This window comes from Jaculus jaculus, chromosome 2 (assembly GCF_020740685.1).
Source record: "Jaculus jaculus isolate mJacJac1 chromosome 2, mJacJac1.mat.Y.cur, whole genome shotgun sequence".
In the NCBI taxonomy this organism is placed as follows: Eukaryota; Metazoa; Chordata; class Mammalia; order Rodentia; family Dipodidae; genus Jaculus; species Jaculus jaculus.
This window is the reverse complement of record NC_059103.1, coordinates 47932718-48048172: the sequence shown is the minus strand read 5'-3', so window position 1 is coordinate 48048172 and position 115455 is coordinate 47932718. Positions and strand designations below refer to the sequence as shown.

The 115455-nt window shown below is 42.5% G+C and overlaps 1 protein-coding gene across 3 annotated transcripts; it reads right to left on the bottom strand.

The window, feature by feature from the left end:
- Positions 1-1196: 1196 nt before the first annotated feature.
- On the bottom strand, positions 1197-93404 carry Ptpn2 (protein tyrosine phosphatase non-receptor type 2). Of its 3 annotated transcripts, XM_045144532.1 has the most exons (10): positions 93260-93404; positions 77191-77281; positions 57092-57192; positions 51170-51268; positions 48998-49132; positions 27764-27973; positions 24393-24545; positions 11682-11860; positions 7525-7626; positions 1197-1524 (listed from the first exon to the last, which is right to left on the bottom strand). In XM_045144532.1, exons 1-10 carry the CDS (start codon positions 93326-93328, stop codon positions 1503-1505), a joined length of 1161 nt encoding a protein of 386 aa, XP_045000467.1. In that variant the 5' UTR covers positions 93329-93404; the 3' UTR covers positions 1197-1502. The 3 variants fall into 3 exon arrangements, with proteins under 3 accessions (XP_045000467.1, XP_045000468.1, XP_045000466.1); XM_045144533.1 differs by lacking the exon at positions 48998-49132; XM_045144531.1 differs by lacking the exon at positions 1197-1524 and having other exon boundaries at positions 6904-7626.
- Positions 93405-115455: the final 22051 nt, after the last annotated feature.

Here is a 115455-nt window from a genome sequence, read left to right as displayed (position 1 = left end):
GATTTCCATGAGGTGCCGGGTGTGGTGGTGCATGCCTTTAATCCCAGCACTCGGGAGGCAGAGGTAGGAGGATCGGCATGAGTTCAAGGCCACCCTGAGACTACATAGTGAATTCCAGGTCAGCCTGGACCAGAGTGAGACCCAGCTCAAAAAAACAAAAAAAAAAAAAAGATTTCTGTGGAGAGGAACAACTCCAAGTCATAACCTAATTTTTGAGGTTTTTAGTTTAGCAAGGCTAAGAAAAGAGGGAAAAAAATGTATAATCAGCTGAGTTATGAGAAGCAACTGGCATAGAGGACAGCATCCACAGTCAGTATTCAAACCAAAGGCCTAAAGATAGTCTTTGGAAAACTCTAGTCCTTAGGTGTCAGGTGAGGCAGTACAAACAAGGCCAGCTATGTACGAAGCGGGGAAACAGGTGGACAATTCTTTCCAGCTTTGCTGATTCTGTGAGAAGGTTAGCTTCCTGCACTACTCTGTGGTGTTTTTACCAAGAACTAAAAGTTTACTTCTCCCTAAAACAGACCTAGAAAAACCTGGCATATAAGGCAAAAAGGGTCATAAGTCCAGGTAGGTTCTCACTTTAGCCCAGGCTTACCTGGAATTCACTCTGTAGTCTCAAGCTGACCTAGAACTCAGTCATCCTAACGGCCTCCTGAGTGCTGGAATTACAGGCATGCACCACTACACCTGGCTAGGTTTTGGCTTTTTAGAAGGAGGGTCTCACTACAGCCTGGCTAATCTGGAACTCACCATTTGCAGTGGCAAGAGGCCTCAGCATGACCACTCACTCTTTGCTTGCAATCAGTAAGAGTATTTAAAATAAAATTAAAATGTTTGGACTGGAGAAGATGGATTAGCAGTTATGATGTTTGCCTGCAAAGCCACAGGACCCTAGTTCGATTCCCCAGGACCTACATAAGCCAGATGCACAAGGAGGCACATGCATCTGGAGTTCATTTGTAGTGGCTAGAGGCCCTGGCACACCCATTCTCTCCCTCTCTCTCTCTCTCTCTCTCTCTCTCTCTCTATCCCCCCTTTTGCCCCCTCTCTCTCAAATAAATAAAATATATGAAAAAATGAAATATTTGAGTAAGCCTATGAGAAAATACCCATTATTCAAATTGGTTGTAAGATACACACACACAAACCAAGTCTATTTAATAAAAATATTTAATGCTGCCAAAAAGTATAAAAATACAGTAAGAATGGCAGTACATTACAAAGTCATCTCTCTGAATTTATTTCTTGTACATCTTTCTACATTTCATATACACATTAAAAAAAAAAAAACACATCAAATTAAAGAGTTCTGCAAAGTCTTCTGCTGGTGGATGCTCTTCGTTCCCTGGATGTAAAGTTTACTTTGTAAACAGACAACTTGTGAGGCAATCTATAGGTTTAACAAGGCCTCACTTTAGTTTCCGGAGTGGGCTTCGGGTCTTGCTTTGCACATCAAGGTTCAAAATTTATAGCTGCAGAATAGTCTCAGGGCATGATTTTTAGGTGTCTGTCAATCTTGGCCTACAACATAAAATAAGAAGTCATCTATTCAATTCAATAGTTACTAAACACAAACATGCACACAAACACGACAGGACTAACACCAACTAAAATGCCAACCAAAAACCACTCCGACGTGGCACAATTAACCATACCAAGTGCTTTGCTGAAATGCTTGATTTCCAAGTGGAAGTAGTGGTGTAGGATAGACTCACTAATGCATCATAACCCATTTTCTTCAAGAATTAACAGTATTTTAGGTCATCCTGTTTCATTCAAAAAATGACCCCTATATAAGATACTAAGAATTGGGTTTATAAAAAATGTAGCCACAAGAATTTAAAAATATTTTAGGATCTGTACTACATTTGCAGATATTTAGGACTCAATGGAAAGGTCTAACCATTGTGCACAGTAGTAAAAATATTGTCCACATAATGCATGGACAATACAGGTGGCTTCTATACCTTTTATTCTGATTGTTAGCAAAAACCTTTTGTCCTGATAATAGCACAAAGGAGTATAGCTACAGAACCAACAAGACTTATTATCAATGTAAAAGAAAACAGACAAAATAATTAAAAATGTTTATTGTATTTTAATGCCAAAATGTTTTTTAAAAAACAGCATTCAAACAAGCAATAAACAGAAGGAATGACTATAGTTAAAAGCAGGGTTGTTTTTTTTTTTTTGGTTTTATTTATTTATTTATTTATTGAGATAGGGTCTCATTCCAGCCCTGGCTGACCTGGAACACACTCTGTAGTTTCAGGATGGCCTCAAACTGACAGTGATACTCTGCTTCCCAAGTGCTGGGATTAAAGGTATACATCACCAAGCCCATCTTAAAAACAGTTCTTGATGCTGTTTCACGAGTATTTGCCAATAACTAAACCCTTTGGAAGGCTGGGCTGATTCTTCCTCTTGCTCTACACACACCTACACCCACACCATACAGCAGGTATGCACCTCTGGGGATCTAGCAAGTCCTTTGTTTATTTCTGAGGTAGGGTCTCACGCTAGCCCAGCCTGACCTGGAATTCACGATATAGTCTCAGGCTGGCCTCTAACTCACAGTGATCCTCCTACTTCTGCCTCCCCAGCATTTAGACAGTCTTTTTTGATTTTCCAACACTGGTTTCTCCCATCTAAAGTCTTCTTCATTAAAAAAATTCTCAGGGCTGGGGAGATGGCTTAGTGAATAAGGCACTTGCCTGCAAAGCCAAAGGACCCAGGTTCAATTCCCCAGGACCCATGGAAGTTAGGTGCACAAGGTGGCTCATGCATCTGTAGCTCATTTGCAGTGGCTGGATGCCCTGGCACACCCATTCTCTTTCTCTCTACGTGCCTCTTAACCTTACTCTCTAATAAATAAATAAAAGTAAAATAGTTTTAAAAAATCCCAACCAGACGTGACGGTGCATGGCTTTAATCCCAACACTCGGGAGGCAGAGGTAGGAAGAGTGCCTTGAGTTCAAGGCCGATCTGAGACTACATAGTGAATTCCAGGTCAGCATGAACTAGAGTTGAGACCCTGCCCCAAACACAAACAAACAAAAATCTCATTATCAGTGGTACCAGCAACAACTACTGATGTCTCCACAACCTATATTCAAAGTGGTTTATTCTGAGTGTATCAAAAACTGTATTTATTTCCCCATGCATTTAGTCGACTTTTTAAAACAAAGGGACGGAATTCAAGCAGTGAATGAGCAGTGCTATGGCTTGGAGGGTATCCTGGCATTACACCACTTCTGATTCAGTGGCACCAGAAGCAATTTCACACAGGACTTTTTTGTTCCACTTAACAAAATAAAAAGTGGATTGCTTTGGATTTTCACAGGTAAGAGTTCTGTATTATTTCTCCACCTCAACATCTAGTTTAAATACCCCACATAAAGAGTGTCAGTGCGAAGTAACAGAAAAGCATGAGCTTGGCGTCACGAGAACTCCGCAGCCTGATTTTGTGCCTCAGCTCCACCATGTCCCAGAAGGGCAGGCAGGGAGAGCTTTCCCTGGCTGGGTGTTGTTATTTTGTTTGTTTTTTTTTTATTTTTCAAGGTATGGTCTCACTCTAGCCCAGGCTGACCAGGAACTCACTTTGTAGTCTCAGGGTGGCCTCGAACTCACGGTGATCCTCCTACCTCTGCCTCCAAAGTGCTGAGATTAAAGGTGCACACCACCACGCTCAGCTTGACTGGGTTTTCCCAGCCAGAAACAAGGAAACACATTCTAACTGGTAGAGGAATCACTAAGTGGAATTTTAGGCAATGTGTTTAAGCTGATTTACAGACTGCATATGTTCAACACAACAGATCTTGCCCAGAGATTTGTTAAAAATATACTTTCAGGCTGGGTGTGTTGGTGCACTCAGGAGGCAGAGGTAGGAGGATCGCTGTGAGTTCTGAGACTACATAGTTAATTCCAGGTCAGCGTGGGCCAGAGTGAGACCCTATATCGAAGAAAAAAAAAACAAAAAAAACTTTCAGGCTTGGCTCAGCAGTTAAGGTACTTGTCTGTGAAGCCTAAGGACAAAGGTTCAATTCCCCAGGACCCATGTAAACCAAATGCACAAGGTGGTGCATATCTGTAGTGGCTGGAGGCCCTGGTACACCCATTCTCTCTATCTGCCTCTCTTTCTCATAAGTAGACAAATAAAAAATATAGACATATTTTAAAATACACCTTCCAGCAAAAATAAACTACCACTTGTCATGACAATGGAAAGATTGGCTTTCAAAATGTTTTTGGAAGCTAAGTGTAGTCATGCAAGCCTTTAATCCAAGCAATCAGGAGGCACAAATAGGAGGATCACTGTGAGTTCAAGGCCAGCCTGGGACTACAGAGTGAGTTCAAGGTCAGCTTGAGCTAGAATAAGACCCTATTTCAAAATAAACAAACAAATAAATAAAAGTAAAAAGTTTTTAGGCCTGTGGTGGTGGTGTATGCCTTTAATCCCAGCAGAACGAAGTAGGAAAGAGAGAACGGGTCATCCAGCCAACAACCAAGGCTTCCATCTCACATCATGAAAAGGTAGCTGCGGTATGAGGGGAAAACTACATTTCTGTTTTTCAAAAATTACTTACAAGATTCTACCCTCTATAGACCCCAAACAAGACAAAGCTATATAAGGGCAGTTCAAAAGTAAGAGACCAGCTGGGAGTGTAGTTTACGGCTTTAATCCCAGCACTCGGGAGGCCAAGGCAGGACTGCCATAACTTCAAGACCAGACTGGACTACGGTGAGACCCTACCTCAAAAAAAAAAAAAAGTCTAATGTGTATTTTCTTTCTTTCTTTCTCTCTCTCTCTCTCTTGCTTTTTTGGTTTGTTTTGGTCTGTTTTTTCGAGGTTGGGTCTTCTCTCTAGCCCACGTGGACCTGGAATTCACTATGTAGTCTCACAGCAATTCTCCTACCTTGGCCTCCCAAGTTCTGGGATTAAAGGTGTGTGCCACCTTGCCCGGCCACACCAGACATTTTGTTGGTACTTAGTTCCAGACTACGGACAGATGCCAGAGGAAGGTAGGTCCCTTGCTTTTCTAGTAGGAAGTGGACTACACAGAATCTATGCCCCAGGTACATATTCTACTCACGCAGGACCCACCTATGGCCCTACTACAAGGAAACAAACTATACACTTAGTAACATCTGTTTAATGTGTCTCCTGCACTCCTACTTTGTATTTAAAAGTAAATACCAACACAGTCTGAATTTTGAAGTCTGTGCAATAGGTTGGCAGGCAAATTTGGAAATTCAGACACTTCAGATAAAGTATACACAGCCTGTCTCTCTCACCAGTATAGCTCAGCTCCTCCAATAAAGGATAATGTCCATAGACACTAGCACCAGCTGCCATGCATGTCTACGAACTGGTCCCAGGCATCCACAAAACCTACCAGCAGTAATCAAACTAGTATCGTTTACAGCTTACGCTGTTTGCAAAGCTCTGCTCAGAAGTGGAAGACAGACTGTCCCTGATGAAGGTTAGAACGTCCACTACACCGGATGTGGTCATCTGGAAGCACATGCCAGCTAGAAGGATGCAAAAACAAAGCTCAAGTGCTAACTCCAACAAAGAATGTTCACCCAGCAAAGGGGATAAGTGCAGCGCCGTGAGAGTTTGTTTCTTGTAAGAAGTCTTTATGTTCTTGTTTAAATAGACTATCTTCAACTTGAGGGCATCACAATGCAAGTGAGCAACGACAAAGCAATAATACAGGGAAGGAGAAACTGAAACCAGTAATAATCTAAAGCATCAGGTTGTTAGATGTCTAAGCACAGGTTTAACGCAGAGACATGAAAGCAATATCCTTCGAACTTCTCTCCATTTCAATGTCACAGGTCACAGGCTTGCAGTACACACATCTTATTTTATATGTAGTACCACCTCCATCTTGGTTTTGTACTTTCAGTCGAGGTGAACATGTTCCAGAAGACTGCTCAATCAATTTTTTTTTCAAGGTGGGGTCTTGCTTTAGCCCTGCTCAATCAACCTATTAGCAATTACATTTTATCATTTATTTCAAGTTTGAAATCAAACATGGAATTGAATGTTGGGACCTGAGGAAAGTCAGCATTCAGACCAGCAGTTAAATTTATTGGACTATATGTTTTAAAGACTCATTAAGAAGTTAAAGGGACAGGATAAGGTTTGCCATCATCATACTATTTATTGAAATTAGAAAGAATTTGAAAAATTTTTACTTTGAAACTTAGTCTAGCTGAAATCATGGATAATGAAAACACTATTTTACTTACTAATCATGACTTACATTGAAATTTTCATTAAAAAAAGAAACAATGAGTCATGCATGGGCTTTATAGAAACCTGTTTCTTAACAATTTCTACCCTACAGTAGGAAGTAAGGGCTCATGAAGCCCAGGCTATAATAAAATTCACCAATGTAGCCAAGGCTTGACCTAATCCTCACTTCCAAGTGCTGGGAAATAAGTGTTCATCATTATGCCCAGCTAAGAAAACAACTTCATATTCTTGGTTTACTCTTTTCTTTCTTTCTTCTTTTTTTTTAATGACAGGGTCCTAATACGTAGCCTGGGCTCTACCTCTACCTAGGGCTTGGGTTACAGGTGTGAGCCATCACCACCTGAAGAAACAATTTCTTTACAAAGTATTAACCAACTGTTACTTTACTACCCCAGTAAGGAGAATTTTCCTTTAAAGACACATTTAGAATTTTTTTTAATGTAAACGGTAAAACACACACACACAAAGAAAATGTGTAGTATAAATAGCTTATTCACAGCATTACTGCTTATATCAAAGGTCTCTTTAAGAAAAGGTAAGTATATCCACTATACAATTGAATCAATATACAATTTATTTTCTATGGTAACAGATTTTCAAATTGCGCTTTTAAAAAGTACATTTAACTACAAAAGATTAAATATGTACTTATAAAATATATTTACCCTGAAATAGTTACGCATAGTGTTGACAACTGTATCAACAGTACATTATACATTACACATATTATTTAAAGGTCATTTTTTCCATTAATAGCATAGATAAAAACCACAATATTTATTGCTTATGTTAAGTGCAGGTTAAAATCCAGACAGCCTCCAAAAACCAAGTCTGTGATAATGGATTTCTCAATATTGGTCAAGTGAAACATTATGCTTGAAACATATGAATACAGTTGCCAAAATTAGCAATTTTTAAACAAACACGTCTGTCTTTATTTTGGAGCCGAGTACAGTTTGGGTCTCAGAGGAACCTGCAGTGAAGAGTCCTGGGATGTGGGGCTTGTGACTGCAAATATCCCTTATCCGCTTGGTGTCTATTCTACCCGTCATTTGGGGGTATGGGGTGTTTGCTGCTAAGAGACAAACCCTTGAGGTTAATGCAGCACTGTCAGCTATAGTGCAGAAACTTGCTGGGTAAAACTCTTTCTTTATATGACAGTTTCCTGAAAAAACAGTGTCCAGCCAACCAAAGCGCCAACCACAATGACTGACACAAACCCCATCTTAGTGAGAATAGGTTGCCAATATAACCACCTTTTTCTTTTTCGTTCAGTTTCATTTAGCCTCTGTTTCATCTGCTGCACCTTCTGAGCTGTAGAAGCCTTTCTGTCCTCTCGAATACGTTTCCGTAGAAGACTGTGAATAGATAAAAACAAATGAAAGGAAGTGTATAAACAGCAGACCTTAATTACTCGAATATGCAGGACCTGAGCACCAATAAAACCATATACATCTATAATTTTTCATCTGATTCAAACACTGCAATATAATATATGTTCCAAATGGCTAGAGATGTACCCTCATACCTCAGCAACAATTTCGGGTACATTTACATCTTTATCATATTTTCACTTTATAAATACTTTAATCTGGGCTGGACAAAGATGGCTTAGTGGTTAAGGTGTTTGCCTGCAAAGCCAAAGGAACCTGATTTGATTCCCCAGGACCCACATAAGCCAGATGTACAAGGTGCACATGTGTCTGGAGTTCATTTGCAGTGGCTGGAGAGCCTGTGTGCCCATTCTCTCTCTCTCTGCCTCTTTCTCTCTCTCAAATAAATAAATAAAATATATTTAAAAAAATACTTTAATCCAATGAATTATTTACAGGACTGAGACGGGACTTTCAATGTGAAACGGCCTTCCCTGGTAGTCTAGTGGTTAGGATTCAGTGCTGTCAAAGTGAACAGTCCTACTTTGGAAGAAGATCAATGAAGAGAAGAACAAAGAGGGAGAAGTTCCATGCTTGATTCCCTTGAAAGCTGAAATTTTTTAAAATTTGTTTTTATCTATTTGACAAAGAAAGAGGGAGAGGGAAAAGGAGAGGGAGAGAGAAAGACAGACAGAATATGAGAATGAGCACAGGCATGTCAAGGCCGCTAGCCACTGCAAACAAACTCCAGATGTGTGCATACCCTTGTGTTATCTGGCTAAAATGGGTCCTGGGGAATTGAACCTGGGTCCTTTGGCTTTGCAGGCAAACACCTTAACTGCTAAGCCATCCCTCCAGCCTGCTAAGGATTTTATTATATTAAGGTCTCTAATACAAAGACATTTATTAGTATTAAAATACATGGGATGCCAGGCATGGTGGTGCACACCTTTAATCCCAGCACTCAGGAGACAGAGGTAGGAGGATCATTATGAGTTCGAGGCCATCCTGAGACTACAAAGTGAATTCCAGGTCAGCCTGGGCTAGAGTGAGACCCTACCTTGGGGGGGGGGAAGGGAAAGACATGTAAAAGGGGGCTAGAGAGATGACTTGTGGTTAAGGTACTTGCCTACAAAGCCTAAGGACTCAGGTTCAATGTCCCAGTGCACATCTCAGGTACACATCTAAGCCAGACACATAAAGTGGCCCATGCATCTGAAGTTTGTTTGCAGTGGCCAGAAGCCCTGGAGTGCCATTCTCTTTCTGCCTCTTTCTCTCTTGTAAACTAATAAATAAAAACATGTGAGTCTTAGCAAACTGTAAATGGCCATCATTTCATGTTCTTGAGCCCTTCCTCTTTACATTTCTACAACCTTCCTCCTCAACAGCTAACTCTGCTCAGAATCCTTCCTTTTCTCTTGCCCCCACTTCATAAATGTATGAGCCTCTATCTTAGAAGAAAAAAAAAAAAAAAAAAACGAAAACAACATGTGAACACAGGTAGGCACACATATCCATTCCACAGTCACTCCACAACTCCACAATGTTTGGACTAATCTTTGTGATGGGAAATTTGGAAGAGAAGAAGTTTGACTACCTTGAACTGTCAGTATGGCTCATCTGTGACTTTAAAAATTAAAACCTGGGGCTGGAGAGATGGCTTAGTGGTTATGGCGCTCATCTGCAAAGCCTAAGAACCCAGGTTCGATGGCCCAGTTCCCACGTAAGCCAGATACACAAGGTGACATGCAGAGGCTAGAGACCCTAGCATGCCCATTCTCTCTATATACCTACCTCACCCATCCTCTCTCTCTCTCTCTCTCTCTCTCTCTCTCTCTCTCCAATAAATAAAGTTAAAAACAGAAAGAAGAGGATACTTAATAGGTTGATATTGTATATATGTAATTACAATGATTGTAATGGGGAGGTAATATGATGGAGAATGGAATTTCAAATGGGAAAGTGTGGGGGTGGGGAGGGAGGGAATTACCATGGGATATATTTTATAATCATGGAAAATGTTAATAAAAATTAAAAAAAAAAAAAAAAGAAAGAAAATTAAAGCCTGTCTGGGTGATGGTCCAATCCCAGAACTTAAGGAGGCTGAGGTAAGAGGATCACTGTGAGTTTGAGGCCAGCCTGAGATTAGAGGTCAGCCTGGGTAGAACAAGACACTATCTCAAAAAACCATTACCAGGGCTGGAAGAGATGGCTTAGTGGTTAAGCGCTTGCCTGTGAAGCATAAGGACCCAGTTCGAGGCTCAACTCCCCAGGACCCACGTTAGCCACATGCACAAAGGGGCGCAAGCGTCTGGAGTTTGTTTGCAGTGGCTGGAGGCCCTGGTGCGCCCATTCTCTCTGTGTCTTTCTCTCTCTGCCTCTTCCCCACTCTGTCGCTCTCAAATAAATAAATAAAATAAATAAACAAAAAATTAAAAGAAAACATTACCAAACAAACAAAAAATAGGGCTGGAGAGATGGCTTAGCAGTTAAGGTCCTTGCCTACGAAGACTTGGGACTCAGGTTTGATTCCTCAGAACCCACATAAGCCAGATACATAAGGTAGCGAGTTCATGTGCAGTGGCTAGAAGCCATGGTGTGCCCTTTCCTGTCTGTTTCTCTAACGAGGATCACTGGGAGCTCAAGGCCACCCTGAGACTACTTAGTGAATTCCAGCCTGGGCTGGAGTAAAACTCGACCTGGGAAAAAAAAAAAAAAAAAAAGAAGGCTGGACAGATAGTTTAGCTGTTAAGGTACTTGTCTGAGAAGCCAAAGGATCCACATAAACCAGATGCACAAGATGGTACAGCATCTGGAATTTGTTTTTAGTAGTCAGAGGCTCTGGTACATCCATTCTCTACACACACACACAAAGTAAATAAATGTTTAAAAAATTAAAATTAAAACAGGGCCTTGCCACGTGTGGTGGCACACAGTTTTTATCCCAGTATTGGGAGGCTGAGGTAGGAGGACCATTGTGACTTCAAGGCCACCCTGAGACTACACACTTAAGTCCAGGTCAGCCTGAGCGAGAGTGAGACCGTACTGCAAAAAACCAAAAACCAAAAAAAGAAAAATACAAAATAAAAACAGGGACTGGAGAGATGGCTCAGCATACAAAGGCCCTTCATGACCCAGGTTCAATTTCTCAGTGACCATGTAAGCCAGATGCACAAAGTAGCACAAGTGTCTGGAGTTATGGCCCTCACACACTCTTACTCTCTATCTCTACCTACTTGCAAATATATAAATAAATTTTGAAGCCGGGCGTGGTGGCACACGCCTTTAATCCCAGCACTTGGGAGACAGAGGTAGGAGGATCACAGTGAGTTCGAGGCCACCCTGAGATTACATAGTGAATTCCAGGCCAGCTTGGGCTAGAGTGAGACCCTACCTCGAAAAACCAAAAAAAAAAGAAAAGAAAAGAAAAAGAAAAGTCTCAAAGATACAAGAGAGTAAGAAGAGCTCACTCACTTTGGTAACTTGGGCCTCAGGATACCAGCTTCCTTATATGTGTGGGAGACACTGGAAATATTGTTTATTTTTAAAGTGCTTTTAAGTTTTTTATTAGCATGATAATGTATTTTGATCATACACATCCAAAAGTTTTGAATAGTTTACATTCATATGGATTTAAAAAAATAAAAAAGTATATACTGGTATTTAATATGGTATTTGGGGGCAGATACATTTTTCTTCTTCAATAGTAGAAATATATTATGTATACTATAAATTTGTTAAAGGCAGGTTGTCAATTAAATTGTAATGCAAACATTCAGTTGTATAAATGACAAGCATTCATTCATGTCATTTATTTTCTGTACTACACTATTCATTTTAGCAGCAATTATGTTGTTCTATACTCAATTAGTATTGTTTCTTTAACTGATTTCTAAGTATAAGATTGGAAGCTCTTTGAGAATATTTACATCCTCAAATGTCCCTAAAACCTTTACCTTACATAATGAACACATGAAGAATCACATCACTGATATACTTTACACATCACTTTTCTGAGTAGGACACCACCTGACACTGACCTCTCACTGTTCTCCTCCACAGCGTCTTGTATCTTAGAGGAAAGCCCTGTGCACCGATCACCCGTCAGCTTCTCTTCTTCTGCACCTATTCTATTTCCATTGTACTTTTCAGTCATTATTTTGTTCGAGGGATCAAAAGCAGGAGATATATCTTCTTTAGAAAGTTCTCGCCACCGTTTCTAGGAAGAGAAGAGAAATGAAAAACACAAATACTAAATCAGAAGAATTTACAAGCTGAAATTACTCAAGTAAAGGAAAGGTGGAGGGAGGGCTAATCAAAATCTAAGAGGATGCAAATAAATCATGTGGAATCCTCCTGTTTCAGACAATGGAACACTCAGGAGCCATAGATCATTGTTAGAAAATTTTCAGTGCCAGGAATGGGAGACCTCCAGTGAGTTGTTGGCCAGGGAGGTCCATGATGCCCCCAAAACATTATAGGCCATTGCCAAGGCCCTTGGTTTCCCACCAGGAATAGATGGTAAGATGCTGAAGACTCCACATACTTGGACTGCACGGCCACTGAGAAATCCTGCTGGAGCTGATAACCTCCCCCATGTAGACCAGCTCACAGAAAGCTGGAAGAAGCCATTCTACATGTAGTTCAATGGGAGAAAGAGATACCACCAGTGAAGATACTCAACAGTGGACACTGTAAGCCTTATAATTGGCCAGCCAGGCCAAATGAGCCAATGGGTGCAATAGTGGAATGTCTGTCATGGTAGAAATCAACTGCCCTCCAATTGGACTGGAGGCCCGCTCCATGGGGGGAAACACAGCCCTGATACTGAAAACTTAAAACAGGGATAGTCATGAACCCTAGGGGTGTAACATCTGCTGATGTCTGGAAAAATGTATATACTATGCTTATCAAACTGCCCAGTAAGCACTTCTCTTAATATTCATACTCTTATATTAACGCTACTCTCACTTTGGACAGAATCTTCTCTTTTCAGATGGCAGTGACTTTGGGATGACTCAAAGGTATCATAGTGCTGGAAAGAAGTGACTCAAGTACTGAGTAACATCTCAATCACACATTCCAAGGCTCAGAGTCTAACAGGGAAGAGGTGGTGGAAACAATTTAAGAGCCAAAGGAAGGGTAGAACTCCTTACAACGTGCTCCCTAGAGACATAAAATGGCCTGGATATCCATGACCACATAGTGCCTGATACTACCTATACAAGACCATCATAAGAGGAGGAAAAGATCATGACATCAAAATAAAAGAGAGACTGATTGAGATGGGGAGGGGATATGACGGAGAATGGAATTTCAAAGGGGAAAGTGGTGGGGGGGAGGAAGGGTACTTTTTATGGGATACTTCTTATAATCATGGAAAATGTTAATAAAAATTGAGGAAAACAAAAGAGAAAACCTTGTAGAGGTAGGTGGGGTGGCGCATGCCTTTAATCCCAGCACTCGGGAGGTAGAGGTAGGAAGATTACCATGAGTTTGAGGCCACCCTGAAAACAGAGTGAATTCCAGGTCAGCCTGGGCTAGACTGAGACTATACCTCAAAAAACCAAAAAGAATAAAAATAAACAACAACAACAACAAAAAACCTCGTGGTGCTTACAGAGGAACAAAAAGAAACATTTTACCATATCACAGCTCTTGTTTTATTTAACTGATTTTAATTTTTAAATGCAAAATTTTAAGGTCAAAATTTTATGATAGCTGGGCATGGGGGCACATGCCTTTAATCCTAGCACTTGGGAAGCAGAGGTAGGAGGATTGCTGTGAGTTCAAGGCTAGCCTGAGAGTACATAGTAAATTCTAGATCAACCTGGGCTAGAGCAAGATCCTACCTGGAAAAAAAATATACAAAATTTTTTTTTTAAAGTAAAAATTTTGTATAATGATTTCAAATCATTTTTGTGGGAGGGGCAGAGAGAGTGCCCCATGAGTCTGCCTACAGTGGTAGAGCGGGTGTCCAGTAGGTCCTGCTCCATTGCTCGTCCACAGGTCTTGTAGGTTACACAGAGTGTCGATTGTGGAGCTTGTGGGGCTCCCTCAATTCTCTGTTCCTCTGTGAAATGGGATTATAGGACCATGTGGCCATGCCTAGCTGTTTATATGGGATATGAAGATTCAAACACCTGCCCCTTTGGGCCCTCGTGCTTATGCAGGAAGCGCACTCAACTGCTGAGCAATCTCTCCACCCCAAGTTCAAAACCTGAAAATAAAACATCAAGCCTTTTTTTAAGAGACAGAGCCTGGAGAGATGGCTTAGTGGTTAAGCGCTTGCCTGTGAAGCCTAAGGACACCAGTTCAAGGCTCGGTTCCCCAGATCCCACGTTAGCCAGATGCACAAGGGGGCGCACGCATCTGGAGTTCATTTGCAGAGGCTGGAAGCCCTGGCGCGCCCATTCTCTCTCTCTCTATCTGTCTTTCTCTCTGTGTCTGTCGCTCTCAAATAAATAAATAAATAATTTAAAAAAAAGAGAGAGAGACAGAGCCTTATGTAGCCCTGGTTGGCCTGAACTCCTTCTGATCCCTCTGTCTCTACCTCCTGGTGCTGTATTACATGTGGTACTATACCTGGCATTATCTAATTTTTAAATATTTAGTTATTTACTTGCAAGCAGAGAGAAAGAGAGAGGCAGAAAGAGAAAATGGGTGCACCAGGACCTCCAGCTGCTGTAAATAAACGCCAGACACATCAGCCTCTATGTGCACCTGGCTTTATGTGGGTACTGGGGAATCAAGCTTGGGTCATTAGGCTTTTTAGGCAAGTGTCTTAACTGCTGAGCCATTTGTCCAGCCCTTAAATTTTTTATCTACATCAGGGCTAGAGAAATGACTCAACAGCTAAAGGCACATACTTGCAAAGCCTGCCAACCTGGGTTTTATTCCCCAGATGCCCATGTAAAGCTAGATGGGCTTTTGTTTTTAGTGGTAAGAAACCCTAGCATGTACACACACACATACACACACACATATGTGCAAATAGATTTAAAAAATATATTAAGACAGGGCTCGAGAGATGGCTTAGCAGGTAAGATGTTTGCCTGCAAAGCCAAAGGACCCAGGTTTGATCCCAAAGGACCCACATAAACCAGATGCACAAGGTGACACATGCATCTGGCGTTTGTTTGCAGTGACTGGAGGCACTGGCACGCCCATTCTCTCTCTCTCTCCCTCCCTTACCCTCTTTCTCAAATAAAAACATTTTTAAACAGTAAGATAAATTTATACGTACATATACATACATACATACATACATACATACATACACGCATATGTGCATATATACCAGTAAATAGTTGAATCTGATCATCTAAATAACCTCCTGCCTCCACACTTGGTAGAAACAAGAGTCAACACCAGCATCTCTAGGGGGTCCCTGTGATGGTAAAGGACTTTAATAATTTTCCTAACATGAACAATGGTAGTTACAAACAGCAAGTGACATGTCCTCTCGTATACTTCATCTGAAAGTTGATGACAACAGAGTGCAGGAGTCAGACCAAGAGTATGAAAGACTGTGTCACCACCTACCTTGGGGGACCCTGTGGTGAATAATGAGATGACATGTGACTAATCTAGTAGCATGTTTAGCAAGTGTTAAGTTCCCTGTGCCCTCTCTACCACCATCCCTACAGACAAAGTCAGAGAAAGCAGCATGAAGTATAGCTATGCCCGTGACAGTGAAAGCACAGGCAGCAGTACAGGACATGAAAGCAATGACTAACACAACCAGCACATCATCATCTACCAGTTGCCAGTAACCATACTGGTCACGATGACCGTCAAGGGGCCAATGGTTTCCATTACCAGTGACTTTGACCCTGCCCTGAAATGACTGCTACAGCTGGGGGAGTCCCCTTTGAGATCTTTTCCTGGAAGCAAGGAATCTTGGATTTAACTAAAAAGGAATGCTCTATTTATTGGGAACTGTAATGATTTGGTATAACACTACAACTTATACTTCCTGGAACTCAAGAGAACATTTATTCTTGAAGTTACTCTGTTCAAAATGGTATTGTTAAAGAAGCATTTAAAAACTGCCCAGCAAGCCCTTCTCTTAATGTTCATACCCACATATTAGTGCTACTCTCACTTTTGGTTAGAGAACCTTTTCTTTTCAGATGGCAGTGACCTTGGGATGACTCAGAAGGCACCATGGTAATTAGAAGTGATAGAGGAGAGCAGCACTGCAATATCTCTATCACACCTTCCAAGGCTCAGGGTCCATTATGGAAGAGGTGGCAGAAAGAATGTAAGAGACAAAGGAAGGGTAGACTCCTTACAACGTGTTCCCTACAGATACAAAATGGCCTGCATATCCATGACCTCACAGTGCCTGACACTACCTAGACAAGACCATCATAATAGGAGGAAATGATGATGTTATCAAAATAAAAGAGAGACTGATTGAGAAGGGGAAGGGATATGATGGAGAATGGAATTTCAAAGGGGAAAGTGGGGGAAGGGAGGGCATTACTATGGGATATTGTTACAACAATCATGGAAGTTGTCAACAAAAAATAAATTAATTTAAAAAAAAGAATTAAAACATTACTGGATGTCAGGCGTACTGGTGCACACATTTATCCCCAACAATTGGGAAGCAGAGGTAGGAGAACTGAGTTCCAGGGCACCCTGATACTACATAGTGAGTTACAGGTCAGCCTGAGCTAGAGTGAAACCCTACCTCGAAAAAACAAAAACAAACAAACAAAAAAAGAGCAAAAACAAAAACAAAAAATAACAGTAACAACAACAAAACATTGCTGGGTTTGGTGGTGTATATCTTTAATCTTAGCACTCAGGAGGCAGAGGCAGAAGTTTGAGGCCAGCCTGAGACTACATAATGAGTTTCAAGTCAGCTTGAGCTAGAGTGATATCCTACCTAGAAAAACAAACAACAGAAAAAGTAATTATGAGGGGCAGGGTGAAACCTACTTTGAAAACAGCAACAAACTAATTATGGAGCTGGGAAATGGCTCAGCAGTTAAAAGATACTTGCTTGCAAAGCCTGCCGGCCCAGGGTCAATTCCCCAGCATCCATGCAATATCAGAAGCACAAAGTTGTGTATGCATCTGAAATGTTTACAGTGGCAAGAGGTCCTGATGTGCCCATACTTTCAAATAAAAATATATTTTTTTTGTCATTTATTTATTTGAGTGTGACAGACAGAGGCAGAGAGAGAGAGAGAGAGAGCGCGGGGGGGGGGGGAGAGAATGGGCACAGCAAGGCCTCCAGCCACTGAAAACGAACTCCAGTTGCATGCGCCACCTTGTGCATCTGGCTTATGTGGGTCCTGGGGGAATCAAGCCTCGAACCAGGATCTTTAGGCTTCACAGGCAAGCCCTTAACTGCTAAGCCATCTCCCTCAAAAATATTTTTTTACAAGTGCCGGGCATGGTGGAGCACGCCTTTAATCCCAGCACTTGGGAGGCAGTGGTAGGAGGACTGCCATGAGTTAGAGGCCACCCTGAGACTACACAGTGAATTTCAGGCCAACCTGAGCTAGAGTGAGACCCTACCTCAAAAAAAAAAAAAAAAAAAAAAAAGTAATGACATATTCAGGTTAATTAAAAAAATAACAGTTGGGTATGGATGGTGGTACTTGACTGCAGTCTCAGCACTTGAGAGCTTGACACAGGGGTACTGCAAGTCTGAGGTCACCTGGGTTACACAGGAAGATCCTATCTCAGGAAACACCCCTACAGAACAACTTCTAATTTGTCTAGTCATCATCACCACAAAATAGAGGGGGGACAGGTCTTTATTACCACATTCCAGCCCTCCCAGACAAGACCATTTGTTTTTTCCTGTATGGTCTCACTGTAGCCCAAGCTGATCTGGAACTCACTCTGTAGTCCCAGACTGGCCTTGAACCCTTTTTTTTTGTCTGGGAAAACTGTGCAGGACTGCCTGGCATGTGTGAGGCAAGAGGCATGAATAAATGAGGGGCATCTAAGGACAGCTGGCACAACCCACCAGCCAGGGAGACACCCCTAAACCCCCAAGGGCACGCTGGCTGCTGACCAGAGGTATTCTCCCTTGAGAACATGGGGCTCTTCAGGATTTCACTTTGTGCCACCTAAGTCTGGGGAAAGAAAACCTGTGAGGTCCCACCAGAATAGAGTACAGGATTGCATAGTTATTCTCAACCAGGACATTGCCACTGGGCTTTTCTATACTCTGAGAGATTTCCTAGACCCATCCATGCTCCCCACTGGAATGGCAAGACCTTCTTTCTACCTTCTGAGCTCAATGCCCATCTTTGGTGAGTCAGAGATATCTCCTACAGAGACAGTTTTTCAAAATATGGAGTGATCTTAGAGACTTATGGCTCCAACATTAAAAAAAAAAAACAGGGCTGGAGGGATGGCTTAGTGGTTAAGGCATTGGCCTGCAAAGCCAAAGAACCCAGGTTCCATTCCCCAGGACCCACGTTAGCCAGATGCACAAGGGAGCACATGACGAGTTCATCTGCAATGTCTGGAGGCCCTGGTGTGCCCATTCTCTCTCTCTCTTTCTGCCAAATAAATTAATTAATTAAAATAAAACAAGAAACAAGTACATGTCAGGACAAGGTTTTCTGACTCCAGACAACTTGCTAATACAATATGGTGATTAAGCTAGCAGATCCAAATGTGGTGGGGGTGGGCCCAGAGGGCATTGTTCTGTTGATAACAGAGAGGGATAAAGCTAGAAGGACCAGGAAAACGAAGATACATCTTACTCTCGCTGCTGTCTTGAAGATGGGCAACACAGTATCCAAAACCACGTTGGTTCCTAACCCTTGGTGTGTATCCTTCCTTACACAGAGTCCTCTTTAATACCAGACTTTAAAAAAAAAAAAGGGGCCCATGATATTTTGTGTCAGATGTGTCCAGATGATCTACTGAGAAATGAGAGAAATGGTCTCTGCCAGCTGCCTGAGGCTCATATGTCCCAGCCTTTTCTGCTCACACAGATAAGCCAAATGTATGCAAAGATAACAAGTAGGCTATAGGGTTTTGCCTAAGGTTACTGTGCCACCTAATCAAGGTCCAAACCAGACTTCCTCCTTTCCATTTTCCACTTCTCTGCCTGGTGCTTGCTTTCCTTCCTGGCTCTACCAGTAATTTTTGTTGTTGGTGGTGGTCTTGTTTGTTTGTTTGTTTCTTAGAGGTAGGGTCTCACTCTGGTCCAGGCTGACCTGAAATTCACTATGTAGTCTCACCCTAGCCTCTAACTCAAGACAAATCCTCTTACCTTTGCCTCCTGAGTGCTGTGATTAAAGGTATTTGCCACCAGGCCCAGATTTTTCAACTGTTTTATTGATCAACTTCTCAAGCATCAACAGTGGATGTGTATTTGGTGCCTTCTTTAAGATATGACCCAATTCTACTAAACACCTTGGCTCCACATTGCACCTGGGTCAAGACCCAAAGTTTTTTTTTTTTTTTGCATCTTTTTGGTTTGTTTTTTTTGAGGCAGGATCTCATTCTAGCCCAGGCTGCTTGGACACTATGTAGTCTCAGGGTGGCCTTGAAGTCATGGTAATCCACCTACCTCTGCTTCCCAACCGCTGGGATTAAAGGTGTGCGCCACCACACCTGGCTTCCGAAGTTTTTTGTTTGTTTTTTTTCCAGGTAGAGTCTCACTCTAGCCCAGGGTGACCTGAAATTCACTCTGTATTCTCAGGGTGGCCTTGAACTCATGGCAATCTACCTACTCTGCCTCCCAAGTGCTGGGATTAAAGGCATGTGCCATCACACTGGCATCTGAAAACTTTTTAATCATGGTAGGCTATAATCTTCTTAAATCTGAAATTTTGTCTGCAGAGATGGCTTAGTGGTTAAAGATGCCTTCTTATAAACACCTGCTGACCTAGATTAAATGCCCCAGTGCCCACATAAAGCAAGATGCCTAAAGTGGCACATGCACCTGGAGTTCACTTGCAACTGCAAAAGGTACTGGTAGCCCTCACACAGTGTGTGTGTGTGTGTGTGTGTGTATGTGTGTGTGTATACACACATGTACAAATAAATAAATATTACATCTGGAATTTATAAGGAAATCTTAAGGGCTGGAGGGATGGCTTAGCACTTAAGGCATTTGCCTGCAAAGCCAAAGGACCCAGGTTTGATTCCTCAAGACCCACGTTAGCCAGATGCACAAGAGGGTGCATGCGTCTGGAGTTCATTTGCAGTGGCTGGAGGCCCTGGCGCACGCACCTATTCTCTCTCTCTCCCCCTCTTTCTCTGTCAAATGAATAAATAAAATATAAGAAATCTTAAGTGGTTAGATCACCTTTGCTCCATATATCTTTGAAGATTTCTCTTGATTTTCTTTGCTTTTCTAGTTGTAATGACTAATTGTACAGGAAATGTGCTGCCTTTAGCTACTGCTTTTCTCCACTTCTGTGTTTTATTAAGCATTGTTTCTTTCAGTTTCTTCTTCTTCTTCTTTTTAAGGTAGGGTTTCACTGTAGCTTAGGCTGACCTGGAATTCACTATGCAGTCTCAGGATGGCCTCAAACCTACAGTGACCCTCGTACCCCTGCCTCCTGAGCATTGGGATTAAAGGCGTGAGCCACCACGTCTGGCTCCTCTGTAGCTTTATAATGTGTGCTTTCTTTGAGGATCTTTCACTATAGAAATGAGGGTTGGTTACTTTTTTTTTTTTGGTGGCTAAAGCAGGTGCTTTATAAGGTCCCAAGGACATACCTGGATAAAGAAAGTAACTTTGCCAGTTCATGTTTCTCTCCTCCATCTGTACAAGAGTCAAGCCTGTGCTGCTGTGGGTGATCTTCACAGTTAAGAAGGGTGAGCGGTCTGACTGCATGCATCACAAGGGCAAGCTTAGATCTGACTCCTTTTTTTTTTGTTTGTTTTTTTTGTTTTGTTTTGTTTTTTTGAGGTAGGGTCTCACTCTAGTCCAGGCTGACCTGAAACTAACTATGTAGTCTCAAGGGTGGCCTCGAACTCACAACAATCCACCCCCCTCTGCCTCCCTAGTACTGGGATTAAAGGCGTATGCCAACACGCCCGGCTGATCTGACTCCTTTTAACCCAAAAACATGATTCAGAGGGTAAGATTTGGTATAAGAGAAGATGTCTGCCAAAAATTAGGGGTAAAAACATTGGGTCTTTGGGGCTGGAGAGATGGATCAGCAGTTAAGGCTCTTGCCTACAAGGTCTAATGACCCAGGTTCAATTCCCCAATACACACAGAAAGCCAGATGCACAGGGTTGTGCATGTGTCTGGAGTTTGGATGCAGTGGCTAGAGGCCCTGGTACACTCAGTCTCTCTCTTTCCATCTGCTTCTTTTTCTCTCAAATAGGTAAAATATTTAAAAGAAAACAACAACAACAACAAAAAACACTGGAGCTGAAATATATATATATATGGCTTAACGGTCATAAGGCACTTACCCGCAAAGCAAAAGGACCTCAGTTTGATTTCCCAGAACCCATTTAAGCCATATGCACAAGGTAACGCATGCATGTGAAGCTCGTTTATAGCAGCTAGAGGCCCTGGCATACCTATATTCTCTCTCTCTGTTTCTTTCCCTTGCTCAAATAAGTAAATAAAGAAAAGAAAATTTTTGGCTGGGCGTGGTGGTGCACATTTAATCCTAGCACTTGGGAGGCAGAGGTAGGAGGACTGCCATGAGTTCAAGGCCATCCTGAGACTACATAGTGAATTCCTGGTCAGCCTAGGCTAGAGCAAGACCCTACCCAGAAAAAAAAAAAAAAATATTTATTTTGAGAGAGAGAGAGAGACAGAAAGAGGCAGCTAAAGGGAGGGAGAGAAAATGGTTGCACCAGGGCCTCCAGCCACTGCAAATGAACTCCAGATGCATGGGCCATCATATGCATCTGGCTTATGTGGGACCTGGAGAATCGAACTTGGATCCTTAGGCTTCAAAGGCAAGTGCCTTAACTACTAAGCAATTTCTCCAGCCCTAGAGATAACTTATTTTAACAAAATGACTGTTCACAGATCTGGGTTGGTGACATAAGTGGTGAGCATGGCTGACTGCCTTCCCCCTAGCTACCAGAGTGGCCCCAAGGAATCCAGTATTCTTAAAATTTAGCTTCTAGGACAGGCCTGAGGGTTTTGTGAGTTTGTTTTTTAAGGTAGGGTTTCACTCTAGCCCAGGATGACCTGGGATTTACTAAGTAGTATCAGGGTAACCTTAAACTCAATGCGATCCTCTGCCTCCCAAGTGCCTCTTGAGTGCTGGGAGGAATGGCATGGACCACCATGCCTGGCTGTTTTGTTAGTTTTAGAACTTTTATTATACTGAGTCTTTTAGTACTCAAGGACCTAGCATTTCTGCAAGAAAAAGTTTCTTTGGGGCTGGGGAGATTGCTCAGTGGTTAGAGACACTGCTTACAAAGCATATCAGCCCAGAGTTTTATTTCACAGTACTTACATAAAACAAAATGTAGAAAGTGGCGCATATATCTGGAATTTGTTTGTGGTGCCATAAGATCCTGGCCAGCCCATACTCTCAATCATTACCTTCTCAAATAAGTAAGCAAGGGGCTAGAGAGATGGCTTAGCAGTTAAGGTGCTTGTCTGGGAAGCCTAAGGACCCAGGTTTGATTCCCAGTACCCACATAAACCAGACACACAAGGTGGTGCATGCGCCTGAAGTCTGTTTGTAGTGGCTAGATGTCCTAGCTCACCCATTCTCTCTCAAATAAATAAATTAATTAAATATTTTAAAAAATCTTCTTATGGATAAAGCCACTAGAGCAAGAAACACAATTTTACTGGTACTTCGTTATGTGTGTTATATGTATTGTTCAGTTACAAGTGAAGTATCTTTGGGGCTGTAGAGATGATTTAGTGGTTAAGGAGCTTGCCTATGAAGCCTAAGGACACAGGTTCAATTCCGTAGTACCCATGTAAGCCAGACGCACAAGGTGATACATGTGTATGGAGTTCATTTGCAGTGGCTGGAGACAATGGTATACCCATTCTCTCCCTCTCTCTTTGCTTCTCTCTCAAGTAAATAAATATTGTATTTATTTATTCTTTTCTTTTTTTCCCTCGAGGAAGGGTTTCACTCTAGCTCTCCTACTTCTGCCTCCCAGGCTGGGGGCAAAGGCGTGTGCCACCATGAAATAATATATTTATTTATTTATTTGTTTTTTTGAGGTAGGGTCTCACTCTAGACCAGGCTGACCTGGAATTCACTATGTAGTCGCAGGTGGCCTTTAACTCATGGTGATCCTCCTACTTCTACCTCCCAAGTTCTGGGATTAAAGGCCACTATGTCTGGCTGAAACAAAATATTTTAAAGTGAAGTGTTCATGATATAAGAAAAATAGTTTTTTATAAATCTGTTTTTTTTTTTTCTTGACAACTTCCATAATTCCCTCCCTCCCCTCACTTTCCCCTTTGAAACTCCACACTCCATCATACCCCTTCTCCCTCAATCAGTCTTTTATTTTAATGTCATCATCTTTTCCTCCTATTATGATGGTCTTATATAGGTAGTGTCAGGCTAAAGGAAATATTCTTTATTCCTACACCAAAGGCCTTTGTTTTTGAGGCATAATCTCATTCTAGCTCAGGCTGACCTGGAACTCATTCTGTTTTTAAGTATATTTTATTTACTTATTTGAGAGAGAGACAGAGAGAGAGAATGGGAGTGCCAGGGCCTCCAGCCACTGCCAATGAACTCCAGATGGGTGCGCCCCCTTGTGCATCTGGCTAACGTGGGTCCTAGAGAATCAAACCAGGATCCTTTGGCTTTGTTGGCAAATGCCTTAGCTGCTAAGCCATCTCCAGTCCTCATAACAAGATTTTTGTTGTTGTTGATTTTTATTTATTTATTTGAGAGTGACAGAGAGAAAGAGGCAGATAGAACGAGAGAGAGAGAGAATGGGTGCACCAGGGATTCCAGCCACTGCAAACAAACTCCACACACGTGCGCCCCCTTGTGCATCTGGCTAACGTGGGTACTGGGGAGTCGAGCCTTGAGCCAGGATCCCTAGGCTTCACAGGCAAGCACTTAACCACTAAGCCATCTCTCCAGCCCTCACATCAAGTTTTTTTTTTTAATTTTTTTTTGTTCATTTTTTATTTATTTATTTGAGAGTGACAGAGAGAGAGAAAGAGACAGAGAGAGAGAGAATGAGAAAGGGCGTGCCAGGGCCTCCAGCCACTGCAAACGAACTCCAGACGCGTGTGCCCCCTTGTGCATCTGGCTAACGTGGGTCCTGGGGAACCTAGCCTCGAACCGGGGACCTCAGGCTTCATAGGCAAGCGCTTAACTGCTAAGCCATCTCTCCAGCCCTCACATCAAGTTTTTAATGGGGGAAAAGTATTTAGGTTTTCTGGTTTATTACAATGATTAAATTTTTCCTGTACGTGAAAATTTCTGTAATGAAATCTTGTTTCCAGTAGGGCTATGTACATATGAACAAACCCAGGGCTTGGTGATGCACGCCTTTAATCGAGCACCTGAAGAGGCAGGAGGAGGAGATTTGCTATGAATTTGAGACCAGCCATGACTACAGAGTAAGTTCTAGGTCAGAAGGGGCTACAGTAAGACCCTACCTCAAAACTAGCAAGTGGAAAAATTATATAATTTTAGGACATTAAGTTGGATTTACCAAATTAATTCAAATATACTTTTTTTTGGGGGGGGGAGCACAAGATAAGAGTTAGGTTGAGTGCAGTTATTTGATGCTAAATGTATTTCATAACTGGACTCCTGATCTAGTTCTATTCTCAAGTTTACCTGGATACTTGCATCTCCCTTTATGTACTTTGCTCCTTCTATGATGGCCATGTAAGAGAATCTGAGTTGATCTGGTGTCTGAATAAGTCCCATTCGATATTTTCTCATGTTCAACAACACTTGTTTAATGTTAATATCATCTCCTTTTTCCATCTGTAAGAAAGGTGAAAATAAGTCACATCTTTCCTTTATTGGGAATACAGGAAGCAAAGGCAAGGTCACCGCTCAGACTTCTGCTACGTATTTAATGGTCTTAAAACAAGGATAACTTAAGAAAGCACCATCACAAACCACCCATCATTCTCACTCCTCAGTTGTTAAAGCAGTACATGGAGGACTACTGATTTTCTGACTCACAATTAACTCCAATCATACTAATTTCAATCATTCTATCAAGTAATTGGTGAAAAGAAGGACTTATGATTAGTTTTGACTAGTATAAGGGTAATTCCACTGTGATATTATTTGTATTTTCCTTTTTTTGAAACAGGGTCTCATCTATCCTAGCTGACCTTGAGCTTCTGAGAACTTGCACCTCTTAAGAGCTAGGATTACAGGTGTGTGTCACCGTGATGGATTTATGTGGCGTGGAGTGGTGGCACATGTCTTTAATCCTAGCGCTCGAGAAGCAGAGGTAGGAGGATCCCATGAGTTCAAGGCTACCCTGAGACTACAGAGTGAATTCAAGGTCAGCCTACACTAGAGTGAGACCCTACCTCAAAAAACAAACAAACAAAAGAAAAAGAAAAACACAAAAACAAAAAGAGAGTCCAGCCTGGCTTTGTGGCACAAGGATGAGGGCCTGAGACCACCAAGTTACATTCCCCAACACCTATGAAAAGCAGCTGGGTGTGAGCATACACATCTTTAACTCTACTACCTTGGGGGAAGAGACACACATAAAAGGGATGCAAATTGGAAAGGAAGAGATCAAGTTATCATTATTTGCAGATGACATGAGTCTATACATAAAGGACCCTAAAGACTCTACTAGCAAACTATTAGAGCTGATCAAAACCTATAGTCATGTACCAGGATACAAAATAAATACACAGAAATCAGTAGCCTTCATATATGCTAACAACAAACACACAGAGGATGAAATCAGAGAATCACTCCCATTCACAATTGCATCAAAAATAAATAAATAAATAAAGTACCTTGGAATAAACCTAACCAAGGAAGTAAAGAATCTCTACAATGAGAACTTTAAAACACTCATGCGAGAAATTGCAGAAGACACTAGAAAGTAGAGAAACATCCCTTGTTCCTGGATTGGAAGAATCAATATTGTGAAAATGGCAATCTTACCAAAAGCAATCTACACATTTAATGCAATCCCTATCAAAACTCCAAAGGCATTCTTCATGGAAATAGAAAAAACAATCCAAAAATTCATTTGGAATCACAAAAAACCTCGAATATCTAAAATAATACTGAGCAACAAAAATAAGGCTGGTGGTATCCCCATACCTGATTTTAACCTTTACTACAGAGCCATAGTCACAAAAACAGCATGGTACTGGCACAAAAACAGACATGTAGATCAGTGGAATAGAACAGAGCACCCAGATGTAAGCCCAAGTAGCTATAGCCACCTGATATTCGATAAAAATGCCAAAAATACTCATTGGAGAAAAGACAGCCTCTTCAGCAAATGGTGTTTTGAAAACTGGATATATATCTGCAGGAGGATGAAAATAGACTCTTCTCTCTCGCCATGCACAAGAATTAAGTCCAAATGGATTAAAGACCTTAACATCAGACCTGAAACTCTGAAACTGCTAGAGGAAAATGTAGGGGAAACCCTTCAACATACTGGTCTTGGCAAAGACTTTCTGAATACAACCACAATTGCTCAGACAATAAAACCACAGATCAATCACTGGGACCTCATGAAATTACAAAGATTTTGCACTGCAAAGGACACAGTGAAAAAAGCAAAGAGGCAACCTACAGAATGGGAAAAAATCTTCGCCAGCTATATATCTGATAGAGGATTAATATCTAGGATATACAAAGAACTCAAAAAGTTAAATAATAAGGAATCAAACAAGCCAATCAAAAAATGGGCTATGGAGCTAAATAGAGCATTCTCAAAGGAAGAAATACAAATGGCATATAAGCATCTAAAAATATGTTCTACGTCACTAGTCATCAGGGAAATGCAGATTAAAACTACACTGAGATTCCATCTCACTCCTGTCAGATTGGCCACCATCATGAAAACACATGATCATAAATGTTGGTGGGGATGTGGAAAAAGAGGAACCCTTCTGCACTGCTGGTGGGAATGCAATCTGGTCTAGCCATTGTGGAAATCAGTGTGGAGGTTCCTAAAACAGCTAGAGATTGATCTACCATATGACCCAGCTATAGCACTCTTAGGCATATATCCAAAGGACTCATCTCATTTCCTTAGAAGTACGTGCTCAACCATGTTTATTGCTGCTCAATTTATAATAGCAGGGAAATGGAACCAGCCTAGATGTCCCTCAACTGATGAGTGGATAATGAAGATGTGGCACATTTATACAATGGTGTTCTACTCAGTGATAAAGAAAAATGAAGTTATGAAATTTGCAGAGAAATGGATGGATCTGGAAAGGATTATACTAAGTGAGGTAACCCAGTCCCAGAAAGCCAAGCACCACATGTTCTCCCTCATATGTGGATCCTAGCTACAGATGATTGGGCTTCTGCGTGTGAATGAAAATACTTAGTAGCAGAGGCCAGTAAGTTAAAAAGGAGACATAAAGGGAAGAGAAAGGAAGGGAGGAGGGTACTTAATAGGTTGATATTGTATATATGTAAGTACAATGATTGAGATGGGGAGGTAATATGATGGAGAATGGAATTTCAAAGGGGAAAGTGTCAGGGGGGAGGGAGGGAATTACCATGGGATATTTTTTTTTATAATCATGGAAAATGTTAATAAAAATTTAAAAATTAAAAAAAAAAAAAGAGAGTCCAGCCTGGCTTTGTGGCACAAGGATGAGGGCATGAGACCACCAAGTTAGATTCCCCAACACCTATGAAAAGCAGCTGGGTGTGAGCATACACATCTTTAACTCTACTACCTTGGGGCAGAGACCAGAGAATGGGGCTTGCAGCTCACTCTGGGCTGAGTGAGGGACTCTGTCTCAAGGAAACAGACAAATAAGTGAAAGAGGAGGACATTCAATATTCTTCCCTAGCCTCCACATGTGTGTTCACAAGATGTCCATAAGCTACAGTCTACACACACACACACACACACACACACACACACACACACACACACACACCACAAAACATTAAATAAACAAGCTAACAGAGTTCTGGGATATGACATCAGAACTTACTGAAATAAAGTCACCAGAACCACTTACCAGCACAAGACAGGTGTCTACCAGAGAGAAGGTGCCAGAGCGTCCAATGCCGGCACTGCAGTGGATCACTGCAGGACCGTGGTCAGGGTTCAAGGAGCCAGATTCTCTCACTTTAAACAAGAAATTGAGAAATGAAGCTGGTGATTCAGGGACTCCAAAATCTGGCCAGGTCGTATAATGAAAGTGTGATATTGTCCTGCTCTCCCCACTCTGAAAAATCAACATGAAAGGGGAAGTTAGTTCCTTTTGTCTTTCTTTCTTTTTTGTAAGCACATATACACACAAAGACGTTCAGAAAGATCATGATTTGAAAAACGCTTCTGATCCTATCAGCTCGCTATACTATGATTGTTTCAATTCGTATATAAATAGGACAAGATTTTCTTTAGTGGAATTTGGATTTTGCTGTTTTCCTTAAATCATGTATCACAATTAACTACATTGTGTGTGTGTGTGTGCGTGTGTGTGTGTGTGTGTGTTTTGAGGTAAGGTTTCACTCTAGCTCAGGCTGACCTGGAATTCACTATGTAGTCTCAGGGTGGCCTCAAACTCACAGCAATCCTCCTACCTCTGCCTTCCAAGTGCTGGGATTAAAGGCGTGCACCACCACGCCCAGCTTGGATTCTTTCTTCCATTAAAAAAAATCTGGCTGGGGACCCACATTAGCCAGATGCACATGCGTCTGGAGTTTGTTTGCAGTGGCTGGAAGCCCTGGCACACCCATTCTCTCCCCACCCCCCCCATCTGCTTCTTTCTCTCTGTGTAACTCTCAAATAAATAAATAAAAATGAACAAAACAATATTTTTTAAAAATATGTAAGATAGCCAAAGGAAGGGTAGAACTCCTTACAACGTGACTGAAAATGGCCTAGATATCCGTGACACTCACAGTGCCTGACGCTACCTATGCAAGACCCTCATAATAGCAGGAAAAGATGATGACATCAAAATAAAAGAGACTGATTGAGAGGGGGAGGGGATATGATGGAGAGAGGACTTTCAAAGGGGAAGGTGGGGGGGAGGGAATTACCATGGATTATTGTATATAACTATGGAAGTTGTCAATAAAAGAAAATTTGAAAAAGAAAAAGAATCTGAATGCTGACAAATAGCAAACACAATAAACGCTAGCCACCCTTTAAAAAAAAAAATTCTGGCTGGGAGGCTGAAGAGATGGCTTAGCAGTTAGGGCGCTTGCCTGCAAAGCCAAAGGATCCTGATTTGATTCCCCAGGATCCATGTCAGCCAGATGCACAAGGGGGCACACACATCTGGAGATCATTTGCAGTGGCTGGAGGCCCTGGTGCGCCCATTCTCTCTCTTTCTCTCTGCCTATTTCTGTATCTCTCTCTCTCGCGCGCTCGCTCGCTCGCTCTCTAAATTCTAGCTGGGTATGATGGTGCCCATCTTTAATCCTAGCAATCAGGAGACACAGGTTGGAGGAACACTATGAGTTTAAGGCCAGCCTGGGACTATAGAGGGTGTTCCAGGTCAGTGTGGGCTACAATGAGACCCTACCTCAAAAAGAAAGAAGGAAGTTGGAAAGGAAGGTAAATCGGCTATAATGTTATATTGTTTAATGTTTTCTTAAGAGTTACAAATTCTGGGCCAGGCGTGGTGGTACACACCTTTAATCTCAGCACTTGGGAGGCAGAGGTAGGAGGGTTGCTGTGAGTTCAAGACCACCCTGAGACTACATAGTGAATTCCAGGTCAGCATAAACTAGAGTGAGACCTCCTGGCGGGGGGGGGGGGGGAGTTACAAATTCTCAGCTGGAGGTGGTGGTGCACGCCTTTAATCCCAGCCCTCAGGAGGAGAGGTGGGAGGACTGCTGAGAGTTCGAGCCCAGCCTGAGACTGCATACTGAATTCCAGATCAGCTTGGGCTAGAGCAAGACCCTACTTCAAAACAAACAAACAAAAAAAAAAGTTACAAGTTCTTAACAGGAGTGAGGGAATACAAGGATATAATCCATTAAAATAAATAAAGGGCTGGAGAAATGGCTCAGCAGTTAAGGCATTTGCCTGTGAGTGGTTAGTGACTATCCCTGAAACTAGGACCAATACCCTCAGGCACCTGCCACTCACCAAGGACTAAAACCTATTATTCAATGGTTACTCTCAGCAGCTCTGCTCACCCCTATTCATGCACCCCATAACAGCCCCATCCTGGGTGTAAAAAAACCTAATTCTACTGGTTAGTCCTAGACCTCTGAAAAATAAACTGCTATCACCCCCATTTTTCCTGTAGTTGCTGACCCTTATATGTTCCTTTCTTTGTCCCACCCTCTCCAAAATACTCTTCTTTGTTCTCAAAGATGCCTTATTCACCTTTACCTGGTAAGACCCTGATAACCTTACTCTACAGGCCCAAAAATTAGTCTGGACTGTCCTGCTAAACTTTTACGAGACCTGGTTACTTTGGATCCCAAACCTAGATTTCTGCTCCAATATGTAGATGATCTTCTATTCTGCAGCCCCTCCAGGACTTCAACTTAACCCACATTACCATACTTCTAAACTCATCAGCATTTTGGGGATATAGAGCTTCTAAGGATAGGGTCCAAATCTGTAATCCCTGTTCTCTACCTTGGCCTCTCACTTTCACAAGAAGGCAAGGCTATCTCAACTTCCAGAAATAAGGATCTCATTAATTGTCCCCTACCCCATACCAAATGCAAACTGCTTGCATTATGTAGTCTCTTCAAATTCTTCTGTATCTGAATTCCAAATTTTATTCTCATAACCCAACCTCTGTATGAGGCCACTAAGGGATCCCTTGATGAGCCACTTTTGTCCACCACATCTCTCTGAGCACCCATAGACCTCCTCAAACAATCTATCCACAGTCACTACCTTCTCCCTACCTGATACAAATAAGCTCTTTATTCTTTTTTTACACATCAACCAGGGACAGGCCTTGGTTATCCACTGGCAAAAAGGAGAGGACACTTTTCTCCCCCTAGCCTACCTTTCCAAACAATTGCACAGGGGTGGCCCCCTTGCCTCCAAACCCTTGCAGCGGTGGCCTTCCTTGTCCCCGAAACCAACAAGATATCCCTCCTAACTTTAACTCCCCCCTTCCTGCATCCAGACTCTCCACATTCATCTCCTCAATCCCAATGTCACTCTGAATAACCCCCCCTCTAAACCCTGCTACTGGCCACATGTTCTCCCACACCTTCTGACAGCCCTATTCATACCTGCACAGAGATCCTGGATTTCTCTCTGAACCCGTTCACACGCATCCATGACTCCCCCTTACCTGATGTCCCCGCCTGGTTCATTGATGGCAGTGCTCTTAAACAAGATCCCTTTATGAGAGGCTACACCATCCTCCAACCCTCAGAACCCACACCACCCACAACTACTAGAAGCAAGGTGTCTACCTCCACATGCTACCTCACAACAGGCTGAACTCACTGCTTTAACTCCGGGCACTTATTCAAGCAACCACTCACCATGTTAACGTCGATACCAATTCTAAATATGCATATAACATCATACCTTCAAACATTCTAATCTGGAGAGAAAGGGGCTTCCCCTCACAAAAGGGATCACTCATCATCAACTCATCCCTTATCCAGAAACTCTTAGACTCAGCCCTATTGCCCACCCAAGCAGCTACTATACACTGCAAAGACCACCAACAAAACATTTCTCAGTAACCAAGTACACACTGTTACCTGAAAAGTGGCTCTCGCTTACCCACAACATTACTGGAACAAGCAGATACCCTTCTCCCACCATGTGGAATGAGTATAGCTTGACTCTATCCCAAAACACAATCTATAGCACTTCTAACCCACCCACTCAAGAGATACTTTTGTACCTACACTCTGTTCCCTCTGGTGACAACACTTGGCTCTCTTTCCTTCAGAGCTCATACAGCCTCATCCCTGAACACAAGCTTTTCCTCCAAAACCTGACTGCTTCCTGCAACATCTGCCAAAAGAGTAATCCTAACTCTTTAACATATATCCTCCTCGATTCCCAACCCACCAAATGGAGGAGGCAATACAGGCCTGATACTGAAAAATCTGACAGGGGAAGTTAAGCCCTAGGGTGTAATGTCTGCTGGTGTCTGGATAAATATATATATTATGCTCACCAAACTGCCCAGTAAGCACTTCTCTTAATGTTCATACCCATATATATTAATGCTACTCTCACTTTTAGGTTAGAGAAGCTTCCCTTTTCAAATGATGGTGACCTCTGGAATGATTCAGAGGTACCATAGTGCTGAGAACAAGTAACGAAGGAGTGCTTAGCACAAAAACATCTCCAGCATATCCTCCAAGATTCAGGGTCCATTGTGGAAGAGGTGGCAAGAAGAAGGTAAGAGTCAGGTGGCTTCCCACCAGGAACAGATGGTAAGACACTATTGCTGAAGACTCCACATACTTGGGATGCAAGGTCACTGAGAAATCCTGCTGGAGCTGAGATGAACATCTCTTCCATGTAGACCAGCTGACAGAAAGCGGGAAAAAGCTATGCTGCATACAGTTCAATGGGAGAGAGAAAAATCACCAGTGTAGATACTCAACAGAGGACACTGCAAACCTTAAATTTGGCCAGCCAGGCCAAATGAGCTAATGGGTGCAAAAGTGACATATCTGCTATGGGGGAAACCAACCACTTACTAATTGGACTGGAGGTCCACTCCATGGGAGGGAATACATCCCTGATACTGAAAACCTACAACAGGGGTAGTCATGAGCCTTAGGGGTGCAACATCTACTGGTGTCTGACCTAATGTATATACTATGCTCACCAAACTGCCCAGCCAGCACTTCTCTTAATGTCCATGCCCATATATTAATGCTACTCTCACTTTTGGTTACAGAAGCTTCTCTTTTCAGATGGCAGTGACCTTGGAATGACTCAGAAGGCACCACAGTGCTGAGAAGAAGTAACGGAGGAGTGCTCAACACTGAAACATCTCTATCACACCTTCCATGACTCAGGGTCCATTGTGGAAGAGGTGGCGGAAAGAATGTAAGAGCCAAAGGAAGGGTAGGACTCCTTATAACATGCTCTCCCCAGACACAAAATGGCCTGGATATCCATAACCTCACAGTGCCTGACACTACCTACACAAGACCATCATAATAGGAGGAAAAGATGGTGACATCAAAATAAAAAAGAGACTGATTGAGAGTAGGAGTGGGTATGAAGTGGAGTGTCAAAGGGAAAAGCATGGGGGAGGAGGGAATTACCATGGGTTATTGTCTACAGTTATGGAAGCTGTCAATGTAAAAAAAATGAATTAAAGCTGGGCATGGTGGCACACACCTTTAATCCCAGCACTTGGAAGCAGAGGTAGGAGAAGCATCGTGAGTTCGAGGCTACCCTGAGACTACATAGTCAAATTAAAGGTCAGCCTGGACCAGAGTGAGACCCTACCTTGAAAACCAAACCAAATCAAACCAAAAATGCAAGAGCCAAAGGAAGTGTAGGACCCCTTACAATATACTCTTCCAGACAGAAAATGGCCTGGATATCCATGATCTCATAGTGCCTGGCACTACCTACACAAGGCCAGTATAACAGGAGGAAAAGATGATAACATCAAAGTAAGAGAGAGACTGATTGAGAGGGGAAAGGAACATGATAGAGACTGGCTTTGTGGAGGGGAAAGTGAGGGGAAGGGAATTATCACGGTTTATTGTCTATATGGTACCTGTCAATAATAAAAAAGGAGAGCTGGGTGTGGTGGCACACACCTTTAATCCCAGCGCTTGGGAGGCAGAGGTAGGGGGATCACTGTGAGTTCAAGGCCACCCTGAGACTACACAGTGAATTCCAGGTCAGCCTGGACTAGAGTGACACCCTACCATGAAAACCCAAATAAAATAAAAATTTAAAAATTATAAAACAACACAAAAATAACAAAGACTACCTTGAATGTAAGCATCTCTTATGAGCCCCCCCCCACCTTTTTTTAATGCAAAGACATGAGCTTTATTTCAGATTTAAGCTCGGACTCTTGACTTTACCAATGCTGTGGATCTGTACAAGAGCCCTGAGTGTCAGGAGAACAGAGTTTTTATAGGGATTTGAACATAAAAGTAGGGGATGGTTACATGATTGGTTGTTTTAAACAGTAACTGTACTTGAATTCTCCTGATTGGCTTGGGATATTGGCTGGCAAAAATGGCGGGCAGGGGCTATGGGAATGCCAGGTAGATTAGGTAACCTTTATTGTGATTGGCTATGTGGGTTTGAGGAACTTATTTAAGCAAACTTATCTATGACTACAGGAATGTATGGCATAAGTGGTTTTTCTAATAACTGTTAAACCCACCCTTACCAGAAAAATAAAAACTTAGACCTTGCTGAGAAACAGAAACTTAGGCCGACTGAGGACTCTGAAGGCTGTCATGGCATCCACCTGGTTTCTGAGTCCTTTATGGCCCCCCTCTCCTTGTACCATGAGGAGCCAATCTTGGATCCTGACTGAGTTAGTGAATGGAGTCTAATGGTATATACTGTGATCTTAAAACCATAAACTGTACTGTAATTAATGCATTCCCTAACAAAAGCAGCAATCTATTAATAATGGAAGGTCCTATTGTGATTAGCTACAAAAATAAAAGTAATGGCCCTGCTAAAGCAGACCGCAGAGTTGTTAACCATGGGGAATGACTGAACCATGACTCAAACCATCCTCTATTAGCTTCTCTTTCTTTCTTTTGTTTTTCCAAATTCTCTCGTACCTTTGCCACTGAGTCTCTAATTATCTGTAAACTTGAAACAAAATTACAGGTCTCATTTCCTTTCAAGGGGGGAAGGTAACATGGTCCATTTTGGTCCCTGGTCTGGCTCAGTGTCATGGCAATAAGGTCCCCCTTAGTAGGCGGGTTCCAATATACCCTTCCGGTAGACACACACTGCCAGCCAGCACAGTAGAAGGCTTCATGTCCCCCACATCCCCCTTTGATTCTTGCTTTCCCTAAGTGCCCAGGGCACACATAGAAATAAGAAATTTCCTGATTCGCCTCAGAGTCCCATTAGTCATCCACTAGTTGATGGAGGTCAAAGATCAAATCAGAAAACCAGGTTCCCCGTGGGGCAAGATGTGATTTTGAGTAAGCAATTTACTCCGTGTGGAATCTGTTTTTTAGTTTTTCGAGGTAGGGTCTCACTTTAGCCCAGGCTGACCTGGAATTCACTGTGTAGTCTTAGGGTAGCCTTGAATTCATTGTGATCCTCCTACCTCTGCCTCCCAAGTGTTGGGATTAAAGATGTGGGCCACCACACCAGGCTTTGGAATCTTTAAACACACAAAACTTCAGGTATAGCTGCCTGTTGATACCATTAACAAAAGTGCTTTTTGCATACAAGAGTGAAACTCAGTCCACCAAATATCAGCTAATAATCTCATGGGTCTATCCACTAAGTGTAATGAATATGTTAATGTCACTAGATATAAAATTGCTCATCATCATCATCCTGTACTCCATAAAGAATCAGCACTCCCAGTCTCTCTAGCTGTCCAACACTGCTTATGCATCAACTGTACCCTTCTCCCGTCGACCACTTCTTAACCCCCACCTTCTAATTGTTCTACTCTACTAAATATCTCCCTTCTCAATGACAAATGGTTGCCCATGGGATAGGTCTTTCTCTGCAATAAGTAGCCTTTCAAGTCCCTCCTACCAACTTCTCTGGGATCTGTTACATCAGATGGATCCTCCTCTTACTGTCATCTCTATCCCCTTTTCACCAGATTACTGAGAGCATGCCCTCAATTAATGTGATGACAATTTAATCCTCTAAGATCCCAAGCAGATAGCCATCTCAGCAGCTTTTATCCTACCTGTTCCGGGCCTTGTGGTAGGGATACAAAAGGAAGTCTCTAAATTGGCCTGTGTCTTTAGCAAAACCACCAGTCTCACTGCATGAGTTCTGGCAGAAATTAAACAAGAAATGAAAGAACTCTAAACCGGGTATGGTGGTACACGCTTTTAATCCTAGCACTTTGGAGACAGAGGTAGGAGGCTCATCGTGAGTTCAAGGCCACCCTGAGACTACATAGTGAATTCCAGGTCAGCCTGAGCTACAGTGAAACCCTACCTCGAAAAACAAAACAGAAAGAAAGAAAAAACTCTGAGCCTCAATATTACAAAATAGTGCCATTATTGATTTTTTTTTTTATTATCCAAACATTGTACAGGCTGCCAAAAATTCTCTGAAATGTGTTGCTTCAATATTATAGACAATTCCAATATTCAACAACAGATAGACAATGTAAAACAAGAAGTTAATAAAATCCATGACAGCAATTTTTGGTTTCTATAGCTAAACTCTTTACTGTGTCCTATGATTATGATTTTACAAACACTTTCTTTCAGTCTTTACATATTGAGATGCCTCACTGATTTCCTCCATGAAAAAATACAAGCCTTACCTCACAGTGAGTTACTGAATTCTTCATGGCTACTGGATACTAATCCTTGGACATCCAACCTCCACCAGACTGTGCAGGATAGCTCCCCTAAAAGACCGACACTCCCCCCCAGCAGGAAGCAACTTGATTTTAAAATTTTTTTCTTTCAATATTTTATTTATTAATGTGAGAGAGAGGGAGAAAGGAAGAGGCAGATAGAGAGAATGGGTGTGCCAGGGCTCCCAGCCACTGCGAACAAACTCCAAACTCATGTGTTACCTGCCACCTGTGCATCTGGCTTATGTAGGTACTGAGTAATTGAACCTGGGGCCTTAGGCTTCACAGGGAAGTGTCTTAACCACTAAGTCATATGTCCAGCCCCACAACTTAATTTTTAACAACATCATCCCAACTCCCTCCTCTCACAGCCCAGTTCATTACCCTTCAGTTCAGACTCCACTCACTCCCCAATTTTTCCCAATCTTTTTTATCCTTCCAGAGTCTGAACTGAAGGGTAATGACTATCCTTGAAGCTAGGGGGTCTTGGAAACATCTGAGACATTCGGTCTCAGACAAGCTTGACAAGTCCCCTAAGTGATGTACTTCCCTTAACTCAGAAGGCCTTGGGGGAAGAGAAACCATCTAGGCCGCCTGCCATAGACAAGCTTGCTGAAACAGCTTATTCTAACCCTTTCTGAGCAAGGCTACAAATAGAAAACTGTACCTGGTCCTGTCTGTTTTCCTAAAGGTCCTCCTTATAAGCCTGAACCCTAGCCTAGCTCAGAGTTTCAGCCTCTATCCCATAGGAAGGTTGCAGCCCTTTGCTGGGCTTCAATAAACAGTCTCTGTCTGTTTGAGATCAAGTCCGGTGTTTTTCTTGCACTTTTCTTTCTCGCTTTCCTTAGAGCCTACAAAGCCTAACGACTTGGGATCAAATCTGTAGTACCCACATAAACCTGGATGCTGAAACAGGGGTGTGCATCTGGAATTTACCTGCAGTGGCTAGAGGACTGGCACACCATTCTGTCTGTCTCTCTTCTCTATCCCTGCTTGCAAATAAATAAATAAAAATATAAAATAATTAATTCAGCCTGGGCTACATTGAGATCTTACTTTTATTTTTTAAAATATTTTTGTTTATTTTTATTTATTTATTTGAGAGCAACAGAGAGAGAAAGAGGCAGATAGAGAGAAAGAATGGATGCGCCAGGGCCTCCAGCCACTGCAAATGAACTCCAGATGTGTGTGCCCCTTGTGCATCTGGCTAACGTGGGTCCTGGGGAATACGAGCCTTGAACCGGGGTCCTTAGGCTTCACAGGCAAGCACTTAACCGCTAAGCCATCTCTCCAGCCCCTTACTTTTATTTTTATAAATAAATCTCTTTATATGTTTTATTAGTATTTAAGGAGCAGCTCTTGAATTCAAGGAACAATCTTTAACATTTTTAATTGCTGGTACTAGTACTCAAGCCATTAACAGGCTTTCCCTGACATAATGAAATGGATTACAAACATGCTAAATCCTTTCTGTTTCTTGGGCCTGCCTGGCATTTGCTATCACTTTCTGCATACTCCTGATGGTCTTTACTTCTGACTACCTCATTATGGAAATGCTCCTTTAGTTGTCAGCCAATTGCCTTTTTGCCCCAAGGAGCACTGTCTACAAGTTATTCTTCATCTCTGAAAAGGAAGAAGTGACCTACCTAATATGTCTGCACAATTTTTCAGGTTTATAGTAGGCCATGTTTGGAGTAAGAAGGCACAGAAGAAATATTTCAATATCTTGATTAAAAAAAAAAGTGAGCAGAAAACATTACTATAACATCTTGTTCCTAAAAATTTTCAAAATAGAAGGTGACTTTCATGTTAAACACATAATTTCTGTTTTTCAGTATGAATTAAGATGCCCAAGAAGCCGGGTGTGGTGGTGCACGCCTTTAATCCCAGCACTCGGGAGGCAGAGGTAGGAGGGTCGCCATGAGTTCAAGGCCACCCTGAGACTACATAGTGAATTCCAGGTCAGCCTGGACCAGAGTGAGACCCTACCTCGAAAAATAAAAAAAGGATGCCCAGGCAGGAGACAGAGCACAGTCAGAGTGCAGTGGTCCAGCAGGCTTGTGGCCCTGGGATCCTTGATGCTCTGCACCACCAATAAAACAAAGCAGGAAACTGTCCCAGCCACAGAAAAGAGTGCAGACATTTTTTTCTCTCAAATATTTACAGCAAGAGAGAATATGAATGAATAGGAATGGGCACCAGGGCACCCTGCTCCTTGTAGGTGCTGGGGAATGTAATCCGAGCCAGCATGCCCTGCCATCAAGCACCTTCAACCACCTCCCCAGACTCAGAATGCAGAATGTTTTTTTTTTTTTTTTTTTGGCGGGGGCGGTGGGGGGGGGTTCCAAGGCAGGGTTTCACTCTAGCCCAGGCTGACCTGGAATTCACTACAGAATTTTGGGTAGTCTTGAACTCATGGTGATCCTCCTACCTCTGCCCCCCGAGTAGCGTCCTGGGATTGAAGGCATGTGCCACCACGGCTGGCTTAGAGTATAGAAATTATTTATACTTTAATGATATTTATTCATTTACTTAGTAACACGTGGATTTTCATCGTTTTATTTTTAATGTGTTTTTGTGGTACTGGAGATGGAACTCAGAGCACTAAAGCAAGCACTTTACCAGTGAACCATATCCAAGCCCAGCAAGAACTCAATCCTCCTTTTTCAGCCTCCTGGGCACTATGTTTATAAATGTACACTGCCATCCTTGGCATGCCATTGTTTTTGAGACCTAGTTCTCATAATTTTAAACATACCACGCACCACAGTTTCTCAGAGTACTAAAGGCACAAGAAATTTTTTTTTCTTTTTATGGAAGTAGGTCTCACTCTAGTCCAGGGCAATTTGGAACTTACTCTGCAATCCTAGGCTGGCCTCAAACTCAAGTGATCCTCCTTCCTTAGTCTCCCAAGTGCTGGGATTAAAGGTGTGTGCCTTTAGATTTCTCTGTTACTAATTGAGATAGCTATGTTTTCTAAGCTTCAAAATAGTTCCTTACATATATTTTTGGTGGGGGAACTGAGTATTGAACCTTAGGGTTTCCACATGCTAAATAAAACTTTGCTCTATCACTGAACGATCAGTCCCTAAGGCATTTCCTTTTAAGTGTTTTATTATTGTTAAGTTTTGAGACCAGTTCTCACTCTGATGTCTAGGATGGGCTTCATCTTGAGATCACCTGCTTCAGCCTTGTAGCAGCTGGGATTACATCATGCCCACTAGGTGTTCCTTTTAACTTATTTTTTATTTATTTGAGAGACATAGGCAGGCAAAGCATCTAGCCACTGTACATCTGGTTTATGTGGGTCCTGGGTAACTGAAATTGAGCCCTTTGGCTTTGGAGGCAAGCGCCTTAGCCATTAAGCCATCTCCAGTCCTCCTTTTAACTTCTAAATTAAATATGGCAAGTTCAAGAATCCAAGCCCTAAAGGCTATACCATATATATATGTTTTTTTCTTTTTGGTTTTTTGAGGTAGGGTCTCACTCTAGCCCAGGCTGACCTGGAACTCACTATTTAGTCTCAGGGTGGCCTCGAACTCACGGCAATCTTCTTACCTCTGCTCCTCTGCTGGGATTAAAAAGGCGTGCCCCACCATGCCCGGCTATACACTATATTTATACAACATTCTTTTTATTTATTTATAGTTTTATGTTTATTTATTTCAGAGACAGACAAAGGCAGAAAGAGGGGTGTAGGGAAGGAGAGAATGGTGCACGAGGGCCTCCAGCTACTGCAAATGAACTTCAGGCATATGTGCCACCTAGTGTATCCGGCTTATGTGGGTACTTGAACTTGGGTCCTTTGGCTTTGCCAGCAAGCACCTAACTGCTAAGCTATCTGTCCAGCCCCTACATGACATTCTTGAAAACCCAAATTTTAACAACAGAAAAGAGATTACTGTTGCCAATGGACAGGGACGGGGGATAGGGTTGACGATACACAGTAAACAATAACAATTTTTTAGATGTGAAAAAATAATTCTGTATCTTCATTATGTTAGTCATACAACTGAATACATTGTCAAAATCATACAAAGGGCTGGAGGAGATGGCTTAGTAGTTAAGGTGCTTGCCAATAAAGCCAAAGGACCCAGGTTTGATTCCCCAGTACCCACGCAAAGCCAGATGCACAAGGTAGCACACGTGCCTACAGTTCATTTGTAGTGGCTAGAGGCCCTGGCATTCCCATTTTCTCTCTACCTGCCCCTCTCTCTCATATAAATAAATAAAATATTTTAAGTAAGTCATGTAACTATACACAAAAAGGTCACTCTTCCTGTAGGCAAAATAATACGATAAAGGAAGTTCAGAACATTCCAGATTAATAATGCTGAGTTGTAGCTTCCCTTTCCAAAGCTTTAAGTCGACACAACAGAGCAATACTGACAACAGGACTGGACAACTGGGTTGATCCTTGAGTGAACAGGATACAGCTAATTCAATCATGGCTCACTTGAAATGGAATGCACAAGTGTTTAGTGGGTATTTTGTTTGGGATTTATAGGGTCTCCCTATGCAGTCAAGACTGGCCTAGAACTTAAAACAGTCCTCCTGCCTCAGTCTCCCATGAATTGGGATGACTGCCAACACACACAGCCTAATGGGTATTTTCTTTATAATTGTTTTTTAAATATTTTTTAATATTTTATTTGTTTATGAGAGAGAGAAAGAATACACGCCAGGGCTTCTAGCCACTGCAAATGAACTCTAGATGCATGCGCCACCATGTGCATCTACCTGGCTTAAGTAGGTTCTGGGGACTCGAACGTAGGTCCTTAAGCCTTCATAGGCAAGTGCCTTAACCTCTAAGCCATCTCTCCAGCGCATTTAAAAATTTTTTGATTATTTGTGAGAGAGACAGTGAATGAATATGGGTGGGCCAGGACCTCTAGCCATTGCAAAAAAAACTTTAAACACATGTGCCATAATGAGTATCTGGCTTACGTGGGTTCTGGAGAATGGAACACGGGTCCTTAGGCTTTGTAGGCAAGCACCTTAACCACTAAGCCGTCCTCCAACACCTGGTGGGTATTTTAAACTCCATTTCTTTTTTCTTCCCTGACAATTGTCTATGCAGTGCTAACCATGCAGAAACACTGATTGGTCTACACAAGCCTAAACCAGGTCTAGTGTGAAATAAGCCCAAGCTAATGGGCCTGCATTGTGGTCAGGAATTCTTTAATTAAGAGAGGGAGAGAGGGGGGCAGATAAAGAATGGGTGTGCCAGGATCTCTAGCCACTGCAAACAACTCCAAATGGCATGTACCACCTTGTGCATCTGGCTTTATGTGGGTACTGGGGATTGAGCCAGGATCCTTTGGCTTTGCCAGCAAGTGTCTTAACTGCTAAGCCCTCTCTCCAGCCCACCTATCCTGTTGTGTACACACATTACTGTCATCATGTCCTGGCTCCAAATGTATGTTTACCCCACAATTCTGAGCAACTACTTCTGGTTCTTTGCTTGCGTAACTTTGGTTTGAGATGAGTGATCTCTTAATTTTTAAAAAAGTTCTGGGGCCGGAGAGATGGCTTAGCGGTTAATCGCTTGCCTATGAAGCCTAAGGACCCCGGTTTGAGGCTCGACTCCCCAGGACCCACGTTAGACAGATGCACAAGGGGGCGCATGCGTCTGGAGTTCGTTTGCAATGGCTGGAGGCCCTGGCGTGCCTATTCTCTCTCCCTCTCCCTATCTGCCTCTTTCTGTCCCTCTCTGTCTCTCTCAAATAAATAAACAAACAAAAATAACAACAAAAAAAAAAAAATTAAAAAAAAAGTTCTGGTCATGCTTGTCTAGGATACTTGAAGTTAGTTCCCAGAAATACTCATGACAACTTATATAATGCAATCTTCCCTGCTAGCAGATTTGAGAACCAGTGATTTTCTTGCACTATAGAACCAGACTGAAAGACTTTTTATTTCAAATGATATTACAAAGTTTGACAACTCCTTCATCAAAATAATGCAGTCAGACACGATAGTGCACACCTTTAATCCCAGCACTCATGAGATAGAGGTAGGAGGATCACTGTGAGTTCAGGGCCACCCTGAAACTACACAGTGAATTCCAGGTCAGCCTGGGCAAGAGTCTACCATAAACAAACAAGTTTATTTTCATCTCCTCAATTACCATGTCTTCTCCCTTCCTAAATCCTGCCGTCCCTCTGCTCCCTTTCCAGATACCCATCCTTTCCCGTCATACCCCCCCCAAACACATCCACAATTACTAGGCTTGTTCTTGTCTGCAGCTGTCCCAACAGGCCTGCCAAAGTCAGTGGCTTAATGGCCTTTTTAATACAAAATTTCATTTTTACATTTTGAAAATATTTATTTACTTATTTGAGAGACGAGATAGGGAAAGAAGCAGATGAGAGAGAGAGAGAATGGGCACACCAGGGCCTCTGACCACTGCAAATATACTCCAGACGCATGCACCACCTTGTGCATCTGGCTTACATGGGTTCTGGGGAATTGAACCTGGGTCCTTAAGCATTGCAGGCAATTGCATTAACCTCTTAAGCCATCTCTCCAGCCCTTACATTTTTTTTGGTTTTGAAGCAGGGTTCCACTCTAGCCAAGGCTGACTTGAACCTCACTTTGTAGCCCAGGTTGGCCTTGAACTCATGGCCTCCCTCCTATCTCAGCCTCCACAGGGCTGGAATTAAAGAGATGTGCCACCATGCCTGACTGTTTTAGATGTCAGATCTTTCAGAATAACCATTAGACTTCATGTCTCTCAGAGCAAATCCTGCTTGGGAGATAGCTACAGACATAGGCTAGTCATTCTTTTAGAAGCCAATTGGCTCTCTGAAGCCCAGGTTCCTTGAGAAACATGCGCTGAGGCTGGCCACCAGTCACCTACTTCATTGTCGCCTCTGTGCCTCTTACCATCAGGTACTTCCATAATCCCTCCCAGCTCATGGCTATCACAAAGAAAATGAGCAGAACCAAAGACAGTAAATGGCTCCCACACTTTAGCTGGGACAAGCTACTAAATGGTCCAATCCTTATCGCAATCCTATGAGGAAGGAACACCATTATCTTCTTTGAAGAAAAGAAAATAGCTGGGCGTGGTGGCACACACCTTTAATCCCAGCACTCGGGAGGCAGAGGTAGGAGTAGGAGAATCGCCATGAGTTCAGGGCTACCCAGAGACTACATACTGAATTCCAGGTCAGCCTGGGCCAGAGTGAAACCCTACCTCATTGGGGGTGGAGGGTAAGGAGAGAGAAAGTAGAGACAAAACTCACTCAATCCGGAAGCAGTCAAAGCAGGACACCCTGGTTCTAGTGTCTTTGAATCTAATCAAGTATCACTTGGCCTCTCATCATAAATGCTACTCTACTCATCTAGCATTCCTAGTTCTAAATCAAAATTATGAAGTCAAACAAGCTTCTCCCATTTTATTGTGACAGAGTCTAAACAAAGGCTGACCAATCATTTCATTATATCACACAGCTGCTAGCAACAAACACTGTGGTTGGACATCTCACATAATTATTTCAACATCAGAAACATGTCTGGAAGTCACACATTTTCCTTTAAACCAATGCATTGGTACATGTATAAAACTACACCACTCAGGAAGCTGAGGTAGGACAACTGCTGGAAGCTCCCAGGCAGTCAAGCACAAGAACAAAACACTGCCACAAAAGATAACAAACCAGGGCTGGAAAGATGGCTTAGTGGTTAAGGGGCTTGCTTGCAATGCCTAAGGACCTACGTTCCATCTCTGCAGATCCCACATAAGCCAGATGCACAAAGGTGAGGCATGTGCAAGGTCGTACATGTCCACTAGGTGGCACAAGTACTTGCAGTTCGACTTCAGTGGCTGAGGCCCTGGTGCGCCAATTCTCTCTTCTCTCTCTCTAAAATAACAAAATATTAAAAAGTTTTAAATATCTATTTTTAAATTTTATTTATTTACGAGAGAGAGAGAGAGAATGGGTGTGTCACAGGGCCTCCAGCCACTGCAAATGAACTCCAGATGCTTGAGCCACCTTGTGCATCTGGCTTACATGGGTCCTGGGGAATCAAACCAAGGTCCTTTGGCTTTGCAGACAAACACCTTAACCAATAAGCCATCTCTCCAACCCAACCCCCCCAAAATTTTTTTAAATAACAAACTGTCTAGGAATGATGGCACATGCCTTTAATACCAGCACTCGGGAGGCAGAGGTAAGAGGACTACTGTGAGTTTGCAGCCACCAAGGCTACATAGTAAATTCCTGGTCAGCCTGGTGCAGAGTGAGGCCCTACCTTGAATACTAAAATAAAATAAATAACTACAATCTTTCTTTAAAAGAATTAGTATCTTTTTCTTCTTTGTCTGGTTTTTTGAGGTAAGGTCTTACTCTAGCCCAGACTGACCCAGAATTCACTATGCAGTCTCAGGGTGGCCTCGAACTCATGATGATCCTATCTCTTCCTCCCAAGTGCTGGGATTAAAGGTGTGTACCACCACACCCTGCTTTTTTTGTTTTGTTTTGTTTTATTTTGTTTTTCGAGGTAGGGTCTCATTCTGGTCCAGGCTGGCCTGGAATTAACTCTGTCATCTCAGGGTGGCCTTGAACTCATGGCAATTCTCCTACCTCTGCCTCCCGAGTGCTCGGATTAAAGGCGTGCGCCACCACGCCTGGCTATTTTTTTTTTTTTTCAAAACTACTTTTATTTGTTTGAGAGGCAGGAGGGAGTGCAGACAGAGCGGAAACAAACATGCCAGTGCTTCATGCACATGAACTCCAGACCCATACACCACTTTGTGCATCTGGCTTTATGTGGGTACTGGAACTGAACCTTGGGCAGAAGGTTTTGCAAGCAAGTGAGCCATTTACCCAGTTCAACAATTAGCAGCTTCATCTTAGAAATTAGAAGTGAAAGCTGGGTATGGTGGTGAAATAGTGAATTCCAAGTCAGCTTGAGCTAGAGTGAAACCCTACCTTGAAAAACCAAAAAGAGAAAAAAAGAGAGAGCGCAACAGAGAGAAGTTAGAAGTCCATTTGAATTTGGCCTGTTCTTATCAGACAGGCAATCTATCTACAAGAAAAGAAACTCATTACCTAACATATTTTAAGGTGTTAAGGCTATGGAAAGAAAAAGAAATGTGGGATATATATGTGTTCACAAACACATAAGGGGAAATAGGAGAACATATATTGAGATGACACACACACACAAACACACATCCGGCCCCCCCCCCCAACAAGTTTGAGATGAACCTGGGACTGCAAACCTTGTCTCAAAACACAACAATCCAAAAAAAAAAAAAAAGTTGAAAAGATGGTGTGGTGGTGCATGCCTTTAATTCTAACACTTGGGAGGGTAGCTGTGAGTTTGGTGCCTGCCTGAGACCACATAGTGAGTTCCAGGTCATCCTTGGCTACATCAAGACCCTACCTCGAATCCACCCCTTCCCCAAAATAATGTATTCCACTTTATTGTTATTTAAAGTGTAATCAGTTCTTAATTGGGGAGCCGGGCATGGTGGCACACTCCTTTAATCCCAGCACTTGGGAAGCAAAAGCAGGAGGATCATCATGAGTTTAAGGGTACCCTGAGACTACCAAGTGAATTCCAGGTCAGCCTGAGCTACAGTGAGACCCTACTTCAAAAAACTGAAGAAAAAAAAAAAAAGTGGGGAAACATGTGGTCTAAGGAGATGGTTCAGTGTTTGCTTGCAAAGCTGCCATACTGGGGTCCAATTCCCTAGCTACCCATATAAAGCCGGACAGGCATTTAATTGCAGCAGCAAGAGATCATAGTGTACCCATACACATGCAAATACACATATGCATACACAGAAAATGTCTATGTGTATTTAATCAGCTTAATGTCACAAGCAGATAAGGTAACAGGGAATAAAAACTAAGCAAAGTCATGGAGAGCTACAAGAAGTTAATGGAAATATAGTCCATTTCTGGTAGTAAGCACTGTACAATTCATTATCAGAGATACTGGCATTATCTCAATGCAATTATGGTACAGTAAAGAAAACAGTTTGTACAAAATAAATACAGGCTGGGCATGGTGGTGCTGCCTTTAATCCCAACACTTGGGAGGCCAAGATAGGAGAAGTGTTGTGGGCTCAAAGCTACCCTGAGACTATACAGTAAATTCCAGGTCAGCCTGAGCTAGAGCAGAACTCTGTCTGAAGATAATAATAAAAAATTAATTAAAAATAAATAACAATTGTGGGCTGGAGAGATGGCTTAGCGGTTAAGCGCTTGCCTGTGAAGCCTAAGGACTCCGGTTCGAGGCTCAATTCCCCAGGACCCACGTTAGCCAGATAGATGCACAAGGGGGTGCATGTGACTGGAGTTCGTTTGCAGTGGCTGGAGGCCCTGGTGCGCCCATTCTCTCTCTCTCTCTCTCTCTGCCTCTTTCTCTCTCTGTCTGTTGCTCTCAAATAAATAAATAAATAAATAAAAATAAATAGCAATTGTGAGCCAGGCGTGGTGGTGCACGCCTTTAATTTCAGCACTTGGAGGTACAAGTAGGAGGATAGCCATGAGTTCAAGGCCACCCTGAGACTACATAGTGAATTCCAGGTCAGCCTGGACTAGAGTGAAACCCTACCTCGAAAAAACAAAATAACAATAATAAAAAAAAAAGTGATTGTGAATTTATAAAACAAAAACCTTGTGCTGAAGAGATGGTTCAGTAGTTAAAGGTGCTTGCTTGCAAAGCAAAGCCAGACAGTTTACATTCAATTCCCCAGTAGCCATATAAAGCCAGATGCACAAAGTGGTGCGTATGTCTAGAGTTCATTTGCAGCAGCAGGAAGCCCTGGTGTACCCATACTTACTCTGTCGACGTCTGTCTGTCTATCTCTGTCTCTCTCAAATAAATGCCAGCACTGGGGAGGCAGAGGTAGGTGGATCACCATAAGTTCAAGTCAACCCTGAGACTACACAGTGAATTCCAAGTCAGCCTGGGATAGTGTGAGATTCTACCTTGAAAACAACAACAAAATAAAAACCTTGGGCTGGAGAGATGGCTTAGTGGTTAAGTGCTTGCCTGTGAAGCCTAAGGACCTCAGCTCGATGCTCGATTCCCCATGACCCACATAAGCCAGATTCCCAAGGGGACACATGTGTCTGGAGTCCATTTGTAATGGCTGGAGGCCCTGGTGTGCCCATTCTTTTTCTATCTGCCTCTTTCTCTGTCACTCTCAAATAAATAAATAAAAATAAACAAAAAAAAAAAAAAAAAGAATGCCGGGCGTGGTGGTGCACTCCTTTAATCTCAGCACTCGGGAGGCAGAGGTAGGAGGATCTAGGAGGATCGCCATGAGTTCAAGGCCACCCTGAGACTACAGAGTTAATTCCAGGTCAGCCTGGACAGAGTGAGACCCTACTTCGAAAAAAAAAAAAAAAGACTGAAAAAGAAAAACTTTGTAATTCTGGAGCTCTTCTGGGTGATAAGCCTGTTGAGGGTTCATGAGAACCTGGGCAGAAGGAAAACAGAACTTGGGCATTAAGCACACAAGGTACAGTTGTGCACACTCTGGGAAAAACAGAGGTTCTAAGAGATCTACCATCTAAAACGTCCATATATTTATCTTCTCTATAAAGCTTTTTGGTTTTTAGTGATCACTAGGTAAATGAATGTAAATAGTATTTCACTTTAGAAACTAGATAAATTACTAAAGTTAATTTGGTCAAATGCTTCCCTGTTTTCTAGTTTCCTAGATTAACAGCTCCAAATCACTCTCACTCATGTCTTCTAACTTGCTCTAACTATAGCACAGAAAAGGTAAAGGAAATAAATGAGAAAGGGGGAAATGGTCTCAGATACCCAGTATGAAAACAGCAGGTTTGCAATCTACCACGTATATGTGTCTCAAACAAGTACCAAGAAACAGTTTGTGTATTTTGGGGGGAAAAAAATTCTAAGTAAGTGTGAGATCATTTGCTTTAACCATTTCCATTCCTCCTCTGATTAAGTAAGAACACATTAACAGCTTAGTAAGTCATTTTTTTAACTATTTCACTACTCTCAATAGTAATAAGTATCAGGAGCTACTGCTTACCAAGTCTATTCCTAACAGATGTTTTGGGTGCGTATCTTTATTTGATCTTCACTCCAGCTTAGACAAAGACAATGTCTATTTCACAGGATAGGCAAGGCATAGGGAGCTAAAGGAATGTGTCTGGAGGATACCTCGATTAAGGTGCAGGTCTGGAGGTTGAATCAAGGTTTGCTTCATTCTCAAGAACTCACATTCCAGCTGGGCGTGGTGGCGCACGCCTTTAATCCCAGCACTCGGGAGGCAGAGGTAGGAGGATCGCCATGAGTTCGAGGCCACCCTGAGACTACATAGTGAATTCCAGGTCAGCCTGAGCCAGAGTGAGACCCTACCTCGAAAAAGAACTCACATTCCAAGTATGTTTTTCATGTCCTTGGTGCTACAGACTACCCAAAGTCTCAAGCAAACCAACTACACCCCCAGTTTCTCACTTTCATTTCATTTTGTTTTATTTATTTTGTTGTATTAGTGAATCTAGGAACTACAGTATCCTAGCTAGGCAAATTCTCTACCATTGAGGTATACCCCTCATGTATATTACACAAATTTTCAATCCTCAAATCTGAACCTTAAAATTCTTAAGACTCTTGGTTTTTAAGGTACTTTGAGAATCCTCAAGAAGCTACTATTTACAGAAACACTTAATAAATACTTAGGACTAAATATTACTATATATGTGTGTGTGTGTGTGTGTGTATGTGTGTGTGTGTATATATATATATATATATACCCAAACTTTTGGGCAAGGTAAGTCTTACATTGATATTTTCTAATTGTAGTAGATGTACTGTATAATATGATTTCACATCTTCAGATAAGAGCTTCACATTGAATCCTGTTTCTTTAAACAGCATCTCTCGATCATCTGTTGGCCAGTATTGTGCACATTTAACCTAAATTTAAGAATATTAGTTTATAGACATCATGAAACAAGAATACAAACCTCAAATATGCATGCTAAACTTTTTCAAGTATCAAAATTTAAATTTAAAAAGCTGTAAGCAGGGCTGGGGAGATGGCTCAGCAGTTAGAGGCACTTGCTTGCAAAGCCTACCAGCCCAAGTTTAACTTCCTAATACCTGTGCTATGTAAAGCTAGATGCACAAAATAGCTTATGCATCTAGAGTTTGTTTGCATCCCTGGTATCACTTTCTCTCCTTGCTCTCAAAAAAGTGAATAAATTCTCAAATAAATAAAATATTTTTAAAAAGTTATAAACAGTTTGCATATACGTAAAATAGAAATGAAACTTGCTATTCTTAGAGAGGCAGAGAAACAGAGAATGGCACCCCAGGGCCTCTCAGTCAGTGTGAATGAACTCCAGACGTGAGCGCCCCCTTGTGGGCATGCTTGCATCACTGTTGCCTCTATACATGGGATCTGGACAATTCAAACAGGAGTTCTTAGGCTTCACAGGCAAGAGCCTTAAGTCATCTCTCCAGCCAAAACTTGCCATTCTATTTTTTTAAATATTTTATTTATGTATTCATTTGACAGAGTAAGAGGGGAAGAGAGAGAGAATGGGTGTGCTAAGGGCCTCTAGCCACTGCAAATGAACTCCAAATGCATGCGCCCCTTGTGCATCTGGCTAACGTGAGTCCTGTGGAATCAAACCTGGGTCCTTTGGCTTTGCAGGCAAACGCCTTAACCGCTAAGCCAACCCTCCAGCCCCCAAAACTTGCCATTCTAAAAGCATAACCGTATTTTTTTTTCAAGGTATGGTCTTGCTCTAGCCCAGGTTGACCTAGAATTCACTATGTAGCCTCAGGGTGACCTCAAACTTACGACAATCCTCCTACTTCTGGGAATAAGGCATCCTTATAGCCAAAGTTTTAAAAACATCCACTTTGTACTTCTCACAGCTATCAAACTCATAGAAGCATCTTGAAGTCACACTGAAAGGCTTTGCTTCACAAGTGATTTCCACTAAACACTACTTATCTAAAAAGATAAGTATGACCATATGACCCAGCTCTCTTACTCTATCCTATTTCTCGGTGTTAACCTAAAGGATTCCAAGTCAATATATCACAGATATGTTTGCACATCACTTTTTGTTTTGGTACTACTCACAATTGTTAAGTTATGGAAACAATCTAGTTGTCCAACAACTGAAGAATGAATTAACAAAATGTGGTATATATACAAAATGGGAGCCTTTGTCCCAGCTATAAAAAACCATGTCATTTGAAGGAAAATAGATGCAAGTAGGGGATAAACATATTCAGTGCATTAAGCTAGTCTTAGAAAGACAAATGTTTTCTCAATGCAGTTCCTACATTTTATACAGGCATACAAAATCATCTATGTACTTGTGATCTGAAAGTAGACGTGAAAACTGTATACAGGAACAAAGGCTGGGAGGAAGGAATGGAGGGGAATGGGCTCGATGTAAGATACAAAATACAATACTATATGTACAATGAAAAATTGTTATATTTTATTTATTTGAGAGAAAATGTGGGTGTGCCACGGCCTCCTGCCATTGCAAACAAACTCCAGATGCATGCACCACTTTGTGCATCTGGCTTTATGTGTGAACTGGGGAATCTAATACAGGCATTCAGGCCTTATGGAGGAGCATCTTTAACCCTGAGCAATCTCTCCAGCCTGAAAACATTTTAAAATTATAATTCTAAAAAAATTCTCCAGGTATGGTAGAGTACACCTTTAATCCCAGCACTCTGGAGGCTGAGGCAGGATATCACCTTGAGTTGGAGGCCAGCATGGAACTACAGAGTGAGTGCCAGATCAGCCTGGACTAGAGTGAGATACTACTTTGAAAGAAGAAAAAAAAAGAAAAAGAAGAAGAAGAAAAGGATACATTAGTTCTCTGGTTAGAAGCATCCTGGGCACTAGCCTTCAGCAATAAAAGGTCCCCAAATAAAAAGAAAAGTTTAAGAAATGTTCATATGCAATATATTACTCACTGATTCTTTCTCCACAGTTCGGTTTAACATGACAACTGCTTTGGTCTTTTGCTGCCACACCATGAGCCAGAAGTGGCAGCATGTATTAGGAAGTGGACCCTGCAAGATCAGAATGAGAGCATATCAGGGAACAGTGCTAGAAAACAGCAAGGCTTGGAGCAAGGCTTTCTTAATGTGCCAGTGGATTACGTCATGCTATCGAAATCAAGACTTTAAATACACTTGCATTCAAAACAACCCACTTGGTACTACTTAAAATTTGAGCAATAACTGATCAAAACCTTCTATCTACTTAGATAGAATAGAGACTGTTGGGATATTGGCTGGCTTTCAAAGGTGTGACTTGGAGGGGCTGGGGAGATAGCTCAGCCAGTAAGGCACTTCCCTGCAAAGCCTAATGATCCAGGTTTGATTCCCCAGTACCCACATAAAGCTAGATGCACACAGTAGCACCTGCATCCAGAGTTCATTTGTAGCAGTTACAGGCCCCGCTGGGCCTGCCATCTAGCCTCTATACCCTTCTGATGGTCTGCAGAGAGCCAGACTCTATCCTCAGTACAGCTATACTCTGAAATAAAAAAAAAAAGAAAAATAAAGAGAAAGAGAGAGAGAAAGAGAGAGAAAAGCTGGGCATGGTGGTACATGCCTTTAATCCTAGCACTCAGGAGGCATAGGTAGGAGGATTGCCTTGAATTTGAGGCCACCCTGATATTACATAGTGAGTTCCAGGTCAGCCTGGGCTATAGTGATACCCTACTTTGAAAAACCATAGGGGGTGGGGGAAGAGTTGTGAGTTGGAGAACTAGATATTGCGCACTGAAGTACAGGCATGATTTTGCCCCAAAGAGATCCAATCTCACTTATTGGTTCTAATGCTGTCATTATTAATAGCATCTGAGATTAGCCTGGGCTTACAAGAGACCTGCCCCCCCCCCAGTTTAATAATAAACATGATACACAGGCTGGAGAGATGGCTTAGCAGTTAAGGTATTTCCCTGTGACGCCTAAGGACCCATGTTTGACTCTCCAGATCCCATGTAAGCCAGACGCACAAAGGTAAGGGAAGTGCAGGGTCACACATGGCCACTAGGTGGCACAGATCTCTAGAGTTCAATTTCAGTGGCTGAGGCCCTGGCATGCCAATCCTCTATCTCTCACTCTAAAATTAAACAACAACAACAAAAAAAATCAGACAGTTGCTACTGTATAAAGAACCCAGATTTTGGGCTGAGCTAATTGAACAAATACTAGGGCCAGGGAAGGCCAGATCTGTCCCGAGTTCTGTCCCTAGGACCCACATAAACAGCTGGGTATGGTCACGCATACCTATAACACCAGTCTTGTGGAGAGCAGACTGGAGAATCACTGAGGCTCACTGGCCAGTTAGACTGACTGAAAAATGGTAGCTCTGGATTTAGTGACAGACTTGGTCTCAAGAGGGCAGGTAAGCTTTCCACATGCATGCACATACCTGCATGCAGACATGCACACACCAAACATAACACACACACACACAAAAAAAAAAAACTCACAGGTTTTTAATTCAAAGGGATAGGGATTCATCTTTCAGTTCTACCTGCTAGCAATGATACCAACTTTCTAATCTGCAAAATGTATATACTATTATCAAGGGGCCAATTTTTTTGTTAGTTTTTTAAGGTAGGGTCTCACATTAGCCCAACCTGACCTGGAACTCACTCTGTAGTTCCAGGCTGGCCTTGAGCTCATGGTGATCCTCCACACCCCTGGCCAAAGGGCTGATTTTAAAAACAAAAACTGATGGGGGGAAGGAAGGACAATGATTAATAAGTAACGATGAACAATAAGAGCATTAGTGGTAATACACATTAACTATCTCTAGTGTTTTCTATCCTTTGACCTGTTTTCTGAGTATGTATTCCTAACATGCTAGGTACAAAGGCAAAAGGTATGAATGAAGCCAGATGTGTGGTGCATGCCTTTAATTCCAGCACTCAGGAGGATCACCATGAGTTCAAGCCCACCCTGAGATTGCACAGTGAATTCCGGATCAGCCTGAGCTAGAGCAAGACCCTACCTTGAAAAACCAAAAAGAAAAAAAAAAGTACCTGGGGTATTAAGTAGGAATTTTCTTTTTTTTCTTTTCTTTTTTTTTTTTTTTTTTTTTTTCCAGGTAGGGTCTCACTCTGGCTCAGGCTGACCTGGAATTCACTATGTAGTCTCAGGGTGGCCTCGAACTCTCAGAGATCCTCCTACCTCTGCCTCCCAAGAGCTGGGATTAAAGGCGTGTGCCACCACGCCCGCAAGTAGGAATTTTCTTTATCATAATGGATTTTAGAAGTTTTATAAAGGGACCCCTATTCCCATTATTACTATACATTATATACGTTATTACTGATAAAAAGCAGTAACAAATACTACAACAAATAATGCATGGAGTTTCTCAAGACATCATTTTTTATATGATAAGACAGAAAATAATAGAGATATAAATGCTTGGTGAGTTAAGTCATTTGATATGGTAATTACAAGGTAACACAATAAAAATCAAGGGATCTATTGTAATGTCACATTTTTGCTTCATCTTTCCCACTATATGACCTTCCTCAGTGAAATAAGACAACTGTCTAGAGGTTTAAATTAGGAAAAAAAAAAAAAAGTGTTGGTGCTATTAGCCAAGGCCCTCATGTGAGATAAAGAGTGACCAGGAGGATAAGCAAGAATTACTCCTACTAAAAAAGGGCTGGAGAGATGGCTTAGCGGTTAAGCGCTTGCCTGTGAAGCCTAAGGACCCCGGTTCGAGGCTCCATTCCCCAGGACCCACATTAGCCAGATGCACGGGGGGCGCACGCATCTGGAGTTCGTTTGCAGTGGCTGGTAGCCCTGGCGCACCCACTCTCCTCTCTTTCTCTCTGCCTTTTTCTCTCTCTGTCTGTCACTCTCAAGTAAATAAATAAATAATAAACAAAAAATTAAAAAAGAAAAAGATACTAAAAAAGCTGGGCGTTGTGGCACACGCCTTTAATCCCAGCACTCGGGAGGCAGAGGTAGAAGGATCGCCATGAGTTTGAGGCCACCCTGACACTCCATAGTGAATTCCAGGTCAGCCTGAGGTAGAGTGAGACCCTACCTCATAAAACCAAAAAAAAAAAAAAAAGAAACTAAAAAGAAAAAGGTACACCTGTGGTTTCAGCATGGAGGAAGAATGGTACTTATGTGTGGAAGTGTCCAATTCTGCAAAACCATATGGGTGGAAAGTATCGGGGAACTCAGCAGGATATCTGCCTGCCATTTGGAACACCTGGCCTCTACCCCCTTTTGATGTCCTGCAGATAACCAGACCCTATCCACAGCACAGCTATAGTCTCCGAAGATATATTAAAGATGACAGTGAGGGCTGGAGAAGATGGCTTAGTCGTTAAGGCATTTGCCTGAAAAGCCTAAGGACGAATGTTCCAATGTTCAACTTTCCAGGTTCCATGTAAGCCAGGCACACAAGGTGGCAAACGCATTTGGAGTTCAATTACAGTGGCTGAAGGCCCTGGAGTGCCAATTCTCTCTCTTGCATTAAAAAAAAGTGGGGAGAGGGAGGGTATTACCATGGGATATTTTTATAACCATGGAAGTTGTTTAAATAAAAATTTAGAAAAAAAAAAAAAGCTAGGCATGGCGGCATATGCCATTAATCCTAGTACTTAGGATGTAGAGGTAGGAAGATCTCTGTGAGTTCAAGGCCACCCTTAGACTACACAGTGAATTCCAGGTCAGCCTAAGCTACAGCAAGACCTTACCTTGAAAAACCAAAAAAAAACAAAAAACAAAAAACTGTATTTGAGAGAGAGGCAGACAGAGAGAGAGAAAGAGGTGTGTGTGTGTGTGTATATACATATACGTGTGTGTGTATATATATATATATATACACACACACACACACACACACACACACACACATACATACATACATACATACATACATACATACATACATACACACATATACATATATACACACATATATACGTATATAGAGAATAGGAATGCCAGGGCCTCTAGCCACTGCGAACGAACTCCAGATGCATGTGCCACCTTGTGCATCTGGTTTATGTGGGTATTGGGGAATCAAACTTGGATACTTTGGCTTTGCAGGCAGGCACCTTAACTGCTAAGCCATCTCTCCAGTCAATAAAACTGTTCTTTAAAAAACAAATTAGTGCTGGGTGTGGTGGCGCATGACTCTAATCTCAGCACTTGGGAGGCAGAGGTAGGAGGATCACTGTGAGTTCGAGGCCAGACTGAGACTACATAATGAATTCCAGGTCAGCCTGAACTAGCGTGAGACCCTACCTCGGAAAAAAAAAAAAAAAAAATTAGTGATCTGGGCATGGTGGCGCACGCCTGTAATCCCAGCACTCAGGAGGCAGAGGTAGGAGGATTGCCACAAGTTCTAGGCCACCATGAGACTGTATTAGTAAATGCCAGCTCAGCCTGAATTAGAGTGAAACACTACCTTAAAAAATGAAAGAAAAAAACTTAGTTGCATGTCTGTTATGGGGGAAACCAACAATTCTCTTAATTGGACTGGAGACCTGCTCCATGGTAGGGAATATATGCCTGGCACTAAAAACTTAATCAAAAGCCTATGGCGGAGGTCATGAATCTCTAGGAGTATAATACCTGCTCTTGTCTGGTTAAATGTATATATTATGCTCATCAAACTGCCCTATAATCACTTTACTTAACATTCAGTCATACCCATATATCAATGCTACTTTTACTTTTGACTAGAGAAACTTCTCTTCATATAGCAGTGACCACTGGGATGACCCAAGAGGCACCATAGTACTGAGAAGTGACAGAGGAGTGTTTAGCACTGAAAGATCTCTATCACACCCTCCAAGGCTCAGGGCTCATTTCCGAAGAGGTGGCAGAAAGAATGTAAGAGCAAAGGAAGGGCAGAACTGTTTACAATACACACTTCTAGACACAAAATGGCCTGGATATCCATGACCTCACAGTGCCTAGCACTACCTTCACAAGACTCTCATAACAGGCAGAAGAAGATGAGATCAAAATAAGAGAGAGTGGGATGGAGAGATGGCTTACCGGTTCAAGCGCCTGCCTGCAAAGCCAATGTACCGAGGTTTGACTCCCCAAGACCCACATAAGCCAGATGCACAAGGGGATGCAAACATCTGGAGTTCATTTGCAGTGGCTGGAGGTCTTGGCAGGCCCATTTTCTCTCTCCCCCCCCTCCCTGCTTATTTCTGTCTCTCAAATAAATAAATGAATAAATAATAAAAGAAAGACTAATTGAGAGGGGGAGGGGATAGGATGGAGAGTGGAATTGTGAAGGGAAAAGTGGGAGGGGGGAGGGAAGTATCATAGTTTATTATCTGTAATCACAGATGCTGTCAATAAAAAAAAGTTAAAAAACGAAACAAAACAAAACAGGTGAGCTCTCAAAGGTTTCTCCAACTATGCATCACAGGGGAAGAACTCCAAGCCACACTATCAGAGCAGTAGCAAAAAGCTTTGTGTTCAATAAAACCAAGAAAGGGCTGGACAGATGATTTTGCGGTTAAGGTGTCTGCCTATACCTAAGGAGCCAGGTTCAATTTTCCAGGTCCCACATAAACCAGATGCACAAGGTGGCACATGTGTCTGGAGTGTGCCCCTTCTCTCTCTCTCTCCCTTTCTCTCTGTCTCAAATTCAAAAATAAATAAAAATAAAATAAAACCAAGAAAGTTATTCTGCCTGACGAGAAGTGGACCAACCCACTTCATAAGACTTCACTTCACAGACATATTTATTTTATAACCACAAAAAAAAACACTGAAATAGCATTTAGTTAGCAAAATCAAGATGGAATTTCAGCTATGTTTTAAAGCACAATGAATACAAACTCTAGTTCTCAGACATCTGCTTGGTATCACACTACTTGCCTGTGTTAAGACGTAACTCCTTTGCGCCTCTTCAATGTCAACTAAGCTGGCATTAATATAGTCATTTTCCATATTCTGAAGTTTAACACGACTGTGATCATCTGCAAAGAGAGAATGATAAATCATAAGTATCACTTCAGCTCTCTTGTTGTTTAAGATTTCATAGTATTTATAGAATCTAAGGTTTTATAGAAACAAAAAGAAACAGGCAGGCATGATGGTGCATGCCTTTAATCTCAGCAATTGGAAGCAGATACAGGAGGATCACTGTAAGTTGGGGGCCACTCTGAGACTATATAGTGAATTCCAGGTCATCCTGGGCTAGAGCAAGACTCTACCTCGCAAAACAAAAATAAAGAAACAAACAATAAATAAGTGCCATAGGAGAGTAGAGACAAATTCTGATGGTCCTTTTGCAAATAAGTAAAACCATTGTCTTGTTACTGTTGTGCTGCGACGAAAGTGCTTCTGTTAATGAGTACACCAGCTAGAGTTACTTGGACAACTGGCCAGCATGAAAATGCAGAACAATGAATAAAACAAGGAGAAGATCATTTAGTTTTGGTGGTATCCAAACAAAAAGCTATTTGAAGCCAGGTATAGTGGCCCACGCCTTTAATCCCAGCACTCAGGAGGCAGAGGTAGGAGGATCGCCATGAGTTTGAGGCCTCCCTGAGACTACAAAGTGAATTCCAGGTCAGCCTGGGCTAAAGTGAAACCCTATCTCAACCCCCCCCCACAAAAAAGCCATTTAACCTCATAGAGATGAGAATAAGCCAGGGACTATGAAGTAAACCTTTAATTCCAGCACTTAGGAGGCAGTGGTCAGAGGATCCTGTGAAGCCTGCCTGAGGCCAACCAGAGATAGTGAATTCTAAGTCAGCCTGGGGTAGAGCGAGACCCTACCTTGAAAATCCTGAAGAGAGGTGACTAGATCTTGGTAGATATGCATTCAACTCTATTTAGTAATTATGTTTAGGTTAAGTGCTAGAAATACCTGGAACATTATGACTGTATTCTTTAAAAGAAAAAGGTACTAAAAAAATGTTTTGTTACCTAAGACTACATTAACAAGTCTTGCTTTTTTTTGTTTGTTTGTTTTGTTTTTTGAGATAGTGTCTCACTCTAGTACAGGCTGATCTAGAATTCACCCTGTAGTCTCAGGGTGGCCTTGAACTTAGGTGATCCTCCTACCTCTGCCTCCCAAGTACTGAGATTAAAGGCGTGCGCCAGCATGCCCAGCAGATACTTTTTGAGACAGGGTCTAGTATATCCCAGATTGGCCCTCAACTTGGTATGTAGCCGAGGATGACCATGAACTGACCGTCTACCACTACCATCCCCAATGCTGGGATTTCTGGTGTAGGCCATCACTTTTAAACTAAAACACTGTCCACACTATCATCACTATATGAAGGAAAATGTTATATGACTTTAGTTTTACACATCAATTTATCTAAGATGTTTCTGCTGGAAATAAACCAAAACCTCTGTACATATTACATGTCACTGCCAACAGAAAAACTAAGACCTTATAGTAAATCACATATACTTGTGTTCTGGGAAAGATGATGTCAGCAAGCCCTTTTTTTTTTTTTGTTTCGTCACCACTCTTTAACTGTTAACATTATACAAGGTGGTAAGAAGCTCAGCAACTAATTAATGAAATGAAGACTAACAAGCAATGTACCAAGAGAAGAATGCATGCTTTGTAAAAGCTACATATTTGAAAAATTTAAGATTCACTAAAACATCTTGCCAAAAGAATGCATTTTCCCGTGTTGCAATCAAGGAATACAAACTAACCCCCGACCACACACATACATTGCACAACTCAATACAGCATGTTGGCCAACATGCAACTGGGACAGTTAAGCTCAGAGGCTGCTGGGACTTCATGACCCTGAATGGCACTTTTCCAGACCATGGCAGAAGAAAAGCCTACAACTCCAGCAGCTTGGCACTTGATACCTTACTCTTGGAGTTCTGAACTAGGATTCACTATTATTTTCTCTGGTCACTAACACCTACACCATTTACCCCAAAACTTCATGAAGAAAATAACACATACAGTGACTAACAGCACAGATGAATCCTGGGGACCTGAGGGGTGGGTGGCAAATGCTACAAGAAAGCCACCCAGACTCCCGCAGCTCCTGCTTCCCTGCAAGCATCTGCTTCTTGTCTAGAATTAACTCACACAATGAGCAGAAGCACAGGCGCACCACTGAATTATTTCAGGTTAAAAACAAAGTATTTTGGGGGCTGGAGAGATGGCTTAGCGGTTAAGCGCTTGCCTGTGAAGCCTAAGGACCCCGGTTCGAGGCTCGGTTCCCCAGGTCCCACGTTAGCCAGATGCACAAGGGGGCGCACGCGTCTGGAGTTCGTTTGCAGAGGCTGGAAGCCCTGGCGCGCCCATTCTCTCTCTCCCTCTATCTGTCTTTCTCTCTGTGTTTGTCGCTCTCAAGTAAATTTAAAAAAAAAAAAAGTATTTTTGTTGTTGTTGTTCTTATTTTTACAGGTAGGGTTTTGCTCTAGCCCAGGCTGACCTGGAATTCCTTATGGAGTCTCAGGGCAGCCTCGAACTCCAAGTGATCCTCCTACCCCTGCCTCCCGAGTGCTGGGATTAAAGGCGTGCGCCACCTTTAAATGTTTAAAAACATTTTTAAGCCAGAAAAAAAAAATTTATTTGCAAGCAGGGAGGGAGAGAGAAGAGAGAGAGAGAATGGATACACCAAGACCTCCAGCTACTGCAAATAAACTCCAGATGTATGCGCCACTTTGTGCATCTGGCTTTACATGGGTACTGAGGAATTGAACTTGGGTTGCTTGGCTTTGCAGGCAAGTGGCTTAGCCACTGAGACATCTCTCTAGCCCCCAAAACAGTTTTAAAAGTTCGTTAGCAAATGGCAATCCTTGGGAAAACTCTATAGTTCTTTAAAATTAGTCACAAGTGGTTTAATTGGCTAGAGGCTCTGGTGTGCCCATTCTCTCTTTCTCTATCTGCCCCTCTCCCTCTCTCTCTTTTTCTAATAAATAAATAAGTAAGTAAGTAGGTAAAATTAAAAAAAAAAAAAAACTTGGGTTGGAGAGAAGGCTTAGAAGTTAAGGTACTTGCCTGCAAAGCAAAAAGACTTCAGTTTGACACCCAAGGACCCACATAAGCCAGATGCACAAGGTTGTGCATGCGTCTGGAGTTCATCTGCAGTGGCTAGAGGCCCTGGTGGGCCAATTCTTTCTCTCTGCCTCTTTCTATCTCTCAAATAAATAAAAATAGAATAAAATAAAAACTTGCCTGGTGTGGTGCTGCATGCCTTTAATCCCCGTATTTGGAAGGCAGAGGTAAGAGAATCACTGAGTGTTTGAGGCTACCCTGAAACTACAGAGACTAGTGGTAGACTGAGACCTTACCTTGAAAAAACTGAAACAAAAAGCAAAAACAATTTTTCTAAGTATACTTTGATTTAGAAGAGATTTAGACAGGCAGTTTCTGGTGATTAAAATACATCACCTTGGACTGGAGGGGTGACTTAGCAATGAAAGCACTTGTCTGCAAATCCAAAGAACCCAAATTCGATTGCCCAGGACCCATGTAAGCCAGACGCATGAGGCGGCACATGCACCTGAAGTTTGTTTGCAATAGCTGGAGGCCCTGGCACACTCATCATGCACCTGAAGTTTGTTTGCAGTAGCTGGAGGCCCTGGCATAATCATTCTCCCACCCCACCCCACCCCACCCCCGCTTCTTTCTCTCTGTCTCTCTCAAAAATAAAATAAAATAAAATACATCGCCTTAAAATAGCTTTGTAAAAAGACCATTCATATGCACATTTCAGGAAGTGAAACTATCAAAGTCTCTTATGAGAACCTGTGACTATGATTTACAGTACTCAGCAAATATAAATATAACATCACCCTCTTCATCAACTAAGAATCATTTAACAACTAATTGAAATAATCTGTGAGAGCTGATTCAGGTTCCCTGGTAAGCTAGGACCAAATGTCACCTTTTCCTACTCCACTCCTAAGAGTTCTGGATCTGTGAGCTGCCCATCTCAAACTAACTTCTGAGATGGTAGCATGCTGGGATAGAGTGCTTGCCTAGTATTGACAAGGTATTGGTGCTCCATCCTACTGACTGAAAAGACAAAACAAAACAAACTTCTGACTTCTGAATTAGAAATAAAGCAGAAAGTTACATGCTTTCTCTTTTTCTACATTTTATTCTGCCTAGGAATCTCTGAAATTGAGTTATCAAAATAACAGTGTTAGGACTCTGGACTCCCTGAATACCAAAGCCCATAGTACTTAATCTCCCTGAATACCAAAGCCCACAGTACTTAATCACTGTTTGATGTCTGTAAGTATTTCCTTCTCTATCTTTTAAACGCTGCAGTAGGGGAAGAAAAGGAAACCAGTACCACTAGACTCCATGGAATACCAGAAAAGCCAACAAACCACACTTCCACAGGAAATCGTATTTCTCAATACCTAATAACCCAGCAGCAGAACTTTAGCAAAAATGTTTTTTGGGCTGAAGAGATGGCTTAGCCATTAAGGTGTTTGCCTACAAAGTCAAATGACACAAATTCAACTCCCCAGGACCCATGTAATCCAGATGCCCAAGGGGTGCATGAGTCTGGAGTTTGTCTGCAGTGGCTGGAGGCCCTTGGGTACCATTCTCTATTTGCCTCTTTCTATTCTCTTTCTCTCTCAAATAAATACATAAACATATAAATAAATAAATAAATAAATAAATGTTTTTCCTTGATAGGGCATTATCTGCTCTTAATCCTTGCCGAAATAAATGAGGAAATTCAGTATTTTTCTGAGGTATAGTTTATAAAATGGACAGAAATTAAGCCAACTTCTGATGAAGAACCTCTAGGCCTCCCTCTCTTGGGCAGTACATTTTCCAGTTCGTTTGCATGTCTGTTTATTTTTTGGTATTCGAGGTAGGGTCTCACTGTGGCTCAGGCTGACCTGGAATTCACTATGCAGTCTCAGGGTAGTTTCAAATTCATAGCGATCCTCCTACTTCTGCCTCCCAAGTGCTGGGATTAAAGGTGTAAGCCACCACGCCCGGCCATTTTCCAGTTTTGTATCTCAAGAAAGGACTTGCTCTGGATGTGGTCTAAACTGAAAATAGACAACTTCCTCTTTCAACACTGCTATAATAAACTAAAGTAAATAAATAAACAACTACACACCTAAATTTTAAAAAGCTGTTGGTTTCATCTAATTTATTACTATTATGAAAGCTTCTCCTATTGGAGTTTTCGGTGTCAAACAGGGAGGGTTCGTGTTCATGGCAGAAACCAATAACATAAACAGAACAAGGAGAAAACCAAGTTTATGAGTATAGCACTAACAACTGACTTTCCCTCTTAGATATGCTTGTTCTTTTCAAACAGTGATGCCCATTCTTACATGGTACTTTTCCTGTCACAAATGCAAAGCATTTTGGAAATAAACCCACACTATTCAATTCCAGAAGTTAACTGTCCCAGAACAACTATGAATTCTCATTCATAAACTGAATAAGCCAAAGTCAAAGCCCAAGCTAAAACCCAAGCCATACATAAGCACTACCGTATTAATGGAGAAGAAATACAAATTTTAGCACACATAAATGTACTAAATTATAATTGCTTGCTTGCAAGGAAAACTCTATTTCATAGGTTTTCTTCGACCATATAACAAAGCAGAATCACTTGCAACATGCCAGCAACTGTATGACACATTTTACTGTGTTACCACTTTCTATCCCCACAGCTTTAAAGTAGATATTATCATGCTCACCTTACTAATATGGGGAAGTAATAATACACTAGAAAGTCACAAAGGGGATTTGAATCTATGTTTGTCAGACAGAAGAGACTACATGTTTCCCATATTACAGTGCCTCTTTTTGTTTTTCTTTTCTTTTTTTTTCTTTTTTTTTTTTGAGGCAAGGTCAACAGACAGACTGGCCTGGCTTTTTCTATGGGGGGGGGGCGCACAGGGCCTCAAACCACAGCAATCAACTCCAGACACATGCGCCCTTCCCCCCCCCCCCCGCTTGTGTCCATGTGGACCTTGTGCACTTGCATCACTGTGTGTCGGGCTTATGTGGGACCTGAAGAGTCGAAGATGAGTCCTTAGGCTTCACAAGCAAGTGCTTTAAACATTAAGCCATCTCTCCAACTCAACTGCCTCTTTTGGCACAATAAATTGTCTATCTTTGCTGTCCTTTCCATATCCTATTCACCAGTCATCACCTTTCACAATATTGTCATCTCAGGTGTATCATGGTTTATACAAGCCCTCTTTCTTGAAATCCAGCCTCTGTTACATATCCTCTGTAACCTCCCAGAAGGTACCCTGTCCATAATGTTGTGTGTATCTATATAAGAGAGGAAAGGGGAAGCAATGAGGAAGGGAAAGGAGAGGGAGGGAGAAGAGAGATGGTAGAAAGGAAGAAGAAAGGAGGAGATGAGAAGGAAGAGAGGAGAAAGAGAACACACCAGGGTCTCCAGCCACTGCAAATGAACTCCAGGTGCATGCACCACTTTGTACATATGGCTTTACATTGGTACTGGGGATCGAATCCAAGCTGTCAGGCTTTGCAAGTAAGTAGTTTAACTGCTGAGCCTTCTCCCCAGCCCTATAAAATGAATTATGTCCTACTTTTTTTGTTAAGGATTAGAGAAGAGAAAAAACTTTATTAGATTAAGAGGAGGAAGTAGAGAGCAGTCCTTCCATGTGAAGGCAGAAGGCGGTAGAGAGGCCACAGGGGAGTAAGGGTCCCCTCCCCACCATTCCAGCCTAGCCAGGTGGGTTGGGACATAGAAAGGCCTACTAGAGCAGAGACCTAGAGGTTCAGGAATCAGGAGAGATGAATAGCTAAGAAGAGCTGTTCTGCTTTGGGGGGAAAAAAAAAAAAGGAAAAATAAAAATAAACCTTATTTATTGGGTTGGAGAAATAGCTTAGTTGTTAAGGTACTAAAGCCTAAGGACCCAAGTTCAATTACCCAGAACCCACTTAAGCCAGGTACACATGGTGGTGAGTGCATCTACAGTTTGGTTGCAGTGGCTACACGTCTTGGTGCACCCATTCTCTCCCTCCCTCTGTTTAATAACTCTACACACATGCACCCCCTTGTGCATCTATCTGGCTTACATGGGTCCTGTGGAATCAAACCTGGGTCCTTTGGCTTTGCGGGCAAATGCCTTAACCATTAAGCCATCTCTCTAGCCCTAGTCAATATTCTATACAAAGGTAGAACTTTCCTATGTCCAACCTACTTTTTTTGTTGTTGTTATTTTGTTTTTTTGAGGTAGGGTCTCCCTCTAGCCTAGGCTGACCTGTAATTCACTATGTAGTCTCAGGGTGGCCTAAAATTCATGACAATCCTCCTACCATAGACTCCTAAATGCTGAAAGTAAAGGCATGTGTCACTAAACCTGGCTTCTTTTTTATTTTTTTGAGGTAAGGTCTCCCTCTAGCTCAGGCTGATCTGGACTGGAATTCACTATGTAGTCCTAGCCTGGCCTCGAACTCACAGCTATCCTCCTACCTCTGTCTCCCAAGTGCTGAGATTAAAAGCATGCACCACCATGCATGGCAGAGTTGAAGTGTTTTTTTAATATTTTTATTTATTTATTTGTAAGCAAAAAGAGAAGAGAGACAGAAAGAATGGGCCCTCCAGCCGCTGCAAACAAACTGAACATGCATATGTCACATGGGTACCAGGGAACTGAACACAGGTTGTTAGGCTTTGCAGACAAGCGCCTCAACTGCTGAGCCACCTCCCTAGCCCGAGATTTTAAGTTTTGACAAGCCCCTTATATAACCATCGCAAGAATATTTTGCCAAGTGACTGCTAACCAACTATAGGCTTTATTCTCAGTGGAGCCCTAGTAATCTTACAGAGTAAGTTGGTGACTTCCCACTTCTCATTTTCAATTCAAATACAGTTATGTTTGGTAAATTTCATTTTTATTTCTGTCACTGATTCCCCCCAACCCCCGTGCCCCAAGGTAGAGTCTCACTCTAGCCCAGGCTGACATCAAACTCACAGCAATCCTCCTATTGCTACCTCCCAAGGACTAGGATTCCATGTGTTCCACCTTTTTGGTTTTTGTTTTCTCCAGGTAGGGACTTGCTCTAGCCCAGGCTGGCCTGGAATTCTCTATGTTGTATCAGGCTGGCCTGGAACTCATGGTGATCCTCCAACCTCAGCCTCCTTAGTGCTGGGATTAAAGGTGTGCACTACCACAGCCACCCTCATTAGAAATCTTGAAGAAGGTATTTGTGAATTAGAGGGTTTCATCGATGACTCTGAAACACCTCTTAGTTTCAACCCACTACACATATATGTGCTACTGGGGATTAAACTGAGGATCTCAGGCAGGGTAGGCAATTGCTACACAACTGGGCTACATGCCTATAGTCCCTTTAGTTATTTTCATTTTGAGACAGGATCTTGCTAAGTATTCCACGCTGGCCAAAAACTCATCATGTAGCCTAGGAAAGAGGCAGGTTTTGAACTTGGGATCCTCCTCTCTTTGCCTCCCAAGGAGTTGGAATTATAAGTGAGGTCCACCATTCCACACAACTTATACTTATTTGTTCCTTTAAAAAAAAAAAAAAATTGGGCTGGAGAGATGGCTTAGCGGTTAAGCGCTTGCCTGTGAAGCCTAAGGACCCCGGTTCGAGGCTCGGTTCTCCAGGCCCCACGTTAGCCAGATGCACAAGGTGGCGCACGCGTCTGGAGTTCGTTTGCAGAGGCTGGAAGCCCTGGTGCGCCCATTCTCTCTCTCCCTCTATCTGTCTTTCTCTCTATGTCTGTCGCTCTCAAATAAATAAATTAAAAATTAAAAAAAAAAAAAACAAAAAAAAATAAAATTAAAGCCAGGCATGGAGGCGCACACCTTTAACCCCAGCACTCGGGAGGCAGAGGTAGGAGTATTGCCGTGAGTTCGAGGCCACCCTGAGACTCCATAGTGAATTCCAGGTCAGCCTGGGCTATAGTGAGATGCTACCTCGGAAAACCAAAGGAAAAATAAAATTAGCTGGGCATGGTGGCACACGCCTTTAATCCCAGTACTAGGGAGGCAGAGATAGGATTGCCAAGAGTTCAAGGCTACCCTGAGACTACATAGTGAATTTCAGGTCAGCCTGAGCTAAAATAAGACCCTACCTTGAAAAAAAAAATTAAGAGCTGGGAGTGATGGCACACACCTTTAATCCCAGCACTCGGGAGGCGGAGGTAGGAGGATTGCTGTAAATTCAAGGCCACCCTGAGATTACAAAGAGAATTCCAGGTCAGCCTGAGCTAGAGTGAAACCCAAACTTTAAAAAAAATTAAATATGTTATTTATTTTGAGAGAGAATAGGAGCACCAGAACCTTTATGTTGGAACAAACTCCAGACACATGCACCCTCTTGTGGCGTGTGTGTGACATTGTGCACTTGTGTCACTGTGCGTCTGGCTATGTGGGACCTGGAGATTCGAACATCAGTTCTTAGGCTTCTCAGGAAAGCACCTTAACCACTAAGCCATCTCTCCAGCCCTATAGCTTCCTTCTTAAATTTTATTTTATTGTTTATTTGAGAAAAATAGGCAGAGAGAGAAAGAAAGAATGGGAGCATCAGAGCCTCTAGCCACTTCAAACAAACTCCAAACACATGTACTACCTTGTACATCTGACTTATGTGGGTCCTAAGGAATTGAGCATGGGGGCCATAGGCTTTGCAGGCAAGTGCCTTGACTGCTAAGCCATCTCTCCAGCCATATTTGTTCTGCTTCCCACTGACCTGTTGATTCCTTTGTAGTTTTCTTTATCCCCTAAACTGCCTGTACTCCAGTAAAGTAATGCTGAGGCTTTTCTGGTAGAGAGGGTGTACTGGCAATCAAGCCCCAAACTTTGTACATCCTGAGAACAAGCTTTGCTCCTAGGCTACACTCCAGTGCTGTTGATGCATCTTTAGAAAAATCAGGGGTCAGTCTCCTGAGAAATTGTCCCTCACTGTCCCTGGAAGTCACTATTTATTGTCTTGTACTTTATCCCTGGATTCTGGTACCAATCTTGCTGCCTGATGATTTCACTAACTCTCTAGAACAGTGTTCTTAATGAGAGGTCTTCAGCTGCATTCTTAATTTTTTTTTTGGGGGGGGGGTTCAAGGTAGGGTCTCACTTTAGCCCATGCTGACCTGGAATTCATTATGGAGTCTCAGGGTGGCCTCGAACTCATGGCAATACTCTTACCTCTGCCTCCTGAGTACTGGGATTAAAGGCATGCAACACCATGCCCAGCTTTTAATTTTTTTTTTTTAAGGTAGCATACAAAGAAATGGTCCTCTTTCTCTCCCTAAATAGTTCTCCATAAACATGAAACAATACATCCCATGAACCTTTCTCTGTTCCCCTTCCTTATCTCTCTCACAGTCCCCTTTCTATTTTTCATAATATGTACACAAACATATAAATTTAAGTCAAAGGTCTGCATGCATGAATATAATGTAATGGCACACCAGGGTCTCTTCCTGTTCATTGCAAATCAATACCAGTTGCTTGTGACACATTTTGTGCATCTGGCTTTACATGAGTGTTGAAAATCAAACCACCAAACCCAGTCGGCAGACTTTGTAAGCAAGCACCTTTAACTACTAAGCCATCTATCTATCTCTCCAGCCCAATTTTTTTTTAATTTTTATTAACATTTTCCATGATTATAAAATATATCCCATGGTAATTCCCTCCCTCCCCACCCCCATACGTTCCCATTTGAAATTCCATTCTCCATCATATTACCTCCCCATTACAATCATTGTAATCACATATATACAATATCAACCTATTAAGTATCCTCCTCCCTTCCTTTCTCTACCCTTTATGTCTCCTTTTTACCTTACTGGCCTCTGCTACTAAGTATTTTCATTCTCACACGGAAGCCCAGTCATCTGTAGCTAGGATCCACATATGAGGGAGAACATGTGGCGCTTGGCTTTCTGGGCCTGGGTTACCTCACTTAGTATAATACTTTCCAGGTCCATCCACTTTTCTGCAAATTTCATAACTTCATTTTTCTTTACCGCTGAGTAGAACTCCATTGTGTAAATGTGCCACATCTTCATTATCCACTCATCAGTTGAGGGACATCTAGGCTGGTTCCATTTCCCAGCTATTATAAATTGAGCAGCAATAAACATGGTTGAGCATGTACTTCTAAGGAAATGAGATGAGTCCTTTGGATATATGCCTTTTTTTTTTTTTTTTTTTTTTTAGGTAGGGTCTCACTGTGGCCCAGGCTGACCTGGAATTAACTATGTAATCTCAGGGTGGCCTCAAACTCGCAGCAGTCCTCCTCTATGCTTGGCCCCATCCTAATTTTTCAACTGTCCTTCCCTTTATGTTTCTCATATTTTAACATTCAACATACATACCACAATATGATACTGCTGCCCAAAAGATGGGGTCTAAGAATCATATAAGAAGGATATTTAAGAGCATAGTCTTCTAGGACTTCCTAGATCCAAACAAAAGAATGACTCGAGACCATGAATTTCCTACAGTAAATTTTTCCCATCCCTTTTCTATGTAGGTGGCTAGTAATCAACCCTTTTAGAATCATCCCTGCCAGGAATGGTGGTGCACACCTTTAATCCCAGCACTCAGGAGACAGAAGTAGGAGAATCACTGAGTCTGAGGTCACCCTGAGAGTACATAGTGAATTCCAGGCCAGCCTAAGCTCAAGTAAGACCCAACTTCTAGGGGGAAATAAAAGCCATCCCTGACTCCCTAGGCATATCAGAGCATCTCCTTTAGCTCCACCACATCATCAATCTGTCTCATGCCACCCTTGACCTGATCTCTGTGGGGTTCTACTGCGTATTACTAGAGCTCAGTCTGTCTCATCTCAGTACATGGACCTGGTTTTCAAGAAACATCTGAACCAAACCAAAACACTCAGATTTTTACCACTTATAAAAATAACACCTCTATGACCTCCTCTACAGAACAAGACAACACAGGGAGCAGACATTATTTGGCAGAGAGGGTGGTAACTAAAGGGAAAGAGTGAGGAGAGGAAGAATGTTTCAAAAAAAGGAATGAAATATTTAAAGACACTGATATGGCTGCTAAAAGCCTGGGCTACAGTGAGCCACTACCTTGAAAAAAAAAAAAAAAATTGGAAATGTGCATAAAGGGTCAATCTCCAAAAGGCCTGCACTGATAATACTGAAGAACATCCACATCTCCCAACAGTTGTGGGGAACTAAAAGGAGGAGGACTGGAAAACAGACCTAGAAGATAGATTAGTAGGAACAGAAGGGATATACAGAAACTACTATAGAAGTTACTGTAAATAACCTAGGAAAAAGTAGAAGGGACTGAGCTAAGCCAAAAACACAGCAGCCCTACCTCAAAAAAAAAAAAGCAAGGGAGGAGTAAACAGCCAGAAATGAAGATACAAAAAAAAAAAAAAAAAAAAAAAAAAGAAGATGCTGGGAAGTAAGACAGGGACAAAAGTTTCACAAGAGGCTGGGTGTGGTAGCACATGTCTTTAATCCCAGCACTCTGGAGGCAGAAGGGGGTGCTGAAGTCACCCACTACAACTATGTTTGGTGTTATCTGTGACCTTAGTTTTACTAGCGTTTGTTTGATGAAGTAGAGAGGCCCCATGTTAGGTGCTTACATGTTTAGGATTATAAAGTCCTTCAAGGCCACCCTGAGGCTACATAGTAAATTTCAGGCCCGCCTGAGCTACAGTAAGACCCTACCTTGGAAAAATAAAAACAAAAACAAACAAACAAAAAATTCACAAGAAAAAAAAAATTCACAAGACACAGAATAGTAAAGGGGAAAAAACCCGAGTCATGGAACATATAATCCCAGACCTAGGGAGGCTGAGATAGAAGGATCACCATGAGTTTGAGGCGACACTGAGACCACATAGAATTCCAGGTCAACCAAGTCTCAAAAAAGAGAGAGAGAACAATGATTGTGATGGGGAGGTAATATGATGGAGAATGGAATTTCAAAGCGGAAAGCGTGGGGGGTGGGGAGGGAGGGAATTACCATGGGATTTTTTTAATAATCATGGAAAATGCTAATAAAAACATTAAAAAAAAAGAGAGAGAATATTTTGTAATTTATTTATTTGAGAGAGAGAGGGAAATAGAAAGAGACAGAGATGGAAAATGGGCACGCCAGGGCTTCCTGTCACAACAAACAAACTCCAGACACATGCACCAACTGTGTTCACCTGGTTAAAGCAAGACCCTACTATGGGGAAAAAATAAAATAAAATAAAATAAAATAAATTCTCTCTCTCTCTCTCTCTCTCTCTGCATGCAAATAAACAAATTATCTTTTATTCTTTTTTTGGTTTTCCAAGGTAGTGTCTCACTTTACACCAAGCAGACAAAACCTAGAAAGAACCTCTCTTCACCATATTATAATTAAACTACCAAACATACAAATCAAAGAAAATATATTGAAAGCAGTTAGAGAGGAATATCTAATTATATACAAAGGCAAGCCCATCAGGATCACAGCAGATTACTCAACACAAACTTTAAAAGCCAAAAGGGCTTGGAATGATGTATTCCAAGTTCTGAAAGATAACAACTGTTAACCAAGGTTACTTTATCCTGCAAAGCTTTCCATTCAAATAAATGGAGAAATAAGGACATTCCACAACAAAAGCAGGCTAAAGGAATATTTAAAGACAAAACCAGTTCTACAAAGGATCCAACATGCTGATGAGGAAGAAAAGCACACATATAAGAAACCTCAAAAAAAAAAAAAAAAACAATACTCAAATACTAGTTTATACAAGAGAGCAAAGGTAAAACAGGAAGAAATATCAAAAAAAGGGAAAATGGCAAAAATTAATACATAGCTTTTGATAATAACTCTTAATGTCAATGGCATCAATGCCCCAACCAAAAGACAGGTTTGCAGACTGGGTTAAAAAGGAGGATCCACTGGGAGTGGTAGGGCATACCTTTAATCCCAACACTCAGGAGGTGGAGGCGGCAGGATTGCCATGAGTTCAAGGCCACCCTGAGATTGCACAGTAAATTCCAGGTCAGCCAAGGCCAGAGTGGGGCCCTACCTCGAAAAACCAAAGGAAAAAAAAAAAAAAAAGGAGGCTCCTTCAATTTGTTGCCTACAAGAAACTCACCTTTCTACAATGGATGGATGCTATCTTAGGGTGAAAAGTGGGAAAAAGGTATTTCAAGCAAATGGGCCTTGAAAACAAGCAGGGTAGACTTCAAACCAACATTAGTTAGGAAAGATAATGAAGGTCACTTTATATTGATTAAAAGTACACTCCATGGGCTGGAGAGATGGCTTAGTGGTTAAGTGCTTGCCTGTGAAGCCTAAGGACCCCGGTTCAAGGCTCGATTCCCCAGGATCCGCGTTAGCCAGATGCACAAGGGGGCACATGTGTCTGGAGTTCCTTTGCAGTGGCAGGAATCCCTGGCGTGCCCATTCAATCTCTCTCCCTATGTCTCTTTCTCTCTCTCTCTCTCTGTCACACTCAAAAAAATAAATAAAAATTTAATATAAAAAAAAGTACACTCCAACAGGAGACATTATAATCCTAAACATATAAGCACCTAACACGGGGGATCCCCACTTAATCAAACAAATGCTAGTAAAACTAAGGTCACAGATAACACCAAACATAGTTGTAGTGGGTGACTTCAACACCCCCCTCTCATCAATTAACAGGTCATCCCAGCAAAAAATAAACAAGGGCTGGAGAGATGGATTAGCGGTTAAGCGCTTGCCTGTGAAGCCTAAGGACCCCGGTTCGAGGCTTGATTCCCCAGGACCCATGTTAGCCAGATGCACAGGGAGCACACGTGTCTGGAGTTCGTTTGCAGTGGCTGGAGGCCCTAGCACGCCCATTCTCATTCATTCTCTCTCTCTCTCTCTGTAGTTCTCAAATAAATAAATACATAAATAATTTTTTAAATAAATAAATAAGAGATGCATCTGGATTAAACAAGGACACAGAACAAATGGCCCTAACAGATATATAGGGCATTGAATCCAAATGCTATAGAATACACATTCTTTTCAGCAGCACATGGAACATTCTCTAAAATAGACCATATATTAGAACACAAAACAAATCTTAACAAATCTTAACAAAAAAACCTTAAAAAAACAGGAAAATTGAAATAATTTCTTACACTCTATCTGATCACAATGGGATCAAACTACAAATAAATAGCAAGAAAAGCTATGGAGCATACACAAAATCATGGAAACTAAACAATACACTACTAAATGATGAATGGGTCAATGAGGAAAACAAGCAGGAGGATTGGAGAGATGGCTTAGGGGTTAAGGTGTCTGCCTGCCAAGCCAAGGCACCCAGGTTCGATTCCCCAGGTCCCACGTGAGCCAGATACACAGGTAGCGCATGTGTCTGGAGTTTTTTTTGCAGTGGCTAGAGGTCCTGGCAAGCTCATTCTCTCTCTGTCTCTCTTCTCTCTCTCTCTGTTTGTAACTAAAGAAAATTTTAAAAATCTAAAAATAAAAAAAATAAAGAAGGAATCAAAAAATTCATAGAGTCAAATGATAATGAGAATACAACATACCAAAACCTTTGGGACACAATGAAGTCAGTCCTAAGCAGAAAATCTATAGCTTTAAGTGCCTATATTAAGGAATTAGGCTGGATGTGGTGCCACATGCCTTTAATCTCAGCACTCAGGAGGCAGAGGGAGGAGATTTACCATGAGTTCGAGGACACCCTAAGACTACATAAGTGAATTCCAAGTCAGCCTGAGCTGGAGCGAGACCGACTTCAAAAAAACAAAATAAAGCTGGGTGTGGTGGCACATACCTCCAGCACTTGGAAGAGGTAGGAGATCACTGTGAGTTCAAGGCCACCCTAAGATTACATAGTGAATTCCAGGTCAGCCTGGGCTAGAGTGAGCCCCTACCTCAGGAAAAAACAATAATAATTTAAAAAAAGAAAGAAAGAGAAGAAACTAGAAAGGTGGTAAGTAAACAAACTAATGTTTCACCTTATGGCCTTAGAAAAAAAAGAACAAGGAAAACTGAAAATCAGACTGAAAGAAAGAATAAAGATTAGGGAAGAAATTAATGAAATAGAAACCAAAAAAACAATCCAAAGAATCAATGAAACAAAGAATTGGTTCTTTGAAAGGATAAACAAGATTGATAAACCCTTAGCAAATCTGACCTTGAAAGAGAGAAGAGACACAAATTAATAAACTTAGAGATACAAAGGGCACCATCACAAGATACCAGAAACATTCAAAATATCATAGGGAAATATTATAAGAACATATACTGCAGCAAGTTTGAAAATCTGGAATAAATGGATGATTTCCCTGATTTATATGATCTACCCAAATTAAATGAAGATGAGATTAACCACTTCAATAGACCTCTAACAAGTATGGAGATCCAAGCAGTTATCAAAAATCTCCCAACTAAAAAAATTGCAGACCCAGATGGATTCACTGAATTTTACCAGACCTTCATGGAAGAAAAAAACATCAGTGCATCTTAAACTTTTCCATAAAAAAGAAAAGGGAAAAATCCTACCAAACTCCTTCTACGAAGCCAGCATCACCCTGATACCAAAATCAGACAACAGAACAAAAAAAGAAAAATTACAGACCAATCTCCCTTAAGAACATAGATGCAAAAGTCTTCAACAAAATATTGGCAAACAGAATACAAGAATGTATGAGAAAGATCATTCGCCCCAATCAAGTATGCTTTATCCCAGAGATGCAGGGATGGTTCAACATATGCAAATCAATACATGTAATATATAAATGAACTGAAGGACAAAAATCATGGTCATCTCATTAGATGCAGAAAAAGCATTTGACAAAATCCAACATCCCTTCATGATAAAATTCCTATAGATACTGGGAACAGAAGGAACATATATCAACATAATAAAGGCTATTTATGACAAACTTATAGCCAACATAATACTAAATGGAGAAAAACTTGAAGCTTTTCTACTAAAATCAGGAATAAGACAAGGGTATCGAATTTCCCCACTTCTATTCAAGATAGTACTGGAAGTCTTAGCCATAGTAGTAAGACAAGAGACACACATAAAAGGGATACAATTTGGAAAGGAAGAGGTCAAGTTATTATTATTTGCAGATGACATGATTCTATAAAGAACCCTAAAAACTCTACCAGCAAACTGTTACAAAATAAACACAGAAATGAGTAGCCTTTCTATATGTTAACAACAAATACACAAAGGATGAAATCAGAGAATCACTCCCATTCACAATTGCATCAGATAAATAAATAAAGTAACTTGGAATAAACCTAACCAAGAAAGTAAAGGATCTCTACAAGGAAAACTTAACACTAGAACGAGAAATTGCATAAGACATTAGGAAATAGAAAGACATCCCTTGTTCTTGATTTGGAAGAATCAACACTGTGAAAATGGCAATCCTACCAAAAGCAATGGACACATTTAATGCAATCCCCATCAAAATTACAATGGCATTCTTCACAGAAATAGAAAAAACAATCCAAAAAATTCACTTGGAAGCACAAAAAATCTCGAATATATAAAACAACTTTGAGCAACAACAATAAAGCTGGTGGTATCACCACATCTGATTTCAACCTATATTACAGGGCCATAGAAACAAAAACAGCATGGTACTTACACAATAAAAAGACATGTAGATTAATGGAACAGAACAGAGTACCCAGATGTAAGCCTGAGTAGCGATAGCCACCTGATCTTCAACAAAAATGCCAAAAGTAAGGCTGGGTATGGTGGTGCACACCTTTAATCCAAGCACTTGGGAGGCAGAGGTAGGAAGATCGCTGTGAGTTCAATCCCATCCTGAGGCTATAGAGTGAATTCCAGGTCAGCCTGGGCTACAGTGAGACCCTACCTCAAAGAAACAAAAAAAAAAAAGATTAAAATAAAGAGAGAAAAAGTAAATTATGTTGCAGAAAAATGGATGGACCTGGAAAGTATTATACTAAGTCAGGTAACCCAGGCCCAGAAAGCCAAGCGCCACATGTTCTCCCTCATATGGGGATCCTAGCTACAGATGACTGGGCTTCTGTGTGAGAATGAAAATACTTAGTAGCAGAGGCCAGTAAGTTGAAAAGGAGACATAAAGGGTGGAGAAAGGAAGGGAAGAGGATACTTAATAGGTTGATATTGTATATATGTAATTACAATGATTGTAATGGGGAGGTAATATGATTGAGAATGGAATTTCAAACGGGAAAGTGTGGGGGTGGGGAGGGAGGGAATTACCATGGGATATATTTTATAATCATGGAAAATGTTAATAAAAATTAAAAAAAAAAAAAAAGTAAATTATGAAATTTGCAGTAAATGGATGGATCTGGAAAGTATTATACTTAGTGAGGTAACCCAGGCCCAGAAAGACAAATGTCACATGTTCTCTCATATGTGAATCCTAGCTACAAATGACTGGACTTTTTTGAGTAGGAATCAAACTCAGTAGCAGAGGCCAATAAGCTAGAAAGGGAATAGAAAGGGACGGAGGGGGGACTTAATAGGATGGTATTGTACGTATGTAAGTAGAAGAATAGATTAATGGAGGTGAAAAGGCCTAAGTGAAATCAAGGGAAGAGACTGAGTAAACAAGAGGTGGAGGGAAGGCTAATCAAAATCTACGATGAAATGAGTAATATGGACCCCTTCTCTCTCATAAATAAATGAATGAAAATATTTTTTAAAAATAAAAATCTAAAAGGATATGAATAAGTCATATGGAAACCTTTCAAGGCTCATAGTCCATTGGGGAAGAGGTGGTGGAAAGAATGTAATAGCCAAAGGAAGGGTAGGACTCCTTACAATATGTTCCTCTAGACACAAAATGGCCAGGATATCCATGACCTCACAGTGGCTGACACTACCATGTACCATGGCATGCACACAAACACACACCCAGAAATTTTTTGACTTTTTTTTTTTTTCCCAAGGTAGGGTTTCACTCTAGTCCAGGCTGACCTGGAATTCACTATATAGTCTAAGGGTGGCCTCGAACTCACGGTGATCCTCCTATCTCTGCCTCCCAAGTGCTGGGATTAGAGGCGTGTGCCACCACGCCCAGCTCCATCTTTTTTCTCATGCATAATTTATCTTCCTTAAAAAAATTAAAGCTGGGCGTGGTGGCACACGCCTCTAATCCCAGCACTCAAGAGGCTGAGGCAAACCATGTGTGGTGGTGGAAGCTTTAAATTCAGCACTTCGTAGGCACAGGCAGGAGGACTGCTGTGAGTCTGAAGCCATCCTGAGACTACATACTGAATTCCAGGTCAGCCTGGGCTAGAGTGAAACACTATCTTGAAAAAAAAAAAAAAGAGGCTGAGGCAAGATGCCACAAATGTGAGGCCAATCTGGACTATGTGGTGAGTTCCAGAGCAACCTGGGCTCAGAGTGAAACCTTGTCACAAAACATAAAACAAGTTAGGCATGGTCATACAAGCCTTTAACCAGACAGAAAAGGGAGGACTGCCGTGAGATAGAGATCATCCTGAGACTACATAGTAAATTCCAGGTCAGCCAGGACTAGAGGGAGACTCTACCTCAAAAAATAACCAAAAAACAAAAACAGGCCGGACATGGTGGCACATTCTCTTAATCCCAGCACTGGGGAGGCAGAGGTAGGAAGATCACTGTGAATTTAAAGCCACCCTGAGACTAGACAGTGAATTCCAGGTCAGCCTGGCTAGAGCAAGACACTACCTGGAAAAAACAAAAAAAGAAAAGAAAAAAAAAAACCAACAAGTATATTATGTAATTCAAATATTTTGCTGTGGAGCAAGGCATGGTGGTACATGCCTTTAATTCCAGCACTTGGGAGGTAGAGGTAGACAGAATGCTGTGAGTTCGAGGCTACCTTAAGACTATATAGTGAATACCAAGTCAGCCTGGGATAGAGTGAGACTCTACCTGGAAAAACCAAAAAGAGAAAAAAAAAATGCTGTGCTTCTTAATGGTGACCCCAAGGCCTCCTTTCACCTGGACCTTGTCTCCTAAAGCAGACTGGGCAACATGCACATAAATGTACACTACTTACATGGGCTGACATCTCTGTATCTGTTTCGATTCCTGTTTTCTGGAAACTTGGCCACTCTGTGAGGATAGTCATGAGACTCGTTTCGAATTTCCTTAAAATAACAAAAATATATTTTAATAACCTTAAAGTTTAGCCAGCAAAATGTACTGTCTCAGCAGGTGTAGAATAACATATATGGTATGCTTAGTAAAGTGCAAAGCACCCTATCTGTGTCACTGAATCCTCATAATGCTAATGAAATGATTCTTGTCCCCACATTATTTGACTGGATGGCAGGCTCTACGAAATTACTAAGTGGAAGCCCAGAACCAAATCAAGGTCCTCCACCAACTGAAGTTTTTACCAACTTAATGTTTATGGCAGCTCTATTAAACACCTGCAAACATTATTATTAAAAAGATATATCTATGTCACTGAGAAACCCTGCTGGAGCTAAGCTGAAAACCTACTCCAAGAATACCAGTTGACAGAAAGCTTGAAAAAGCCATGTTGCACGCAGTTCAATGGGAGAGAGAGAAATCACCAGTGAAGATACCCGACAGTGGACACTGCAAACCTTACATTTGGCCAGCCAGGCCAAATGAGCCAATGGGTGCAATAATGTAGCATATCTGTTATGGGGGAAACCAACTGCCCTCTATTTTGACTGAAGGCCTGCTCTACTGGAGTGAATACATCCCTGATACAGAAAACCTACAACAGGGGTAGTCCTGAGCCCTAGGGGTGTAACATCTGCTGCTGTCTAAAAGTATATACTGTGCCCACCAAACTGCCCAGTAAGCACTTCTCTTAACATTCACACCCATATATTAATGCTACTCTCACTTTTGGCTATAGAACCTTCTCTTTCTAGATGGCAGTGACCTTGGGATGACTCAGAAGGTACCATGGTGCTGAGAAGAAGTAACAGAGGAGTGCTCAGCACTGAAACATCTCTATCGCACCTTCCAAGGCTCAGGGTCCACTGCAGAAGAGGTGGTGGAAAGAATGTAATAACCAAAGGAAGGGTGGGACTCCTTACAAAGTGATCCTCCAGACACAAAATGGCCTGGATAACAGTGCTTAACACTATCTACACAAGACCATCATAATAGGAAGAAAAGATCATGACATCAAAATAAAAGAGGCTGATTGAGAGGGTGAGGGGATATGACAGAGAGTGGAGTTTCAAAGGGAAAAGTGTTGGGGGCGAATTACCATGGGATATTGTTTATAATTATGGAAGTTCTCAATAAAAAATAATTTAAAAAAATACATCTATGGGCTGGAGAGATGGCTTCGCAGTTAAGGCACATACTTGTGAAGCCTAAGAACCTCAGTTCAATTCTCCAGGTCCCATGTAAGCCAGATGGCACATGGTGGTGCATGCGTCTGGAGTTCATTTGCAGTGGCTAGGAGGCCCTGACACACCCATTCTCTCTCCTGTCTCAAATAAATAAATAAAATTTATAAAAGATATATCTAGCTAATCCCAGTACTTGGGAGGCAGAGGTAGGAGGATTGCCATAGGCCCACCCTGAGACTCCATAGTGAATTCCAGGTCGGCCTGGGCTAGAGTGAGACCCTACCTCAAAAAACCAAAAAAAAAAAAAAAAAAAAAAGAAGAAGAGTTAGGAGAGTAACTTTGAGTTCAAGGCCAGCCTGGAACTACAGAGTGAGTTCCAGGTCAGCCTGGACTACAGTGAGACACTGCCTTGAAACAAATAATTAAACAAAGAAAAAAATGCATATAACAAATGCTCATTTCATTTTTTCATTTCATTTTTTTTTGATGCAATCCCAACAGACTGGCCTTTATTTTATTTATTTATTTATTTATTTATTTGAGAGTGACAGAGAAAAGAGGTAGAGAGAAAAAGAGAGAATATGGGCATGCCAGGGCTTCCAGCCACTGCAAACAAACTCCAGAGGCATGCGCCCCTTTGTGCATCTGGCTAACGTGGGTCCTGTGGAATCAACCTTCAAACTGGAGTCCTTAAGCTTCACAGGCAAACACTTAAATGCTAAACCATCTCTCCAGCCCTCATTTCATTTCCTAATGAATGTCTTTCCCGCCTGCAAAATTCCTTGAGCCTTAGGACGAGCCATTTTCTAGCTATTTTTACCCTTTGGATGTAGTACAAAAACTCTTCAGTTTTCTGCAAATATTTTATTAAATTTAGACTTAATTTCAAGGAACCCTAAAGTCAGTAAAATAGTTCCTAGCTAGGAGAGAAGAGTAAACAAGTTAAGGGGCTGGAGGGATGGTTCAGTGGTTAAGGCATTTGCTTACAAAGCCAAAGGACCTAGGTTCAATTCCTTAGGACCCTCATAAGCCAGATGCACAAGGGGGCGCATGCGTCTGGAATTCGTTTGCAGTGGCTGGAGGCTCTGGCATGCCCATTCTCTCTCCTTCTCTCTGCTTTTTTCTTTCCCTCTCTCAAATAAATAAATAAAAATAAGTTAAAAAATTTTTAAGTTAAAAGATTTTATATGTTGGGGTTTAAGTATAGTATCTATAAACTGCAATTACATTATAAAACCAAAACACACAAATACTCAGTTTTACAGGACAAACCCAGCATTCTGGAGGAAGAGGTAGGAGGATCACTATGAATTTGAAGCCACCCTGAGACTACATATTAAATTACAGGTCAGCCTGGGGGAAAAAAAAAAAAAGAATACTCTTGTTAAAATTCCTTATTAATTTGGTGCATGTGTGTGAGCTTGGGCATGTGCATGTGCAGAGAGAGAAAGAGAGAGAGTGTGTGTGTGTACAGATCAGAAGGCAATTCTCTGCTTGGTCATTGCCATTCACTTTTTCTGTTGCTGTTCACCACTCTAATCACAAAATTCTAAGGAATTCTGTTTCTGCCTCCCTTTTCATCATGGGCACACTGGGATTATAGACCCTACCACAGCTTTTAGCTTTTATTTGGGGGTACTGTGATCCAAACTCGTGTATTCAGAAGTTCTGCAGCAAGTGCTTTATCCACTGAGCCATCTTCAATCCCCAAGAACACTCTTACAAGGTTAAGAAACTATTATCAGCTTCAAGTATACAAGAACATAATTTTGTTCTTTTCAAAGAGACAGTTATTCAAACCATTTATTCATTGTTGCATTCATCAGTTATACTTGTTCTATCACAGACCAAATTTACACAGCCACTTGTGTGTTTCTATAGCATCATTTTATTTCAAAGAATTATTTATCATTGAGACTGACAAATTATAGTTACTACAACTTAATAACAAATCTATGTGTGCAAAGTTAAATTTCCCCAATTTAATGTCCCCATTTGTGTTATACTTCACAATATTTTAATTATCATTTTTCAATAAAATGTATGCTAAAGGTTTAAAGCTTCTGACAAATCTAAGATTTGATGCTACTGTAAATGACATTTTAAAAAAAAATCTACTGATCTACCACAGGACGTGGTGGTGCATGCCTTTTATCCCAGCATTTGGGAGGCAGAGGTTGGAGGATCGCCATGAATTCCAGATCAGTTTGGACTAGAGCAAGACTCTACCTCAAAAAAACAAAAAAAAAAGGGGAGAGGCAGGAGAGAAGGCTTAGCAGTTAAGACATTTGCCTACAAAGCCAAAGGATCCAGGCTCGACTTTCCAGGACCCATGTTAGCAAGATGCACAAGGGGGCACATGCATCTGCAGTTTGTAGTGGATGGAGGCACTGGCACATCCATTTTCTCTCCCTCCCTCCCTCCCTCTCTCCTTTCTTCCCTCCCTCCCTCCCTCCCTCCCTCCCTCCCTCTCCCTTCCCCTCCCCCCCCCCTGCCTCTCTAATAAACCATTATAATTAAAAAGAGCAAAACACAGCCAGGCTTGGTGGTGAATGCATTAAATCCCAGCACTTGGAACTGCAGAAGTAGGAGGATAGGGCTGGACAGATGGCTTTGCAGTTAAGAAGTATGGGGATAGCTATAGAAGTAGATCTTAGGACTGCAGAAATAGAAAGCCAGTCTGGGACAAGAAAGTGAGTTCCAGGAAGGCCTGAGCTAGAGTTAGAATCTACCTGGAAACAAACAAAACAAGCAAGCAAAAAGAACAAGCTCCCCTCCATGGCTATGTTAATGGGATTCAACTCTATATTCACATGCTCATTTAGCACAGTGAAGTCCATCTGTCAGTTACTGAAACTCGGACACTTCTAGAGGAAAAAGTAGGGAAAGCCTTCAACATATTGGTATTGGCAAAAACTTTCTGAATATAACCCCAACTGCTCAGGAAATAAAATCACAGATCAACTGCTGGGTCCTCATGAAATTACTAAGCTTTCATACAGCAAAGGACACTGTGAATAGAGCAAAAAGGCAACCTACAGAATGGGAGAAAATCTTTACCAGCTATACATCTAACAGAGGATTAATACCTAGGATATACAAGGAAGAACTCAAAAATTTAAAAAAAGAGATCAAACAATCCAGTCAAAAAAACTGGGCTATGGAACTAAATAGAGTTCTCAAAAGAAGAAAGACAGATGACATATTAACATCTAAAAAAAAAGTTCTACATCCCTAGTTATTAGGGAAATGAAGATTAAAACTACACTGAGATTCGATCTCACTCCTGTCAGACTGGCTACCATCATGAAAATAAACGACCATAAATGTTGGCAAGGATGTGGAAAAGGAGGAAGCCTTCTACACTGTTGGTGGGAATGCAATCTGGTCCAGTCATTGTGGAAATCAGTGTGGAAGTTCCTGAGACAGCTAAAAATAGATCTACCATATGACCCAGCTATACCACTCCAAGGCATATATCCTAAGGACTTGTCTCACTACTTTAGAGATACCTGTTCAACCATGTTTCCTGCCACTCTATTCACAATAGCTAGAAAATGAAACTAGCCTAGATGTCCCTCAACTGATGAATGGATAATGAAGATGTGGCACATTTATATTATGGAGTTCTACTCAGAGGTAAAGAAAAATGAAGTTATGAAATTTGCAGAAAATACGGATGGATCAGGAAAGGATTATACTAAGTGAGGTAACCCAGGGCAGAAAGCCAAATGTCACACGGTCTCTCTCATATGTGCATGTTAGCTACAAATGATTGGACTTCTATGTAAGAATAAAATTCAGTAGCAAAGTAATCCCAGTACTTGGGGGGCGGGGGGGGGCAGAGGAAGGAGGATCTTTGAGTTCAAGGCCACCCTGAGACAACACAGTGAATTCCAGATCAGCCTGGGCTAGAGAGAAACTGTACCATAAAAAACAAAAAAAGGTTTTCATATGAAAACCTACTTTTTTGGACAATGGAACACACAGGAGCCATAGATTGATATTAGAAAATTTTCAGTGCCAGAAATGGGATACCTTCCAGTGAGTTGTTGGCCAGGGAGGTCTCTGATACCCCCAAGGTCCCCAAAGCATTACAGGCCATTGCCAAGGCCCTTGGTTTCCCACCAGGAATAGATGATAAGACCCTATTGCTGAGACTCCACATACTTGAGATGCAAGGTCACTGAGAAATCCTGCTGGAACAGAGCTGATAACCTCCTCTATGTAGACCAGCTGACAGAAAGCTGGAAAAAGCCATGCTGCATGCAGTTCAATGGGGAAAAGAGAAATCACCAGTGAAGATACTCAACAGTGGACACCTCAAGCCTTACATTTGGAAATGAGCCAATGGGTGCAATAGTTGCACGTCTGTTATGAGGGAAACCAACTGCTCTCTGGAGGCCCACTCCATGGGAGGGAACACATCCCTGATACTGAAAACCTACAAAAGGGGTAGTCATGAAACCCAGGGATGTAACTCCTGCTGCTGTCTGGCTAAATGTATATACTATGCTTATCAAACTGCCCAGTAAACACTTCTCTTAATGTTCATACCCACCCATATATTAATGCTACTCTCACTTTTGGTTAGAGAATCTTCTCTTTTCAGATGGCAGTGACCTTAGGATGACTCAGAAGGCATCATGTGCTAAGAAGTGAGTGTTCAGCACTGCAATATCTCTATCATACCTTCCAAGGCTCAGGGTCCATTGTGGAAGAGGTTGTGGAAAGAATGTAAGAGCCAAAGGAAGGGTAGGACTCCTTACAACGTGCTCCTTCAGACACAAAATGGCCTGGATATCCATGACCTCACAATGCCTGACACTACCTACACAAGACCATCATAATAGGAGAAAAAGATGATATTAAAATAAAAGAGAGACTGGGGTTGGAGAGATGGCTTAACAGTAAGCACCTGCCTGTGAAGCCTAAGAACCCCAGTTCAAGGCTCAATTCCCCAGAACCCATGTTAGCCAGATGCACAAGGAGGCGCATGTGTCTGGAGTTCATTTGCATTGGCTGAAGACCCCAGCATGCCCATTCTCTCTACCTCTTTCTGTGTGTCTGTCGTTCTCAAATAAATAAATAAAAATAAACAAAAACAAATTTAAAAAGAGAGACTGATTGAAAGTGGGAGGGGATATGATGGAAAGTGGAGTTTCAAAGGGGAAACTGGGGGGAGGGAGGGAATTGCCATGGGATATTGTTTACAATCCTGGAAGTTGTCAAAAATAAATAAATAGGGCTGGAGAGATGGCTTAGCGGTTAAGCGCTTGCCTATGAAGCCTAAGGACCCCGGTTCGAGGCTCGGTTCCCCAGGTCCCACGTTAGCCAGATGCACAAGGGGGCGCACGCGTCTGGAGTTCGTTTGCAGAGGCTGGAAGCCCTGGTGCGCCTATTCTCTCTCTCTCCCTCTATCTGTCTTTCTCTCTGTGTCTATCGCTCTCAAATAAATAAATAAATAAAAATTTTCAGTGTCAATGATGGGATCCCTTCCAGTGAGTTGTTGGCCAGGAAGGTCCCTGATACACCCAAAACATTACAGGCCATTTCCCACCAGGAATAGATGGTAATACCCTATTGCTGAAGACTCCACATACTTGGGATGCAAGGTCACTAAGAAAGCCTGCTGAAACTGAGCTGAAAACCTCCTCCATGTAGACCAGCTAACAGAAAGCTGGAAACAGCCACGCTGCCTGCAGTTCAATGGGAGAGAGAAATCACCAGTGAAGATACTCAACAGTGGACATTGCAAGCCTTAAATTTGGCCAGCCAAACCAAATGAGCCAAACAGTACAATAGTAACATGTCTGTTATGGGGGAAGCCAATTGCTCTCTAATTGGGCTGGAGGTCCACTCCATGGGAGGGAATACATCCCTGATACTAAAAACCTACACAGGGTAGTCATGAGCCCAAGGGGTGTAATATGTGCTGCTCTCAGGCTAAATGTATATACTACTATACTCACCAAACTGCCCGGAAAGTATATCTCTTATTGTTCATACCCATATATTAATGCTACTCTCACTTTTGGTTAGAGAACCTTCTCTTTTCAGATGGCAGTGACCTTGGTATGACTCAGGAGGCACCATGGTGCTGAGAAGAAGTGACAGAGGAGTGGTCAGCATCAGCTCAGTAGCAAAGGCCAGTAAGCTAGAAAAGAGATATAAAGGGAAGATAAAGGAAGGGATGGGGGTACTTAATAGGAGGGGATTGTATATATGTAAGTAGAAAAATAGATTAATGGGGGTGAAAAGGCCCAAGTGAGGTCAGGGGAAGAAACTGAGTAAAGGAAAGGTAGAGGGAAGGCTAATCAAAATCTGAGAGGATACAAGACGGGCACAGTGGCGCACGGGCGTGATGGCACACCCCTTTAATCCCAGCACTCGGGAGGTAGAGGTAGGAGAGTTCAAGGCCACCCTGAGAAAACAGTGAATTCTAGGTCAGCCTGGACCAGAGTGAGACCCAACCTCGAAAGCCCCCCCCAAAAAAATCTAAGAAGATATAAATAAATCACATGGAAACCTACTTTTTTGGACAATGGAACACTCAGGAGCCGTAAATTGTTGCTAGAAAATTTTCAGTGCCAGGGATGGGGTAACTTCCAGTGAGCTGTTGGCCAAGGAGGTACCTGATACCCCCAAAACATTACAGGCCATTGCCGAGGCCCTTGGTTTCCCAGCAGGAATAAATGGGAACACCCTATTGCTGAAGACTCCACATACTTGGGCTGCAAGGCCACTGAGAAATCCTGCTGGAACTGAGCTGATAACCTCTTCCGTGTAGACCAGCTCACAGAAAGTTAGAAGAAGCCATTCTGCATGCAATAGGAGAGAGAGAAATCACCAGTGAAGATACTTAACAGTGGACACTGTGAGCCTGATATTTTGCCAGCCAGGCCAAATGAGCCAATGGGTACAATAATGGCATGTCTGTTATGGTAGAAACCAACTGCCCTCTAATTGGACTGGAGGCCTGCTTCATGGAAGGGAATATATCCCTGATACTGGGGTAGTCATGAGGCCTAGGAGTGTAACTTTTGGTAGAGAACCTTCTCTTTTTAGATGGCAGTGACCTTGGGATGACTCAGAAGGCATCATAGTGCTGGGAAGAAGTGACAGAGGAGTGCTCAGCACTGCAATATCTCTATCACACCTTCCAAGGCTCAGGGTCCACTGCAGAAGAGGTGGCGGAAAGAACGTTAAAGCCAAAGGAAGGGTAGGACTTTTTACAATGTGCTCTTCCACACACAAAATGGCCTGGATATCCATGTCCTCACAGTGCCTGACACTACCTACATAAGACACCATAACAAGAAAAAATGATGATGACATCAAAATAAAAGACAGGGCTGGAGAGATGGCTTAGCGGTTAAGCGCTTGCCTGTGAAGCCTAAGGACCCCGGTTCGAGGCTCGGTTCCCCAGGTCCCACGTTAGCCAGATGCACAAGGGGGCGCACGCATCTGGAGTTCGTTTGCAGAGGCTGGAAGCCCTGGCACGCCCATTCTCTCTGTATACCTGTCTTTCTCTCTGTGTCTGTCGCTCTCAAATAAATAAATAAATAAATAAATTTAAAAAAAATAAAAATAAAAAAAATAAAAGACAGACTGATTGAAGGGGAGGGGATATGATAGAGTGGAGTTTCAAAGGGGAAAGTCAGGGGAGGCAAGGAATCACCATGGGATATTATTTACAATCATGGAGGTTGTCAATAAAACATATATGTGTGTGTGTGTGTGTGTGTGTGTGTGTATATGCATATATATATATATATACACATATGCATATATACATATATATATATACATATACACACACACACACATATATATATAAATAATTTATTTATTTTAAAAAAAAAAAGCCTGGCATGGTGGCACACACCCTTAATCCTAGCATTCAGGAGGCAGAGGTAGGAGAATTGCTGTGAGTTCGAGGCCACACTGAGACTACATAGTAAATTCCAGGTGAGTCTGGGATAGTGTGAGACCCCGCCTCAGAAAAAAAAAGAAAAAGAATAAAAAATTTGTATAGAGACTTTGTCCTAAGCTAAAAAAAAAATTTCTCCAAAAGGAAAATAGATTAAGGCTAAACCTAAGTGCTACAGAAACGTAAAAGCTAAAGCTTAAAGTAAAATGACATATAACTAAGTTGTTTATAAAGGTATTAAAATTTTTCTACACCCAGGTTCACTAGGAAAATAAAATTCTCCAGACACAAATTGGCCATTACATTCATGACTTCATGGAGATGTGGCAACCTAGAAGACTGAGCCCAAAAACATTCCATCATGAATGGTGGTGAAGGGCAAAAAAAAAAAAAAAAAATTTTAAGACATAAATAGGCAGGGTATGGTGGTACACACCTTTAATCCCAGTACTTGGGAGGCAGAAATAGGAGGAGCGCAATGAGTTAGAGGCTACCTGGAACTACAGAGTGAATTCCAGGTCTAGAGTAGAGTGAGACCCTGCCTCCAAAAATTTTGTTAAAAAACAGGGAGGGGCCGGGCGTGGTGGCGCACGCCTTTAATGCCAGCACTCGGGAGGCAGAGGTAGGAGGATCGCCATGAGTTCAAGGCCACCCTGAGATGACAGAGTTAATTCCAGGTCAGCCTGGACCAGAGTGAGACCTTACCTTGAAAAACCAAAAAAAAAAAAAAACAAAACAGGGAGGGGATATGATGGAGAATGGAGTTTCAAAGGGGAAAGTGGGGGGAGGGAGGGTATTACCATGGGATGTTTTTTATAATCATGGAAGTTGTTAATAAAAATTTGAAAAATAAATAAATACATGCATACATAAATAGAAAAGGGACTAACTGGAAAAAAGATAGGATGCAGTACATGAGGACAAGAGCAAGTAATGGGAGGAGTTGATGATCAAAATACATTACATTTGAAAATTGTCAATGACTAAAATTTAAAAATTCAACATTCCAAAGTAAAAATGATGATTGAGTCTCTTGTTAAAACAATGAAATTTTCTTCAATATTGGTTTGCTCTTATCAAGAATTAAAAAGTTTACTGGGCGTGGTGGTACACGCCTTTTATCCTAGCACTCGGGAGGCAGAGGTAAAAGGATCACTTGAGTTCAAGGCCACCCTGAGGCTACAGATAAATTCCAGGCCAGCCTAAGCTAGTGAGACCCTACCTTAAAAAAACAAAAAAAATTATATACACACACACACACACACACACACACACATATACACACACGCGCGCACATGCGCATACATATAAATAGAATTTGAGAGAGAGAAAGCAATATTTATTTGGCAAGTGAAAAAGGGTTTACTCCAGTGGAAAACAGCATCTGAATAAAATCTAATCACCAAGTTTTAGATAGTTCATTCAGTAAAAGGATTAAGTAAAATCCTTATTCTTTTAAATATTTTATTTAGGGCTGGAGAGATGGCTTAGAGGATAAGACACTTGCCTGAGAAGCCAAAGGACCCAGACTCAATTTCCAGGACCCTCATAATCCAGATGCACAAGGTAGCATAGGTATCTGGAGTTCATTTGCAGTGGCTAAAGACCCTGGCACATCCAATCTCTCTCTCTCTTTCTCCCTCTCTCTCCAATAAAAACAAGCTTAACAAATATTTTGAGAGAGAGAGAAGAGGCAGATAGAAAATGGGCATGCCAGGGCCTCCAACCATTGCAAAAGAACTCCAGTTTGTCTTTACTTCTTGTATGCCCAAATCTAGTCAGACTGGATCAGACCCCTATCTCACAATGCTAGATACATCCTGGAACATATTTGGATAGAAATGCACTACCAAAAGGTTGATAGGGATGTTTCATTCTGTTGCCTGAAGTGGGGTATGACTGCCCTAGCTGAGCAGTGTTCTGGGTTGTCAAGCTTTCCCTTAAATTTGCTGGCCTCAACTCCTTCCCCTAGGAGAATTTTTTACTTGTTAGTTATAGGAATTATAACCAGATCATTTGAGTTTTCTTGGAAGTGCTTCATGCTGAGTAGGGGCGTCAAGCTGAATAGGGCAGAATTTTTTCCTATTTTGTCCCTAAAGTTGAGCTGTCTCCTGGGGAACCGTTTAAGTGTGCCCACAAAATTCCTCAGCCCACTGGTCCAGGGTGAAAAGATCAATGTTAGGACATACTATCATCCTTTTGCTGGATTCCTGATTCTGGTGGCAGCCTTTTGTGGAAGACTGTTTTAAGTCCTTGTTGGATTTTGGAAGAGAGAAGCTGTATCAGCTCAGCTGGAAGAGGAGGGCAAGAATAATCAAAGGAATTGGGGGGGGGGGGCACCACCCAAGGAAAGAATACTCTCAGTGATTCCCATCCAGAGAGCAGTGACTTGTACAGCTCATTTAGCCTGGACAGTGGATATGCCCAGAAAACAAGAATCCACTGGGTGGTGGTTGTCTCCAAAAGGATAAGCAGGAGGATGGAGCCTGGGTGAGGACACTCAGGGAAACACTGAAAAGTTGATCTGTTTATATACTTTAGTCCCAAAAATAGTTAGGTCCCAAACAGAGTGGGCAACAAAGGGGTAGAGGATCAAAATTAACCCAAGATAGATAAATTTTGCTTCTCAACGTTTAACATTCTACCTCTCCAATGTCACAGAAGTTCTAAATAATCACCCGTGTGGAATGTTTAATGTAGATGCAGCTTTTTCTGTGAGCTTCAGTTCACAGGTCCATTGTTGGCCAAGCATCATATTTTGTGCATGTAGAGGCCAAATATCGTTTTATGTCCCACAGTGCTAGGAAGGGTCATTTCTAAGACCTGATATAGATGAGGTGAGTAGGCAGGAAAGAAGTGTTCAGGAAAGAGAAGTAGTTAGTGTAGTCATTTATAGGAAGAAATTCCGGGATCATGTTAGATTTATTGGCCATCATGATCTGGATCTGACCTTTTTGTTATATCTGATGTATTTACATGTGATGCATAACAGATGTCTTACACTGAAAGCCGAGGAAAGAACACAGCAGCATGGCCTAAAGGAAGCAAATGAAAGATGAATCATCCTAACCAACCAAAACATCCCCTGCATAGGTCATTATGCCTTCCCTTGACCTCCCCTGAGGTAGAGTCTCACAGATAGGGATAATGCATGCACTAGGACCTCCAGCCACTGTAAACAAACTCTAGACTCATGAACCACTTTGTGCATCTGGCTTAGGTGGGTACTGGGGTCTTGAACCTGGGCCCTTAGGCTTCCCAGGCAAGCACCTTAACCACTAAGCCATCTCTCCAGCCCACTAAACTCATGACTTGCTTCCCATCACTAGCTTTGGTTTGAGACCTACTTCTATTATAAAACCAATAGAGCCTAGTATCTAATGACCAAACTAATACTCTTGTGCTTCCATTAAGAAAATATTGAAAAAAAAAAAAAAAGCAAAGAAAATATTGTACCAGCACAGTACCAACTAACTTATGAGCCAGGTCCTACATACAGGACAAGTTCCTCAACTCTTGCAACTGGGTGTGAAATCTTCAGTGAATATAAATGCATTTAAGTGTTTCAAGGTAGGGTCTCACTTTAGTCCAGGCTGAGCAGAAACCCACTGTCATCTCAGGATCACTTTTGAACTCAGCAATCCTCCTACCTCCCAAGTGCTGGGATTAAAGGTGTGCACCACTACGCCTAGCTCCAAAATTTTTTTTAGGAAAATATTAAATGGAGCTGGGCATGGTGGTGCACATTTAATCCTAGCACTTGGGAGGCAGAGATAGGGTGACTGCATGAGTTCAAGGCCACCCTGAGACAACATAGTGAATTTCAGGTCAGCATGGGCTAGAGTGAGAGCATACCTTGCAAAACCAAAACAAAAAAGGATAATTCTATTAGGAGCCAGAAAATGTGGTGCATGCCTTTAATCCCAACACTCAGGAGGCTGAGGTATGAGAACTGCTGAGTTCAAGGCCAGTCTAAGACTACATAATGAATTCCAGGTAACCTGGAGCTAGAGCAAGACCCTACTTTGAAAAACCAAAAAGTTTAAAAAAAAATTCTACTAGAAATGTGAATTACAGGGGGGTTGGAGAGATAGATGGCTTAGCAGTTAAGCGCTTGCCTATGAAGCCTAAGGATCCCAGTTCAAGGCTCAATTCCCCAGGCCCCAAATAAGCCAGATGCACAAGGGGGAGCACATGTCTGGAGTTTGTTTGCAGTGGCTGGAGGCCCTGGCGCGCCCATTCTCTCTCTTTCTCTGCCACTTTCAAATAAATAAATAAAAAAGAAATGTGATTTACATCAAGATTTTCTGTAACTGAGCCAAGTGTGGTGGTTCATACCTTTAATCCTAGCACTTGGCAGGTTAGAGCCAGGAGGATCAGGAGCTCTAGACCACCCTGGGTACACAAAATCCTGTCAGAAGACAAAATAACAGATTTTCTATAGCTAGAAGATTCCTACGAGAATTCTCTAAAAACTGATGCTTTTTCTAATATACATTGAACAGAGTGAACTGGAGTATTTAGTTTGCTACCTGCTAAATGTGTTCATGAAAAGTTCTGGACAAAAAGACAAGAGGACTAAAAGATTGGTTGGTAGTTAAAGGTGCTTTTTGCAAAACCTGGATTTTTTTTTCCCCAGTACTTACATAAAGCCAGATACACAAAGTGACACACGCATCCAGAGTGAGTTTGTTTGCAGTGGCAGGTAGTACTAGCAGCCCATTCTCCTGTCTCTCCCTTTGCAAATAAACAGATATATATATATATATATGTATGTATATATACACACACACATATATATATCACGCACATATATATATCACGCACATATGTGTGTGTGTGTGTGTGTGTGTGTGTGTGTTTTGCACCTAAGAGTATTTTTTTGCATGTATGTGTGGTGTGCACGCCTGTATGACTACATTGTGTGTATGTGCTTGTGGAGGTCAGAGACTGGTGAAAGGGGTCCTTCTCAGTCACTGTGCACTGAGACAGGATCGTTGAGTGCTGGGATTACAGCCATGTGCCACCACGCTTGGCCTGATGAAATTACAGCTCACTCATTTAGCCAAACTACCCAGAGAGCCTGTAACAGGGATTCCTAGTTTAGGGATTCCAGGCTCACACAATCACCACAGGGTTCTTTGTGGATGCTGGGGATCTGAATTCAAGCTCTCATGCTTGCACAGCTGGAAATTAACACACTGAGCCACCTCCCCAAGCCCCGAAAGTATTTTTTACTATCAGCTAATTAAACTGAATAGAGAAAAACTCTGCATTATGTAGAGTTACACTCTTTTAAATTATATGAATGAACCAAGCATTAGGAACAACATTAACAATTCACTCATCAGTGAATTCGATCTTAAGAATAACATCAATGACTCATTAGTAGAGGATAAACATTAGGTCATTTTTTTTTTAATTTTTAAAATTTTTATTAGCATTTTCCATGATTATAAAAAAAAATCCCATGGAAATTCCCTCCCTCCCCACTCCCCACACTTTCCCCTTTGAAATTCCATTCTCCATCATATTACCTCCCCATCTCAATCATTCTACTTACATATATACAATATCAACCCACTAAATACCCTCCTCCCCTCCTTTCTCTTCCCTTTATGTCTCCTTTTTAACTTACTGGCCTCTGCTACTAAGTATTTTCATTCTCACGCAGAAGCCCAGACATTAGGTCATTTTTAAGGGAAAAAATAAAGTTAAATTTTTCCTCAAACTAGAATATAGTCCACATGATTTTTTAAAACAAGTGTTTTCTTTTTTCTTTTTGTTTTCGGGGGGGGGGGGTTCAAGGTAGGGTGTCGCTCTAGCCCAGGCTGACCTGAAACAAACTATGTAGTCTCAAGCTGACATCGAACTCAGAGTGATCCTTCTACCTCTGCCTCCCGAGTGCTGGAAAAGATTTTTTTTATTTTACAGAGGCTAGTCACAAACGCCCATACAACAGAGTATAGCCATAGGGGCTGAAGAGCCAAGATTCTTCTGGGATGGTAGACATAATAGCGGTGGTCTACGGACCTGTGGCCCCCCCACCTGGGTGGACAGAATGGTGGGCTGGTTTGTGAAACGTGCTCAAATGCAATGCCTACGCAAAAAGAAAAAAAAAAATCTGTAAGATGTACAGTGTGCCCAAGTAAACTGAATGTCAAAAGAGTCTGGTCACCCTTCTCACTGAATACACACACACAAAGCCAAAGCCCTCTTTTAGAGTCTGGTCACCCTTCTCACTGAACACACACACACACACACACACACACACACACACAGCCAAAGCCCTCTTTCGTTCCGGGAAGCGGTCTGGGAAGGATAACCCACATTCCAGGGGACAGCAGGCCCCGGGGGCGAGCTGAGACCCCTTCGAGAGCTCGGGCACCGCTGTCACGAAGGACTCTCCCCCAGCGAGAAGACCGCACGTGCCGACGGGTCCCGGCCGACCTCGACCCGGAGCCGGCGAGCGCGCCCGGGTCGCCCCTGCCCGAAGGAAGCGCCGGCCTGCACAGCGCCCTGGGCCACCGAGCGCTCGGCGAGCGAAGGACGCGTCGGCGAAAGCATCCCAAAGCTACAGCATCCCGCACCGATTGGCTTCCCCAAAGATGCTCCCCGCCGGACGCCATCCGCGCCGCCTTCCGGGACGAGACGAGCTGGCGTCTCCCCTAAAAGCCTCTCCCCGAAAGAGGGCGAGAACCGTCCGCGCAGGCGCGTACCTGACGCGGGCCCGCGCTCCGCCACTTCCGCCCCGAGCCGGAGGCGGGGGAGGGAGGCGACTGGGAGCTGGCAGGCGCGAGCTCGGGTCCGCGGAGGATGGGGCCGCCCGCGCGGGACGGCCTGCGACTCACCAGATATAACGGCTGCCAGCGACACTGAGCGTCCAGTTCCTCGAACTCCCGCTCGATGGTGGCTGACATGGCGGCGGGAGAGGGCGAGCGCGAGCGGAAGCGACGACCGCGGAGAGGCTCGGGCCCCCCGCTCGATCCGGGCAGATCGCTGGGGTTTTGGCGCATGCGCGCTCCGCTCCTCAACCCCGCCCCCAGGCCGAGCCCGGCCGGCCGCGGGGAAAGTACCTGGAGCGTCCGACGTCAGTGCGTCAACTCGGCGCGGTGTGGGTCGGATTTCCTCCAGGCCGGGCGGGGCGGCGCCCTAGGGGGCGTGGTCCGGCGGCTGCCCAGGTGGGAAGGGCGGGGCCAGGGTGCTGCTGCGGGGCTGCGGGGGGGGTGTTGGATCGCCGAGGGAAGATATCTTAGGGGCGTGTCTTAGCGGAAGAGAACCGAGGACAAACTAAAAGTCACCAGCACCCTGCTTTTCCTTACAGACCCAGTTCCCCTTTTCTCCTTGCCCTTCATTTTTGCACTACTTGGAGCTGGAGAAATGACTCAGAGGTTACGGCGCTTGCCTGCAAACCTTAAGGCCAGGTTTGATTCGTAAACGTTTCTCTCAGATGAATAAAATTTAAAATGCACTACTTAGCCTGACGTGGTGGCGCACGCCTTTCATCCCAGACCTCGGGAGGCAGAGGTAGGAGCATCGCTATGAGTTCGAGGCCACCCTGAGAATTCTAGGTCAGCCCGAGCTAGAGTGAAATACTACCACGAAAAGCAAAACAAAACAAACAGAAAGCAGTCCTTGAGTATTTTTTTTTAACATTCCCTTATTTATTTATTTGACAGAGAAAAAGGGAGAGAGAGAGAGAGAGAATGGGCACACCAGAGCCTCCAGCCACTGCGAACGAACTCCAGACACGTGTGCTCCCTTGTGCATATGACTAACTTGGGTCCTGGGGAATCTACCCCGGGTCCTTTGGCTTTGCAGTCCAACTCCGTAACCACCAAGCCATCCCTCCAGCCCACATTTCCTTTTTTAAAATGTTTTGATTTTTTTTTTTGAGGAGCCTGGTGTGATGACGCACACGTAATCCCAGCACTCAGGAGACAGAGGTAGGAGGATGGCTGAGAATTCCAGGCCACCCTGAGACTACATAGTGAATTCCAGGTCAGCTTGAGCCCTACCTTGAAAAACAAAAACAAATATATATATATATATTTGAAAGAGAGAATGGCTGCACCCAGGCCTCTAGCCACTGCAAACAATCCACAGGCACGTACACCACCTTGTGCACCTGACACAGCCCTAATTCTAACAGATTTTGTACCAAATAAACCAGAAAGGTGCCCAGCTTGGTCACTCATGCCTTTAATCCCAGCCGAAGTAGGAGGATCTCTGTGAGTTCAGGATAGGCCTGGGCAACAGAACGAGTCCAGGTCACCTTTCTGAAGAATAAGACCCTGATTCAATTAAAAATAAATACATAAACCGGGCATGGCAGTGCACACCTTTAATCCCAGCACTCGGGAAGCAGAGGTAGAAGGATCTCTGTGAGTTTGAGGCCACTCTGAGAATACCGAGTGAATTTCAGGTCAGCTGGGTTAGAGAGAGACCCTACCTCTGAAAATAAAATAAATAAATAATCCGGGCATGGTGGCATATGCTTTTAAACCCAGCACTTGGGAGGCAGAGGTAGGAGCATCTCTATGAGTTCAAGGCCAACCTGACACAACACAGTGAACTCTAGGTCAGCCTGGGCTAGAGTGAGATGCTACCTAAAAAAACAAAAATATTAAATAAATAAAACCAGCTGGGGAGATGGCTCATCTGTAAAATCTTGCAAAGCATATTGGCCTGGGTTCAGTTCTCCAGTGTCCACATAAAGCCACATGCACAATGTGGGAAATGCATCTAGAAATCATTTGCTTCAGTGCCAAGAGCCCCTAGCCCTCCTATTTTCATTCTTTCTCAAATTAAGTAAAATAAGGGCTGGACAGATAGCTTAGTAGTGAAGGTACTTATCTGCAAAGCAAAAGGACGCAAGTTCAATTCCCTAGGACCCACATTAGCCACATGCCCAAGGTGGCACATGCATCTGGAGTTTGTTTGCAGTAGCTAGAGGCCCTGGTGTACCCATTACCTCTATCAGTTTCTTTCTCTCTGTTACAAATAAAAACAAATAAGTTTTTTTTTTTTAAAGTACTCAAAACAGAAGAAAAAGGAAAAGCAACTTCTCTTGGCATTTCAGACAACCTTGTATAGAATATTACCACAGCTTTAAAAATTAGTGTAATCTTAACGCTACTCTCACTTTAGATAGAGAATCTTCTCTTTTCAGATGGCAGTGACCTTGGGACAACTCAGAAGGTGTCATGGTGCTGGAAAGAAGTAACTAGAGTACCGAGTAACATCTCGATCATACCTTCCAAGGCTCAGGGTCTAATGCGGAACAGGTGGTGGAAAGAATGTAAGAGCCAAAGGAAGGGTAGGACTCCTTACAACGTGCTCCCTCCAGACAAAAAAATTGGCCTTGATATCCATGTCCTCATAGTGCTTGACACTACCTACACAAGAACATCATAAGAGGAGGGAAGGATCATGGCATCCAAATAGAGGAGAGACCTATTGAGATGTGGAGTGGATGTGATGGAGAATGGAATTTCAAAGGGGAAAAGGGGGGGAGGGAGGGTATTACCATGGGATATTTTTTATAATCATGGAAAATGTTTAATAGAATTGAGAAAAAAAATAAAAATGTAAAATAAAATAAGTACAGGGGAAAAAATTAGTGTAATCTGGGTCTGATGAGATGGCTGACTGGTTAAGGCACTTTCCTGCAAAGCCTAAGGACCCAGGTTCGATTTCCTAGTACCTGAGAGCCAGGTGCTTTGGGAACTTCTCAGTGGAGTCCATGACCCTTGACCCCATTGGATTTTATTTGTTTGTTTTTCCAGTTAGGGTCTCACTCTAGCCCAAACTGACCTGGAATTCACTAAGTAGTCGCAGGGTAGCCTTGAACTCACAGTGATCCTCCTACCTCTGCCTCCCAAGTGCTGGGATTAAAGGTGTATACCATCAGGTCCATCTCCCAGTGGATTTTGACTTGGTTTCCAGTACCAGCTATAGGTTCCTTTCCTTGAGCAGGCCTCTTAGCAAATCAGAGAGCCATTGGTTACCCATCTATGCTGAGTGACACTATTGCACAGGTGTGCACATCTGGTTAATTTTGTATAGCAGAGTTCTTTGCTTATTCACAACATTGGTGGCCATTTTCCTGACCCCTGTTTTTTTAATTTTAAAATTTTTTTGTTTTGTTTTATCTTTATTTATTTATTTGAGAGTGAGAGTGAGAGAGAGAGGGAGAGAGAGGGAATGGGCGTGCCAGGGCTTCTAACCACTGCAAACGAACTGCAGAAGCATACGCCCCCTCATGCATCGGGCTAACGTGGGTTCCAGGGAATCAAGCCTCAAACCAGGGTCCTTAGACTTCATAGGCAAGCGCTTAACTGCTAAGCCATCTCTCCAGCCCAATTTTTTATTTTTTTAGGTAGGGTCTCAAATCTAGCCCAGGCTGACTTGCAATTCACTGTGTAGTCTCAGGGTGAATTCAAACTCATGGCAATTATCCTACCTCTGCCTCAGAGTGCTGGGATTAAAGGCGTTCACCACCACGCCCTGGTAATGTGGCCATTTTCTCCCAGCAGTTTATATAGTGCTTTCCAGCAATGTAGGAACGAGCCTTTAGGGAACAGGCTTCCTTCCATATTCCAGCATGTTCTCATGATCTTTGTCAGCAGCTTGTGGAGTCTTCAGCAATAGGGTCTTACCTTTTACCTCATGCAAGTAATCAATGCTTTGACAGAAGCTTATTGTGTTCTGGGAACCTCATAAGTCTCTCCGACCAACAGCTCATTATGGGATATAACTGATAGCTGGTTCTGGTAGTTACAAGCTTTGCTTCAGATTTAAGATAAATCATCAGGCTAGAGAGAGGGCTTGATAGTTAAGGCTTTTGCCCACAAAGCCAAAGGACATAGGTTTGATTCCCCAGTACCCACATAAAGCCAGATGAACAAAGTATAGTGTATAGTCAGAGGAGGAAGCACTCAAACACATCTCCTAACCCTTCATTAAGTCATATTTTGCCTGTTGTGTGTTCACTTCACGTTCATCCAAACACCACCGGACAATGGGTACAAATGGCATCTGGAATAGGGACATTATAATTTCAGGAGGCATGAAAAACTGAGGAAACTTGAGGGAAAAAAGGGGGAGCTCCACAGCAGAACCACTGGGATTCCATCCATTCTCTGGAGTGTGATTCAGTCAGGGGAACAGGGAGAAATAGTTTTCCACAGAACAGAAAGAATATGTTAAGGTTTTTCAACTTTTTAAAAAATTCTCAGAGAATTAAAAAAAATTCTAAAGTTTAAAATGTCTCAGAGAAACAACTCTTTTTTTTTTTGTTTGTTTGTTTGGTTTTTTGAGGTAGGGTCTCACTCTAGCCAAGGCTGACCTGGAATTCACTCTATAGTCTTAGGGTGGGCTCAAACTCATAGTGATCCCCCTACCCCTGCCTCCCAAGTGCTGGGATTAAAGGTGTGCACCACCATGCCCAGACTTAGAGAAACAATTCTTTTTTTATATTTTTAATAATATTTTACTTTTATTTATTTATTTGACAGAGAAAGAGGAGGGTGGAGAGAGAGAGAGCCAGAGAGAATGGGCACACCAGGACCTCTGGCCACTGTAAACGAACTCCAGATGTGTGCACCCCCTTGTGCATCTGGCTTACGTGGGTCCTGGGAAATGAAACTGAGATCCTTTGGCTTTGCAGGCAAACGCCTTAACCTATAAGCCATCCCTCCAGCCCAGAGAAACAACTCTTAAGTCATTGCAGGGCTGGAGGGATGGCTTAGCAGTTGAGGCGCTTGCCTGCAAGCCAAAGGACTGAGGTTTGACTTTCAGAGCCCACGTAAGCCAGATGCAAAAGGTGGCACATGGGTCTGGAGTTTGTTTGCAGCAGCTGGATGCCCTAACATGACCATTATCTATCTATCTATCTATCTATCTATCTATCTATCTATCTATCTATCTATCTATCATCTATCTCCCCCCCTCTCAAATAAGTAAATAAAAAAGTAATAATTTTTTTAAAAGCCATGGCAGACAGTAGTTCATAGTAATTTTTTTTCCCTGACAGTAGCACAGTGGATCTGGCACTGTGGGCTCCTCTGGAGACAGACTTTGAGATGAGCTCATGAGAAGGGAGACTTCCAGTGTTGCCCTTCTCTGTCAGTTCTGCTCTCAGACACAGTCCTCCTAGGTGGTGGTGGTGGGCAGGGTGGGGAGAATCATTTTCTTCCCATTAAGCAGGAACACCCACCTTCTCTGGCCCAAGGAGGTGGCTGAACCCTCTTTCACTGTGCTGTATCAAATAGCATTCTCTTTTTCTTTACTTTTTGTTGTTGTTGTTGTTTTTGTTTTTCGAGGTAAGGTCTCACTCTAGCCCAGGCTGACCTGGAATTCACTATGGAGTCTCAGGGTGGCCTCGAACTCACGGCGATCCTCCTACCTCTGCCTCCCGGGTGCTGAGCAATCTCTTTTTCTTTCAAACATGTCTTGGATAATTTTGCTTACCTCTTTCTGGTGGGATATCATACAGGCTGATTCCTGGGATATTCTACCCACTCTACTATCCCCAAGAGAGCAACTGGAAACACTGTGGGAAACACTGCTCTTGAAGCAGAACATTATGGATTCAAAATATTTTTAAAAATTGGCTTTCTTCTGAATTCCTCTGCTTGTTAGGAACCTGATAAGTCTTTAACTCTGGATCCTTACTAGGTGCTTGAAAGAGTTTCCCTAGCTTTCAAGGTCAGAAGATATACTGAGTATGTATATACTGCACACGTATATACTGAATACATATATACTGAATATACATACTGAATAAAACAAAATAAAGTTTTGACTTAAAATGTGAGTTCAGGGCTGGAGAGATGGCTTAGCAGTTAAGCGCTTGCCTGTGAAGCCTAAGGACCCCGGTTCGAGGCTCGATTCCCCAGGACCCACGTTAGCCAGATGCACAAGAGGGTGCTGGCATCTGGACTTCGTTTGCAGTGGCTAGAAGCCCTGGCGTGCCCATTCCCTCTCTCTGTCTCTCTTTCACTCACACACACACACTCTCTCTCTCTCTCTCTCTCTCTCTGTCACTGTCAAATAAATAAACAACAAAAAAAATTTTTTTTTAAATGTGAGTTCAAGGCCACCCTGAGACTACATAGTGTATTCCAGGTCAGTGTGGACTAGAGTGAGACCCTACCTGGAAAAACTAAAAAAAAAATAAAAAGAAGAAGTAGTTAACATTAGGTGCATTTTTTTTCTGTTATTTATTTATTTATTTATTTATTTATTTATTTTGTTTTTTCAAAGTAGGGTCTTGCTATAGCCCAGGCTGACCTGGAATTCACTATGTAGTCTCAGGGTGGCCTCAAACTTATGGAGATCTGCCTACCTCTGCCTCCTGAGTACTGGGATTTAAAAAAAATTATTTTTTAAAATATTTTATTTGCCGGGCGTGGTGGCGCACACCTTTAATCCCAGCACTCGGGAGGCAGAGGTAGGAGGATCGCCGAGAGTTCAAAGCCACCCTGAGAATACATAGTGAATTCCAGGTCAGCCTGAGTTAGAGTGAGACCCTACCTTAGAAAACCAACATATATATATATATATATTGGCAGGTAGAGAGAGAGAGGGAGATAGAGAATGGGCACACCAGAGTCTCCAGCTGCTGCAAATGAACTCCAGATACATGTGCCCCCTTGTGCATCTGACTTACATGGGTCTTGGGGAATCAAACCTCAGTCTTTTAACTTTTCAGGCAAGTGCCTTAACTGCTAAACCATCTCTCCAGCCCTGGGATTGCTTTTTTTAAAAGACTTTTTTTTTCTTTGTTTATTTTTATTCATTTATTTGAGAGCAACAGGCAGAGAGAGAGAGAATGGGCACACCAGGGCTTCCAACCACTGCAAACTAACTCCAGACGCAATTGTCCCCTTGTGCATCTGGCTAACGTGGGTCCTGGCAATTCGAGCCTCGGACCAGGGTCCTTAGCCTTCACAGGCAAGCACTTAACCACTAAGCCATCTCTCCAGCCCTTGGGATTTCTTTTGTTAATAATTTATTTTTACTTATTTCCTAGTGGGGGAAAGACAGAAAATGGACATACCAGGACCTCCAGCCACTACAAACAAACTCCAGAAACATGTGCCACCTTGTGTATCTGGCTTACATGGGTCCTAGGAAATCGAACCTGGGTCCTTCAGCTTTGCAGGCAAGTGCCTTAACTGCTAAGCCATCCCTCCGGCACAATAGTAATTAATCTTTTTATAATATTTTATTTTTCTTTATTTATTTGAGAAAGAGAAATAGGCGGGGGGGGGGGAGAATGGGTGTGCCAGGGCCTCCAGCCAGTGCAAATGAACTCCAGACACATGTGCTCCCTTGTGCAGCTGGCCTCTGTGGGTCCTGGGGAATCGAACCTGGGTCAGTCTTTTTGGCCTTGTAGGCAAGCACCTTAAACATTAAGCTATTTTCCAGCCCCCTCGAGAGTAATTTATCTTTTTTTTTTCAAGGTAGGGTCTCACTCTAGCCTAGGCTGACCTGGATTTTACTGTGTAGTCTCAGGGTGGCCCTGAACTCACAACGATCCTCCTACCTCTGCCTCAACTGCTGAAATTAAAGTTGTGTGCCACCATGCCTGCTCCTAACAGTAATTAATCTTATTCAAGATATTATACTATAAGTTACTCTCTCAATTCTAATTTCACAAAAATACCTTATTGCTTAGACTTGCTCTTAGAACATGAGCCTTCCTGCTTAGTTTTTAAGGCGCATGCCTCCTGTCGTGGGTGATGTCCATCCTCTGCTCCTGCCATTGTTTTCCCTGCCATCATGGAGCTTTTCCCTTGAGCCTGGAAGCCAAAATAAACCTTTCTTTTCTCACAAGCTGCTCTTGGTTGGGTGACTTCTACCAGTAATACAAATCTGACTGCAACAGTATAATGGTACCAGGAGTGGGGTTGCTGCTAGCCACCTGACTGTGTGGTTTTGGCCATTTGAGCTGATTTTCAAGAGTTAATTTTGGGGGGATTTCCAAGGTTGGGTTTCACTGTCGCCCAGGCTGACCCTGGAACTGACTCTATAACACCAGGCTGGCCTCAAACTCACAGCAATCCTCCTACCTCTTCCTACCAGGTGCTGGGATTAAAGGAGTGTGCCACAATGCCTGATTGATGGGCTGAAAAGATGGCTCAGTGGTTTATTTGCTTTCCTGCAAAGCCTAACAACCCGAGTTTGATTCCCCAGTACCTATGTAAAGCCAGATATGCAAATCAGTGCATGTATCTGGAGTTTACTTGCAGCAACTGAAGACCCTGTCCTGACCATATTCTCTTTGTGTGTCTCTCTCACTCTGTCTGCTTGGAAATAAATAAATAAAATACTTCTCAAGAACTTTAGGGCTAGGTGGGTATAGTGGCCCATGCCTTTGATCTCAGCACCTGGGAGGCAGAGGTAGGAGGATTGCTGTGACTTCAAGGCCACCCTGAGAATTCCAGGTCAGCCTGGGCTAGAGTGAGACCCTACCTCGAAATAACCAAAAACCAAAAACCAAAACAAAAAACTGGGGCTGGAACGAGGGCTCAGTGTTAAGGTGTTTGTTGTAAAGCCTGAAGCCCAGGTTTGATTTTCCAGTACCCAGGCTGGAGGGATGGCTTAGCAGCTAAGGCGATTTCCCAGTACCCACATAAAGCCAAATGCACAAACTGGCACATGCATCTAGAGTCTGTTTGCAGCAACTGGAGGTCTTGGTGCACCCATTCTCTCTTACTCTCTGTCTCTCTCTGCTTGCAAATAAAAAAAAAATAATAAGGGATGGAGAGACGGTTTAGTGGTTAAGGCACTTGCCTGCAAAGCCTAATGACCCAGGTTCAATTCCCTAGGACCCATGTTAGTGAGATCCAGAAGGTGGCATATGTGTCTAGAGTATGTTTGCAGTATCTAGAGGCTCTGGCGTGTGCATTCTCTCTCTGTCTGCCTCTTTCTCTCTCTCTCAAATTAATAAATAAACTATTTTTAAGAGCCAGGCCTGGTGGTGCACGCCTTTAATCCCAGCTCTTGGGAGGCAGAGGTAGGAGGATCATCATGAGTCCAAGGCCACCTTGAGATTACATAGTGAATTCCAGTTCTGCCTAGGCTATAGTGAAACAAATGAACATTTTGCTTTGCGAGACAGAAAGAGCATGGACATAAACATGTCAGAGACTCTTGCCACTGCAAATGAACTGCAGACACCTGCATCACTTGGTGCATCTGGCTTTTTGTATGGGTACTGAATTGAACTCAGGCTGTTAGGCTTTGCAAGCAAGTGCCTTTAACTGCCGAGTCATCTCCTCAGCCCTCCTTTTTTTCTTCTTTTGCTTGCTGGACATGCTGCCCGGCATGTCCAACAGAGGCTCAAAGCAATGGATCTGCCTAATTATGGACTGAGACCTCTAAAATTATGAGCCAAATAAATTTGTTTCCTTTCTCTCTCGTTTTAGTGTGTATGGGGGAAAGGTTGAGATAGGGTTTCACTCTAGCCCAGGCTGACCTGAAATTCACTATGGAGTCTCAGGTTGACCTAGAACTCAAAGTGATCCTCCTACCTCTGCCTCCCCAGTGCTGGGATCAAAGGCATGTGCTCCAGCCTTTTTTCTTTTTTTTTTTTTTTGGTTTTTCAAGGTAGGGTCTCACTCTAGCCCAGGCTGACCTGGAATTCACTATGGAGTCCCAGGGTGGCCTCTCACAGTGATCCTTTTACCTCTGCCTCCGGAGTGCTGGGATTAAAGGCGTGTGCCACCATGCCCGGCTGTTTGTTTTTGAGACAGGCTCTCAGAATCTAGAGCTCACCTATCAGGCTGGACTGACTAGCCAGCAAACCTTAAAAATCTGCCCATCTCCATCTCTCTAGTGCTGGGATGACAAGTGCATATCACCACACCCAACATTTAACACGGGTGCTGGTCATACAAATTCAGGTCCTCATGCTGGTGCAGCCAGCAAGCACTTTCCTGACTGAGTGAGCTCTCCAATTCTGATACCTTTTCTCTTTAAATGTTACTTATCTCGGGCATTTCATTATAGGAATGGGAAGATGAATAATGCACATGTTCATTTTAAGTCTGTGTTGAAAGGACCTCACAAGCAGCCAGTCCTTTTACGGCTGAGTTCTCAAAATATCTTCCATAAAGCCTTCTGTTTGCAGCTCTCTGGTGTGCATGGCTAGCTCGCTTGTGAGCAGGGCTTGGTAAGAATTATTTAGACAAAACTCATCTCTCATTCAGGCATAGCCTTTCCAGAGCAAAGTATTTTCAGAACATTTCCTGGCAGCAAAACATAGATAATATCACAAAAGTGATTCCAGCACTGCTGAACTGCCTAAGGCTCCAATTAAACACTGTTCCTACATTAGTAGCCACAAATTAGAAGTCTGCCAGAATCACATTGCACTCATAAAGACTTCCTACCACCCCAGAGTGTCACTTGTTCCTAATATTACCTTAAAACAACTTTTTTTTTTTTTTTTTCTTGAGGTAGGGTTTCAGTCTGTCTAGCCCAGGCTGACCTATCACTCTGTTGTTCTAGGCTGGTCTTGAACTCACAGTTGATCCTATCTCTGCCTCTGAGTGCTAGGATTAAAGGAGTGCCTACCATGGTACATGGCTTCACAACTTAAATTTGTTTGTTTGTTTTGAGGTAGGGTCTCACTCTAGTTCAGGCTGACCTGGAATTCAGTATGTAGTCTCAGGGTGGCCTTGAACGCATGGCGATCCTGCTACCTCTGCCTCCCGAGTGCTGGGACTAAAAGCATGCATCACCATGCACAGCCCACTTAAATTTAAAAATATATACTTTTTTATTTATTTATATGCAAGCAGAAAGAGAGACAGTGAGAGAAAGGGCACTCCAGGAGCTCTAACCACTGAAAATGAACTCCAAATGCACGTGCCACTTTGTGCATCTGGCTTTACATGGGTACTGGGGAACTGAACCCAGGTCATTAGGTTTTGTAGGCAAATGTTTTAACTACTGAGTGAGCTATCTCGCCAGCCCTTGAGTTTCCTTTTTTCAGTATGTCAACTTGTATATGTAAAATGTGCTCCCCATGTGTGCAGGCATGCAGAGGCCAGAGGATGATGTTGGGGGATCCTCCTCTATTGCTCTATGTCCATATTTCTTTCAGACAGGGGTCTCCTACAGAATCTAAAGCTCTCTGAGTACTTTTGTTGCTGTTAGATTGGTTTACTAACAAGTCCCAATAATCCCCCTTTAACATGGCCTCCTGGTATTGAACTCAGGTTGTCATGCCTATGCAGCAAGTGTTCTTACCCACTGAGTCAATTCTACAGCGTCTGCATCTTAAATTTTATTTATTTACTTATTAGTATTAGAGACAGACAGAGCCAGAATGGGCACACCAGGTCCTCTAGCCACTGCAAACACACTCCAGATGCATTCGCCTCCATGTGCACCTGGCTTACGTGGGTCCTGGAGAATCAAACCTGGGTCCTTAGTCTTCACAGGCAAGCACCTTAACTGCTAAGCCATCTCTCCAGCCCCTTAAATTTTTGTTTTGTTTGGTTTGGTTTTTCGAGTTGGGTTTCACTTTAGCCCAGGCTGATCTGGAATTCACAATTCACTATATAATCTCAGAATGGCCTTTAACTCACATTGAACTCACAGCAATCCTCCTACCTCTGCCTCCTGAGTGCTGGGATTAAAGGTATGTACCACCACACCCAGATTTTTTTTGTTTTATGAGGTAGGGTTTTGCTCTAGCCCAAACTGGCCTGGAATTCAGTATGTAGTCTCAGGTTGGCCTTCCTACTGGCGACCTTCCTACCTCTGCCCTCCCAAGTGTTGGAGTAAATACACGTGCCACCATGCCTAGCCACATCTTAAATTTTTTAAAAATTGTATTTTTATTTATGTATTTATTTATATTCACAAGCAGAGAGAGAGAGAGAGAGAGAGAGACAGACAGACAGACAGACAGACAGATACAGTGGGCATGCCAAGGCCTCTAGTCACTGCAAATGAACTCCAGACATATGTGCCACTTTATGCATCTGGCTAAATGTAGGTACTGGGGAATTAAACCTGGGTCATCAAGTTTTTCAGGCAAGTACCTTAACTGCTGAGTCATCCTCTAGCCCTTAAATTTTTTCATACATTTAAAATGATTGAGCTTAATTTTTTCTTTTTTTTCCCTTCTTTTTAAAGTTTTTTTTTTTTTTTAATTTGAGAAAGAGAGAGAGAGAGGGAGAGAAAGAGAGAGAGAGAGACGGAGAATATGGGCATGCCAGGGCTTTTAGCCACCGTAAATGAACTCCAGATGCATGTGTCACCTTGTCCATCTGGTTTATGTGGGTCCTGGGGAATCAAACCTGGGTCCTTTAGCTTCACAGTCAAATGCCTTAAATGCTAAGCCATCTTTCCAGCCCAAGCTTAATTTTTTCATTCCAGGCACTGTCAGAGATGTAAAAAGACACAAAGTGGGGCTGGAGAGATGACACAGTGGTTAAAAGGCATTTTCTTGGGAGGCCTGACAACCATGGTTCTATTCCCCATTGCCCACATAAAGCCAGGTGCACAAAGTTGTCACGTATCTGGACTTTGGGTGCAGTGAGCCAAGGCCCTGACACACAATATTGTCTCTCTTTCTCCTTGCAAATAAATTTTTAAAAAGTTAAAAAGCTGGGAGTGGTGGCGCCTTTAATCCCAGCGCTCAGGAGGCAGAGGTAGGAGGATCACTGTGAGTTCGAAGCCACCCTGAGACTTCATAGTGAATTTCAGGTCAGCCTGGGCTAGAGACCCTACCTCAACCCCCCCAAAAAAAGAACAAAAAACAAAATAATAATAATAATAACAATAATAAAATAAAAAAAATTAAATGACAAAGGGACAGAGGTAGAAAGACCACTGTGAGTTCAAGGCCAGCCCGACACTACCTAGTGAATTCTAGGTCAGCCTGGGCTAGAGCAAGACCCTACCTCCAACCCCTCCCCCCCAGAAAAAAAAAGTTAAACTAAAAGCATTTGTTATGTATTTCCACATGTCTCTGTGTATGACTACACCAAGGTCTCTTGCTATTGCAAACAAAGCCCCATCAGGGGCAAATGTTTTCCATTACCAGTGACTTTGACCCTGCCCTGAAATGACTTTTACAGAAAGGGGGAGTCCTCTTTGAGATCCTTTCCTGGAAGCAAGGAATCTTGGATCTAACTAAAAATGAATGCCACCGGGTATGGTGGTACACACCTTTAATCCCAACACTTGGGTGACAGAGGTAGGAGGATTGCTGTGAGTTCAAGGCCCGCCTGGGATAAGAGAGTAAGTTCCAGGTCAGCCTAGGCTAGAATGAGATCCTAATGAGAGGGAGTTAGGTTGCTCTTTTATGCAGTTAGGGTGACTGTGCCCCTAAAAAGGCAGGAAAGTCTCCACTTTGCTAGAGATCAAAATGTGATCTGACTTCTTATCTCTTACCTAGATCTGTTTTTCCATAAACAACCTGGGCCCCTCCTGGCAGGTCTCTCCTAGGATTTAAATCTAATCCTAACATTATGGTTGGTCAAGCTTAGACCCCAAAACTTGGTGTCATGGCCAGCCTCTTCCTGAGATATCCCCTAGCTCAGACCACCCCTCTGTCTGGTTCACTTTAGCTGGAAGGTAGGGCCCACCATCATAAGGTTATAAGTATGTTTGCCAGGGAAGGACAAGCTTTCTGAACTGCCTGACCACTTGGGAACCTCCAGCTCTGGTCCCCTCCACTCAGCACAGGCCAACCAGACCAAGCTGAGCAGAGAGCCCCCTAGCGCTTACTTTCCACATGGGCTCTTTCTCCACACTGCAGGAGCTCTTTGAACTCTTTATGTCCTTTCCATGGTTTTTCAGGCCAAACAGGTGGGCTGTCAAGCCATGTGTGTGTATTCCTTCTCTTTTCCTTAGTTCTGTACTGTTACAGGGTCTGGTGTTGCACAAGTAACGTCATGGAATGTGAGGCTAAGTTTTATTGGGTAACAAGAAGAAAGCTGGTGTACCAGATCTGCTTCCCAGAGTTCAGATCTCAACATGCAGCCCTGCTCTGTTCAGAGTGTCAGCCTTTATGGGAAATAACCACATGATGTTTATAGTAAAAACAAGATCTGGAGTTAAACCACAAAATTACATACAGTTACACAACAGTGTGTGTGTGGGGGTGCTATTACAAGAAGTCACAAGGTTACCTAGGTCCCATAGGGTGAACTGAGGCAAGAAACATTCTATGCTATGTAATCACAAAGATATTTAGAAACAAAGATATACAGGGAGGTCATGGTACATTGCACAGAGGGATCATCCCATTCCTTAGGTAACAGTAAACACCTGCATTGCATAGAGGGACCACCCCATTCCTTTCACATTCCATTTTCCAGTACTTCTCTCAAGAAATAAAATAATTATCCTTCTCAATCTTATTTTACTCAATTACTTGCTTAAAAGTAGACAGAAACCTAGGGTTTAGGATTCAAGCACTTTTCTGAACCCCTAGCATCCCTTGGAAAAACAATAATAAATATGGAATGAATTTTTTGGGGGGGTTCAGATTTTTTTAAATTTTCTTTTTTCTCAATTTTTAAATTTTTATTAACATTTTCCATGATTATAAAAAAAAATCCCATGGTAGTACCCTCCCTTCTCCCCCCTCTTTCCCATTTGAAATTTCATATTTACTTGAGAGATAGATAGAGGCAGAAAGAGGCAGACATAGAATCTGGACATACCAGGGTCTCCTGCCACTGCAAATTAACACCAGATGCATACACATAAGGCTGGATGTGGGTACCGGGGAATCAAACTCAGGCCATCAGGTTTTGCAAGCAAGTGCCTTTAACCACTGAGCCAACTCTTCAGATCTTTTGTTTTATTTATTTATTTACTTTTTTTCCCCATTTTTTCAAGGTGCAGTCTCACTCTAGCTTAGGCTGACCTGGAATTCACTATGTAGTCTCAGGGTGGCCTTGAACTCACAGCAATCTCTGTCTCCCAAGTGATGGGATTAAAGGCATGAGCCACAACGCCTGGCTATTTTTTTTATAACGTGTTTTTTTCCTGACAACTAACATGAATGTAAACAATATTCCATGGTAATTTCCTCCTTCTCCCCACTTTCCCCTTTGAAACTCCACTCTCCCTCATATTCCCTTCCCCTCTCAATCCATCTCTTTTATGTTGATGTCATCATTTTTTCCTCCCATTATTATTATTTTTAAAAATTATTTTCATTTATTTATTTGAAAGTGACAGAGAGAGAAAGAGGCAGATAGAAAGAGAGAGAGAATGGGCATGCCAGGGCCTCTAGCCACTGCAAACGAACTCCAGACAAGTACGCCCCCTTGTGCATCTGGCCAACAAGGGTCCTGGGGAATCGAGCCTCGAACTGGGGTCCTTAGGCTTCACAGGCAAGCGCTTAACTGCTAAGCCATCTCTCCAGCCCTTTTTCCTCTTATGATGGTCTTGTGTAGGTAGTGTCAGGCACTGTGAGGTCATGGATATCCAGGCCATTTTGTTCCCCCCCACCCCTTCTTCTTTTTTTTTTTGTTTGTTTTTCGAGGTAGGGTCTTGCTCAGGCTGACCTGGAATTCACTCTGTAGTCTCAGGGTGACCTCAAACTCATGGTGATCTTTCTACCTCTGCCTCCCAAGTGCTGGGACTAAAGGCATGCACCACCGTGACTGGCTCAATTGCTCCATCTTCTAATCACATGAATTTAGGGGTTTGAGCTGAGCAACACATCTGGGAGGATATGATGTTTCACATTCTCCTTGGCCTCTTGCTGTACCTAAAGGCTGGCCACGTTTCTTGGCCCAGCTCCAATTTTTGCTTCTCACCCTCAACCCTTTACAAAGATTATTATGGGCCAGGTGTAGTGGCGTACGCCTTTAATCCCAGCACTCGGGAGGAAGAGGTAGGAGGATCATAATGAGTTCAAGGCCATCCTGAGACCACATTGGGAATTCCAGGTCAGCCTGGGCTCGAATGAAACCATACTTCACCAAGTCAAAAAAAAAAAAAAAAAATACTGTTATATTACATCAGTTCCACCTAAAAAGTTAGGTTTTTTCTTCCAGACTCAAGAGGTCCCAGGTTTGTAAGGCAGTGACCTTGGGAGAACTCAGAAAGAAGGTGTCATGGTGCTGGATGGAAGTGACCAGAGTGCTCAGTACTGTAATATCTCTATCACACCTTCCAAGGCTCAGGGTCTAATGCGGAAGAGGTGGCGGAAAGATTGTAAGAGCCAAAGGAAGGGTAGGACTTCTTACAATGTGCTCCCCCCAGACACAAAATGGCCTGGATATCCATGACCTCACAGTGCCTGACACTACCTACACAAGACCATCATAAGAGGAGAAAAAGATCATGACATCAAAATAAAAGAGAGCCTGATTGAGGTGGGGAGGGGATATGATGGAGAATGGAGTTTCAAAGGGGAAAGTGGGGGGAGGGAGGGTATTACTATGGGATATTATTTATAATCATGGAAGTTGTTAATAAAAATTTGAAAAAAAAAAGAGGTCCCAGGTTTGAGTTCCCAGTACCCAGGTAAGCCAGACGCACAAAGTGGCACATATATATGTCTGGAGTTCATTTACAGTGGCTTGAGGTCCTGGCATGCCTATTCTCTCCTCTCTCTTTTTCTCTGCCTCTTCCTATCTCTTTCTCAAATTAAATAAAAATAAAAAATGATTAAAAAAAAAGAAAATACACTATTTTCAGATGTCAGAAAGAGAACTTTCTTGTAGAACACTGGAGCCCAAAGGACTGATAAAGTTTCCTCTTTTATCTTACACTAGTTCTTAAAAATGACCTATAAAAATGTTCTCCCTAGACTACAACATTACACATCAGCTGTCCCGGTTAACCAGGCCCTGGGGTGGTGATTGCATTAACTGAGAACTCAATTTCCTTTGCTAGGTCCCAAGACAATGAGCCCCATTACAGTAGAAGCTGGGAACAGTAACTGCCCTCTGTGAGTACAGGGATAGGTGGTGCAAACCTTAGTCACGACAGCAGTGACTGCTTGCTAAAGCCTATGTCATCTTCCCATTTGTATGCAACAGAAAGTGGGCAGTGGGCTGGTGAGATAGCTTGGCAGTTAAAGATGTTTGCTTGCAAAACCTGACAGCCTGAGTTTGTTTGATTCCTCCGTACTCACGTAAAGTCAGATGCACAAAGTGGCACATCAGTTTGGGGTTCGTTTATGGCGGCAGGAGGCCGTGGTGTTACCATTCTCCTGCCACACCCCCCCTCTCTCCCTACTCTTAAATAAATTATACATACATGTATGCATGTGTGTGTGTATGCACATATATATATATATGAAATATATGTCAGGCATGGTGGCACACGCCTTTGATCCTAGCACTTGGGAGGCAGAGCTAGGAGGATTGCCGTGAATTCGAGTCCACCTTAAGACTATATAGTGAAAAAATCCAGATCAGCTTGAGCTAGAGTGAGACCTTACCTCGAGAAAAAAATGTATTTTATACACACACACACACACACACACAGCCCAGGCTGACCTGGAATTCACTATGGAGTCTCAGGGTGACCTCAAACTCACAGCAGTCCTCCTATCTCTGCCTCTCAAGGGCAGGGATTAAAGGCGTGCGCCACCATGCCCAGCTTTACTGATACATATTTTTTGTTGTTTGTTTGTTTTGGATTTTTGAGGTAGGGTCTCACTCTAGCCCAGGCTGATCTGGAACTTAATAAGAAGTGTCAGGGTGGCATCAAACTCACAGTGATCCTCCTACCTCTGCCTCCCGAGTGCTGGGATTAAAGGTGTACACCACCATGCTGGACATTAACTACTGATTCTTAAAACAACTTGCATTGGTAGGATACATCATGAACACCTCTCCATGAATTTTTGTAATTTTTAAAAGTTTATTTGCTAGGAGAGAGAGAGAATGGGTAAATCAGGGCCTCTTGCCAGTACAAATGAACTTCAGATGCAATGACACTTTGTGCATCTGGCTTGATGTGAGTACTGGGGAATCAAACCTGGGTCTTTCAGCTCTGTAGACAAGCTCCTTAACCACTCTGGAGCCATCTCTCCAGCCCCCCCCCCCTTTTTTTTCATGTTAGGTTCTTATTCTAGCCCAGGCTGACCTGGAATTCATTCTGTATTCTCAGGCTGACCTGGAACTCACAGTGATCCTCCTACCTCTTTCTACCTCCCCAGTGCTGGGATTAAAGGTGTACACCACCACATCTGGCTTCCAAATTTATTTTTCTATTTATCTGTGAGGAGAAAGAGGACAAATATGTGCTCCAGGGCCTTCAGTTGCTGCAAATGAACTCCAGATGTATAGGCTACGGCATCTGGCTTAACATGGGTACTGGAGAATTGAACCTGGGTCCTTTGGCTTTGCAGGTAAGTACCTTAACTGCTATGCCACCTCTCCAGCTCTTGCTTTTCCCTTCTTTATTTTTTAAAAAAATATTTATTTATCCATTTTCATAGACAGAGAGAGAGAGAGAGGCAGATAGAGAGAATGGGCACACCAGGGCATCTAGCAACTGCAAATGAATTCCAGACACATGTGTCCCCTTCATCTGGCTTACATGGGTAATAGGGTATTGAACCTGGGTCCCTAGGCTTCATAGGCAAATACCTTAACCACTAAGCCATCCCTCCAGCCCTGCTTTCTCCTTTTCATATAGTGGAGGACTCCAGCTTACTGAATGGCATTGCCAAATTAGGGTGAGTGTTCACACTTCAATTAAGGTAATATAGAAGATCCATAATATTTGTTTCCATGGTGATTTAAAATCTTGTCAAGGGCTGGAGAGATGGCTTAGAGGTCAAGGCATCTGCCTGCAAAGCCAAAGGACCCAGGTTTGACTTCCAAGGACCCATGTCAGCCAGATACACAAGGCAGTGCACATGTCTGGAGTTCATTTGCAGTGGCTGAAGGTTTTGGCATGCCAATTCTTTTAAAGATGGGCCTGCAATCAAAGCAGACTTTTGTCCTTTTTAAATTTTTATTTATTTATTTATTTGAGAGAGACAGGCACAGAGAGAGAGAATGGGCACGCCAGGACTTCCAGCCTCTGCAAACAAACTCCAGACGCGTGCGCCCCCTTGTGCATCTGGCTAACGTGGGACCTGGGGAACCGAGCCTCGAACCGTGGTCCTTAGGCTTCACAGGCAAGCGCTTAACTGCTAAGCCATCTCTCCAGCCCTGGCATGCCAATTCTTTTCTTTCTCTTTCTCTCAAATAAATAAATAAAATAAAGTTAAAAGAAATTAAGTCTTGTCAAGTTGACAGCTGGACATTCATCTTCATAATGCGTTTCTTCTAAGCAAGGGCATTGTACTCACATGCTTGGACATGAAGAGTTACAGGAGGAGCATAGGATGAGTAGGCTTACTTGCCCTTTAACAGATACTTAGGGTCCACAAACCCAGAGAAACTGCCCAACCCCAATCGCAAACCATTAGGTGAACAGATACCACCTGGCCCCTCATGTTAGAGTAAGATAATGGTTGTACCCCAGGTACTGCTCTTGTTGTGAAGAGAAACATGGTCTGTCAACACCCTCCAGAATAGTAGCCTCTCTGGCTAGTAAACAAATAGGGTGAAATGTCCGACAGACTCTTCCAAATGATCCTAGTAATTGGACTCAGGGCCAGTCGGTGCCCTATTCCTTCTTTCAAGAGCCCTGTGTTCTCGATAAGCACTTCAAGTTAATTAAGAAAACTGAAGCTGGGTGTGGTGGCGCACGCCTTTAATCCCAGCACTTGGGAGGCAGAGGTGGGAGGATCACCATTAGTTCAAGGCCACCCTGAGACTACATAGTGAATTCCAGGTCAGCCTGAGCTAGAGTGAAACCCTACCTGGAAACAACAACAACAACAACAACAAAATAATAATTGAGGGCTGGACAGATGGCTCTGCAGTTGAGGTGCTTGCTGAAAAGTCCAATAACCTGAGTTCAATTCCCCAGTACCCGTGTAAAATCAGATGCACAAAGTGGCACTTGTGTCTGGAGATTCTTTGCAGTGTCTAGAGGCACTGGCACACCAATTCTCTCCCTACCTGTCTCTCTTCTCTCTACTTCCAAATGAATAAATAAAATTAAAATTATTAAAAAAAAAAAAAGAGGGCTGAAGAAATGGCTTAGCAGTTAAGGCACTTGCCAGCAAAGCCAAAGGATCCCAGTTCAATTCTCCTGGACCCATGTAAGCCAGATGCACAAGGGGGCACATGCTTCTGGAGTTTCTTTGCTGTGGCTGGAGGCCCTGGTGTGCCCATTCACTCTCTCCTTCTCTCTGCCTCTTTTTCTCTCTGAAATAAAGGAATAAAAATAAAATTTAAGGGCTGGAGAGATGGCTTGGCAATTAAGGAGTTTGCCTGCAAAGTCCCTGCAAATCCAAAGGACCTCAGTTTAATTCCCCAGGACCCACGTAAGCCAGATGCACAAGGTGGTGCACGTGTCTGGAGTTTGCAGTGGCTGGAGACCCTAGTTTGCCCATTCTCTGTCTCTGTATTTATTTATTTTTGGGGGAGGGGGAGTTTCGAGGTAGGGTTTCTCTCTATTCCAGGCTGACCTGGAATTCACTATGTAGTCTCAGGATGGCCTCAAACTCATAGTGATCCTCCTACCTCTACCTCCCAAGTGTTGGCATTAAAGGTGTGCGCCATCAGGCCTGGCTCTGATTTTTTTCTCTCTTACTCTCTCAAATAAATATATTTTTTAAGTTCAGAAAACAGAAAACTGATTAATAGTTGGACTTGGTGGCGCACATTTTTAATCCCAGCACTTGGGAGTCAATGAAAGGGGCATCGCCATGAGTTTGAGACCAGCTTACTGAATTCCAGGTCTGCCTGAGGGAAAAAAAAGAGAGAGAGAGAGCTAGGCGTGGTGGCACATGCCTTTAATCCCAGCACTTGGGAGGCAGAGGTAGGAGGATCACTGAGAGTTTGAGGCCACCCTGAGACTACATAGTGAATTCCAGGTCAGCCTGAGCCACAGTCCCTACCTCAAAAAACCAAAACAAGAAAGAAAGAAAGAAAGACAATTGATATTGAATTTACAGAACTATTCAGCACTGATGAAATGGCTATAGCGTAATGAACTGACTGCTGTATGGGCACTGAACACCGACACCTAGGACTCAGGTTAAAGCAAGCAGTTCCATAAGAAGTGTTTGGTTGCCACCTACAGGCTACTGATTAATAAGCTATTCTAGACCTGTGGATGGCAGCATTACTCCTGAGTACTGTGCAAAGTACTGATGAGCTGGGCATGGTGGTACACAAATTTAATCCCAGCACTTGGGACACAGAGGTAGGAGGATCACCGTTGAGTTCGAGGGTCCCTGAAACTACATAATGAATTCCATGTCAGCCGGGACCACAGTGAGACCCTACTTTGAAAACCACCACCACCACCCCCCCAAAAAAAGAAAAGGTCTGATGATTCTCATAAATATATGGAACAAAAAAAGTCAGGTGGGGACACAAAGCAAATCTTAACAAATTCAGGAAAATTGAAATAATTCCTTGCATTCTATCTGACCACAATGGAATTAAACTACAAATCAGTAGCAAGAAAGGCTATAGAGCATACACAAAATCATGGAAACTAAACAATACACTACTAAATGATGAGTGGGTCAATGAAGAAATCAAAAAGGAAATCAAAAAATTTATAGAGTCAAATGATAATGAGAACACAACATACCAAAATCTCTGGGACACAATGAAGGCAGTTCTAAGAGGTAAATTTATAGCCTTAAGTGCCTATATTAAGAAATTAGAAAGGTCGCAAGTAAACGACCTAATGCTTCGCCTTAAAGCCTTGGAAAAAGAACAAGGCAAACCAAAAAGTAGTAGACGGGAAGAAATAATAAAGATTAGGGCAGAAATTAATGAAATAGAAACAAAAAGAACAATCCAAAGAATTAATGAAACAAAGAGTTGGTTCTTTGAAAGGATAAACAAGATTGATAAACCCTTAGCAAATCTGACCAAAAGAAAGAGAGAAGAGACACAAATTAATAAAATCAGAGATGAACAAGGTAACATCACAACAGATTCCAGAGAAATTCAAAAAA

What these genes read in the sequence shown, in the direction of transcription:
- Ptpn2 (XM_045144531.1), bottom strand. Translation starts at nt 93,328, where the DNA reads ATGTCAGCCACCATCGAGCGGGAGTTCGAGGAACTGGACGCTCAGTGT. An exon ending in GAACTGTGGAGAAAGAATCA is followed by an intron (nt 49,133 to 51,169) that starts GTGAGTAATATA and finishes TCTTAAATTTAG; the next exon opens with GTTAAATGTGCACAATACTG. An exon ending in GTGGAGGAGAACAGTGAGAG is followed by an intron (nt 7,627 to 11,681) that starts GTCAGTGTCAGG and finishes ATCTATTCACAG; the next exon opens with TCTTCTACGGAAACGTATTC.